Source organism: Clinocottus analis, unplaced genomic scaffold (assembly GCF_023055335.1).
Source record: "Clinocottus analis isolate CAN_PGR_092001 unplaced genomic scaffold, fCliAna1.0.p SCAF_17, whole genome shotgun sequence".
NCBI classification, from domain to species: Eukaryota; Metazoa; Chordata; class Actinopteri; order Perciformes; family Cottidae; genus Clinocottus; species Clinocottus analis.
The window spans coordinates 10,860,941-10,998,440 of NW_027175898.1; the positions used below are offsets into that span (position 1 = coordinate 10,860,941).

The 137,500-nt window shown below is 44.3% G+C and overlaps 2 protein-coding genes across 9 annotated transcripts in view; one reads left to right on the top strand and one right to left on the bottom strand.

Moving 5' to 3' along the window:
* The first annotated feature begins 29,318 nt into the window (after nt 1-29,318).
* On the top strand, nt 29,319-108,514 carry meis2a (Meis homeobox 2a). 8 transcript variants are annotated; one of them, XM_068579752.1, is made up of 13 exons: nt 29,320-30,045; nt 30,529-30,755; nt 32,361-32,502; nt 32,803-32,853; nt 33,267-33,317; nt 33,808-33,957; nt 42,336-42,450; nt 62,822-62,967; nt 83,304-83,380; nt 100,954-101,012; nt 102,745-102,855; nt 103,351-103,449; nt 106,703-106,825. In XM_068579752.1, the coding sequence occupies exons 1-12, from the start codon at nt 30,034-30,036 to the stop codon at nt 103,407-103,409; spliced, it is 1,200 nt and encodes a 399-aa protein (XP_068435853.1). In that variant the 5' UTR covers nt 29,320-30,033; the 3' UTR covers nt 103,410-103,449; nt 106,703-106,825. The 8 variants fall into 8 exon arrangements, with proteins under 8 accessions (XP_068435849.1, XP_068435850.1, XP_068435853.1 ...); XM_068579754.1 differs by having other exon boundaries at nt 29,323-30,045; nt 102,766-102,855; XM_068579753.1 differs by lacking the exon at nt 29,320-30,045 and adding an exon at nt 30,124-30,334.
* A 12,709-nt stretch (nt 108,515-121,223) lies between these two features.
* cdin1 (CDAN1 interacting nuclease 1) overlaps nt 121,224-137,500 on the bottom strand; it is a 54,452-nt gene continuing 38,175 nt past the window's right edge. The window contains exon 11 of the mRNA XM_068581023.1: nt 121,224-122,460. Within this exon, the coding sequence (XP_068437124.1) occupies nt 122,307-122,460 (154 nt within the window). The 3' untranslated portion in view covers nt 121,224-122,306. The remainder of the gene's footprint in view (nt 122,461-137,500) is intronic.

Genomic DNA, 137,500 nt, shown 5'->3' on the forward strand with positions numbered 1-137,500 from the left:
TTACGTTAAAGCTATAGCGGCCAGGCCGACAGGAAGGTGACAGCTCACCTGTCAGGTCAGCCATGGCTGATGGTGAATAAGAGCTGCTGTAATTCTCCCTTAAGTTCAAAGTATCCATTCAGAAAACAGGCTGTAACCATTCCCGTTATGTTCTCTGTTACTTTTCCATGTTATGACGAAAGTCAGACAAGCTGTCGATGATTTTAGATGAAGAGGGATAGATGTATCTGATAACACGTTAAGAGCCAGGTGCAAATTAAGCATTGTTAAGCAGTTTTTCGTACAAATTAAATCAACATGCGATCAAAGAATATATGCGCTGTATTTCAACTTTATTTAAACACTGTATTTAAACAAATAAAACCAAAAATATGATAATCTACAGTTTAATCTTCACATTTAATCTCCTCTTCCCAAAATATCGAGTGTTTTCCATGATAAAGGCAAAAATATCAACATTATTGGCATTAGAAACCCTTCTTCTTGAATTCAGCCATGTTTATGTGGGTTTTTTCATCCTGAGAGAACAGTGTTGGCACCCAGCGGTCCCTCTAGTCCTGTAAAATGTCTTCATATTACAGTTATAGTACCATGCAGAGTGATCACTGGACCTAATGACTGAAAAGTTGTCTGACTGTTATAGTCATACACTTTATCAACACACAGTGGTGGCTGAGCCTAAAGCCATTTGAATTTAGACAAATGTGTGAAAGATGACTTATCATTAAGCCGTTATACTTTTTCCATGGCTCCAGGTCGTTATGTGCCAATGCATGTCAACAATACTGATTAATGACTTCAGATGCAGGTGTTGGTGTAGTTGCATGATGTCTGAGGCTGCTATCCTGCCATTTTGTAAATAAGAGACATGCATCAGTAATGTATGCATAGAGTGTTTTCAGTCATAGACTGTATAGAGAGAGAGAGAGAGAGAGAGAGAGAGAGAGAGAGAGAGAGAGAGAGAGAGAGAGAGAGAGAGAGAGAGAGAGAGAGAGAGAGAGAGAGAGAGAGAGAGAGAGAGAGAGATTCCACTTCTTCTCACTGTACAAAAAGCCAGCCACAATATCAGGGATATAGGAGTTGCCATCTTGAGATTTTGACGTCATTCAAAACTAGAGGATTGAATAGCTGGGGCCGTGGTATCGAAGTCCCGCCCACACACACGGCACAGCCAATCACAAGCTGAGCCCGGCTCCAGCGTGTTAGATTGAGCCACTTATCTGCTTCGTTGGCACCACGGTGGCTGTTTGGCTAGAACGACAAAAACAGCTCACCATAATATCTCTAAAATTACATTTATGATCGAATTGAAGCATGTTCCATAAGACAGCCTTGTGACAGTTATGGAAAGTTAAAGTTACATCTCTTCTCTCGTAATTTCCCGAGCCTTCAGCTTGACTACTTTGCTCGGAGCAGCTGTCAATCACAGCTGTCAATCATGACATAACCCTTTTTTATAGCATCAAATAACTAATTAAATCCAAACTTATCCAACATGTTTTAACATACATCAGCATGACAACAACTACCTCAATGACAGAAACCATGTTTTAGTAAAATGTATGTACTTTTTTTTGGGTGGGGCGATCCCATCCCATCTGCTAACAGTGAAGGGGGGTATGTCGATGAGAGGGTTTGGCTTCACTTTTTGGGAGTTGTCTTGTGGTCCATGCTTCCCGTCTATATGTTGCAAATCAATGATTGTCAGACGTCCGAGCTGACACAATTATAAATGACATTTAACTTGACATTGGCCACCTGTGAAGCTGCTTTTTGTGATTGAGATGGACAGTATTACCTTTTCAAGTTACGGATTGTCCAGCAACAGTTTTTTTTTTAAATATTTAGACGTAAGAATTTGACACTGACATGTTGCTAATATCCTGACAACATTCTGCCTGCATGACAAATCAATGTAGACGTAATGTCTGGAGCCCTTATTTGCTATATGAACCCATCATTTTGTCCACTCGCTCTATTCAGAAGCTCCTGTTGTCGATGTGAAACTGTTCAATAATGATGGATTTCTAAAATATGAAATCCAAACAAAGAGAACCCGAGAATCTGAAACAATAGAAATTCTCTGGGATGTACTGAAGTAGCTTAATATGTACATTGTCTTATTAGCATATGACAACACACCTCATGTTAGCTTTGTATTAGCGCATATGTACATTTGTATGTGCACATGGATGTGTGCGTGTGCATCATTGTCTTAATGTGTCTTGGCTGGGGAAACCGATCTGGTAAATGAAATCAAGGTTTCTATTGTGTCTATTTTCCCCTTATAATATCGTGTGAAATAATTATTCACGTGGAAGAGTAAGCAGAGCTCCCTCGTGGTGCATGTATAAATCTATTGCTCGCAGTTGCACTGTACCGGTCAAACAAATTAAATTACCACACCAGTATGTAAGTAATTTTATGTAAATTATGGTGTTAATGTTCTGCGTCGGGCTGTTGATGATTGGCTGATGTGCTCCTCCTCTGGTGGCTCTCGTCTGCAGGCCCGGCAGTCACCAGCTGGAAATGAACACGTACATTTGCCAAGAACAGTCGACAGTCTGCCCTAATTTTTTTTCTTCTCTCTTCTGTCTGTACATTCAAAAGAATTTAACATATCTTTGTTGGCTTCAGGCTAGAGAAGTAGTGGGACTTTGTAAGACTAGCGGAGAGGGTATTTAAGATGCACAGGCCTAATGCTGTCAGTACAGATATATATCTACATTCAGAGGGGTTTTTTTTTGGCCAGGAGGAACACTTGTGTTGAGGCTTCCAGCATCCATTATATTTTTTATATTATTGGACAATAAATATAACATATGATGCATTATAATGTAAAGCAGTCTCTTATATGTTTCTAAGGCATTTTTTTTAGTACAACTTGATAATCAGAAATGTCGCAATCACAAAAGACGTTCATGGACTTGCAGACTCAGTTACACCTCAGCACATATCAACCTCCACGTCCTTTCTCCCTTTCCAAAAGTCTCCGCTGGCATCCTCCCTCCCTCACGTTTCCTCCACTTGCTGCAACAATTTATAGAGCCACAGAGGAGTGCAGGATTTACGCTGGGATTTTTGTTTCAGCCATCTATGGAATTAAGAATTAAGTCTATCCTTGCATTTCATTAAATCCTGCCTAATGAGATGACTGTCTCTCCCCAAAGAGCAGATGATAAAGTACCCTATGCCACGGTGCATAAATTAGTATAGTGAGGTTAAATGCTGGAACTGACTCATGTTTCACAAGAGGACCCTATCCAGCAGTTAAATCAACTTGCATAAATACTGCCAACTGCAGGCTGAATTCAGCTGTCTACTCAGAGCTTGCATCCAAAGCCAGTGGATCATTTAGATCATAACGAAATCAGAAGGCAAAAGAATGGAGTTAAGTAGGATTTGACAACTTTGCATACTGCACCTGTACACATATTGAGCATCGTTGTTGTGTACTATAGAAATAGTAAACCTCCCTTTGACATTTTAGAATGAGAAAAAAAACAAGTTTCTATATAAATACACAATCATTCTGTTTGAAATGTAGAACAGTATAAGTATTAAGTATAGTTAGTATGTATAGTTAAATGTTCTTTGTTGTTGCTGCTCTTGTTGTTGTTGTTGTTGTTGTTGTTGTTGTGATGCACCTTCCGCCGGGACAAATTCCTCATTCGTACTAACTCACGTGGCAATAAAAGATTCTGATTCTGATTAAAAAAATAAATGAAATTTTTTTTTTTTAAAGTAGCAGTACTAAAGTAAATGTACTGAGTTAATTTCCACCACTGTATTGAGCTTTGTGTGTTACTTGAACTACAGGTTAAACTATTCAGTCAGATCTATTTATTATATTTTTCATTGTTATTCTGCTATGTGTGTGAGAATAAACAATGAGTGGTGATAATCAGTTTGATTTATATTTCAACCAAAACTTTATTACTATAATGATGTGCTCCGCATGGCTCTTGCTCTTTGAAGGAGGCATTTCCGATGTATTAGTATAATTACCAGTGATGAGAAAACGAAACCAAATTTCCTTTCATGAGTTCATCTGAGCTGCGGTTTCAACACACACACACACACACACACACACACACACACACACACACACACACACACACACACACACACACACACACACACACAGTGAAAGACAAAGAAAGAGAAAAAGAAAGAGAGAGAAATTGAGAGAGAGAGACCGAAGCCATCAAGAACTCAAGACTGGGGTTCATGCCTGATTTGATCATCACCTCTAATTGGACGATGATTTTCATAAAGCCTTTCAAATAGCTGACAGCTTCTGTCCTCAATTTCTGTCTACCTCTACAACTCTTTCACCATATATTTATATGTTTGAAAAGATGCCCTCGGCAGATGGGGAGCGATTGGAGGGGATGCTGGGAGTTTGCTGATATTCCAGGTATTTTAAGCTTTTGGGTCCACATGGGTGTAATGGACTTATTCTCAAGCAGTTCTTGTCTCTCTAATTAGTGGTCCCCCCTCGAGCCGTAACAAGGGCACTGACGAGAGAGGCTTTCTCCCAATGATAATGTGAATGGATACCTGCAGGGGGAGATTTCTGCACTGTTCCTCATCCTGTCAGCCACTCTGGGTAACACAGGGGCTTAATGAACCTGAAAACAAGACACTGTGTGTGGTGAGGGGAGTGTGAGTGTGTGAGAGAGAGAGTGTGTGTGTGTGTGTGTGTGTGTGTGTGTGTGTCTGGATATGTGGGCGTGCACGTGCAAATCCAGATGGGAGCTTTACAGTACCTTAGAGCTGGATGTGCTGTACTTGGGGGAAAAAATACAGTGCATATCTGGTGAGAAATAGGCACTCTGTCTTGTGAGAATGAAGTCAATTATTTGTCTTTGTGTTTACGATTTCATGAAGGAGCTGTAAAGGTGAAACTGGCGTTGGCACCGCGCCACATTCAGAGAGACACAGTTTACCTCGTGTGAAAGTGCAAGAATCCGAGTCGAACCACGCGAGGAACACAAGAGCTGCCCAAGATGTAATGTGATATGCATGTCCTGCCTGCCAGACAGTTTGACTGATAAGTCAACACTGTGGAGTTGCATATCTAGGATGCATGCAATGTCACAAATGTCACGTATGATCGATCGCAAGGAGCACTGTCTGAGTGAGAGGTCATTGCTCTCCATATACAGCCAGGGGGTGGGAACGGGACAGAACGCTCGGTCAGCACATGGTCACATTTTCAACGCACTATTTCCCCCCCCCCCTTCCCCTCCCCTCTTGGTCGGTTAATGAGCTGAGTTGTTGTTGGAGGAGCACACGTCACTCCATGTGACATTAGACTCACTCAATGCTGCCAGAGCCTTCCCTGTGCTTTGTCTCGGACACTCGGCCCTTTCAATGAGGGGCTGCAGCTACCTTCTCAAGCTGGCTGACATTGAATGATGTGTTTGTTTATTGTGTCTGATAGGTGTCAAGTCGGACCCGCATTAAGTCAGCCATACAAAGTGAGCCATGCATTTTTTTTTTCTCTACGGTAATAGTGCTGTGGACCAAAGCAGGAAAGCACTTGCTTGAGGACGAAGCGGTGGGGAAAGTCTATGACAGACTAAGCAAAGTGAAAAAGCTGGAGGGAATAAAGTATAGAAACAGAAGAAATATGGATAGGTTGTGTGCGAGGGATGAGGAAAGACAAAGAGGGAAAGACTGAGAGACTGAGATGGAGGAAGGGAGCCACAGATGTGGCGGGGCCTCAGGCGATACAAGTCATTATGGTGTAAACTGCTCCAGTGGTGATGTTGTGGCGAGAGCAGAGAGGTCACCAGCTCAGGGTGTGTCAAGCAATACATGCAGACATACACATAAGTAGAGGCGCGCACACACACGTAGGAAATTGAAAGAACATCTGGATATGTGCCACCTGCCTAGAGGAAGTCATCTAGTTTACACGCAACGCAGTACGGGAGGGGGTTTGTCCCTTCCTGGATGTGCAACCTTCATGCTAGCCTGCACCACTGGGAGAGGATGGAGGACGAAGTGGAGAGTGAAGAGCGTGCAAACCAAATGACACACTTTACAGGGATTAAGTGTTAAAGTAAACACGGATATCGTGAGATGGGACAGGAAACGGGCAGAAATGCACACCGCCGTCTCCTCTGCAGACCCCTATCATGTCGCCACAGTTGCTTCTTTTACTCAGCTGCGAGGCCCTGGTCCGATGTGCCGGATGGATGCTTGCCGTCAAGGGCGTTATCCAATGCAAACCAATTCACATGCATTGGATTGAGGAAATGAAAAGATGTTTGAGTTTATCAGGAAAAATCTAATGTAAACGTTAAAAAAAAAAAACATCTTCCAATTACAATTGGAACATGTTTGTTTCAGGCGCAACTTCTTAATGCCTTTTTGAGCTTTAAAAGCAAAAGAGACTGCAGGAAAAGAAAAAAGACAGGAGACACAAAACTCAGCGCTAAGTATTGACCATCTGGCTCCAGCCCAAGCTAGCGTGCCACAAAACAATTGCATTCATTAGGTTAATTTATCATGGTGGTAAGCTCAATTTACTTTTGCTTGTGCGAGCGTGGCTCATTAAGATTCAGTCTGCCGTTTCCTCAGGCCGTCTTGTGATCATTCACACAGGGTTAACGCATTTTGGACCAGATAGGAAGCACTCAGGGGTTATCTGCCAGACCTAAACTGTTTAAATAAAGGCAGCAAAAGAAGAGGTGGAGAGAGGGATTACGGTGGCAAATGAGAGAATGAGAAAGAGATGGAGGGAGGGAGGGAGAGAGGGGGACGGGGGCAGCGGCAGCAGAGGAGTGATCTGAAGAAGAATGCCGTTGAAGAGAAGTAGGGAGAAAGAAAGGCTCAGCTCTCAGTTGACAGAATGGATGTTGCGCGGCCGTGGTGGAACAGGAATGGAGAACGAGAGAGGGAAGGGAGGCACGTGACTAAATGTATTCTGATAACTGAACAGCAGATGTCTCGCATGGAGCTCCTTTGTTGCCTGAACAGCAGGACCCTGCACTTCAGTGGGCTCACTTCACACCGCATTCATTTGCCTGCCAGCTGCCAATTTAGGGTACGGAGAGTGAAAAAGAAGGAGAAAGAGAGGGAGAGACAGAGAAGGGAGGGAGACTCGCACCGGTCCGTCCCTCCCCTCCCTCGGCATGTCTTACAGAGAGGCTGCCATTCCGTTCCCTCTTTACCCCGGTGGCCTGTACAATTAGTGATCTGCATAACCACCCACACCTCCACGCACTGCTCTCACAGAGCAGAGGGGGAGCTGCCTTTGTCTTTTGGCTGCTGTACAATGAGTCGCTTTAGACTTGGCTGGAAGCCAGGAGCTGTGGCACAAAACTGCATGTTCTTGATGGATGACGAATACTCCCGGAGTCTTGTTTCCTCATGTAGCTGATTTGGCAGGTCAGAGATGAACTGCAGTGGAGGCCGTCAACGGCCCTTTCGTTTAAACGCTCCCTACGCTGTGGAAAGGGAGACGTTTTTGAATTGTGAACTCTTATTATCCTCCCATGTACCTTTTGCTCAATAGAAGCACACTCTCATTAAGCCCACAAAGCCCACAGTTCATTAACGCCTGGGCGAAAAACAAATTCACACCCCTCTGCTAAGTGATGCGGTCCAAGGCGTGATGGCATCGAGGCTGGCTGTGTGAGGCAAAACTCGGGTGTCAAAAACTCCACAGCTCACCTGATGCTTGTGACTTCACTGAGAAACAAATCACATCTCACATCGTGCTACTCGCCCTTCGCCTTAAAAGGGAAGAGAAGAGTATAGAGTTCCTTTTTAGTTCATGTATTTGGTCATGAGCACATCTTCTTACATAATTGTTGAAGTATACGGCTTTATTTTCCTCTAAACTTTCTTATTGTGTTCTCCCTCGTTGCTCTGTTTTACTTAAACCATGTTGTTATCGTAATTGTGAAGGCCAGTCAGTTATGTGGGTGCTGTAGAGGTTTAGAGATTGCAACCTTATTATTAAGGCTTGCGTGGTGAAGCGTATGGGAGATAATGCACACATTGATTGACGACCACCGGCTCATCGAAATTGTGCTCACTTGTTACAGTACAAAAGGCAGCGAGAAAAGATCCCTCTCATCACCCTCCCCAATGTCAGTTCACAGGACGAGCAATGGAACGAGCATTATCCCCACTTCCTGAGGTGGAGAAGGGGGAGATGATAAAAACTTTTTGATTAAGGGAAGGGAATGTTCTATTTCATTCTGATTCGGGAAGCAGGAGAAAGAGCGGAGGATTAATCTTAAGGCCGTCGTTTTACTGCCTATCCCCACTCCTGTCTCAGAGCTGAAGAAGCGCGAGTGAATAATGGGGTGTCCATCAGCCGTGGGCTCAAGCCCAGATTGGGATTTTCTCTGGGGATAATACAAAGCAGGGTGACAATTGATGATTCATAATGTACAGTTTTAGCCTGCCGATAGCGCCAGCTATTGTGGCCGGGTTGGCATTAGTGTTACAGTATCTCCCAATGAGGTGTTCCCGCCTGACAGCAATCTTTCGAAGTGTTCTTTTGCCGAGAATGGGAGAATCGCGGGTTTAAAAATATGGATACAGAACATCATGTATTCTGTAATTCAGAGATGTGACAAATTGCACTTTCAAGTCATCTGTAGGGACATTCTCATTCAGTCATACATGCACAATATGTAAGTATCCTCTGAAAGGAAGGGAGGATCCAGTGAGGAATAATGGCGCCTTGTTGCGTTCACTTACTCGACTCCCTCATTTTGTACATCGCAGCTTTACACTGAACTGAGAACAATCCTGCTAACAAAGTTGTCTGGCTCTCCAGTCATGTGAGCAGCACCTGTCGTGTCAGGGAGTGGAGGAAGAGGCGGCGCTGAGGATCCATGGTGGGGACGCTATCCATCAGTGGTTCCATTTGATATTTAATTTAGACTTTTATGAGCCTTAGAGGATGGGCCATGTCATTTCTCTCTCTCAGGCTCTCTCTCAATAGGGATTGAGGATAAATTCCTTCCATCCGTGCAGCAGCCTAACCAAGGCTGCCTCAGATTTATAACTGTATATGATAGTGGTGATGCTGGACAATGACTGGCCCACATACAGGTCTCTGTCTGGGTCTTTTCTGCTCTTCACTTGCTCGTCACTTGGATAAAAAGTAAAAGACGCGCTGATTCATTAGAGATTTTATTAGTGGCCTTAAAAGGTGACTCTGGGCTTTGTTGCATTGGCATTATATTAGTGAGAAAGAACTGTTATGATGATGTCATATGTGGCAACACATTTAAAAGAAGCAGAACAAAATCAATTAATTGAGCATCAATCAACAGAGTGTGATATTATGCATACATGTTTTTTATTTGCATGAGTTATGGACGGAGTAAAATACGCAATATTCTGAGAGGGTAATTTTAAGGAGCAGCAACGACTTTTATAAACTAATCCTCACCTAATGGTCTGTTTTAACGTAATTTATAGCTTCATTCATTACCCCTTTTGTATCAGTAATTATTTCTAAAATACCAAAGCGCCATCTTTTCTTTCCTGGTTCTTCTCAGGCTCTGATTTATCGCCCCGGCTCTGGCCTGATGCTGTCTTCCCAAGGTGTGACATTTCAAAATATTTATAGCTCTGGCACATTAAAGGCCTTCCTTTGAAGGTGACCGACCGCTCTTCCACACCAGTGTAATTAATGGAATCTCAGCTTGTTCGACTTGTGTTATTTATCCACTGCATTCTGCAGAAAGACTATGGAAAACAGCAAGGTGTTGGCTTAGCTACCGCAGCTCATAAACAGACATTTTATGCCCTCCAGTAACAGGATGCGCTGCACCGGGGGGCAACAGGGAGAGCTTTTCCCGTCAGAGCCCCAAAAGTTTAATATTTTATTGATTAGATCTAAACCTTCTGTCCAAAGTGGCAATTAAAATTCAATTAAACTGACTGAAAGCATCATATTAAACTTCATTTCTTTATGAGCTTCAAGATAATGCTGGAGGACAAGGCTTGAATATAATCACACCCTTTTTAGATTATATTATCCTGTTCATTCACTATAAAACTGACACTTTTAGGTATACTTTCAATATTTCTTATCTACAACATTCTAATGAACACATTTTATAGCCGCTAAATCAACTATTATTGGGCATTGTAATAAAGAGAGATGGTAACTTTTTTTCTCTTCACTCCACATTAAAAAAGAATTAGTTGCACCAAATTTTCTCACACAGGTAAATGAAATGTCAACGACCAGTAAAATATAAACAGATTGATTTAGCATACTTAATAAAACTTCCATAATCTTAACTAACAGTATGCATAACGGTGATCAAATATTCTAGTACCCCAGAGTTGCATAATAAGGCAGCCTCAAACTTTTTGTTTTATTGAAAATGCATACATTATTGTTAAGTACAATGTGCTTTGTCTATTCAACAAGAAACAAGGGTTAGAGTCCCAAACTCTGCTGTAGTTAGACACAGCAAAGCATGCTAACATGTGCCCACAAAGACATGTCTGCATGTTGATGTTTTGCAGGTGTAAGGCTTAGCATGGTCACCATCTTAATTCAGCGTCTTAGCAAGCTTATTTCGCTGGTTATAGTGCACACATATTGCCTGGAGATAATGTTGTGCCAATCTATCAGGTAAATGTTGACTTGTTTCACAGAATAGGTGAATACTTTGTGGTACTTCTCTGCATCATGGATATCCATGACAATCCATGTGTTAGTTGTTGAAATATTTCATTGAAAACCATAAATGTTAACCTTATAGCAGTGTTAAAGTAAAAGGATCACCAAAGTTCGGCGATTTTATCTTCTGAAGAACATATAAGTGTAGACATTTTTATAGCAATCCATTCAATAATTACTGTTATACTTCAGTTTGGACCAAAGTGGTGGACAGACGATGGGGATGGCAAGTGGCCACATGTCTCAATTGTAACAGACATTTACATTTACATTTACTGTATATTCTGTTAACTAATCAAAAATAGTGTCAGGACCTATCATTTTTTTTGCCTTCTGGCTCATCAAAGGTCAAAGGTCAGCGCTTAGCCACAGTAAGGCCATTGATCCCTTAGAAACCAGCGCAGTAAGCAGGCTATTTAGATGTACACGGAGAGCAGTGTGGGAGACTGGGAGAGAGAGGTTGTTATTACTCAGACTCTCTCGGTTTCCCCAAGACTGTTTGCTCTGTGTGATTATTCTCTCTAGCTCCCTGAGCATCCAGGCTCCTGGCTTTGTGATAAAGATATTCATTTACCTGATATGAAAATCTTGTTCATGCTGATCCCAAATGACTCTAAATAGAAGAGGGAGAACGCAGGTAGGTGAGGGAAGCGAAGGAGGATCGAGGAGGTGATAGTATCGAGAGTGGCTGGAAAGAATGACATAAAATATTAATACGATCTGAGCCACTGTGACGCCTTAAGTTTGCATGATAACAAAATATGGTTTTGTATCAAATAGGAGGGAGGAGGGGGGGGGGACAAGACACACAAGTCAGTTGAAGTGGAGAGTATAAACTTCCCATAGGTTCGAATGTGTTTGGCTGATAGTGATTCTGGGAAATGAACAACTGGGTGCGGGCTGTGCAGTGTGTGTGCACAAGATTACATTGTAGATGTGAATGCGTGTATGCTTCTTTGTGCGTATGTCAAGGAGTATTCAACAGTACACATCCTTCTCTTTGCTAATGATGAGAGTCATATAATTTTAACTGCCTCTGAATGAGGAGGCTTTCTTTGCGTGAAATGCTGGCATCCATCCACTAACTCTTCCTCCGAAATGAAGTAGAGAGATGGATATAATGGAAGAGGAGAGAGGGTGGGGGGGCTAAATGTGTCCTCTCAAATGCATCCTCATGGTTAAAAGGATAACATGAGATGCAGGAGTACAATAGTCACTCCCCCTCATCACACAGCCAGCCCATCTTCTCTTCCTTTATTTTGTTTGAGTATATGGCTCACTCATCTCAGGTTTTATTGTCTCTATCTCAGGGAGCGCTGCTTTTCCCTATAACACGGTCACCATGCGCGGCACATCAGGCAAGTTCTTGATTCTGTACTCAGTAATTTAAAGCCTTTATGGAATTGCAATTTCAGGGCTCAGTGCTTGTTTTTCTAAAATGTACTCAAGGAATTAGCTACTCCAGCCACAAATCAGTTGAATTTATGCACAGTTGTAATACACTTTATGGGCTCATGGTACATTGCTTCAAAAACAGCAGATGTGAAATTATGATAAATATAATGAGGGTTTTTTTCCCTCCTCGCTCGCCTCTTTCTGTCCCTCACCCTCCTTCCCTCACTTGACTGTGAGAGAGAAGGATGTGAAGCGTGTTTACTTACCCCATACAATACATTTAATGTCTTAGTAAGGGTCGCCAACAAAACCTGATTAATGTCCTCATCTCTTTTATTAAAGATAAGAGTGGCACTGCAGTCAGGAGATAGAGAGAGTGCCATAAATCTCAGGCAAAATGAGCAGTCAAATAATCACTCATCAGAAATGAAATCTACATACATTAACACTCGCAGACATTCTGCTGTGAATATAAACACAGGGCTATGGGCGATGAAGCCAGCACCATTTATCCACATATTCACTGTTAGGGGGAGGTAAAGGTGTCTGGAGAGGGTAAGCTCTCAGCTGGTGATGATGTTTAAGGGGGTCCTGTCCCGCTAAGCTACAGTCCACCAGACTAACTATGTGTCCAGGGAAGCAGACGCACAATCATTACGGAAATGGATGAGTTGGATGGCGGAGGCAATTAAGCATCACCCTGAATAGGACATAATGTTGATCCATCCCTACGATTAATCAAGGCATGCATTAGACAGTGATGGGCGACCCTGTGCCTTTGTGACAAAATGATTCTTCATCCCGTGTTTGGGGATTGGGCTCCTGAGGTCCCTAATGCGCCTTAGAGGCGCCCCAATGAAACCCTGTAATTTATTCTGTTTCTGTCCCTGACAGCTATCAACCTGTCTTCTGCCAGCCAAGGAACATTATCTGAACTCCCAAGGCGGTTACCGACAGGGACTTATGAGTGGTGGTAGGAGACAGGCAGATATGTAAAGCAAAGATAATGCTACCTTGCTTTTGTACTATCGGGATCAGCAACCCAGGTACATGTACTCAGTTTAAGGTAATGCGGTCGAATACAAGTCCTGTAATATATCCTCCCTTTAGTTTGAGTAGAAACTGTTTCACAGGGGTGTTGAGCCAACCGTGGGGTTATTTTGGAGGATGACGTTTGTGCTGAGGGATGATATTCCATTATGCAGAAAGGTTTTCAGCTATTGTGGTCAAAATGTCTGTCAGTATAACAACATACAATTCATCAGAACCACTATCTGCAGCCTCCAAAGGGACCATAGAGTTGAATCAACACCTCTCTACAACAGTTACTACCAAAACTAAACATTAAAAGCTCCACAAAGGCATTGTTGCATAACTTTTTGTTAAACGTACCTAATAAGGTTATGCGTGCGTATATGTTCATATATGTACCACAGACTCGAACATTCAAGCATCTATGTATATACATGTGCAAGCAGTCATATGCACACATGCATGAAGCATATATAAACATACTATTACGCATACACCACAAATAGAGCCACATGTGCTTTTTTTCATCTCACTCACATCTCAGGCTTCCCTGTGAAAGATGTCATATGTTGTGATTAAAACTTGACTGCTCTTTGTTTTGGTGTCAATCATACCTTGATAATCAAAATTATATATATATTTTTCTTTCGCACATTCGCTGCTGCTGTGGCATCTGGCAGGGACAGGCTGACAAAGTGTCTTTCCAGCGGAAATTACAAGAAATGGATTTCCTATGCTTGATAGGAGTGCCAAATGACTTCATATATAGTTGTGCAAAGTGCTGCAGCTCCACTCAAAATATTGACAGGGATGCGCCGCAGCGTCAGTGGTCTTCTTCTGATAACTGTTACAAGCCAATAATGTGCCTCATAAACGTGATGCTAAAGCACATATGTGGATGTTAGAGGAGCTGTATTCAACATTCTGAACATTTAATATAGCAGAAATCTACAATGTGCTTCGTTAAGATATAGTGGCGTAAAGTCTCCCTCTGTGTGTCTTGTTATCTGAGCTTCTCCTTGCTCGCCGGGCCGACCACGCATGCTTTCAGTACATGAGAGCAGAACCTCGCTGCCCGCTGCTCGGCACTGCTCTCGTATGGCGGTTACAGCTTCAGCGTCCCCCCCTCAGGTAAACACTGTAAACTCTGTCATCATTTTTGACGCACTGTTAGCAAAGTTAGCCACGAGGCTCCGAATTGCTGCCGACATGTTGAGAGCCGTTGAGATACAGTCAAAATGCTCTCGGATCTTGCACCTTTTAATGTTTCGGCATCTTAAATATCCTATCTTTTTTTAACTTTTTTTTATTTAACTCTATAGTTTTCTGTGTATTCACCCTGTGACCTCTTCAAGAAAATAGGTAGAGAATATCCGATACATACAAATCTGTCATCAATTGCTGTAATTTAGGATTATATTGCCCCCATTATGTCTAATCACAACGTCATTTTACACATCATTTAAAAGTAGAGATAGCCAGTTGTTCTGCTCCACAGTGTTCTGCCTATCTGTGTCGTCTCCCTCTGTCCATATGGTTGCCTATTCACCTGTATTGCTGGATCATCTGAATGTCATTACCTCCATCATTGAGCCCTGGCATCGAAGAGCCTGTTAACTTGGAACAGACCTGGCTGTGCAGCCCTGTGCTGATGGTACAATATGCTCCTTGTTATTCTAGGATCATTGACGCTAAAACCCTGGCAATCAAGTCAGTTTTGTTGAAGCTCATTGGCTCAGTGGGGTCTCGTCTCATCTGCAAGCTCGGAATGAGGAAAAGAACGTTCGGGTTAGTTGGGTCGTTAGGTAGAAATTCTTTGATAATGGCGCATGTTACATTAGAGCCTTACAAACCAAGGATAAGGGTTTCAGAGTCCGTATAATGTAATTTACAGAATGGTTATGGTAGATAAGAAATTTTCTTGAGGTGTGAAGTATGGAGATGAATAGTTCCTTATTAACCAAGCCCCATCACATGCTATGCAGACTAGACACACGATACAGCAAGAATAGATTCATACAAATCCAAGCCCCTACTGCAGATGATGTATTGCCAAAGGGGTTTTTCAAAGTGCAGACCAATTGCAGTCAGTAGAGGAGTTTTTGTCCAAACAGCAGCTAATTCCATGTAGCATTAATAAGACACCCTGTAGTTGTGACTAATCTCTCAGCATCAACAGGAGCCCGATGAAATGTACACCCATGATGAAATGGAGACGGCAGAACAGCTGAGGCCGGAGGTGTGAGCCGCAGCCACCAGGCTTCCCTCACATAAAACGATGTGTGGTGGGACAATTTTTCATTGGTCCCCTGTGAGACCAACATCCCACAAGAAACCTTTGCAATGCAGCTCAATTTACAGTCACAGTAAGTTGCTTCGGAAATGCTTCGTTGTGGACTTTGAGGAAAAAACACACCATAGCTGCTCAACCAAAAGTACGTGAGTACCCTGATGTATTTTTATACAGATGAACCAGATATTTTCTAGCAAAACTGCTGTAGAAGTATGCAAACAATCACCTATATTGTCAATGGAAATAATTATTTTTGAAATTAAATGAATTAAATGTTGAATTATTGAACTTTAACAAAATATCTTATTTATTTATTTATTTATATATCTTCTGTTTTCCCATAGTCTACTTAAAACTTTTACGTTGTCTGTAGTTAGGAATACATTTAAATGTTTAGCATAAAATTGCCCAAACTTTATGAACCCTCAACAACCAGGCTGCAGGTACAGCTGCTAACTTTTACACTTTATTGACGCAGTCATATCACAAATTGAATGAACGTAAAATAAGGATAAAATGTTCCCACTCAGGTCCTGTTCAGTGTTGAGTTGTGTTGAAGTCCTCAGCAGCATCTCCACTTTATCCCTGTCCCTGTGGGATGTCAGCCTCCCAGAGGAAGAGGGGGCCATCTTTGAGGAGGTGGCGTCACACAGCTGCCATAGCCCAGCAAAGCTCCTCGAGGAAAGACATGTTGTCAGTGCGCATTAATCATCGCGCCCGCCATCGGAAACAGATTCCCCTCATAAGCAATTTCACTCATTAGAGTTACGGTGCTGATTTGCTGATTGGAGTTACGCTGAGGCTACTACACTGTGAGGGAAGGAGAGGAGAGCAGAAGTGAGAGGAGGGGGGGAGAGAGAGGGTGTGACACATTTGCAGTGATGTGAAAGCTGAGATGTTGATTAATGTGCATTGTTCCTGTCACATAAACTGAATAAATAAATATCAAACAAAAGCAGAGGGAGAAACTCATTTACAAACCAGGAAATGAAAGTTCCATTTAGTTAGGGAGTAAGACGGACCGGGATGACACGTCTGTAGACGTGACTGCAAACAAGAAATCCCCACAGTGTAAGTCAAGGCCGTGTGGCCGAATGTACAAAGAGCATAGTGCGGCTGTTTCAACTGCATTCTTTAAATGGACTCGGTTCAATTCTTGTGGCATAGACAAAACATTAAGAGGAGAGCCCCACTGCCCTGCCAGCTCCTCTGAAGTCCGCCACTGTGATAAGTGGCCTTCCTGGTTAGCATGACATCGTGCAATCAGCAATTTGAAAACCCTCGGGCTGTGATTGGTTTCAAAACAATCTTGCGGCTCACAATTCAAGCCGTGCATAAAATAAACTTTTTTTTTTTTTTTCTTAACAGAATTTAAAAGCCATCTCACATGCTGCAACTTATGCATGGTGATAAACGGAATATTCCACGCCAGCCACATTCTCTTTTAGGTCATATTTAGGATGGGCTGTTTATATTGATTTTCATATCCCATTCACAAACACTCTTGTTTACATAAATAAACAATATTCTGTTTGCTGCCATGGAAACAGAGTTTACACAGGCCGCAAAAATCCCCATTTAATGGAGTAAGATGTTTACATGCCCGTGAATGTTTGCTAATAATGGCATATCTCAGCTGTCACACTCTGGTTTCTCATAACTGGGACGTGTGTTTATTCAGGCTATCGGGAGGGGAAGATGGTGTTTACGAGCTACAACTCTTAAATGTAACACTTGTGAAGTCATGATTTCAGAATATTAATGTGAACGGTGCTCCTGTGATAATCCTCTAGCAGTAATAGATATGGATTTAAAAAAAAAAACAAAGTGGCTAGTCATTATTTCATATTATATTTCCATTTATTTGTACACGTTCTGGCATCTCAGCAGTCGTATGTTCTCGCAGTCGCAGAACTTTCTGAACACACTGAAGCCATTGTGTGACAGTGCCAACTTTGCGGCGTGTTTTGGTTTGATCCTATCCATTACGTCCTCTCAGTCGGGTCCCTGCGTGACCCCCCTACCAGTCATTAGATCATTACTCCGTTTTAGGGAGCAGCAAACATCCGAGGCCGTCTGAACTTTTCCTGTGGAGTGGAGCCAAAAACCGCATGACTTAATAAATGGTGACAAACATAAGCCAGCGCTCACATCAGCAGCATTACATACGAACAGAGACGTGGAGCAAGTTCAACCAAATAAATGGTCACTACGGGGTTTTGTGTGTTTATGTATACATATATGTGTGTGTGTAGACTCTCTGGCTGTCATGCCAGCATCATTTCCGTACTTTGATCATTTTCAAATGATCCCTGGCATGTGATTCTTCACCGGCTTTGTACGGATACACCGCCTGCGCTAATTAGGCAGGGTTTTTTGTCAGGTGAACGATGGCTACCGATACACCCCTCTGTCATTTTCTTCAAGAGAAAATGCACTGGTGCGGGAATTCCTGTCTGCTTCCCTCAGCTCCTTTTTTCTCCCTGCTTTTGCAGATTCCTCCGTCTGCCCGGGCAGCCCGGGAGAAGTCGTTTTACAGTTCAATCAGGATTTCTAATAAACTGACCTGTGCTTTAATGACTAATTCATTGTCTCCTTTACTACCTTCATGGGTATAAAGCGGATTAATGACTTGAGCAAGGTTAAAAACAGTACCACTGTGCTTTTCCTCCATCTATTATCAATCATCCTTTAGATTCTTAAGAGAGCAACGGAAATTGAAGGAAAATTAGTAATCCTTTTGATGGATGATACTAGCATAGGTAGGAGTGTATGTGTAAGCTATAAGTGTGGCTATAGCATTAAATGGAAATTGCCTGATAAGTAGCATGATATGAGGAGCTTGCATTTTTAAGACGTGCCACATATATGGAACAAACTGTAATGCTGTATGACAGGAGAATTATCAATCTGAGACAACAAAGCCACCACCGTTTTAGACAACCCGAGTGAGGAAAAGAAGTCATCTTGTTGATTATCCCCTCAACAGTGGACTCATAAAAACCTGGCCCAGAGACATAATCTCATAATCTCATGTATCGCACCACACAGTTCTTTACAGTGTGTTTAGGCAACAAAAACTCCAAGTAAAATAGCAGTTTAGAGAATGGAAAAATAATTTCTCGATAGTTGTAAAACTTCTTTGGCAGTTTCTTTACTTTTCCTCACACTGTACTTCTTTCTTGTGGTTCAGAAATCCCATGGAAGCAGAGAGGAATAATAAAAATAAAAAAAAAACCCAAAGGGGAAGCAAAGGGAAACAGCGAGGAAGAGGTAAGAGCGGGTATACGGCTCTTTGTTTACCGTTCTATATTCCCAATCATACGTACGTACGCCTCTGCTGCATCTCTGGGCTCTTCCCGTTCTTGGCCCAGTCATTTCTGACAATGTTAATGATTTAGTGGAGAGCCCTCCACAGCGGATGATTTGTGACATGTAGGAAGGCTCGAAACGGGGGAGGACGAGGCAGGTTTCTGTGGGGAGTGTTTGGGATCCAGGGATGCCTTGAAGATAGTGATTCATTATATTTAAGACAAGTGTGACATCCTACTTCAAGGAAGCAGCACACATATGTATGGAGGGGGAGATTTTTCGGGTGGCCAAAGTGGGGAGGGGTAGGTAAGTACAAAGGAATGCTGCAGTGTTTTTTGAGATGACATAGGAATAGGAGGCAGGCATATGGAGACAGCAGACTGGAAAATAATGGGTAATGGAGGAATTTAGCCTCGGGCTATATGCCTGCTTTGCCTACTTCTGTATAACTAGTATATTTATAATTCAAATACATACCTTTAATAATTAACAACCAGTGAATATTAAAGGAGAATGCAGGATATCTCTCCTACAGATGGAGTCAGGTGAAAAATAGTATTACATTAAAAATCTGACAACAACACAGAACAAAGAACCGCAGAGCGAAAACAAAAAGTTGGCTGCCATTTTAGGACGTTTTAAAAAATAATAATAATAATCTTTGGCTGACGCAATAAACAAAAAAAGCGGTTTTGTATGAGTGTGACATTTATTTTGTAACACATAATGGCGACTTTGCGAAAAGGAAGGAAAACAAACTAACTTTAATGTCACTGGATTTGTAAAGCAGGTGAAATATATGTGTACTTACGTTTAAATGAAAAGACATTCAGTAGCTGGCTGCTCTTACAGTAGGCTTACTGTTTGTTGGTTTCCGTTGGTGAATCATTCTCTCACTCAGACGAGAAAAACTCCCCAAAAACTTAAGTGTGCAGTTACACAAGCAAACATCTCACTGATTTTCCTGGAATGTCTCATTCAGTATGCGACTGTTGTCTGGAGTCATAGAGAGCGAGTGTTGACACTCTTTTGTCTGGCCAAATTGTTAAGCTGCGGTGTGACACGCACATGACATGAAGTATGACATTCATGTGACTGAGTGATAATGATCCACACTTATTAAACACACCCCGTTCTACACCGAATTATGTCATTTCAGACACATGTAGGCTGCAGCGATCTGGAAATAAGAACTGTGGAAGCAGACGCGTTGACTTCCAGTGTGTTTCGGCAGAGTGTGCCTTTTAAAATAAAATATCCCGAAGGACAGTGTGTTTTGTAGTCTGTACACAAGTGGCACAGAAAAGCTCTCGTAGACTGTGTCAACCGATGTTATGCAAACACAAGAGTTCAACAAAAACCAACACATTTGCATTTTCTGTAACTGAAATGTGTTCCGCTTTTGTGCAGGCCTCATTTCTATCCCTGCGCTTTGATGTACCTCATACATATTGACGACTCGCCGAAGAAACCCACCATGTTAACTAAAGCATGAGCTCAATTTGTGCATCCCCTTTAAAAAAAAAAAAAAAATGGTGCATTAGTTTGTCCCATTTATATTTCCAGGGTTAATTAGCAAGTGAGAGATTGGACAATTAGTTCATCCATGCTAATTGATTATAATATTACAACTGGGTGATGATAGGATGAACGTAGACTCCTCGTTCCATATTCCTCTAAGGGATTCGGTAATATATACAATGCTTCTGTGTAATGAGGGTTTTAAAAGACCAAATCAGCTGGGGAAATTGTTAATTCAATTCCACTCAGATGATACTGAGTTTTTCAGGGCACAAATGAATTAGATTGAATTGCAGGGATCTGACGGAATGGCAGTGTCCTTTTCCATTTTGACTCATGTCAACACAGATGATGTAGATCACCGGTTGGCTCCTGTCACTGGCACAATAGGATGTGAACCCTCGAAGACCTGATGGTATCTGGGTCATTTTCTCTTCCCGCGTATAATTGAAAAGCCCGTTCCGTTTCATATCTGCGGCGTTCAGAGATGCACGCCGGCCTCGGGAGGAGAGATACGGTGAACACAGGAGGAAATGAACACGTATGTGTTTTCCTCCGAGGCAAACGCGCTGTCTTTTAAACGCGGATCCTCTCCAGCGCAACACTGTCGGCGTCCATATTAAATTACACTTTCTCTCCCAATTGGCTGGACGCCCCCGCCCCTCGTCCCCTCTTATCAAACTTTACAGTCACATGACCACTTCGCCCCTCAGTTGTCAGATGTGTGGAATGTGAAGCTCAGGTATGGACCTCCAACCACCTCTCGCTGGTGGCCCCACTCCAGCTCCATCACACTGTGACAGTCTGTCATGAGGCGCAGCTGCAGGAATGAGCGCTGGTGTGGTTCACCTGGAAAGTTACACAGAAAGTGCTCAAACTCCCACTTAAAGTGTCACGAATCATAGGAAATGTAAAAAAGTTCACCCCTATTTTTGATATAGCAGGGGGGGGAAAAGAATACTTTAAAAAAAGACAAACATATTTATTGCTCTGCTGTGATCTGTTGAACTCACCTCCAGATTTTAATTATGTATACGCTGACTCCTTGCTCATGTTCCATTTGAGAATTATGACTCTTTATCGTATTCATTCTCGAGCCCTTCCTCGTCTTCTCAGCGAGAACCATTTTGTGAAAAATGTCTCAAAACGTTCATCCCGCGGTGCGGCAAATAAAAAATAAGATTCATGTGTTAAATGCCGAAAGTATTACACTTCTTTACTGTGCTTAATAATTAATAGCCCATCCCATCACCCTATGAATATTTACACGCAAAGTGTCCCTGGGAGCCTTCCATATGCCAGAGGGAGGGAAGTCTGTGTGTTTATAGCATTAAACACTCAAACATTGTCACCAACCCTATTTCGCCTCCAACCATGGAAAACAGTCACTAAAGCATTGTGAGCATTTTATTTGTTGTTTCACAATGTAACCTATTCAACTTCCATTTAGACGTGGCAAGTCAAATTACAGGTACTCTCTCTGTGCTCAAGTGAAATCCCAGGACGCCGCTTGTCTAGTTCCAACGTGAAGGGAGCAGCAAGGAGGTTTGGTAGGGGTTGTTTCCAGAGCGATGACATTGCTCATTGAGATCACCTTCCACTTACTGTGTCAACGTGTCAAAGGTCTTGTTGTCAGCCCGGCCCGAATCAAGGCGTCAGCAGGAGAAATTACGTAGTGTATTAGATTAGGTCGCAAGAAAGAGAAAACAGGGAGCATGCTGATCTAAAAAAAACAACAAAAAAAACTTCATTTGAGCCTGTGCAACTTTTAGGAAGAGGAAAATAAAATGCAAACTCGGCAACCGACGCACGATTGCTGCGGTTATCTGGGCTAATTACGCCGAGGACTTTAGACGTTTGCAATGCCAGACATTTAACGTCCTGCTCAATTTTAGTATTTTTTTTTGTTTTGCGACCAGTTTCTCTTTAATCCTCCCTTTTTGTATCGCATCCAAAAATATAGAATGAATGCTGTGACATGAGAAACATTGCATGACCGCTCAGCTTTTGGCACAATCAGACCTCCAACCTCTGACATTAGGAAACAGAGAGGGAGAGAGAGAGACTCATAGGCCCAGAAACACAGCAAACTCCCTCTTGTTAAAGGTGCACCGCGGCCACTGTAACGCATACCGTGAGCTAATAACGACAAGTCGGATATGTAATACAAATAAATCCGCTGTTGCCAGTGATCCTGGGCATGTTTGGCTCTGTTGCTTCCATTGGTGATATTTATCTAGCGAGGGGAGGCTGAGTGTTGTTGTTGCCTCTCTGCAGGTCCCCGAGCTCTCAGATCTCCTCTCTTCCTCCTGTGCGGATAAGTAGTGGCTGCAAAGGCAACGCCGCTCTTTGATATTTCACTCCTCATTTGAATCAGTGGTCGCTTTATTTGACAATGCCATGGTAATTACCTGGGTACCTTGCTTGATCATGTGAACTCCTGCAGAACCAGAGTGGAGGTGGGGCGGGGGGGGGGGGGGGGGGTATATAGGGAGAGCTGGGCTGTGGGTATCGGGAGAGGGGATGGAAATGGGAACACGGAAGGAAGAAAAAAAAAGCAGAGGGACAATAACAAAACAAACACAAACTGACAAACCTTCTGCATTTGTTTACCTGCATTGTTTTCTGCAAGCGGAGTTATGAGTAAGACTGTGTTGTGTTAAGTCTTGTGTGTTTTTAAACGTTCAGCAGGGACCGTCCCACGCTGTGAAGGGAGGTCACACACGGAGGGGTTACTTCATAAATGCATTAAGAAGAGAGGAGAACACCGAGCGCAAGTTTATTATAACTCAAATGAATAGTTTCTGTCTCTTGGGTTCAGTCATTTGATTAGCTTAGTCTTGTGTGCGTGTGTGTGTGTGTGTGTGAGTGTGTGAGAGATGATTCAGTGAAACCTACTCATGAGCTTGTGTGTGTTTCACATCTGCACACATTTTTTAAATAAAGAGAGAGAGAGAAAAATTAGTGGATAAATGTTTTAATGCCATCACGTGAACGTTACAAAATGCACAATATCTTTTCAAAGAACACGTTATAATTTGTGACAACATACATGATACAACTTGTTCAAACAACCAAATAACTGTGATTTTCCTTGGATTTTTTAAATTACAAATTAGAAATTGCTCCTCAATGAGGGTTCTGCTCTGTATTTCAAATGGCTGGATGTGGAACCTTGTCAATGATGTTTATTGAATAGGAGAGCAGTGTTTACTCTGTTGTGTGACTAGAATATCAAAATCCGTCACTCGGTATGAATGCAGCTGCGTTCAGGCTGACTGACTGAGCTCTCCTTGGAGGGAAGCAGGAGACAATTTCGGCTTGGCCCTGAAGTTTAAATGAAACACTGGGGCAGCGTTTCAGAAAGAAAATACTATATATCTCCCCTGGACTCAAATATTTTATTTGAGCATGAAAAGCATTCTCTATAAACCCTTTTTCTTCTCTTTTTTTTATGACAAAATGAAGTTAAGACTAAGCAGCTGTTTTAATGGCCTCCCTATGACAGACATGTAATTCTTTAAGGCTATAAATAAAGGAGAAAGACGGAAGTCACAGAAGACAGGCTAAAAATAACCAACTTTTCACAAAGATGTTTTTCTCACCTTAATAATGAATTATATGAATAACGCAGCGAACCATTTGTGAAGATAGTTTTGACCTGCTGTCTTCGGCGTGAATCCGGGTTAGATATTTAAATCTACTTCCTTTGCAGCCTCGGTGAACGTCCTGACACTGAGAGCGCTGCATGCGTCATTCTGCATCTTCACACGTTTTAACAGTTCGCATTAACAATTGTATTCACCTTCTAATCATATTGGAAGCATGAAAACAGCCCCCCCCCCCCCCCCACACCACCCTCCACAACGCTCCCACACCGGACAACCAACACAAGAGTGGAGTTTCTATTCATTTCAAAGTGGAGAGGGGGAATTAAGACAATTTAAAAACGGCTTAAACCGCTGGGTTGTCTCTGCAGCGCCTAAAGCCATATTTCCTCTGATCAGCGGAGGAGGGCGACTTTATTGGACATGTTTCTATTTCCAAATCCGCATAACAGGCAACGATGCATGCATTCCCTATAATGTAGATAAGGGAGAGAGGGTTTGATATGTAATAAAAGGTGGGTCTGTGCTGCCTGTTTAAGCCCCTTAAGCCTGATAAATGATGAGCGACAGAGGCACAGCAAGAGGGTCACCGCTATTAACTCCTCGGTTTCCCGGCCTCCACTTAAACTTCTCTCAATTACATCTGGTAATGTGGCTGGATACGGGCCTTATAGGCTTCGACCTGTTCCATCAAACTGAAATAAAAAAGGAAAAGAAATCATACGCAAATCTCTCCACCAGCGCCTTTGTGGATGTAGGTATAGGGCTGTCCTGAAAGCCACGTGTTAAGGGGGGAAACACACGGATTATCGTCTGTGGCGTAACTAACATGCACACCAGGTATTCCAGGACAAACACCCAACGCAAGCTCATTAAAGCAGCATTTGGTGTATCCGCACAGGCGTTAACGACGGGCTCTAATCTCGGCGGTGACCCGCTCAAACTGTGTCACAGCCGAGCGGGCGGAGGCTGTGCAGACGAGTCTGACGACACACGTTTCATTTCATGTTTAGGAAAAAGCACTCTGCCTCGAATTTCGTAATGGCGATTTAAAAAAAAAAAATAGATCGCGAAATAGTGTAAGATATAGATATATATTTTTATATAAAGAATAATTTCAAGGACATTATTGATCCGCATTAATGTGTTTTTATTGTAATGTTTATTATGGCTGATTGAGATGGCTGTTTTTCAAAATCATAATATTATTTTTTTCAGGCTTTGCTCGAGTGGTTGTTCAACTTTTCTTCTCTATTTTAACATGCAATAAAACGTGAAGAAGCAGTTAATACATATCGAGATTATATCAATATTAAAATGATAATATAGCCAAAAAACATCAGTGTTTTTTTTGTGGCTTAGACATAATCTATCTTCTTATTAATCCTATATCTAACTGATTTGCATGTATATGAATAAATAAATAGTTGCATTCGGAATTATTTTGAAAATCTCATTTATTCAAAAGTTTAAAAAAATAAATATTTCACACGTAATAAAAGATAAACTACGACGTTAAAGGCCGCATTTTCTACTTTGTCTGACAGTCACTGAAGGGTGTAAACAGTTAAACCGAATATATATTCAATGAATTGGCAGCAAGCAAATTAATAATTAGGCTGAAAGGTAATAAATGCACAGAACGCTCGATTTGAACACTAAAACTAAAAATGTATTTTAATATATTTATATTTTAGATGAACGTGTCTATGTTGTTAAAACTATTATTTTGTTTGCAATCCCTTTCATCCACATTTTAAACACCATTCTGTTCATTTTTTCGAAGATTTCCTTTAGTTAATATTTTTTATTTGCTTTATTTTGTGGGCCTTCACACATTTGTTGCAATGCTTTCGGGAGCTCGGCCTCCGCTGCGGCCGCCAGGTGTCGCTAGAGGGCCGCATAACGTCTCTCCAGTCTGAGGGGAAAGCCACAGTTACATTTGGTGTTGGCCTGCTCTCTCTCTCTCTCTCTCTCTCTCTCTCTCTCTCTCTCTCTCTCTCTCTCTCTCTCTCTCTCTCTCTCTCTCTCTCTCTCTCTCTCCCCCCCCCCTCCCTTTACTAACCCTTTGACACCAGACTCTGAGAATCGGTGGAGGGGAAAATGAGGCTTTGGAGCTGAAGAATTTACAGTTAGTCGCGAAACTTTTACAAGTATTTGAGTTGCTCACTCTACTTTCTGAAACCCTATAGTCACATTTCACTCCGGGGGTCAAAAAGAGTTCATAGTCAGAAGACTGAGGTAACTCTTTCTGCGGGAGGAAAACACAGAGGAGCGAAGTAATTATAAACAAATCCTAGATAAATTTAAAAAAAAAATCATCTCAAAACATGTCCACAAAAGAGGACAATCAAATGCAGCGTGAGAGATGATTAAAACGTTGCCTTCGTTAGAGTTGGAACAACGCAAATCTGCACTACTTTTATTTCGTGCAGAAAGTGATTATTTAAATTATTTACGCATCAGCAGCTGCATTTCTTCTCATCTTCCAACTTGTGCAAGAAGAAGAAACAGACGAGCTGCGAGGCTCTTTGCTGCCCGAGCCTCTCCAGTAGTCTATGATCCAGTCTTATCTCAGCGCCTCTATACGTTAGCTCTGCTCATTTACATAATCTCAAATACTGAAGAGGGCCAAAGAAGAACAAAGTTACAAACAAGATTAGGGCGATTTTATTTGTTCCTTCGGTGGAGCGCCAATTGTTTCTCCAGGAGTGTTTAAGGTCACTAAGAGGATTGGAGGCTCGTTTCATATCAGTGATCTTTTTGAGGGAATTAAATCAACAATGCTTTTTCTCTCCATATTTAGCAACAGGCTTGTGTGTGTGTGTGTGTGTGTGTGTGTGTGTGTGTGTGTGTGTGTGTGTGTGTGTGTGTGTGTGTGTGAACAACGAGCCCTGCAGGGCAGCAGAGGGGGGAGAGAGGGATTGTAAATCCTGCAAAGAGTAAACAGAGGAGTGGAAGTTCAGTGCCGATGCTCGGTCGCATGCAGGCGGACCTGGAGCACCTTCAGGATGTGACATGCAGTGGATCTTTAGCCTGGTGATTGTCCCAGTAGTGTTTTCCTTGAAATGGATCCTCTCCCCCCCTAATGAATCCAAACGCAGCTGGCCATGTCCCACACGGACACCGAGAGCTTTAACCCTAAACTGACCTCAATTTGACACCACCAGATGAAATTTTACCGCCTGTTAATGCCATCCACAGATTTGTATTTTTTTTTTATTTATTTTTTTACATGTACGTGTAAGAGTCGTGCGTGCACCTGAGAAACGATCACAACACGAAAGCCACTTGTAAGAAATGTAAAACTCCTTTAAAAGGTGTAATTATCTGTGGTGTCCTCCTGGAATAATCTGGATTGTAAACGCGGTCAGGTTATAAACCGGGGAGTTTAAATTGGCACAGGTCTTGTTTATGGGGAAAATTAATTTTAATTACCTATTGAGTGAATGATGATTAAAATAAAATTAGAAAATTAAACACCGACTTGTGTAATGTCGCATCAAAAGCTGTTATTAAGCGAAATGAACCCATTTCGCCACCTAAATGTTGTTAATGATGATGTCGTGTGTTTATGGCTTCCATTAATTACTCAAATAAATAGTTCACAAAAGAAGGAGTTCGGAATTTCCACGTCGTTAGGACTCGTTGCTGGAAGTTTTATAGGGAAGGACGTGTTTCTGTGGAGCCGTACATTGGACACGCATAATTAGCTTCTGCTATTTTCACACGCTCTTCGGGTGTTTACATCACTCTCCTCGGGGGCAAATCACATATTTCCACAATAAATGCGGCAAAGAGCCGAAAGTATGTAAAAATCGCTACAGCGTTCTGCAATTTCAGGATACTCTATCGTTCGCGTGAACGGCATATTTATCATACATGTGAGAATATATTAAACCTTTTTTTTTTTTTTTTTTTTTTTTTTTACAGTCCAACCTCAAAACTTTCCCCTCACCGCGCCGTGAAAGGACGCGCGTTCCCAAACAAAGCGGTAGATACAGTAGAAGGTTTGTGCTACTTACCACGGTTGTCCAAAGAAGGAAGTTGCAAAAAAAAAAAAAAAAAAAAAAACCTCAAGCGTTACTGCACAAATCAATGTGAACGATAGTATTTAGCTCATGAAAATATCAGTCTTCAATAGCAAGAGTCTGCCGGGCTGCTTGTGTTTACAGAGTGTGAGAGAGACTTGGAGACGGTGGATGCCTTGGCTCTCTGCGCACCGCTCTGCAGCTCCTTCCCGGGGTATTGCACGTTGAAATGTCCACACAGCCGTTTGTCAAACCCTGCAGTCCTACACTTCCCACCCCCCCTTTATGCCAACAAACATAACTGTTGTCACGATTTCATTTATTGAATCGTTTTCCTTGTTTAAAAAAAACAAAACAAAAAAAAAAACACGCTATTTCTGCAATCGACCTGAAGCAAGTCTGTTTGGTATTTAGTTTGTTGGGAGAGTTTATTGACCCTCCAACGGTAGCCACAGCCCATCTCCCTGAGCGTGTGTCTACCTTAATCCTAACCTGTGAATAATTAATTTCCACCATCAAAAATGTCACGGAGCCATAATGGAGCCTTTATGTGAGAACCTATCAATACAGCCATGATGCCATATTAGCATTGATGGAGATAAATATTAAAGGGGATAGATGGCCTGCTTCTGTTTTGTGCGTAAAAGTGCTCAGGCTCCAAAAAAAAAAAGGGCTTCACTGCTATCGATGTCCGGAGCGTTGCTCCTCCTCTAAACTTCAATCTCCTCACATGATTGATGATCTCGGGGAGCTTTGATAATTGACTACTCTGAGGTAAGGCACAGATTTCTATTAAGAGAGGGGATTGGACGAAAGAAACATACAAAATTACTTTCTCCACAAAGCTTTTTTTTTTCCCCCTTTTGGAAAAGTTCATTCTGGGCTTAGAGGGGTGCTATGTGTCGTTTAATTTGCTAAAACAAAAGAGCAAGGCAATAATTAGCCTTAAGATTAGGAGGTATTACGGAGATATTATGCACACAACCCTATAATCACAAACAGATACAAAGTAAGCGTCATGTCCATATGTTAATCTCAGCATTCATAAGGTGTCCTGAAGATGCTTCATAATATCCACTTTAAGTTATATCACTAAGGATGCATGGAGGAAAGTTCAAAGGTTTACCTTTGGTTCATGTTACATTTTATCGTGCGTAAAAGTTCGCATGCATTGTGCGTAAATCTGCTTAAACCCAACTTATTTCACTCCAAATCATGATTCATGTGGTTACATTCAGTCAGGCTTGTGTTTGATGTAACTCAAGAGTATCCGCAGCCCAAACGTCCGCGCTGCTAAACCTTCCTCATTCAGTCTTCTCTGCTTTTTTTCCTTTAGGATTCTTCACGGCGAAAAGGAATTGGGTGGGAGTTGGAGCTGTGTTGGTTTGGCTTCTACCCCTAGTGTGGAGTTGAAGCCGTCCCTGTGCCTCGCATATACTCTGCATATCACAAGATTTGGTCTCTCCTCTCTCTTTTCTGGAGCTGCTGTAGGACTGGCTATGGCCACCGCTACTTCCGGGATCCGTCATTTCATTCGCCCACCGCTCAGCGCTGCGAACTGACTCTGTTTCTATAAGCAAGCTAGCAGCCAACCTGCCAACACTCGCTGACACTCACTCATCTCAGTCTCGCCAGATAGACGAAATACCTACGGGGGGAAAGAAAGGAGAGATCTGAATCGCAATCTCTTAATTTCGACTGCTTTTTTCTTCTTTTTTACAGTGATAATAAAACAAGATAGCGATCTGGAGGCATTAAAGGAGACGCGGACTTGCGGGATGAAAACGGACTAAAAAGATTCGTCCTTCTCTTGAACATCATCACCAACCGTCATTCATTCATTACCTTGACAACCTCTGGCTTTGATTGACAGCTGGAGTGGCAAAAAGCCATGAGACACGACAGTTTAGTTACATGCAGGTTGTTGATGGGCCGATTGTAACCTTCACTTTGGCGCATTTTTCCTTTTTTTTCCCGAGGAAAGAGGGAAAACAAGAAAAATTGCAAAACTCCCTGATGCTACGATTTCAACTGAACCACACTGGCGAATAGGAGAAGTCGCAAAGTTGGTTGAAAAAGGAATCTCGCCTCTAAATCACTTTCTAAACGGGACTGGGATATTAAATATACGACAGATTCAGGAGTTTATTGGAGCGCAGCCTGATGGCGCAAAGGGTAGGTTTTAAATCTCCTACACTTACCTGTTCAAATCCACTGTAGGGAGGCACTCGTATCGATAACCTCTCGTCGGGTGGTGGCAAACTCACAAAGTATTCATATCAAAGCTGCTATATTTGACATTTCTTGCAGCGCCCCTGCTCTTCAAGCAAAGTGACAGCCTCTGCCTTTACCGACAAGCCTCCGCGACAGTCGTGGATCAGTTTCACAGGAGACTCCAAACTAATTCGCTCTTTTCTCCCACCGAGCTCTCTTTCGGGGAGCACCACCGGTTCTAATGTTTTTGGTAACGACAAACCGTTTATCAGCTATAATATGTGGCACTTTTCCTGCGCTGGCCGCGGCGCATTTTGAACGCTTATTAGAGCTCCTTTTGCGTGTATTCCACACTGAGAACGGCATGCTTTTTGTACTTTTCGCATTTGTTTTCAAAAGTAACCGGGGCAGCCCGCTGACTTTTTGCTCTGATTGTGTTCCCAGTACGATGAGCTGGCCCACTACGGTGGGATGGACGGAGTGTCGGCGTCCATGTACGGGGACCCGCATGCTCCCCGGCCGCTTCCCCAGGTCCACCACCTGAACCACGGACCGCCGCTGCACGCCAGCCAGCACTACGGAGCCCATGCTCCTCATCCCAACGTTATGCCCGCCAGCATGGGCTCTGCTGTCAACGACGTTTTAAAGAGGGATAAAGATCAAATTTATGGGTAAGGTTTGCATGAACCAAACATGCGTGCAATATTTTTTTTTTTCTCTCTCTCTCTCTCTCTCCTAAGTTTTCAGCTTTTCTATTCGTGGCTTTTGTTTGGAGTTTCTCTCCCACCACTAAATTCAGAAAAGTGTGTCGTGCGGGATCGACCGCAATTTTGGAGCTCCATTGTTGGTCAGAGGACTTTTGTCGAGGTGTAATTTTATACGCATTGTAGAAGGCATCATGACGCCTGCAGTAAGTAAGAGTAAGCCTCGAGCTTGCGACACAAGCTATACAATAATATGGAAGCTCTCGGTGTTCAGTCGAAGCTCTGAACTCAAGACTACATGGAAATATAATTTAAAAAAAACTATTTTTAACCACCACAATAGTTGTTCCACGTGATAAAGTTTGCTTTAATATTACTACCCACTATTATTTGTGGATCCTCAAAATAGCCTCGACTCTTTTTAAACGTTGCCATTGCTGCCTGCAGAAAACTTCTCAAATGTTTTCAGACATCGTAACACACACACACACACACACACACACACACACACACACACACATACACACACGCAGCGCGTTGTGTCTTTATAATTATACTTTCATCACATTATTCTCAAATAATGAAAGAAAACGTAATTAGACGTTGTTACTAATGAATGCAAAACTTCTCCAAAAAAAAAAAAAAATGTTTCCAGACGTTGCTCACTAAACACACCTACTCAGAAAGTGCTATAATCCACAGTGTATCATTATAATCTGGGGTGTAGTGCAGAGTAAATCCTCTTCATCTCTTTTACTCACGGAATAGTTCACCTTCATGTTTTTATACACTGACACGAAATTAAATCACATAAATGAAGACACCGAGGGCAGTTTAATGAAGCTAACCGTTTGCTCTAGAAATAGCATTTTATTCTGAAATTATATTTTAGCGTTTAAAATGTATTTTGCTGACTGTTTGCCTCACGATGTTTATGGAATAGTGGTGACTTGTTTTTGTCCACCTCTGCGTCACTTTTAAAGCCATAGTTGTGACCGTAAAGCCCTCGGTGCTTCAGTGCGTCTCCAGTGGAACTCTGCAAAAATATTATTTCATTTCAAGTTGTCGTGCACACTATATAATTTCTCCAAACTCCTACTTACTGCTATAGAGTGTGTGGCTTTTGTTTTTTTGCCCAGTTTTGTGGACTTCTCAGCCGTTTTCTGCTTTGCACTGCAAAAAATGTCAATCTCAACATGTCGATTAATAACACATTGAGTCTAAAATCCTCAAATGTCCCAAAACGAGAAGTAAAATATCCCAGATGCGTGTTTACCCACGCTCCAAGTCAAAACAGCCTCTAAAGAGGACATGGCAACCAGGTTTTATTGTTTGAGTTGTTGACAGTCCTCCTTTAAAACGCGGTCACTTGTTTTGAGAGAAGTGTGTAAACCCCTTACAGCGGGATAAAAGCAAAAGGATCTCATCCATGTGTTCTGTTTATGAATATTATAGAGGCGCTTGAGACCCAGGCAGCCGACAGATACGCAGGTTGATTGGGGGCATTTCTTGCAGTGGGCATTGTGGAGCCGGTGTGCTGCTTGTTCTCAGGCTGTGTTTCCCCTCTTGCAGTCACCCTTTATTCCCACTGCTCGCACTGGTTTTTGAGAAGTGCGAGTTGGCGACGTGTACTCCGAGGGAGCCCGGCGTCGCAGGCGGCGATGTCTGCTCCTCAGACTCCTTCAATGAGGACATTGCAGTCTTTGCCAAACAGGTCAATTTCGAAATATTAAAAACTAAATATTTTTTTTGGGGGGGGGGGATGTTGTGGCTGCGTCATGGCGCATAGTCTTCTTCCTGCCTTCTTATTTTTTTTCTTCCTTATTATTATTAGTATTTTTCCCTTGATAATATGAGCCCAATGCATAGTGTGTGTTCGCTGCAGAATTTCCACTTAACACAAACTCATTAATGATAATTGTTGTATTATCAGGTTACATTTTATGATGGAAATAGACGCGCATTCCGCACGTTTCATGCCAAACTAACTTTGACATTTGGTGTATTATTTTAGGTCCGAGCAGAAAAACCTTTATTTTCATCAAATCCAGAGTTGGACAATTTGGTAAGCGCACACTATGACCTCTCTTGTCTCTCGGTAATTGCCGCTTCGATGCGGTGATACTGTGCCTTCCCTCTCCTGATGCTCTGGGGTGTCCGCAGCAGCACACAGTGAACATATGATTTAAACTTCCGCACAGATGTCAGATCAGTTTGGAAGTAAAGCTGTGTGACCACATTTGCCGCTGTCAGTGCTCAGTTCTGCCCATCTAAGTGACCCAGCTGACCAGTGTGATGACCAGAAATACAGCCTCTTGTAGAGTTAAAACAATATTTAGCTTGTGCTGTCTGTATGCATCCCATAGTGTTATGACGGGCAGATTATCATACTGTACAAGTGTGTGTAAAAAAAAAAAAAAAACATGAATCCTGAATATTATGTTATATGAACTGTGTTTATGTTGCCCCTTTTTCCAGATGATACAAGCCATACAAGTATTACGATTTCACCTCTTGGAATTAGAAAAGGTAAATATGATATTATTTTATAATTCAGACTTCTCTGATCTCTGCACAAACAGCCTGTAAAAATGCAACTCATATTATTCAAAGTGCTTCAAAATAAAGCGCACGTGTATATTAGCAGATCTAAACCTAAATAAACCGGCATGTGTTTGGGATAAAGTTTCAGCTTTTTTAATTTTCATAAAATATGCTATTTTAATTACCAACTGTTGTGTGACCATTGATAAACTATGAGTGTCTTTGGTCACGTTGCACATTGCTATCGATCTGCAGATTTAGTTTCAACTGCTCATTATCCCAGCAGCTTACAGCAGCCTGTTTATTTCTTGCCGTTCAACTTGTTGCTCGAGTCTCAGGAGAATAATAAGCACGGCAACAATTTCACTATTGCTTCCTCGACGCCGATAATGCCCCTTAATTGGAGTTATTCTTGGACTGGCTGAAGCATTTCCCCATCCTGAAAAATAAATATAGCTTTCTTCCCTTTTTATAGGTGCACGAGCTCTGCGACAATTTTTGCCACCGGTACATCAGTTGTTTGAAAGGAAAAATGCCAATAGACCTAGTTATTGACGAACGGGATGGCAGCTCAAAATCAGATCACGAAGAGCTCTCGGGATCGTCGACTAACCTCGCAGATCACGTAAGTAACAGGCACACATTCATACTATGTGCTGTTTTTCTCCGCGTCTGCACGCGTCTCCGCTGCTGATAGAAAAAAAAAAAAAAAAAAAACCACAAACCGAGCGTGTATCATTTTTGTAAGACAATGCTTGTGTATAATCGTGTGTTTTTGAAACAATGTGATGTGTTTGATGTGTCTCATAATGCCATCTCTGGGGCTGCTTAGCCTGCGCTCAGTGTGTGACCCTGCTGTGCCATCAGTAAATAGAGCAGCTCTGTTCTGCAAGGGAAATGTGCCGATCGATGTTCTAAGGTCAAAAGCTAGATGTGATACAATAGACTGAGTTATTGTTTTAGTCTTTTGATTAGGGGCAGTCATGTGTGCATAATGCGTCCGCGTGCTCGTGTGCTCGAGGATTGTGTGCGTGTGTGTGTGCGTGTGTGTGTGTGTGTGTGTGTGTGTGTGTGTGTGTGTGTGTGGTGCGTGTGCGCGCGTGTAAATCGCTGCCGTGCATTATAGAGAGTTGGAGTGGGAAAAAAAAAACACACACACACAAAAAAAAAAACGTGAAGCAATTATCTGTTACGCAGGTTTAATGTTAAAGCAGGGTATCAGCGGTAAGCTGTAGCTTTAGGCCAATATTTAAAAAGAAAAGGGCTTTATATTTGGGGCTGTGGGAGCTGGATATGGCCTGTGCGTAAAGCTGTGGATTTTTGCTGCAGAGGTGGAGAAAGTGGTAGCCTATTGAAATAGATCTCAGAGCTAAAGGCTTACCATCAATGTCAAGTTCACAAGGCATCTGATGGTTCGTCTGGAGGCCTTCCATTGCTGTTGATGTTAATGTGTTTAATTGTTTCGTATTGATTGCCGTGCGGTTCGCTCTGCAGTGGCTTTCTCCTCGTCTCCCCCTTTTATGGCTGGAGGCTCCATAATGCTGAATTCAATTATATGCACCTGAAGTACAGTAGCTTTAAATTCGAGCATCGATTCCCTGGTTTAAATCGTGCATTTTCGGTGTAATAATCACGGCCCCTCCTCCGCAGTATGGATTGAGTTGACGGTGCGTTATTGAGTTAATATTTGTGAATGACTGCGTCTTGCGTGGCTGTGATGCAGCTCATATTTTGGTGTCAAAAAAAAAAAAAAGAAAAGAAAAAAAAAGAGCGGGCTGTGGCAAATAAGTGACTAGTTAATATCTGAGCAGCACAAGGCCAAGCCTATTAGGAATTAAAGCAGATTTAAGTGTTATGCAAAGTCACCGCGCTGCATCTGTTGGCTCTGGCTGCAGGCCTAATAGCGCTGGATTCCCTCTGAAAGCCCGTCGCGTGGACGCTGCCACGCAGCGCAGCGCATCCCGCACAAGCCGAATTAAAACGTGATTAGACCGAAGATGCCGATGTTGGTTTGAGAAACGGTCAACACGGCAATATTGTGGTCCTCCAACACGAGTGTAGAAATGAGGCATGCTGTTGTTTATATTGTAGAGATTAGATAAACTAGCCTGTTTAGTTTCATGGCAGATGGTTGATACTCAAGCCAATTTCCAATGGTGCCTCCAGTGCTCAGACACCAGCTTTGTCATCAGTCCACTTGTGAGAAATATTTTGATAATTAGAAAATTACATATGCCAATAAAGCAAATCAGGAACAGCAATAAACAAAGAAGGTTGCACGACAAGCCATTTATCTTGGAGCCATTTGGACTGACCACCTCATTAGGTATTTAAGTTTTGAGGGATTTATTTAACTTCTGTGGGACCATGAACTTTTTATTATACTGCTGGGCTGAAGTTGACAAAAGCAGGCACGTTTTTTTGTTTGCTTTTAGAGCTTTGTCTGAGCTTAGAGTGAGCGCATGTTATGGAAACATATACACTCTCCAGCTAATAGTTATTTTTTTCATGAATATGAATGCAGTGCATTATTTTTTACACTGTGTGAGAGCATGCATGCAGTCAGGAGCCGATATAGTGGAACTATTTGCAAGAAGTGCACGTGCAGTCAAGATCCCAAAATGTCTTAGTAAATAGTTAACTTCCTCAGCAGTAATGTCCATACCCAATTGAAAGGGGGCTAGCTTTATAATGCCTAAAATATGTTTTGAATAGCAAACAATGCACAAAAAATGCATTTGGCTGCAAAACTGGCCCGCTAGATGGAAAGCAACGTCTTATCTTTATTTATTTTATTTATTCATTTGTATTTGGCTCTATTTTATTCTACATTTTTGTCCTTGCTTCTCTTCGAGGAGAAAACGGCGGTTTGATAGTTAGATATGCTAATTTATTTAGTGAGACTTCTCTCACGTCCATTTTCTTTGCTTTGATATGCATTTTTAATATATAGCCCTGGGCTACATCTCATTTGGTGAAAGTTGGTTTTTCTGGAGATGATGAGGCTCTTCACTGTGAAGGAGGCTGCACGTTGGGCTTGTTTGTTCGCGTGTGATTGGAGGTGTGTGTGTGTTTACTTCCTTATTTTTAAAAAAAAAAAAATGTTATTTTTTTTCTTCCTGCCGTCCCCCCCCTCTCCTCTTCATACCTGACAGCAGAGCATAATAAGCTCAGATTTATTCACACTTGAATGCAGCATTGTCTTAGAGATGATTGGATTATGGTACAGTGAGAGCGGGATGAGGCCTTGCTGACACTGTTGATTTCCCTTCTTCGCTTGCGGTGACTATCTCAACCATGTAGCCCACCCAAGGCTTCCCAAACTCATCGCCCCTCCTCAGATCAACCCATCCCAATTAAAAGAAAGGAAAAAAAAAAGATATTGTATTACACATGAAGGGTGATGGGGATGAAGAAAAAAAAGCACAGAGCAGTGGAGATTTGTAAACGGTTGATACAGTGTGTGTGCGCTTGTCAATGGTTCGCTCTCTTGTCTTTTAATTAATGAATAACATTTCTGTCTCTTCTGTGCTACATCCAATTAGGGAGGCAAATAGAATTAACAGTGTCTGAATATTATCTGTTCTAATGAATTAGCCTTTGTGTCTTCTCATGCTATTGTGCCCCTGCTCAAGTAAAGCTTACATTTTAGCAGAAGGCTTTTCATTTCCTCCATGCATATGCATTACGCTTTTCAAACTGTCTTTGATTTTCTGCAGAGTTTCAGATTTGTTATAGAGGAACTGTGTAGGATTTGCAGGTCCGCGCGCTTTGTTTTGGAGCGCTTTTCCTCGGGGATTGATCGTAGTTCCCATAGAGGTTATGGTGAAGCTTATCTTCACCCTGCATGGCTGGAAAGGAGGGGAAAAAAAAAGAGAAGCTTTCTCTGTTTACATTTGATTTTCTGGTAGAGACTCTGAGCGCTGTACACCATTGGTCAGACATGGTGATGTCACGAGTTTAGTCAAGTAATAACAATAGTTCATCTTGTGCCCATGCAGTGATTTACTGTGTGTATCAGCGGAGATGGGTGCTCAGTAATGTCCTGTTCCTGTATGTCACTATGCATGCTGCGGCGCATACACAGCCTCTCCTTTGCCTGTGGACAGAGAGCCCTCGGGCCGAGCCGACCTGCTGAACCGTGGAATTTCTCAGTTTTGGAGGTGTTCTAATTCAACTAGCTTTGTTCTCCTCGGGGACCGACGGCGTTCGGAGCTCTCCCCTCCCCTTCTCGTGAAAACAGTGCAGCGTTGACTTGGACCGCTCTGTCTGTTCCACACAATTGTTTTGTGATGGTGGGATGTCTGGCCTTACATTTCCTATTTGATTAGTGTTCAGAGGCAGGGCCCCGTTGGCAGGCATATCTAATCATCGCTACCGCGGCTGGAGAGAGACGCTCGGCTCACTTGTTGAATCTCCCACACTCCCCTTGCTCTAACTGCACGCATGCTGTAAATGACTGCAATAAAAAAAAATGATGCTGCGCAGTCATTTTAGGATACAGATGTGTTCTTGTGTTGAATTACAACATACAGTTTAGTGCACACAATAGTTCTGCCATATATTCTGCATTTAAAAGGTAATAATTAACAAAGATAATAACATTCAGGTCAACAAAACAAATGATTGGCACCATAATGTCAGATGTTATTGCACAACAGTTGTATTAGCTTGCATTAGATTCTACAGGTTGTTCAGATTAAAGTGGCTACTGAGTGCATTTTTACATGCTCATATTTTAAGGTTATTTGTTACAAGGATTATCTGAAAGTAGAACTCTCCACAATGAGTTGTGTGTTTTATATGCATGCCATTTCACAGTCTTGACATGTCATTTTAACGTCTGTTCATGTGCCGTTCATGACGGTTGTTGTTGCGTCAGAGAAAGTTTTGAAGCATAAATACAATCACTTAATCCCAGGTGTCTGTTAAAACACGTTCCGGTGAATTATTAGCTGCTAAATGAAGGACTCTTTATATTCCGGATAATTAAGGGTGTTGTAAATACTCAGTGTTTCAATAAAGGTGCACCTACACTTTTCCAAAGAGGCTGTGTATAATTACGGGCTCAGAAATGTGTGCTTTTCTGTGTTTATGCTGTGTAGCAAGATGTGTCTTGAAATGTCAGCTGGCTTTGTGATTTACGGGCCCTGTAGGTTTTCTGGTGTGTCAGCGATTCTGTACATATTCAGCACAGGATTCCTGGAGCTGCCCTTTGCAAGTGGCATTGCAACACGCACACAGACACACACTAGGCGAGGCGTTCCTCAGCTCAGCTCGCTGCTATACCAACAGATTTCTTCCCCTTTCCTGCGGGTTCCTGGGGAATTTGAGGGAAATTCAATGATTCCGCTAAATCAATTTTATTTGAAATTCCTAGGGATGTAGGCAGAGTGCGGGGAGGGAAGTGAGATTGCACCAGGCAGGTGTTTGTAAATGAGAAACTGGGGACGGCAGCAGAGGAGATGGCAGCATTCTCTTGCTCTCCTGTGGCCGGGCTCCACTACAAGCCTTCCTCCCCATATTGTCTCCTGCTTTTATATTAATTACAACTTGTATTATCAGCTGCCAGTTGCTAACCCCGGCAAATAGAAAAGGCTGTCCCTGGAGACCACGCTTCTTTTGTATCTTATTCTCTATCTAGTCTTATTGTGTGTGTGTGTGTGTGTGCGTGTGTGTGTGTGTGTGTGTTCCCGCCTGCACATGTATGTGCGTTTGCTTGCTGGCGTCCTCCTCCTGGTAACACTGCTCTTTAACACAATTAGTGGAGAGCATGGAGTGAACCATGTTTGACTCCTAATTATGCCCAGCTTCAGGGAATAGTCACATGGGCTCCAGGCCTTCTTTCCTTTTTTGCTTCATCCTCTATTATTTATTTTTTTTCAGAGGACTTCTTGTTTAGGTTGAAGGAGACTGTTTGGGTGACATTATTATTTTCTCTCTACTTGTTTGAACTTTATCAGACCCACGAGGGTTGTGACAAAATGGTTGTGTGTGTGTGTTTGTGTTGCACGGTGCGGTGTCTGTTGATGCACCCTCCTTAGCTCACAGAGGCCCACTAAATTATTCATGGGGAGGAAAGGCTGTTGCTTTTGTCGCCGTGTTGAGCGTGGAAAGTTAACGCTTTTGTTGTGATATTTGTTGTCTTGCTTTGCAGAAAGGGTTATAGATGAGAGGTGACTTCCAGGTATTAAAAGAGGAGCGTGTGCTTCATTAAAGATATCTACTGCATGTGCACTCGGCGTAGTATCCACTGTATTATTATTAGGTCATACAAAGTGCTGAGGTCTGCTTTTTGCCCAATAAGAAAGAAACTAACAAAGCATTATCTCCATCCCTGAATACAGGCCCATTAAACCCACAGAGTAGCAAATCACAGCAAAATATCATTCCCTTTTACACCATTAGCTGAGGTGTCTTTGAATTTAATTTAGTGCTAGCACCATTAAAAATGACATATTACTCTGCAATGATAGCTAAATTAAGTCCTATCGATTCAGCTGTTGCATTAAAACCATGCTGTGGCCATAGCTGGCAAGTGTTTGAGAGAGAGAGAGAGAGAGAGAGAGAGAGAGAGAGAGAGAGAGAGAGAGAGAGAGAGAGAGAGAGAGAGAGAGAGAGAGAGAGAGAGAGAACAAGGGAGCGAGAGTGTCTGAGAGCAGCGAGCATAGTTTTTCCAGGTCTGTCTCGTATCTCGCTGGCAGTGTCTCACGATGAGGAAGTAGAACCCAGTCATTTTCTTCTCTTGAAACAACAGCAGCCCGTTTGCAGAGCACGGAGCCCGGCTCTACCTAAATACATTACACACTCTGGGAGTCTGGGACTTTTACCTCCTTCCTAAATTAGACAGAAGGTTGATGGGCTTTTCCCACATTAGTGATTTTACTCGGCATATGCTGTGTTGAGACTACCAGACAACGGCCCTCGTTCCCGTGAAGTATACCATGTGTTGATCAGTGGCCCGGAGAGTGAACACATGACAATCATCCATCCCCCTCAGAGCAGGGACACTTTTTCTTCGCTCACTCAGGAGGTCTAAAACAAACGCAGGGGCTATTGTTCACCCTTTCTTCGTACCCCTCTTCTGAGCAATTCTCCAAGCTCTTTATCTGATTGCCATCCGGTGAACAGCTGACGCTGAGAGCGCCTTGAGTGGGGCGGAGGGTCTGAAGGGCCTTGTGTGTTTCTGTCTGCTGTTTTCAGCTCCGAGCTGTTTGAGAAAACAGCCCTCCTTCCCCAAAAAACTTAGCAGATAAAAGGGCCTTGCTCACAGGCGCAGCAGAAGCCTTGCCTCCGCAGCAGAACAAGCAGCAGCACATCAGGACTGCACACACCCAAGGGAGCTCGGCAGCCGCTTGTCTTGTATCCTCCGTTTTCCCTGCAAACCTCCACTAGTCTCCAGGCACTATTCTGTCTGTCCTCACCCAGTACAGCTCACTCTGACTGGGGCACCAAAGCAGGCGGGCAGTCTCCTCTCTCTGGCGGGAGCGGAGGGAAAAGAAGTTCATCAGGAACTGAAGTTAGACAAAATGGTAAAAAAAAAAGAGGGTCTCTTTCTTGGAATATTCTGTGGTGTGTACATTTTCCCTCTGCTTTTGTATGTATGTATATGTGTTGATGCGTGTTTGAGAGAGGAAAAGGAAGAAAAACTGAAAAAAACAAACAAAAAAAACAGCGGGAACTGAGAAGTGGGTTGAGGTTTGTGGCAAGCCTTGGTGCAGGCCTGTGTTTGTTTGCCTTGGGCTCTGCTCAAGGGGCGCTTCTCTCGGGGCCCCAGACAACGTCGGGCTTACGTTCGCCAACATTTTGTCATCATGCTCAGGTGACAGATTAAATTGGGAAAGACGAGCGCAGGTTGTGTTAGCTGCATCGGCTCTGTATGAGAAACTGTATTTGACTGAGCCTGTGTGCTCCAGTGTAGTAAATGACGTGATCCGTCTGTCCCTCTATTGCCCGAATGGTAGAGGAAATTCCACCTCCAGCCTGCTTTCATGTGGCACTGATAAAGCCTTTCCTGTACAGTAGAAAATCCTGTTTCCCTGTGTGCAGCAACAGGGCAGTGGGAATGACCAGGAAAGAGAGGAGGAGAAGTAGAGAAAATGAGCTGTGGATAGAGGGAAGGAGAAAAGAAAGACACCTTAAAAGCTATGAATTTGTTTATGGACATTTCTTTGAAGTTAGCCAGCAGAGATTTAACACTTTTTTTTTTTTGCATGTGTTTGTATATATAAAAGTGAGTGTGTGTGCATGTGTGTTTATACTTCTTGCTCTATTATGTCATTAGCATGTGTTCATAAGTGTATTTCTGCGAGCCTCTGTGGGCGTGCGTGTATCTCGGTGTGGGCGTGTGCACATTTTTGGCAGATTAGCAAGAGAATCACTGTCATATCTTATTTTCATTTCTGACAGTGGTAATGATTAATGGCGGCTGTGGTGTGTTTGGACTTTTTACCTCCTATATTTCTCACTTGACACGGAAGTCTCAATTGGTTATGGTATAAACGAACTCCACTGGGCTCTGCCATATGTGTTTGGACAATTACTCACAAGTGCTCCACTTGCAACGTTCAAAATCAAACGCCACGTTAACAGGGCTCCGTTTTGCTCTCATGCATTAATGAAACACTTTGATTACGGTGTTTTGACTTATTGCCAGCTGCTTTAGTGCATTCTTTTCTTTCTATTCATCTATGATTTTAGTGGCATCGTTGATTGTCTGCTAGCAGGGATATAGCCAATGGGGCTCTTTGCCTTGCCAGGAGAATGTAAGCAGGCCGAGGACCTTCACAGTGCCTGTAGACTCTTACAGATGTCACTCACTTTTCCAGCATACTCATATGATCTCTCTCTCTCTCTTTCTGCGTCTCTCCCTCCTCCTCCTCCTCTCTCCCCCCTTCTTCTTGCTCTCTCTGCTCCTGGTTTGCGGTTTGGACCGGGAATGTGGATGGATGCACGGATGGATGGATGGATCCCACGCTCCCTTTCTCTCTTTTCAAACCTCAGAACCCAGCTTCCTGGAGAGACCATGATGACGCCACCTCCACACACTCAGCCGGCACACCGGGGCCCTCCAGCGGGGGACACGCTTCACAGAGCGGTGACAACAGCAGCGAACAAGGTGAGCCAGCACAGAAATGGACATGCACACTCACACATTCACACACACACACACACACACACACACACACACACACACACACACACACACACACACACGCACACGATTTACATGCATGAACTTGTGCACTCAAGCACTAACACATAAACATGCATAAATACGTGCACAGGTCCATGCAGTTCATATTAATCATCATGCAGGGGTTGCCAACACTTCACTTTAACCCTGTCTAGTGTGAGATCTATAGTGAATAGATGGCACATTTCTCTGTACACACATGTCCCAGTCCCTCCTTTTGCACATTGGATTATCCTGCTTTTTGACTGGCGTCCATGTAAACACATAGTCACACCTAAAAATGAACACGCTTATCCAGTGTTACACTCACGCGCAAGTGCAAGCAACAGCCACTGTAATACACCAACCTAGTAAAGAGCTTTCCAAAATGTTGCTATTTAGAGAGATGAACAAAAGCGGGTGATTAATACTATATTTCTGCCAGTTCTTGCTTGCATTTAAATCATATTAACTTTGCTCACACAACAGCCCCTAATTATGCCTCAGTGAGCCTTCTGTTATCTAGTACACGACCTGCCAAACAGTAATAATGCATTTCAAAACAAATGTATTTGAAATCATTACAGATAGCTTGTGCAAGTCACAGCTATCTGCCTTGTATTTCCGTCACGGTTTATATCAAATTTGACATGTAAATTATCAAAAGCACATGCTGTTAGTTGAATTTAGAGGTGAGGACGAGCATCAATACATTTTTAGGTTAAAATTGTTTATAAAATGCAACTGCTGCCTGAACTAAGAGAACAGATGATGAGCTCTTGGCCCTTCTTTTTTTTTGTGCCTTCTCCCTGTTTTGAATGCACCAAGCTCTCTTTTCACTGGCGGCAGAGTGTGTGTGCGTGCGTGTGTGTGTGTATTTATGTATGTTATTGTGGGTCTCTTTCTTTATCCGTGTGTGCCCTCTGGCAGTGTCCACGGTTTTGCATGAAATTTCATCACACCCTCTACACACACAAACATGCTCAAACACTCCGACGCACACTTCCAGCAGCTCGCTCAGACGGCGAAGCTGCTTGTCGTGTCCCGTTCAAGGCTATCGTTTTGTCGATTAACGATCAAATGTATCGATGATGATTTGTGTCTGTGGTGGGGCCGTTTAAATCATTTTCTCCTCTTCAGACAGAAGGAGCAGTTGGCCCATTACTGACCACAGACAGGGCTGCAGCAGACCTCTGTGGTCGGCCATGTCAGGACTAGTCGGATCACAGGCTAGTTGATGATAGCGAGGCCTTGGCTAAGCAACAGGATATGCCTGTTTGACAGTATAACCATAAAGAAAAAAGAATACAATAATATGACACTTAATTAATCCTAATACTGCTCATGCTGATTTTGCTTACTACTCCACGGTGAGCAGAGCAACAGTTACAGAAAGAAAGAGAGAAATTGCAGCAAATTAGGTGTTGGATTTTCTGATATGGACGTAATGGTATTACCTAAAAACACCATATGATTGCAAGTCAGAGGACAGAGCACAAGTGGAGTTTTTGCACTCATCTTTGCAATTGCAAGTAGCATGGGAAATGAAGACAGCAGGAACAACAGAGAGTGGAGGGGGTGGAGTGGGGTGGAGGGGGGGTGTGAGAGAGAGAAAGAAATGCACTGCCTATTGATTATCTTACACACATAAGTACAAGTGACCTGTAATCCACAGAGCACTTATCGACTCCTCTCCCCACCGTATCCAGTAACAGCAGATCAATACGGGCCAAAGACAGTTACGGTACAGCACCGCGCGCAGGGCCAAACAGACCTGGACTAGATCAGAGCTACCGCCTGACCTACACGGAAGAGTGCTAAATGCGAGGTCTTTCGTAATAAAAACAAAGTAATCAGTGTAGAATAGATGCAGAGATAAAAAAAAAAAAGGAAAAGAAAAGCGAAGCTCGAGATGTTAAAGTTAAGATTTGAAAGAGTAGAGAAGGTGAAAAAGTATGCAGAGCGAGGAAAAAGGAGAAAGAGACAAAAAAGTACGAGAGAGAGAGAGGGAGGGCAGCTGATTTAATGGTCTAATGAGGCCGTCCTCCAGCCAGTTGTTTTGTGTGAGGCATGCTCTGACCTTTCGCTCCGCTCGGGAGCCCCGCCGCCTCATTTTTCACATTCTTGCAATTACGTTAACGCTTGAAGCGCTCGCTGACTCCCGACTCTGGCCCTTCCATTCTGACACAGCCTTCCCTACACAACCTCGCCACCTTTTCCCCTCCTCTCCTCCACGCCACTCCACTCCAAGCATGAACTTGCCTCCTATCTCAATACATTTCCACATAAAATTTGTAGTCCACACTCTCATGCCCAAAGAGAAAATGTGAAATGCGCGCTTCACTTCAGTAATGGGGTCTTTAACAGCTTGGCCCCTGTTAAAAGGGGTGAAGATGTGGATCAGTTGAGGAAGACAGAATAAGATGGGAGCCAGTGAGATAGAGAAGGAGGGAGGGAAAGAGTGCGTGAGACCCACAGTGCTTTTTTGTTTCAGCTGCCAAAAAAAACCCCAACAACTTTCTTCCACCATCTTCCATCTTGAAAGGTGTGTTTTCCTATGGCGTGGAAAAATGTAAGCATCCCTGTGTCGAATATGTGACTTGAAATGGTGAGGCGTGTCTCCCAGTGACAAAGTCCAAGTGTTTTGAAAGTTTAGAAGAGCACAAGGTCTTCTTTCGTCTTTTCCTTTGGGTGATGTTCGTGGATGTACAGAAAATATAAAGATCAGCGCCACGCGCGTAACTTTTTTTTAGTGCAGTATCTTCTGTGCACACAGGATGGTTGCTGTAAACAGAGTTAACTTCCACAAATCTCCGGCTTGTATCTCAGCGTTGAGCATTGCTCTGAACCTGAGCCAAAAAACTATTTAACAAGTGCGCAAATATGTATCGCCTCGCTTGTGGAATAATTTATTGTCAAGCCGTAAACCGAGGTGAAGCAAACTCATAGATGTGAGTAAAGATTGCCAGTTAAGGTTCTGACACGTGAAAAAAGGCTTCAGTACAATACTCAGATGTAACCTCTCTCCACCCCTTGCTCTTACAGCCTTTACTCCCCCTTTTTTCTCAGAATTTCCCTCCAAAAAAGAAAATATGAATGATCACCCTCAGGGCAAATTCTGCACTCTCACTTACTCACTCTTAGAGAGTGACTCCCTATGTTCTAGCTAGATAAACAAATATCCGCGCTATTGGAGACGGTTTGGAAGGTAACACACAGTAACTTCATTGGCTCTGCTTGCACATCATTTTGATTAACAGCCCTTTGGAACTCCTCCAAGCTTATCTAGAAACATCAGAGACATCAGTTTCAGGGAGTTAAACTTGATAAATGTACATGCCTTAATATAGCATCAGTTTCCAAGCAGGTGTCCGTAACATGTTGAAACACCCAAAGTGTGATGGAGCAGCTGAGGAAATACTGTGCATGTTTGCCCACACCAAACACAGTAGAGTCAAATGCACTAAGTCATGAACTTTATATCCCCAACACTGATTCAGTACGGTAGGTAATGTTTTTCCCTCTTGCTTTATGTGTATATCCGTGTGTCTGAGTGTGTGCGTGCATGCCTCAGCTCCCGTCCACACTTGCAATTATTAGCTATGCATGAAGACTAAAATCCACGGTGACATCTTGAGTGGTGAGCAAAGGGGCTTTCTGTACAATTCTACTGTAGATGGAAAAGGCTCAACAGAAGAGAGGAGAAAGCATTTTGTACATTTTCTCAGCAATTTAACAATCCCCACGCTCTGTGGATAGACAGACTCCCCAGAGAGATGGAGAGAGGCAGAGATGGAGAGAAAGGGAGGAAGAGAGGGAGAGCTTGAGTGTTCGGCTCCAAGGGAGCATGCTGCGCTTGATGGTATTGTGGTACATTTGTGTGTGTGTGTGCGGGTGTGTACACGTGGGGAGTGTGGTGAGCTCCCTTGGCCCTGGCCAGGGGCCCCACTCAGCAAGGTCTTTGTGGTTGAGCTCACCAGAGGGGGGTCATTCCTGGTGGGGACACGACTCCTCGTGTCTGCCCAGAGAGTCCCAGCATGAAGAAGGCCTGTTGAATCTGGCATTTTCCAGACCTCTGGCGTTCTTCTTTTTTTTTTCTTCTTCTTTCCTTTTTTACTTCAGCTCAAGAAGACCCAAGCATGGTGGACGAGAAGAAAAAAAAACCCTCTTTTTTTTCACTACAACCGAAAGATCAGCAGAGTCTGCAATAAACGCGAGATGGAGGCCTTGCTGTATTTTAGTAGCGTATACTGATCAGCGAGGTGTATCGAAAATATGTATAGTTTGTGTGTGTGCATGTGCGTGTGTTAGCTGGTTCCCTCTAAGTGCCTGTTAGAGTTTAATTTAGTGTAGTAATTAAAGCTGAACACTGGCCCATAAACAACAGATAAACAATAAAGCAGACCCAAGCCCTGCTGTTTCATGGCTCTCACTCCCAGCTGTTGGAGCACTGATAATTTTTACACACTGCCCCCACCTCACCACAACACAATGCTGAAGCAACAAGGGAGTGTATGTGCTGTAAATGTGTGCTTGGGTATATTTTAAGTGTGTGATTGCAGAGGCTGAACGAAAAAGGAAAAAAAAACAAAAAAACTAAGGCCAAAGAAACACATAAACACACAGGATATGTCCACTTCCCCTCCCGGCTGAAAACACACAGAACCACAGTGAAGCAGAAAGTGTCGGCCTCGGCAGCCACTTAAACATCCAGCTCAGTGGCAACGGCGATCACATAAACATTACACCAAGTGCAGCCATTCAGCCTGTAAGTCGCCGCGTCTCACCATTAGCGGCAGCAAGTAGACTCCAGTTAAACAGAAAAACAATCTGAAAGATATACCTGCTTAATGAGGGTAACGATGCCACGGTGTTTCTCAACACGCGACCGTGTGCAACACTAGCCTTGTCACTACATGTCAGCCCCATGTTAGTCAGGTGTCTGTTGTGAAAACAGTGCAGTGTGTCTGTCTGACGGTTTGTTGGGAAGGGGCAGGGCTATTGTTGAAAGCCGAGAAGAGTTGCTGTGGAGGGGGAGAAAACACGGTACGGAGGGGATACTTTCATGATCCCATTAGCATAAGAGAGGCTAAATTATTCATGTGGAGTGCTTAATCTATGGGGAAAAGTATAGTTAATGCACATAGTTTTAAAATGGATCTCTCCCTGCCTCTGCCCTAACACCAGATTCTTGCTGGATTCAGCATTCAGAGGCATTTACGGGAACGGCTGTCACTTTCCCGTGCGTACGCACACATAGACATAGTATGTGTGGGCATATGTGCACTCTTGCTTAAGCGCCGCTGCACTTCAAGCTGTTTCAAGGGGTTCTGCTCTCAGACTCATCCCCTCTCTCCCTCTCTCCATAAGTCCCTTTCTCATCCTCTCCCTCCCTCTTTCCATTTATTCCTCCATCTCTTTCTACCTTTCTCCCCCCCCCGCCCCCCTTCCCCTCCCTCTTTTGCCGTTTCCCCTCACACTCTTCTCCTCTCCCATCCCTCTCTGTCTCGCTCTCAGTACCGCAGACTACCTGGCCCTCATCCAAAATGTGATTAAAGAGAATGATCAGCTCCCTCAGCTCCCTCCTTCCTTCCTCCTTTCCGCTCTCTCCTATTCCTTTTTTGTATGTCTCTCCGTGTTTCTCCTGACCCCGTGTTGCATTCTTCAAGTCTATAGATCATGAGAAGAAAAAAAAAAAAACACACGAAAAGTGCAAAAGCGAAGGAACTGTTAAAGGATGCGGGCTGCCACTAGAGTCAGCTCCACTTCCAGTAACATAGTCTTCAACCCACAACATCACCACCACTCCATCCTCACTGTAGCTCAAGCTTTCGCCTCTTATCTTCCCCTTCCTTCCACTCCTCTCTTTCCCGCTCTCTCCTCTCCCCGAGCACTGGTTCGAGCCTGGTCCCCCTGGTCCATAATCATAAACAGGCCCCCGGCATGACCCGGCCCAACCCAACTTGGCCTAGCTTGGCCAGGAACTGGGTCCTACACAGCAGGAAAGGCACATTAACTGGGTCAGCCTAATGTGCAAACTAATGTTTGGAGAACATAGGGAAAAAATTACCCAGATTATTCTGACAGCAGCTGAAGAGAATGTCTGTCTGTTTTGCACCATTAAGGGGAAGCTTGGGGGAGACGTTTTTTTTTCCTCTCTCTTTCTTTCTTTTCTTCTCTTTCTCAGAGAAGTAGACGTAGACCAGCTTATCTGAGATTGAGTTGAGCATAATTAAAAAGCAGAAAGAGAAATGTGTTGCAGGGGAAGTAATCATGATTGAATGAACTACAGTAAAAGGAGGGGAGTCACTCTCCCTCTCTTTTATCCAAAGGTTGGGGCATAAAACAAAGATCGACTGCCGTGCTGTTGTATCAGTTCATTATACAGTGGGTTTACACACCCATGTTCCTTTGCTGATCACTCCAGTGCACGTGGTCATGATGAGGTGTGCACAGGGGTCTGATGTAATATGGCTAAAAGGGATTTGAGCGCATGCCCCAAAGGGCATTTCCATGTCCATTAATGCTGCCGCCACTGCATTTTCACAAGGATGAAGGTGCTTCAGTTCTTTAAAGGGAGAGTGTTTTCCCAGGAAATGTTCTGTCTTGTTTCAGCAGGCTAGCCTGAAGGGGGTCAGCCAAGAAGTCACCCTTAAGAGGTGATAATCCAATTGCTCTAGTCCTCACCAGATTTGTTTTCCCCTTGTCTGGCAGTGTTTGTGTGTGTGTGTTTACAGAGAGTGTAAGCATGCGTGTGTGAATGTATTAGACATAGAAGAGGAGGCAGAGGCAGTTAGATGCCACCGGTTTCTTCTGTGTCCAACCCCGGGCCCCATTCTAGATCAGAGAGAGGTTACGGAGGCCAAGTCTGTCAAAGGCACACCTGCAGGGAAAGTCCAAAAACCCTGACTGCCAGCTTACACAGGCCGTTTAAGGTGTGCTTATTTGGAGTTTAACCCTGACTTCAAATGTCCTTTCCCTCTCTCCCCCTTTGTGTTTGACCAATGGGGCTTGCACTCTTTTACTTTCTTGCCTTTCTTCTGCTTCCCTTGGCTCTTTAATCTCCTCCACCACCCCCACCCTCCCAATTCTCCTCCCCCTAATATCCAAACCCCACATCACAGCAAAGGTCCCTCCCAAAAGACAGCAAGCGGTTGAGTCGAGTGGCTTAGCGAGGCCAGCTATAGCTTGTTCACTAGCTGTGTGGTTTTCTCTTGTGTAAACCAGGGTTTACACACTGAAGCATATTTGGAACTGAGCAGAGCAGTAATACCCTACAGGTAGTGCTTTAACCATGCTGCCATCGTCCAAGAGAGTGGGAGGATGATAAAGGAAGTGTGTTACAATCCGAGTTCTTCCTCTCTGCTGCTGATTTACACGCGCACATCTTTCACGTTTATGCAAAGCTTTTGAGGGCATTATGCAAGATAAGCTCATTTTCTAGTCTGATTCCCGCTCTAGTACATGCTTTAATGACTCTTAAAGCCAAGGGCTGCTTTTTTAGGCATAATGGAAGTCCCGCGGTCTCTAGTTTTCCACGTAGCCAGAGTGCTTTTTCCACACCTGATCACTTTTGTTCACCCATTTTATGGCTATTGGGGAGCAGGCGGAGGTGAGCGATTTGACAGTAGTTAGTGCCATAAGCCTTAATGTTTATTGGAAGCGAGCATCTAATAATTTTTGATTACCCCAGAGGAGGTATTAGCCATGTTAGTCAGCAAGGATAATTTCTTATTTACATGCCCCAAGCAGTGAACACTCTGAAGGAACACTGGGGCTAAATGCGCAACAAAACGAATCAAACATGCCAAACGAGATGCTCCATCTTGGCTGGCTGCAGGGCTGAAGCTGAGAAAACCTTCATTATGCATTTACCATAATTCATTTAGAGGGTTATCAATTTGCAGAATACAGAGAAGATGTTTGGAGGGGGAAGCAAGCAAACATCATATCAAACGAAGGAAGAGAAAAAGGAACAAGGGAAAGCAAGATGAAAAGGAGTAAGATATTCAGGGATAGCTCGGTGCCTGGATTTTTTAAAAAAATGTTGTTCCAATTACACACTTTTCCATGTTCTGAGGCAGAACTTGCATGTTAAATGCTGCAATCTCCTCTCTTTCACCAGTGGCACGCTCCGCCCCCTAAAAAAGCAGAAGCTGATTTCTTTTTAATGAAAGCCATTTGGCACAGGAATTCTCTTCTATACAATTTTTGTTGAGATTGAGGCTACGCAGAGATGTTCTAGTTCAAATATTGTCTTTCTGTTCATTTAGGGTCGCTCTTTGTTTGGCCTCTGCCCTGCTTACTCAAGGGCTTCTTGTATCTGTCTCTCAGTGTGGATTTCAGGACAGTTACTACATGTTTTCATTTTTTTTTCTCCTGGCAACACACACTGAAAGAAGAAAAAGACCTTTTAAAGCATCTTTCCCTTCACCATCAGGCAAGGATGACTAAGGCCCCATTAGAACAATTGCAGGAAACTTAGGGAGACGGGGAGTGTTTAAAAGAATGAAAGCAATCACAAAACACCACTATCTTGTGATAACCAGTGCTTGCTTTCATTATCTAAACACAAAAAAAACTCCACCTTGGAAAAATTGCACTCATTCCATAGCTTCATTCAATTCAATAAAACAATGAAACAGAGAGGTTGGAAAAAAAAGCAAGACAAAAGAAAAAAACATTTAACATTTTCCAAAGTGAGGGGGGAAAGCTGCATTGTTTTGTACGAATGCTTACTCCCAGGGATGCAGTCCTTAGACAACTGAGTGTCTGCAGGAGACATCTGTGAAGCCTGACCTTGTGACCCCGGAAAGAATGCTCTTAAGGTGGGGGTAAAACTGCCTTTACCATTGCATCATGGCCTACAGGACAGCCCAGCAGCAGCACAACAAACACAATCACTCCAGAAAATAACAACACAACCGACCAACAGTCGATGGGAAAAATAAATAAATAAATGAGGCGGAGAAGAAGAAAAAAAGAGAGCGAGACGAGCAAAAGAGAGAGAAAGAGATCCTGTAAATATAAAGAGTGAGAAAGAAAAGAAGAAAAAAAGCAATACAGACAAAAAAGGATGGACAGAAAGGCTGATAACATGCACAGAAAACACAGACAGACTTGATAGGAACTGTGCCTCACAGGCCTGGCTGTCTCTACCTCCTTTAGCCCCCCCTCCCTCCCTCCCCCGCCCCAACCCGCCCGCCCCAGACCCCCCACCCCATGAGATCATTTTCATCCTTTATGAGTCAAAAGGAAGCCTGGTTGAAAATGAAAGGTTACACAAGCCAGAGCCCAAGCCCTCGGAGTGAGAGAGGAGAAGAACCCTGCTGCAAGGGTCCTGCTGTTATTCAAAGCACCTGCCATTGTGTGGGCGCCCATCCAGGGCTATTGTTGTGCAGAAATTAGTCGTGCTCCCTTTGGCTCCCTTCGGCTCCAGAGGCATGCGGCAGACCCCCTTGTTGTTTCGGGTTCAGATACGTGGTCGGATAGATGCGTGGCCCTGGCTACCATCACCACTGGCTGTGGCCCTTTGCCCTTTCTCCCAAAACACAGTATCATTCTGGCTTTTTTTTTACTCATCCACCCTCTGCACTTCTCCAGAACACTTTCAGGCCAACATTCCTATAGTTTTCTTCCTCTTTCTTTTGTACTCCTACTCTCTTTTCTCCTTTGGTGTATATGCTTATTGTTCTTTGGAGCACCCTCATTATACCCATGGTTATATTTTAAGGGCCTCTCTCTTTGATTTTGGTCTCATGGGGAGTGAGTGGTGGGCTGGTGGGAGCTGTAGGGCTGGCCCAGCTCTCCGGGCTCCCCAGCCAGCGTCTCGGAGAGTGGGCTTGGGGGTATTGTTGGGCTGGGTACCGCTGCAGAAGCGCTGGTGCTAAAGCTGGTGCAAGGGGGTGGATGTGAGGGGAAAATTGAAAAGTCAATAACGAAGGCCGCACAAAAAAAGAGAAAAGAGGGTGAAACAAAAGGAGATGGAGAGCTTCAAAAAGCTGAGAGCTATAGCGCACTGCTAATTAATAGCATCAGAGGAACAGCTTTTTTCCTTTCCTTCTGGAACTTGAATGCTGCATATCAACTTGCGAGGCGAGGCGATTAGAAGATCGCATTGTGAGTCAGGTCCATCTCACTTCCAGACCAGCCAGTGACCATGTTATATGAGGGAGGATTGGTAATGTCTCAAGACAAAAAAATGCATTGAGGAGCCGGGAAAGCCAAAAACACTATTTTGTAATGCAACGATAACTTTATGGAAGTATTGAACCATTATTCATTGTGTTACAGAGGCATTGAATCAAGTCTGTGGTCATTTTTGAGCCGTTTCTTGTGTTTTTTCTCTTCTATGTGAATGAGATAGACTATTAAAAACACCTCTGAATATGAAGTTCAATACACCAGCACAAAGTATAGCTTCAGTTCACCATGGAACTGATCAAATAAGTAACACAGTATTTATTGTATTACATTACAGAGGACTTCCGAATATTTTGTTCACTCAGAATTACTGTGCAATATTCTCAGTAAGCATGTGTATTTTTGTTAAATTGCGTCCTTTTTTCAAAATGCATTGACGTGTATTCCTACTCCCCGTTGTCACGTAGCTAATCAAAAGATGAGGTCCAAGAAAGTGACAAAATACACATTTTGGATGGTTAGTGTGGCAGTAATTAGAACCAAGGCTCTGCAATGTGTTTTTTTTTTTTCGCAGCAGTAATAGGCCCCTCTCTCACTTTTCCTGCCATAGCAATTTTCACTGCCAACAGCTGTCAAGCCCCTAAAATCAAAATTAGTGCGATGGAATTGGGCCTTAATGAAATGACCTGCTGGATGTACCTTCAGGAGCAAGGCAGACAGTCAATACTAGCCTCGTCAAAACCCTCTCTCTGCATGCTGCGGCCCCATTAACCAAAGGAAATAGTCTCAAGTAAGTGTATTAAGCACTACTTCAACCTTCTAATTATATGTTTCCCTTCCCTCTTCATAATTCATTCACGCTTTCATTTGTTCTTAATATTGAAAAAGGCTTTTAACTGGCTTTTCTGTCCTCATGGGGTCACCAATTATATGTCACAATGTATCAGAGGAATGTCAAATGAGTCCATGTTGAATATTGGGGATAAATGTACTATCCCAGCCCACTACGATGTGCAAACATATTTACTTATGTTCCTAGTAGAAATACAACATTTCTTTACAGAATAATGTGGCATGAAGGGTAACGCCATGGAAGCCGTTGCTGTGGGCTCGTCCCACCTCTGTTTCCTTTAGAAAGACGTGAATGTGTGCCAAGGCCCAGTGGAGGACACCGGGCCCTGGTTATTGACTTGTAAAAGAGCCGGTAGGTGAGGGGTCTTGACAAGACATGAGCGTCTGACTCTCTTGTAAAGCTGTATCTGATTTCTCTGCTAGTTGGCTCCCCGGAGAGACCCGCTCTACCCTCTGTTGATCAGTCTCTCAGTCATAGCTGTATGGAAAAACGCAGCAATAAAAAGAATGAAAGAGTAGTTTTGTGATAGGAGACGCTCTTGTTGTGTATGCCATGATTCCCTGTTAGGGTGAAAATGAGAGCGAGGGGGGGAGGGAGAAGAAAGCGAAAGAATTGGCTGCTAGGTAAAAGAGTACCCAAGAGTACCTGTGTATCTCAGAAGCTATGTCCGAAGAAAAAAAAAACTCTTCAGATTAATGTTTTGGTGAGTGGGGTTGGATAGACTTATCAATAATGGCATCTGTATTTGTGTATTGTATGAAAGAAACAGAATTGCATCAGCAAGAGGGCAGACAAAGCAAGCGTTTGCTCAGCCAGATCCTCACTCCTCATAGATCTGACTAATTTATGAGGGTAAACTGCGCTGACGGACAGAGAGAGAGATGCAGGTGGAGGGAGGAAGTTTTCATTGACTCTCCAGAGTAGGCCGAGCCAAAGCCCTGGAGAGATCTCTCTCAGTTTGAACTTTATCAGGGGCTACGCTTAATCAATACACTATCGGAAAAAGAATTAATTACTAAAGCAGAATAAAACAGCCGCATTTTAAACCAAGGATTCATCAATTCTGTAATCTCTTGGTTACAGCTCAGGTGTCAGGAGGATCATTTTAGCTCCATGTAATGAGGAACTGTGGGAGTTTACCCGAACCCTCTGCCTTCCTCCTCCTCAACCTCTCCTTCCAACCAACACCCAGTTTTTATCTTCTACCTCATCAACATTTTCTTCCTTTTTTCTTTTCCATTCCATTTCCTACCTTCTCAGCTGTTTGTCATCTACCTTCAATATTCTTCTTTTTTTTTTTTAACACGTTCCCTCTTCCCTTTCCCCATCCTTAATAGACTAACTGTGTTCTTCTCTCTCATCCACCCCCACCCACCCACCCACCCCCCATCCTGCTACATTCCCTTCCCACCAAATTCCTGTCTTTGCGGGGATGGGACGAAGGGGTATTAAACTTGAAATCTCTGGTGCGAATGCTGACTGGAACGGGACATTCCCGCTGCTGCAGCCGTCAAGCCGGACATTCCTTTACTCAGGCTGGGACACCGCTGGTGTTACGCAAAGAGGGGGCATTAGGGACGGGGGAGGCTGGTGAAGTGTGTAGAAAAACAACACACAATGCTCAAATAGTAAAAATGTGTATATATATATATATATATATATATATATATATATATATATATATATATATATATATATATATATTGTCGGATGGAAATGAATGGCGCATAGGGAACACATTTAGATATTGGGGGACAGACAAGCCACATGGAGAATATCCCTTGTGTCATAATAACCTTGGCCACGCTGTTGCCACGAACAGTGCCATCCACCCCTCACAGCTCTTGACCCCAGCCCAAAGCCTGTCAACGGACTGTCCTTGACTCCCTCATAATGGGGGATTTCAAGGCAGGTTGAGAAGGGGTTATGGGTGATGAATTGGGTTTTTAGTGAGCTCATTAGGAAGCCAAACAGAGTTTAGACTGGTGGAGCGGGGCAGCAGCACAGTAATCAGTTCTGCTCGCTTTGTTCCCTGCCTCCAGGACATTTGTGTGGAAAGAAAAAGAGAGGGAGGAGAAAAAAAAAAAACTTCATGGCATTCGGCTGATGAGAGGACTGCTGAGCAGAGGCTACAATCTGATGGTTCACTTGTTGATTTATAAACCTTTTAATCCATTTACTCTACCAACCCCCCAGCTCTGTGTAGAAACCCCCATTTCTCCTGAATTCTACACTGATGCCACTGTCCATCAGGTGTGGCAAAGATGTCTGCTGTAAATCGAAGTCGTCCTCCTCTCTCAGTGTAACAACGGGGAGTTTGTTTGTTTGGTTTTGGATTCTAATTGAGGGTAGAGAATTACTGCTGATGCTGTTGTCATACTTTGCCTCAAACAGTGTAAGCTGTTCTGAATCACAAAACCACACTCTGTTTAAACTGGCAACCAGCACACAGCTGCTCTTTCTGGTGGTTTAGGTAGGAGACTTTGATATGCAATAGTTCCTAGCGGGGATTGCAAAGCTATTTCTTCACTAGCAGATGGATCCATATGATGCGTTTGCGTGCTCTCTGGCTCTTTGTTGTCTTTTGCGCTGTCTTGTCTCTTTATTCCCTCCTTACACTACTACATTATCATTCCAAAGTCGAGCAACTTAGTTGTTTTTACAAAGCAAAAAGTGTGGAAGCGGTTTGTTTTACTAATGATGCTTGTTTCAATTCAAAATAGCCCTGCTTGCTTTTGGGAAATACCTATTCTTTAATATTTGATGCATCAAATCTGAGGATTAAAGTCTGTTTCTCTGTGGGCACCTAGACCTGTTTTTCTATTGTAACAATCGTAAATTATAGAGAGAGGAGCTTCAATGTGTTCAGTTTTAACCATTAACATCGAAAATAGCTCCTCTGTACCATTTTAAGTTGGGGATAAAATAAGCACAACGTTTGTGTAGATGAAGAAGTAGACGTTTGGACATTGGCAGCCTTGTACATTTGTTTGTTAAGAAACAAGGGGTGAACCGCGATTACCTGTGAGACCAATTAGCCCCATTCAATTTGGAATTTAAGGGAAGAGCAGCGTGAGTGTTGGAGTGCAGGGCGAAGCGGGGTGGAGTTGTCAGGGAGGCAGAGTGTGAAATGTCTGGTGGAGACCCAAAGCCCTTCATTAGCCACTGATCCCTGTCTGCTGAGTGAGGAGCAGTCATGGGCATCACAGCTCCCTTTTAGTTCCCCCAAAAAAGAGTGGGATGCGGGGGTGGAGGGTAGCTACCCCATCCCCTGCAATTTAGCCCTTTGCCATTCATGCAAATTGGGTCCTGACATCTGCAACAGCCTGCCTCCTTTCTTTTATACATCTTTATTCCATCTCTTTTCTTTGGCTCTTTTTTTCCTCTTCAAATAAAGACCCCTTCAGATGGCAGCCCCTCATCTTAACTGACATACAACCTCTGCGTCTGTGTAAAAGTAGCATTTAGCTGTGTTTTCACATACACATTTAAATATGTACGGGGAAAACCGTTCAAGATCCCAGAAGGCATAAGCAGTCATTGTGCAACCCTAAAAGTACCAATTTCTGATATATTAAGACCATTTTTGTTCTAGGTAGAAGGGTAATCACACCAATAATTGGTTCAGTATAGAGCCTTGAAAAATGTGCATACTTTTAAAATCCCAAATACATTTTTTAAGGGTTTGGCAGATGATAGTCTAATGAAAAGATCAAGTGAGTTTTCGGCAGTGACTGTGGAGAAAAGGCAGTAACCCAGCAGCCTGCCCCCTTTATCCCTCTCCCTTCTGGATGAACCACTCTTCTTTGACTCCAGGGGAGAAGCTGAAAGGCGAGGGTGGCTTTGCTCCAGCCCTTATTTTGGATTAAAAGGTAAAATAGCCTCACTGGCTGTTAAAACACAGTTTTACCTCCAACCCTCCACCCCTCCCCTCTCTTTCTTTCTGGTCTGTCCACTTCAACCTGCCCTCTGTGGTAGGGATGTGCACAGTGGGGTCAACACTGCGCCTATGAGTGGAGAGAGGCCTCGTATCGGTGGAGAGGTGATAGTTATCTCCAGCATTCCGGGGATGACAGAGAGATATCTGCATGATGGCAGGGTTAGGGGGCTTAGAGAAGGGGCGGAGAAGGGAGGTACAGGAGTTGTTGAGAAACTACCCCCCACCACCTCCCTCCTTCCTTCCCTCGCTGCCTTTCTTACTGCCTGACTGCCTCGCTTCCCCACACATAGAAAAAAAACATCTAATTAGAAGCTCTTATTCCACTTCATTTAAGGGAACACTTAATGATGTGTTTTTGGGTAGAGACAACTACGCATTACTTCTCATGCAAAAGGAACCACTCAGTCGTTGCACTCAGGATGCAGATACAGCTGTGTTTGAGAAGGAGGTTTGTCCTCATTTCTGCTGGGTGTTACGGCTATTGAAGGACAGAGGGAAATGTGGTAGTCCACTCTCCTTCACCTTCAGCCGGTGTCCTGGTGGTAAGAGGGGGCAGTAAAGCGGAGGCGGGTAGTGACATCTGAGTTTGGCAGGGAGACTCGCTGAAGGAGAGAGTTTGTTGTAATTGCTCTGACAGGTTTTAGGGCTGTTAATGACTCCGGCCTGAGCGCTACCAATTTGTCAGCATGCTTGCTGTTTACTAAGCTGTTGTTTTATGGTCCAGTGCAAGGGGCTGCTGCTTGTTTAAGCACAGATCAGGAAATAATCAGCGTAAAACACTGGCTGCAGTGGTGCAGCCGCACTAAAACAGTTCCGTCTCGAGCCCTCATCTACTGTATGGATCTGAATGAGCGCACTAAACCATATGGCCTGTGGTCACACAAGGACATACGAACACACATGATGGGTGACTTGCTGTTGGAAATTGGACGCTCAAGTGTGTGTTTTATCATTAAAGGGATTACGTTCTACTCGTTAGCACTTGTCTGAGTTGTATGTTAAGGAGTGCGAAGCATATTGCTTAGCATGCAGTTATAGCCTGAAGACCTGTAATCCCCAGTCGGCACGGAGCAAAAGAGGGCCGGCCATTCCACTAGTGTGAATAGAGCCTCTACGTGTTTGTGTATGTGTGTATGTGAGAGAGGTTGTGTGTGCGTCAAGAGCATGTGGTCTCAGAGCCGGCAAAGACCCCTTCGTAAATCCATAGTAAATAAAAGGGGTAACCAGACGGACAAAAGAGGAGCCCCCACTGCTACTCTCATTCGCTGCCATTTGGGGGACTGAATGTGCTAAACGCCGCTTATGTTGGCAGAAAAGTTGTGGAGAAAAAGAGGGGAAAGGGAGGCTCTAAATCCCCCTCTTCTTTTCTCTTCATTCTCTGTGTCCAAGCCTGCAGGGCTGGAGGTGGTTTAATAGAAGGGTGTTGGAGGGAGGTTTGGAGGGTCACTATGGTGTGCTAAGGTAGGCCAAAGGAGATCCTGCGACAGCGAACCTCTTAGCTTCTGTTCTCTGTCAACTTCTCTTTCCTTCTGACTCGCCTCATGAGTTCCTCTCTTCTCCTCATTTGGTTGAGCTCGGGTCAACATGCCTGACTAGTTTGGGCTGACAGGGGTTGTGGGGGGTCTGTTGTAATTAGTCACTTTAACCACAGCTTCCATAAGCCGCTGCCTCTACACTCTTTGCTTCATTACCCTGAAACAAATGCCGGGGCCTCCCAGTGCAAAATCACTGCCTTTAGAATAATTCACACAACATCTACTGCTTGTCTGGAGGCTTTTCAGTAGGTGTATTAATAGTACGCAGGACCAATAAGTCTGAAGTGTTATTTGATAACTAACCATGACTAGTGGGTTTGAATGTTTTCCAACTATTGACAAGTCATTATTCATTCATGCATGGGTATATCGGAATGGTGGAGCAGCAAAGGGAGGGCGTACTGATAGTGCTACAATATGTGTTACTTGCGGCTATTTCCATAATGCTTCCAGGGCTGACTGGACCCCAGTGGCTCCCTTAGGGGCAGGGTGCCTTCCAGACATGAAGCACGATCTCTAGAGTCATTAGGACTCCTCTGAGTCCTCCTTACTCTCCGGACACACTGTAGGACACTTTGTGCTAAACCAGTTCTTTGTGCAGGAAATCCTGAAGCGACCCTGAATGTGCCAACATTAGATAAGCAGAGTTTCAGTGTGTTTACAGTCCTTTCCCAACCCCTTAATGAGCTCAGCCCTGAGACCAATTTACTCTCAGGGAGATATATCTGAATGCATTTTTAATAACCACCCACTGGTGAATAGAGAGGGAATGTATGTAAGCGAAATGTGCTCTTGGACTTCTGCTTGTTTGTTTGTCAGTGTTTTCCTTCACTCCCTCGTCCTCATTGCGTCTGGTCATTGTCTTCCATCGCGCCTGATTACACCTTCTTGGTTTCTGTGCGTATGAAAATAGGCACAAACTTTCATTGCAAGCACTTTAGCTCAAGATATTGATATAGTGGGTGAGGGAGAAGGCGAGAGGAGGAAAGAGCGAGGGAAGACAGACAGAGACCGGGGAGAGAGTGGGGAGAGACGGAGGGTGTGGGGGGCTGTCTTTTTTTTTCCGTCTCCAAGGGCGCTGCTTTTCCAAAAGTGCCTGGGGCTACACTCCAGCACCTCGGCTCCCCTAGGCCTTTCGGCTGCCTCCTAATAGCCAACCCCCATCTGTGTCACATGGCCAGATGATGGGACGCTTCCCCCTGCTCTGCACTTTTTTTTTTCTTCTTGCTTTCCCTATTTTTTTTTCAGAGTGCACATCCACACAGGTTAGAATGGCAGAGTTGCCAGGGAACAGTCAGAAGCCATTAGCGTTTGGGACAATTTGCCCTGCAGCGTTCCTTCTCTTGCTCATAAGAAAAGAGTGGGGGTGGATGCAAAGCACCAGCTCGCCTTTAGATGTAATGAGGTTGTGCAAGTTGGGTCTTCTTTATTCTTTTTCTACTCCTTCTTTTCTTTCCCCTGCTCCTTCTTGTTCCTCGTCTTTCTTTCTTTGTTTCTATCTTCACGCCCTTTGTCCACACTTGATTTTCCGATATAGTCTATTTAGAAATCACATGTTTCTGCACATACATGTATATATAACTTCGAAACAACTATAAATACTGAACACAACATGTGTGCTTAAATGCCACACGTCTGGTCTGTGCACTCATGACAGTAGCCATGTGCATGTGAGAGAAAGACAGAGGGAGAGAGGAGCTGAAACCTTGGAGTCTGGTTTCACCCTTGCGGGCTAGGGGCAGGAGGCAGCGAGCATGCTGGGTAATGAAGTGACAGGTCAGTCTGTAAATACGCACGGGTCGCTCTGGCCCTGGCCAGGGGGGAGGCTATCGCATTGCAGTGAAAATGGAAACGTCAATAAAATTAATCTGCCAGCCTTTTGGCCACTGTGTGGTTCCATTGGCTGAGCCTGACTGCTCACAGCAGGAGAGGGATTTGGAGACTAGCTCGAAAATCAACACACAACCTAGCGGCACACAAACAAACAACTAAACTGTGTATCAACATTATTCAGTGAAGCTCAAAAGCACAGAAACAAGGGGAGGGTGGTTAAAATTCACAGCTCACTACTTGTTGTTATTGAAGTTTGGAAGCAAACTGGGGGAGTTCGACTTGACTTCCGTCTGGGTCGCATTTCTCAGGAAGCCCCTCACAGCCAGGGTACGGCTATGGCCAGACCAAAGTTTATTGTTTTAGGCTTTCCTGAACAAGGATTCGTACTTAGCCTGGGATTTACGGCATTTGCCACTAATGAATGCCCATTCTACAATTACAACACCCCTCGTCTGTGTCCCCATTCCCATATGTCCTTCAGAGGGGCCGTTGCTTCTTTAACTTCACACAGGGAGCGCAAAGTCGGCACTTCTCTGTTTTCCTCTTTCGTGTAGCTCTGCGCTAATGATGTGGAAGGAAAACACTGTGCACAGAAAGAAAAGAAAGACAGAGAGAGAAGAAAAAAGAAAGGGAAAAACGAGGGGGAGGAAAGGGAAAGTAGGGAAAGTAGTTAGAAGCGAGGGCCCCTGCTGTCCTTGTAGTCTTCATTTATTTTGCATTTGATTACACTGTCGGATCCTTTTTCTTTCCCCCTTTTTAATGTTATTAGTTCAAATATTTATGCGAGATTAAGGCCTGTATAGGTGCTTGTGATTGATGCCTCCCCAAAAACAGGAGGACATGCGAGTCTGAATTTTGAGAATGTCAGGGTCCTTCTCTGCCTTAGTGGAGGAGTTTTTCAGATACATAATTTAGATGCCCTCAAGGAAGGCTTTCAAGGCATTTGTGCCCGGGGGCAAGAAAAAATAACTATGACTGTTAAAAGTAAATCACTTTTGCTAATGCACAATTAATGCCGGGGAAGAGGAACAAGAAAAAGGCAAGGGACAAAGATGGAAACTTCGATTTAAAGGAGAAATCGTGCCTGGGTTATGTGCATGTTTTCCTTCTCGAAATCAAACGCTGACGGACATTAATGCAGGCGAAGCCGCCGCTGGCCTGTCATGCTAATCTTCTGGCGGAATGGGGAGGGGTTGCTGCAAGGGAAGGGAGTGGGAGAGGAGGACTAAAGGAGCCGGGCTCGGGGTGGGGTGGGGTGGGGGAGGCCGGCGAGTCCATTATGTGCATCGAAGTGCAACAATGAACCACCCCAAATCACATCCCTATTTTAATACTCATGTGTCTCAACTGGATGCCGTGATTTATCAACTCCTTTGAGTTTTGTTTGTATGGGAGTGTGTGTCTGTGCACGCAACATGATTTACGAATGTACTGTATGTCCCTAGCATAGCTCCTTCCTGTCCCCTTTGGCTCTCTTCAAAAGATGAAAAAGAAAATGCTCTACATTATGTCAAGCATGCAAATTTAATTGAATTAATGACATGAGTCCGAGCCTCCACTGTACTTGAAGGCTCCTCGTCCTTTTTTTTGTCATCTCGCTTTTTTTCTTTCCTCTTCCTTCTACTGTAGAACTGGAATGAGGAATCTAGTGTTCCATCATCCAACCATAATATTACAGTCATTAACCCCTATTCCCCTCTCCCGGGCTCTGGGGTATAGAACAATTCTGCTAGGCCTCTGCGTAAACCCCTCACTCGCTGTACAGGCCTTCCTCTAAGGCCATTTAAATCCCCCTACCTCCATATCTTCACTCCATAACTCTTTGCTGCGGCGATTCTCTAGGCCTCAGTGTAGTCCATTTATCCATTTTTCACAAGCCTTAAACTCAAGCTTTGGCTGCTTGTACTTCTGTTTCAGCTCGGAGAATTTTTAGATCATATTGTATTGTTTTCTGAGTCACGTATGGGATGTCCGGGATGTTATTTAACCCAGGGTTTTGTTTCCGTCCAGGAGATGGCTTAGACAACAGCGTTGCATCGCCTGGCACAGGGGACGACGATGATCCGGACAAGGATAAGAAGAGGCAGAAAAAGCGTGGCATTTTCCCCAAGGTGGCCACTAACATCATGAGGGCGTGGCTGTTCCAGCATCTCACGGTAAGAGCAGCCATTACTTTTGGAGATAAACTAGTAGGAAAACAACCCAGATTGAAACACACACACACACACACACACACATTGAAACACACACACACACACCTGCCACATAGTCGTTACTGAGGAAGCATGGGTGAGTGACGGCTGTACCGTGATGCTCACCTGTCAGCCACCTGTCAGATGGACACAGTGACCAGGTCAATCTAATCAGTTTGGACTGTTTGCTCTGCTCAGCACACTCTGAGAGGGAGACGGCCCAACAATCCATGACATTTACTCCAATATAAGATGTGCTGTTTGTTTGGCCAGAAGAAGAAGTTTTTTTCTTTTTTCTGGGGCAGATTAAGAGAAGGAATGGTTGTTAGTTGCGAATGATTGTAAGTGAAAAGGTGTCTAAAAGATTTAGGTCGAGTACACATTATCTTGTTATCCTTAACAGTAACTCCTGGTGTAAAGATAGTTCTGGGTTCAAATCTCTAGACCGACAGCTCTATTATGTCTTTAAAAAGGCATCTTTTGTACTGTAGTGAAGACTTAATCTCTTAAATAATCCGGTTGACTTGGTTTATGTTTGAGGTTGAGATGGCACATGCTAAAATATTTATATTCCAGAGCTGAGAGGAAATTGTTTGTTTGCCAAACAGTTCAGACAGACAGCTCTGACACTGGCTCATTCACTTCACTCAACACAGTGATGCCACATGGATTAAATATTCAAATGCAACAGTAATTCAAACCTGGGTGGTAAAACCAACACTCTTTGCTTAGCTGTTTTCTGTATGCGTCAGTTCACTTTTGTGTCTGTCTATTGGTGTGTATCATGTATAAGGGGACGGACCACATGTCCCCCTCACCCTCGCTAATGTCAGGACATTATCAGAACATCAGGCTGTATTGATTTTGCAACACAGGTCAGATTTCAGGAGGAGGTGGCCACGCCACGCCACATAAGCTGCTCTCTGACCACGGAGCTCCTTGTCCCATAGATGGAGGGGAAGGGAGGAGTAAAAGAAGAGAGAGAGAGAGAACGTAGAGAAGACTTAGTTTAGAGCTTCAGCCATATTTAAGCAGGTCAGGTGGCCCCTTTAACCCCCCCCCCTCCCTCCTTACCAGTGCCCACCCCCCTGCCCAAAGCCCCTGTACCCTGATTACCTAACCAAAAGCCCAAGTAATGTGTGGCCAGCAAATACGGCCTAATTGAAAGGGCTGTAAATCCATTACATATTGGTCAGGGATAATCAGGAGTGCTTTAATCACTTTTATCTATTCAGGAGCAGTGAAGCTGCAACAGCAAAGCCCTGAGCCTCGCAGGCCTTAGCGGCTCCACCACGCCAGTCTGCATGCTTATTATTCTCATCATTATCAAAATGACTTCACAGCTGTTCACAGCTCCATCGCTCCCTGACTGGAGACCTCTCACCAAATCGCGCAGATCAGGCTTCATTCAGAGGCAGAGGGCGGGAGGGAGGATCAACTTTTTTTTTTTTGCTTTGTGTCCTTTCACTCCAGTGAGCTTGGAGTAGAATGTCTTGTTTGTGTATGATGGGGTCAAACAACAGAGGCAAAAGGTTTTTATTGAAGTGGAATTTATTGTATTTAGGTTTGTACTGTATGCATGCGTTCATATTGCCATGCACAAATTGCAAGAAAACACGTAATGTAAGTTAAGTTCTTAATGAAAGCTTCACACAGCTTCAGCACTTGCTTCTGCAAAAAAAGAAAGACAGAATGACACATACAGAGCTTTTAGAAGAGCCAACAATTTTCTTTAGAATTGTTTTAAAATTGAATTGAAAGAGTGGAAAGGAAAGGGGGGGGGTCATTTTTCAAAGAGCTGGTTAATTCAGGCAGAGCTTTCAGGGCCCTCTTTTTCTCTGTCCTGCTCTCCTTTATCACATCCCCTGCTTGTAGATGTTCTCTCCAATCTTTATTTGTTTCTTTTGTGTAAAGCCCTGGCCAGACTTGTACAAATAATAATCCCTCCCTTTTAACCTGCCTCCATTTCTCTACTGAGGAGGAGGACTAATTGAATTATCCCCCTTCTCACCATCCAATTCTCCCACCCATAAACTCTCTCTCTCTCTCTCTCTCTCTCTCTCTCTCTCTCTCTCTCTCTCTCTCTCTCTCTCTCTCTCTCTCTCTCTCTCACACACACACATTAGCCATTCTCCTTTCTTTTAATTTGTTAAGCAAATGTATTTGCCATTGCTGGATGCGTTTGTGCAAGGGTGAATTCTTGGGGACTTTGGCCCCTGAATGGCCTATAGCGGCATTCTGCTATTCATGCATTCATTAACTGAGGGGTGAGGAGTGAAAGGAGCGGCCTTGTATTTTCCTCAAACTGCGGGGCCAGCATGGAGCTCCTCTTCTATGAGCCACAGGGGTCTCTCTACATATGTTCTCAACATCCAGCTATTGTCACATCTTCTGAAAAGCTCAAAAGGACAGGACCCCCCCTTCACACACAGAAAAACAACACAGGCCAATAGTAACAACTGTTGGCTTTTGGATTCAGTATAACAAAATTGCCCTCTCTCCTCCCACCCTCCCTTGCTTCACGCTGACCTCACACTCTCTTGGGAGAAATCACAAGATGGTCTTCTTCATGACAGTCACTTATAGAAAGTAACCATCAACCATACCATGCCAACATTCCCGCTGAGGGGAAAATACAGATTTTGGCTTCATCGAGACCTTACAAAATATGCAAAGATTCCACAATTACTCTGTGGAGAATGTTGATCCCATATGCACATGCACTAGAGAGCACGTGAGCTGGCAACCTTAAATGCCCCATCTGTAATTGGCAAATGGCAGGACAGATCAGCTGGTGTTAGCTGGCAGAAGGGTCAGACTGTCTCTCCAGTCCCTCCTTCTGTCCTCACTCTCTTTCTCTCTCTAATACCCCCTCCCTCCCCAGGAGGTTCTGGATGTCTTCCAGCCACATTAGTGAAGGTAAATCCCAGACTGTTGGTGTAAGCTTTTCAATACTACGGGGAGATTATGTTATCAGAAAGGTAAACTTCACTGTGAGGGGTACAATTTCTACTGCACTTTAAAAGCATGGACCACAAAATGCAGAAGAGGAAGAGAATAGGTAGATAGAGGGAGTGTAAGATAGAATAAGAGAAGGGAAAATACTGTGTGACAGGCCAAGGAATAAAAAGGAAGGGATGTTTTTCTTATTCTTACACAAGGTGATGGCCTTTTTTGGGGGGCAAAGCAAACTCTGAAACCGACAATTAGCTCCTTTGCGCCCCTGGCCTTCCTTCCCTCTCACCCCCTGCTAGCCCCCTGCTAGCCCTGGATCACCCCTGTAAAGACAAGGGTCGGCCACGCAATGAAAACAGGAAGCACTCCGATACAAAGATACCACTCTGGGCTCTGGCCTTGTCTTTTGACTAGTGTAAACCCTTAAACACCTATGAAAATAAATAGGGGACCTGAGGAGCAAACCAGGCCAGTTTAGGGCTGGCACACGTGTGTGTGTCTTAGCTAGAAAAGAGGGAGGGAGAGGGGGTGAGTGGTCAGTCAGATGAGTAAGAAGGTAGCCCTCTCAAGCATCAAGCGTCTCAGGTTTTGTGCCGGGCCACCCTTTGGCCCGGGTGTTTGGGGGAAATTCTGTTAAGCTGCTAAGCCAGGTGTATTGGTCCCCTGGGTTCCTTGAAAGGAAGTGATATATCCCTTGGTCATTTGGAGAGTCCTTGGACTGTGAGCAGTAGAGCTATATTCAGATGAGAAGTGTTTTATGATTACATGGCATTTAGAAATAGTTATACGCACAATCCATCATTGTCTTTTATCCTTGGCAGTGCGTCAATAAGTATCGACTCACACACAAATATATTATTACATCTATCATAAGGGAATGTATATATATATATATATATATATATATATATATATATATATATATATATATATATATATATAGATATAGATATATACCTGGAAGAACACTCACAGCAGCTCAGAAGACGCCACGTTAATACAGGCGTTAACCAGAGAGAGAGGACACATCACACTTTGTGAGGAGATGAGTGCGTTGTGCCGCAAACATCATTAGACACTAGTGACAGTGGTCCCCCACACCCACACCCCAGCCCAACATAGCATTAGTCTCCATGACGACAGGGTGTCATCGTCAGGTCGAGCCCTCCTAGCCGCTCTCTCGACCGCTCTTTATAGATGCACATAAAAGAGCCAGCTCGGGTCATTCACAAGACATGAGCGCAGGCAAGGCCAAACCCTGGCAACGGATGTTTGTCCCACGCGATAAACAAGTGTACAAGTCCATCCCTCCAAAAGAGAGGGCATGTTGTTGGAGTAGACTAAACAGTCAGCTCTGTCGGATCCCCGGTTTTGTTGAAGCTCCTCTAGTCCTTCTAATCCTGGTGTGTTGTTCCAGCGCGAGTAGCATTTAACTGGTGAAGACACACATCTGCAAACAGTTTGGTATACCCAAGCCCTTTCTCCTTTTACACTGAACTGCTGAAAGCTGTTTCTGCCGTAGTTGCTAGTGCGGTCTTTTCAGTATACATGGCCAAATAATTGGCCATACATTTTTTAAAAAGTATAGTTTGTTAGTGCACTTCCATCAGTTTGAAAAGTCAGACATATTATAAAGAGACAACTGTGTGTCAGTGGTTTACACTGTTTGCTTTTCACCTTCTTAGCTTGTTGTGAGTTTGATGAAGAGAGGGTGGAGACAAAGCCGAAGAAGGGAGGGGGGTAAGAGCAAGGGTGAGGAGGGAGTAAAGAGGGGGCTCCTAAGGGTCACAGAGGTGGGAGCCTGGAGGAGGCCCACACACTAATCTGTCATGTGCTCGTTTGCCTCGAAGCCCAAAAGTCAGCTCTCCAGTCACCCGTAGCAACCCAGGCGACGGTTTGGTTCACTGCCGCTGCCCAAAAGTGTGATTATCAGTGGGAGACGCAGGAAAAAGAGTCATCACATTACTTTTGTGACAACACCGATTGCTTTGTGCGCGTGTTTACAAAACAGGCGTTAGTGACAATATGACAGGGTAGTTTGGGGATGTTTAGCTCGGGACACATTGAAAGTCATTGATAATGACTCTGAAGGAGATCTTTGGGGGTTGTGGGGGGGGGGGGGGGTTGGGCTAGCTATTGTCTAGTCACTGTGTTCTAATGTTGCTGCTCAGCGACCCTGGAAAACAGAGACACAAGCCACCTCAGCCTGCCATCTGTTCGTCCCCAGCCGGGCCATCACAGAAGGGCTCCAACAGCATGGAGACCTCACATGGAAAGACGCTCAGACCCAGACACCCCCGACACGACAGTGAGAAGATGCTCATGAAATTCTTTATTTTAATCAAGAATCTCTGTTTCTTTGTCAGGACGCATGAACAAATTACCCGCACCCCTTCTTTTTTTTTTTTTTATAGAGTGAGAGAGTGCAAAAACACAAGGAAAGCTTAGAAGGGGGATACAGTGACTGCCAATTTTCACAGGCTGTATAATTATATGACGGGCCGCATCGACTTTGCCATCGTGCGGTAATTTCCCAGTGTTAGTGTGTCACAGCTCTGTGGCTGACTAAAGCCTTGTTTACAGTGTGCTTTGGCATCGTAGGTAGCCGTTCCAGATGTTTAGTGTTATTCGTAGCCCTAATTCGTTTCATGCTCCGACATCAGACCTTTACACTTTGCCCCCTAATCCAGATCTGTCATAGTTCCACTTCAAAGCCAACTAACCCCACGTGGAATCCACTGACATATAAAGCATGGCACATTAACCTTGCATACTATACAGTCTGTGTGTGCTTGTGAAAAAAGTAGACACGTTTGCTGTTTCATTCCCAAAGGCTTGTTTATACGATTAGCATCGTGCTATTGTGCTCGTGGAAATGCAGCGATACCTGCACAACCCCAACATTTCTCCTCCCACTATCTCACTTTTCATGGCTCTTTTCCTCTCTCCCCGTTAATTTGCGTTCCTGGTGTTTGCATCTTAATGCAGGTTGTTTAATGAAGGAGCAGAAATGAGTGCTTTCGCTAAGGGACTGTTTACGTCACATTCCCGCTGCATGGCGGTGATTAAGCGATGTGCATCTCCACAGTGTTTGCCAAAGAAAAAAAGAGTAACCTGCAACATATCCTCCAGTAAAACAGCAGCAAGGGAAAACAAAGTAGGAGAGTGTATGTGCATTTAAAAAAAAAAGACGTGCACAAGGAGAGACCCGCCCCCCTCCCTCAAAAAAACATGCACCAAGCTGAGGAGACCCCTTTAAGGGCCTATGCTCCGCTTCGAATAAGCCCAAACTCGGCACCGTTTGCCTGCCTTCAGCACAGCAGCGCAATCCACTGCAGCTGTAGTCATAACACTGATTCGTCGGCGAGGACCCGGCTGAGCTCACTCTATGGGAAGTAAGGCTGAATGATGTCATGTGTAATAAGAGACCCCCGCAAGGTAGTCTGCGATAGTGTATGCGCACCCGGTGGAAAACCAAGGTTATTAAGATGGTGGTAGCTGATTCTCTGCCGTTTTCCCTTTTCTACACTTTTGGGGTTATCTTACTCATAACAAAATGTATAAGAGGATTTTGGTTTCACATCTTACAGCTAGTTTCCTTAAATTACCCCTTAGCCTTCCAGGGGTACCGCCCTGCAGGCGAGCCTCATCCCCCCACGGTTGATTGCGGGGTTGTGGCAAGCGCTGCTAGAACGGTGGCTGCTGCATGCTGGGGACCATTGAGGCCAATGAGATTCTGCTGCAGGCCTCCAAGCTGCCCCAGCGTTGCTTTGATATTCATCTCACACCAAGAGAAGAATAATGCAAAAGGGAAAAGGAGCAGCACGTGTGGAAACGGCAAACCAGGCTGAAGAAGGGAGGGAGGCTCAGAAACAGAAAAGGAATGGGGATGGAGGCATTGAATAGAAATCAAAAACAGACCATGTGTTTCTCTGTTTGGTTTGTCATGGGACCCTGGTTGCACCAATTCCCACTCCTGCCATTTTGTGTGATTTTTCTCCCCTTCTATCCTACCCCTCTCGAATGCATGCTTTTGTTTTGCCCAGCCCAGTCCAGGGGCAGTAGCGGGATTCCTGCACAGTGGGGTCCTTATAACTGGGAGCCATGTCTCTTGTTCTCACCTCTTCCCCCTACTTCCTCACCTTTTCATTTTCCTCCCCATTGATATCCTCTCTCTTTCCCTCTCTGAACATATGGACTGGTTTTTAAGAGGAGAGCCCAGTCCACATCAAAGACTGAGGCTGAGCGGGTCAATTTGTTGCTCCTTTCCCCGACTCTTCCCCCTCCACTAGCCTCAGTGGACCCTCCTTGCACCGCAGCAATTTACCCAGAATGCTCCATTGCTCAAGCAGTTCTGCCTCGCATATATTGAGCCGTTAGTGTCTGTTCTCCACGTAGAGCCGACCTCATTCACTTGAAACCTCTGAATTTCTCTGTAGCCACAACCCCAAGATCATGTAAGGCTATACACACGAGCATGTGTGATAGATAGCAACCCTTGTATCAAAAAATAGCTGCACCACATGCTGATAAGAAAAAGCAGATGGGTAGAGGAAGAAGAGAAGCAAAGAAAGAAAATCAAATAAAAAGAAAAAAAATAAATATATATGAATCCAAATCTGAGCAGAGCAGGCCTTGGCTCCAGATGTGAATCTCTCTGAATATTGATCATGAGCAAAGCTAGTCCCCTATATCCCTAGGCCTGACACACAAAGCACCTCTCTAAAGCCCATAAACCAGCTTGTACAATTATTTAGATATAGAGGGCGACAACAGCAGTGTATGCCTCCCAAGCCGAACCTCCTCCTTGGCTCTCATCCTCCTACTACTGCTCCTGCTCCTCCTTTCGCTCTTTCTCATCCAGCATGAAGATGATAAAATGTAAAAGGGGGGCAAATGTGTAATTAGCCGCACATTTGTGAATCCTCCTTAATGTTCATTACTGAAACCAGGGGCAATTACAAGTTCAAAGGGGTTTAGGGCACCAGCAGCCCGCATAATCAGTCGCATATTAAGCACAGCTCATTTGTCACAGCACGCACATTTGTATGTGCACACAGAAACACACATGCATACTGTCAGAGTTGAGTCATAGACCGGCTGACAGGCATCAATTTCTTTGCAGGCACAAATCTCAGCCTGCCCAAGGCACAGAGTTAGGTCGCCCAATCCTCTTACGCTCTGATTCTTTGTTTTCACTAGACAACAGCAAACACCCGCCGACACCTTCACCTTAACTCGCTCGACACACTGTATCCTACTTGCATTCATCCTCTTATAGGTGTCCTGCTTGCTCTTACAATCCCTGCCACCACCTATCCTGCCAGGTCTCCATTTTACAGCTTATTTTCTGTGTCTTGCTCCTCCCACCCGGTCGTGTCCCTGCAACACGTGACAGTGTGTGTTTCATGTCTGTCCCCGGAGGTGTATCTCGGTTACCTTTGGGGCCGGGTCACAATGGCTAATCCTGTCTTCAGGTGGCTCTTTAGCACACTGAGAGGAGAGCTCGCAGAACCGGAGGTGAGCTCCTGTTACAGGACTCCCTGACCAGGGGTCACCTCCGACACTGTCAGAATACACATACATAACACGCACACATGTCCTGACAAATAGGCAAGAATGCGTGTACACTCATTCACACGCACACACACATGCACATGCATACAATCTGGTACACACGGCAAGGTTTTCACACAAAAAACTGCGTCACTCAAACACATTGAGCCTGCTTATCTATCCCAGGTGGCTCAGCCTTCATCTCTACGCTCCCTTGTTCTTTATCTTCCTACTGTACTACTACCCTCCTAGTCTTTCTCTGTCTTCTCTCATTCCCAGATCAGTCAGCCTCTTGTTCACATTAGGATTCCCTGATATGATCTCCATGAAGACTTGCTCTAGTGGCCATGCGTTGCCTGTCCTGCCCGGCACCCTCATTGTTTAAGCTGCTCTCACAGGGGGACACAGTCAGGTCTCCAGTGAATTGAATGGGGCCCTATCATGTGTGGCTCAGCGTAGTGGGAGAGTGAACTCATTTTTCACTGGGGGAAACGACATCCATCCCAGCAGCCAAACGCTGGCTGTTTCATTAAGTAGCCCATCCAGGCAGACAGATGTGTTCACCACACAGCCATGTTTGTCTATGCAAGAGCGTGTATTAACCCACAATCCTTTGGGGGAGATTAATAGGCTACTAGCCCCTTTCCATTGATTATCTCTATGCTATTTTCCCCTCCATTCCTTAGCTAGATATTAAAAACTAATGAAGCCTATTGAAAACGAGAACCGCGAGGCTCTTCACGGATCATTTTAGGTTATTTGGATTCAAACAGAGAGGGATCTCTTTAAGGCACAGTTTGAGTCGAATTAAGAAAATAAATGTGGAGAGCAGTGTGGAAGAAATGGGAGGAAAAAAGAGGAGAGAGAGTGTGACTGTAAAAAGATGTGTGTTTAAGAAAAGACAACTCTGCTCTGACACATTGAGCGGAGACACGGCAGATGTTAGCAATTCCAGAGCATAGCAAAGCATTCCTAGTGTTGGAACCACGACCTAATTGCCATAATGGAGGTGGTAAGCGCTGACAGTAATAGAGTCGTGGGGATCCATCCCCAGCAACCTGAATTAGGGGCCACTGGGCAGATCCACTTCAAGATGGCCTGTGTTTTTTTGCCAACATAGCCTTGTTTTTACTGCTCTGCAAACTTTAAGATGCGCCACCAACTATTTCATCCTCGCCGTGGTGTCAGAAGTAAGGGACTCAGGGATTGTTTGTTATAGAGGGCAGCGTGGAGGGAGAAAGGTGGTGTGGGTAAGGAGTTGTGTGAGATAGATGGATCAGAGAGGCCAGGGCGGCGAGTGAGCAAAGAGTTAAAAGCGTCCATGTGATGGGCTCACCTCTGCACCAGGCCTGGTGAAAGGCGGTGGGGTGCTGTCGGGGAAAATGACTTCCTGAGACATTACCATCAATCACCAGACAGGTCAGGCCCCCCAATCCTGCCATCAGGATGAAGGAGAGGCGAGGGGGGATGGGGATGGAGGATTAGACTAGAGGGGACGAAAACAGAAAGAAAGACTGGGTTAAGGCTTGTTGGGGAACAGTCTATTACAATTTCTCTTTCGCACTGTCTAACTGTTTTATGACTTTCCCTTCCTCTGCCTATTTATCTCGCCGTGTCTTTCTCTCTTTCTATTTTCTGGTCTTCCATAAAACGGCTATCCAGGCATTCAGGAACGGCCCCTGCTGGTCAGAGTCCTCTTCTCGACTCAATTGCATCATTAATTATTCCACAGGCAGTTGGCTTGAAGCAAATCTAAAGAGAGGAAGAGAAATAGAGAGGGAGCAAGAGTTAGATGGGGAGATGGAGGACAGCTGTCTCGCACCCACAGTCGGTCTTGCTTTCACTCTCTTTCTCTCTCTCTGTCTCTTTTCCTTTCTGTAAATGAAGGATGGGAGAGGGGAGGGGCTTGGGTTACCTCAGTGAGCGGTTGTGTTACATTCCTGAGAAGGGACAGGGTAGGGGGGGGTGGTTCAACGAGTTGCTGAAAAGAACACAGACGCTTGTCAACAGCCTCCGAGCTGGGGAGCCATCATGCCTTGCTCTAGGCCCGGAGGTCAATGACCTTGTGTTGCACCCAGATAGAGACCCAGGTAGAGAGAGAGAAAGAGAACTCCCCATACGGTACGTGTCACTGCTTGTCTGTGGCAGAGGTCAGTCAAAAGCCTAAAAAATCTCTAAATCCTCCTCTTTCTTTCTTCATCCATAAAACACTGTACGTGAGCAGTGGCTTAGTGACTGTGGAGTGGCTTTCTCCCGGAGAGTAGAAAGAAGGAGATGCAGAAAGAGAGAGAAAGAGAGAAAACGGCAAGCGCCTGGCAGTCACGGCAAAATGGCCCATTAGATTTAAAGAGTAAAAGTTCATCAGCTTTATTAATGGGAAGGTATATAAATGAAGTATGAATTACCTGACTTTTATGGAGTGGCGAGAGTGAAACTGGAGTGTCTTATGATATAATGTTTTAGTGAGCTGTTCTGAGCGCTCTGATGAACAGGCTGCAGAGAGGAGGAGGAGGAGGAGAGAGAGAGAGCGGGGAGAGAGAGAGACTGAAGTGTGCTGGGGTCCCCTGAGTCCAGCGGCTGGAAGGTTGCCTGATTGTTGCTAACATGCGTAGCTGATCGGGTTAGCTTGGAGACGGGGACGTCCGTAGCTTCCAGGCTTAGTCTTTGCGTGTCATTAGCTAGCATCGTAGAAATTGCTGGCACGAAAATAAAAAAGGTCAGCCACATCTCTGATTTTGTCTTTCTGCTCCACGTGCATGCAAAAGACAAGCGTGCAGCTACAGTCGAACATGCATGCAGTTGCAACTATGTTTGCGAACAAGCATGCATGCAGGAATACAATGAATTCAAATACACATGCAAGCACAAGGGCACACACGCCAGTGCACACACAGACAAACACACATGCGCCCCACCATCCTGTAATAAGCGGTAAGCTGAGCTAGCTGATGGTCATCCTCCCATGGGGCTGCTGGGTGGCTGCCAACTTCCTGCCTGCTTTGTCAGTGGATAAAGCCCCTAACAAACGAGAGGGCTGTAGCTAGGCAGGCCAGCCAGGTCAAAGGTCACCTCAGCCCCCGGCCAGGATTGAGCCTAAGAGCACTACAAGGAGAGCGAGGGAGAGGATGGAAGAATGCACTTAAAGATCGGCTGCTATTAACCAAGCCTAAAAGCTATAACCCTGCCTTACCACTCGTTCTCTTCTTTTCTCTTCCCTTCTCTTCTCTTTTCTTGTCTTTCTTTTTTTTTTTCGCGGCACTTCACAAAGGCATTTTAACTCCACATCACATGTCGACTCTGCTTTGAGGAACATTAAGAAAGTGAAAGATCCTGAGGGCATTTGTCAGTCCACACAGCACAGTGCAGCCAGCCGCCCCTGGGTGTTGAGCAATGACAGGAGATATCTCCTTGACTCATGCACCCGAGATGAAAGGAGAGCTCAGAAGACGAGCACATCTGAACAGCAAAAACGGCATTCAGTAAAAGAGAACAGACACAACAGGTAGGGACGGGGCGGTGACTGATCAGGGCTTGGCTGGCTTTGTTCCATGGAAGTACTTGTGATCTCAGATGAATGCACCTATGGTTACCATCAGCTATGCCCCTCCGTCTCACTGACATGGACATGATCTGAGGTGTCTGTCTGTCACAGGCCTAAGAGCTTCTCTCACTCGCACAGGATAGAGGAAAAGGGAGACGGTGGACAAGAGAAGAAGATAGCTTTCCAACCCCAGCTGTCCATTCAGAGGGAGAGAAAATTTGACATGGTTGACTTGAGCACATTTTGCACCATTAGCAAACAGGAAGTGTCCCCTGCAGCTGTTTTTGGCCGGGGAGGGGGTGTTCCTGCCTGCACTGTAATGGACAAATGTTACCCACCATGTTTGCCTTTGATTTTTGACCTGAAAACAAAAATTGACATTACAAATGTCCTATGATATCTTCCAAATTGGCCTGACATTCCATAGCTGGCCCAGGGGGGTTCTTGTTTTTCCTCTGTAAGTGGTTGTGCTCTTGTTGCTGTGTCCTAAGGCTCGCCATTAGAATGTACTGGCCTTTCTCTCGAGAATGTAGAGTCTTAAAGAGACGGCGGGGGAGACTAAAAAGAGAGAGGGGGAGATCTAAAAGAGGTCCTGGTTGTGTATTTGAATACTTATGCTCATTAAGTTAATGCACAATGAAAGGGAGAACCGTCAAGTGGAAACTCTCAGAAGCTTCTATTTGAAGAGCGAAAACACCCCCTGTTCTCTTGCTCAGTCTGTCCATCTCTCCACAAATTACTCTGTTTCTATTTCAATTGAAGATCAGCGACACTTTACTTTGACTTAAGAAGTTAAACAAAGTCTACAGAACACAATAGGGAAAGAGGATAAACTTAAAGAGACCCTGTATGTTAATATTAAGCCCTTTTCCCAACAGACTTCATCAACAGGATCTAGGTTGTAAGTGCTTTACTGTCTTGCAGTGGCTTGTAAGCTTCCGTATGGCTGAATAGTGTCTATTAATCCAGACCAATTTGATGCAGAACATTCATGTTCATAAGGAAAAATAACGCCACATTTGTCATCAGGTAGTTATGGTTATTTTGGAGTATCAGAAACAGAAATATTTTTTCATCCCCTTGCGAAATGATTACGAACATTTATTTGTTTGTTAAAAATCATTTGTTGCCGTCCTTTGATATTACTTAATGCCTAAGGTTTTCTCAGGTCAACTGTCGGTATAGAAAATAATTTATTTTTTACAATGTGTACATATGTCATTAAACCAGTGCCGGTGTTTATTCAGTGGCTTAGTTCGTTCACTACACTTTAACCATAGCATGCGCTCCCAGTGACTTTATGACTGGCAACAGTGACAAGTGGTGTGGATATGAGGTGGTCCAATTCAGGCAAAGTGGGTGGGTCTTCTGCTTTGACAGGCCCAACAGGCCTCTATTGATTGGCTTATCGGCCCTCAAAGTTCCACAAAAAGGCAAGAGAACAGCTCAAGCTCCTAACAATCAACATCACATCCTAACATCATAAAGGAAAAAAAGAATGGGAGGTTCACTTTTCGAGAATTATGGAAAAATAACCTCCCAAAATGTTATGTTCTAGAAATGCACTGGTAACAAACCCCTTTGTAGGAGGATGATCCTGTGGCTCAGCTGTAGTCATTACAACAAGATGTTTTAAAGATTTCTCGAGAGCAAGTAGTGAGCTTGGCTGTGTGTTGACATCAGGCGAGCTGGAGAGCAGAGCAGAACAGAGCTGGGTGCCCCTGAGCAGGCAGTTACCACAACAAAGCCAACAGACTGGTCTGAAAAACCAGGCCAAATTCCTGCCCTCTAGGACCTGGCTTAAAGCTTGAGCGGAAACTTTGAAAGAGGGGGACGAGTCGAGAGGAGAGGAGAAGAGAAAGAGGTGGAGTGAGGAGGATGCGAGACGAGGCCAGACGGGTTAGCGCGCAGCGAGAAAGGGATAGCTGCTGGGGCCTATGGAGTACGGCAGGAGAAGGAGAGATCCGCGGAAATGAGAGAAAGGGAGAGACTGTGAGGAGACCAGGCCCCCGCTGTAAGTATGGAGGGATCGTATTCCTCCTCTTGAAAGCGGAGGGGCAGCCGTGTGGTGGAAAAAGAAGCCATGAACTTGATCTGACGATTAAATAGGCGCATCTCTAAGGCTGCAGGCCACGAATGAGACGAGGACCACAACGGAGCGCACACACAGTTTGTGTATATAACTGTTGGCAAACTCCGATAGATCTATGGGTTGAGTTCAGTTGATCCTGGTTTGGGAGTCTTGGCAGATTTCTGCATAGATAACGAAAGCAGTTTTATTTTCTTTATTGGATAAAAGTAATACCTTATTATCATTTTCCATGATAGCATTTGTAAACATTCCCCTTCAAACATCTCTCTGTTGCTCGGTCGATCCACTAAGTCTGGAGGTGCATTGGGATTGTGTGGGAGTGATTGCTATTTAGCCTCATGGAGCTTGGTACAATCAGATGCCTATATCTCGCATGTCCTCCAGGGCTCCTTTCTCACCCACATCGCTCCATTCATTCCTCGCTCCTTCTGACTCCCCTCACTCACTTCACCGTTACTGTAGCTTGGCAGGCGAGCAGGGCAGTTATGCTGTAGAGCTTCTCTACAACCTTGCACCATCTCCAGTGAACATAAATTAATGGTGTAGAGCAAATAGACGGCTGGCTTGGGTCCAGAAGCTGGCTTCAGGAGCCCAGCCAGCGATTGTTGTGGCGGGCCATGGCAGCAGCAGCGGTAGTAGTACTGATGCCTTGCCAACCAACCATCCAGCCAGTCAGCGAGGCAGACAGACAGACTGGGGGCCCTTTTGCTCTATAATAGATGCCGCGGGCCACGCCAGTCCGCCTTGTATTTGCAAACATCACTGTTTTACTGTTAGAGGGCAGTCCGCTGAGAGCCCTTACACTCATTGTGGAAGCGCAGGAGTCTGGAGTGAGAGAGACATTAGTGTAGTGGTATGTTCTGAATGCAGATGGTGTGAGATGTAGATATGGAGGTATTTTCATTTGCTGTTATCAGAGGTTGGCATGCAGTGTGTGCAGTTTTGCAGGTTGGCATCATGTGAGTTCTGTTTATAAGTTGGCGGTGTCTGCGAGTGTGTGCAATCAAGAGAGGGAGAGAGAGAAAGGGAGAGCAGCAGGGTTGAGTCATTGAGTCATGTGGCATTCTTGCCTGTTTTCAGACTGTTGTCAGGAAGCAGTGTAGTTCCCAGTAAAATAAAACAAACACCCAAAAAAAACTTTACGCCCTCCAACCTCCACCCGCCTAAAAAACAAAGAGAGGGATTGAGAGAAAGAGAGAGCATAGTTGAGCATGGAGATGGATGTGAAGATGGTGGTGGAAAGAGAACTACTTTTTTATGTAACTAGTTTACACACATCCTTAGTTTGGGCTCAGCTGGTATGAGACTAAACCAGACGTTATTAATTCATTGATTAAATAAATCAAATTGATCTTTGCAAGTACAAATAATTATTTGCAGTTCATACTAATACATTTGAAATATCATTGTCAAAGAAATAGGAAGCTCTTCTTTTTTTAATTGTCACTTGTCAATCTATTCAACATTTACAGACAGAAGTAATTAACTGTACTCTTCAATTTAAACCACAAATCTGTCAGAAAACTGCGGCTAAAATGCCAGATATTGCTCTGTGCATATAAACACGCTTGATGGATTCAAAAATTCCAACTGGATTTATTTGTCATATCTGTTTGATCTCCCGGTAATGCCGATATGCATTCAATCTCATTGTCATTTGTCAAAGAAGACAATTGTAGCATTATTAACAACGGCAACTTGATATTTAAAATGTGCCAATCTTACCCCAGCTCAATGCAGAATCCATATTAAAATGTCATTCCTTTATTTGATTGCGTTTATTTCTGACAGTGAATATTATTATCATCCACCAGTCGCTTTGATTAAAAACAAATAAGATTCCAATCAATGTGAGGAAGGCATATATGAAAGGAAGTACGGGGATACAATATTGCTGTAAAACTAGACACAAACTCACAATGAAGCTCAACAAATACTTCCAAACACATAAAAGCATTATTATGCAACATTCAGTCATTTAATATTATATAAACGTATATCTGTATATAATTTGAAGCATATTATTAAATCTAATACTTTAAAATGAATAAACACTGACTGTTGAAAAACATACACGCAGATGATCTAATAACCCAATGCCATTGACAAAGTAGCAGCGGCCAAATCATCAGCGAAGCTGCCACGTAGCCACGGCAACATGGTAAACAGCCAGTGGCCCGTGATTTCCTGGGAGTCATTAGCGTGGAATAGGTTTGCAAACCGATGCGACCTCGTGACCCGGCCCTATAAATCATGTCACGCGCTGATGATGTCGTTCATCAATAGGGTCCACCAGCGGCTCGGGCAACGGGCTGCAGGTACAGAGAGCGGAGGAGAAGGGGCACAGTGGGGAAAGCGGTCGGGATAATGATCGGGCTGCGGGGTTTGACGACGGCAGAAAATAGGTGTCAGGAGAGCATCAATCTGATATATAGCGAGCCGGACGCTGAGTGAGTTGCGTCAGTGTCGGCAAAAGGTGGGGTGGGAAGTCGGAGTGATCCGGCATCAGATGTGGTTGTTGTATATGGTGACATGCCAAGCTGGGACTCAGAGGGGGTGTAAGTACCGTACACAGCAGATGATGGAGCCACCTCAGCTTGTAATGTTTAGCAACCACAGGGGCCATTACATCCAGCACTATCAGAGAGCAGAGAACACAGCACACCCTGTAATTTAGCCATCTCGCACACACACACACACACACACACACACACACACACACACGCACACAAAAAGCTTGATTCTCAATGACAGGCAGAATGTGATCCACCTGCATATGCGCCTGTGTTTATGTGTTTGTGTGTTTGTTGATGTTTGGCTTTTTCAGGTCAGATTGTAGGTGTTGAACAACACGTGTGCATCAGGATAGTGCACGCTTGTGTCATTAACAGGCTTAAGTGTAATTAACAGAGTTTTTTTTTCTTCTTCTTCTTCTTCTGGCGCTGCCCGGGCAACAAATTGAAGCTGCTCATTTCTGGCTCTAATTATTTATAGAGCAACTGTTTTACGTTTTGCGGTCAATCCTCTTTTAAGGATATTGGTGTTTGTAACTGAACATATTGAGCGGATCCAAAGCTAGTGGGGGAGATTATCAATACCATCTTTGATCTTGCTCCATGTTTGTGTTTCATCCATTAAATAACCATGTCATACTGTCTCCTGAGGGTAGGGAAGGACATCTCAAGGAAGAAACACTTTAAACAGATTTAGTACTCTGACTCTATTTAATATTTATTCACCAATTCATCTCACGTTTACTCTTTTCAGATAGGATTTTTTTTGCACTCATTGGGTGATTTACTAACATATATTTTTTTTTTACTGGGGCAATTAACATTAAGAGGTTACTCCGAGGTCTAAATAGCCGTTCTCCAATTTCACGGCTGCTGCAGCTCTGTAACCACTGGACCCACCATGTCGGCTTATTTCTCACGTCCGTGTGTGTGTGTGTGTGTGTGTGTCGCCATTGCGGCCACATCATTTTCTGTTTCTGATATTTCATGCTTTAAGGAAAGCTGCTTCAAGTGTGGGTGGCCTGCAGTCACAGCCATAAAAAGTATTTGTCTGTGTCAAGGAGGGGGGTTGTCAGCAAGAAAGGCGAAAGAGAGAGAGAGAGAGTGAGTTGAGGGAAGGTTGCGTACAGACATGTTGTGTGTGTGTGTGTGTGTGTTTGCTTCTCTATGTCCTTGTGCAAGTCTTGGTCTTGCAGAGGAGCGATCTTGTCTGACACAGTGAGTGAAGGAGAGGGTTATGAGCGAGGGTTGAGTGAGGTATGAGATGAACAAAATAGGATTTATTTTTTTGTCTTGTGTCTATGTGGTCGGAGTAAATCTCCTTACTCAGGGGTTTTGTGTGCGAGGGGAGGGGGGGGGGGGGGCTTTAACGTCCCCACTCTCCTTGATGAGACATCTTTCTTGTTTGTTCAAACCATTCATTACGTGGTGCATGCTGGACGAGCTATGCCGCTGGCCGGCGTATTTATCACCGAGCTAAAGCGCGCTCTGGCTGACAGTCGGCGATTGATGACCAAGCCTGGGCTGTAGAGGCTGAGGAAGCCTTAATACAATGTAAATGACCCACTCCCATTTCCAATCTAGGCTGCTCCTCTCCCCACACCTCGGTACCATATCATCTTTAGCTATGTCTCAATTTGTGTATATGTTTGTGTAGTGTGTGTGTACATAAAAAAAGAGTGGGAGGCAGTGTGTGTCCTGTTATATTTGCGAGCGTGTTTTGATCGTGACCGGGGTCATAGCTAATGTGAAAACGCCTAGGAAGCCCAGGAGTGTAAGGGGGAGAGAAAGAGAGGCTGTGCTCTTATTTCATGTTGTTGTCCAGAGCGGACACACACAAATACACACACACACACACACACACACGGATGTAGATATGTATATATCTGTTGCATTCTACTGAGCTCGTTTATACACACACACACACACACACATACGCACACGCACACGCACACACACGCACACAGTTACCAAAACAGACATTGCTCTGTCTTCCCTCGCCAAGGATATGTCAGCACCTGGCAATCAAAAAATGTATTCCTATGCAAGCATTATCATCTCTCCTTTGTTAATAATTTTAGCATATTAAAAGGGACTACGTACACAAGTACAAATCAGAGTAATCCCTCTATGCAGCCGGGACTCATTATTTGACCAATCTCAGCCTTGTTTGTTATTAATTGAGCACATTCCTCAAACCATTTTTTTCATCTCTCCTTTAATTAAAACAGACTACGTTTCGACAGGCAGTACTGCCTGGAAGGAGAAATCGTCCTCTCTGCTGATATGGAACCTCACTTACATCAATTATTTTTGCAATAAATGAGAAAATTGTTCTTGAGCAACTGTTATCGTTTCAAGTTAAAATTGAATTCAATTAACATGAACCAGGCACACATTGCTAGCTTCATGAAATGCGCTTTCTCAGTGAGTGTGGAGCTGAAGATAAAAAGAGTATATGTCGTGGGGCCAAAGGTATTTTTCTTGCAGGGGATGAATACGTGTTAATGGAGCTTAAAACCAAACAAAAATAGAAGAGGAGTTAAGTGTCACCTTTTTAAAAGGAGTTTTTGTGTGTTGTGATATGCAGGTGTCATGTCTATGGATATTTGTTTGTGTGCATTTCTGTTTACAGAAATGTGCGCTTGTGATCGTGTAACTCTCTATGCATGCGTGTTCCCAGTCTACGGTGGCTGAATGAAACACATAGTGTCTCATTTGTTTCGTTTGCGTGCGCCGCGACTCCTAATCTGGCCCTTAAAGACATCTGTCACCAGCGATCACTGTTGTTTTGTCATGCTTCATAGCAAGCCCAGGGGGAGCAAGGCAGCCGAAGGTCTGCCATTTATATCAGCCCATGTTCTCTAGATTGGACCTGACACAAATAGTATCTTTGCAGCCCTGGTCCCAGAATTACATTTTCAGGTAAAAAATCTTGGCGAGGCTTCGGAGGAGATTTCACAGCATTCTGTTCTTTTAGCATTAGTCTGTATTCTGCTGCTCTCTATGAAAGAGCCACCACCAGGATACACGTCAGACATTCAAGGAGGGATGAATGTATTCACTGCAAATCTGCACCCACTCATTCTGTTGCTTGCTATTATGGAAGGATTCTCAGACGCCACAGTATCTGCGTTAGGCCGGCTTGAAAGTCTTGTTTGTCAGCGTGTGCCTGTAAGTGTGTTTGTTTTGTACTCTGCGTGCAAGACATAGGTTCAGTGTGTGTACATTATATGTTGCTTCTGTGTGGGCGGGGTGGGGATAGCATAGGGGGTTATCACAGTTGACAGTTTTGACAAACTTGTTGGGCCAGCTCTGACAGGTTTAACTCTGTCTCTGCTTCCGTATGTTGACGTGTGGGTGGACACGTGTGAGCTGTGAATGCCTATACAGTGCGAGGGAGGGGCAGGGTTGGGTAGAGGTCATGAGAAGGTGCGGTCTTGTGTTGCACAATACAACAAACACAGGAACATATTGAATATATACACTAATATGCAGTAGTCAGGAACTCGACTCCTAGCATGTGTGTGTTCCCTTCCAGCGCTTCTCTTTATGAGTGCTTGCATAAGTGAATATTTATGTAAATCTGTATGTCAAAGAGGCTCATTTGTGTGTTTTTTTTTCTCTCTGTTTGCTCCTGCAGCACCCATACCCGTCTGAAGAGCAGAAGAAGCAGCTAGCCCAAGACACAGGCCTCACCATCTTACAAGTAAACAACTGGTGAGTCAAGATTTTCGCTCGCTCTATCTCCACCACCAGCATCGCTCTGCCTTTAATTTTCAAAAGCCTTTCGCCTCCCTCTCCCTGCCAAGTGTGAAAACCGTTTATGTACAGCCCTCCCCATCTCACATAGACACACATGGTGGTGCACACGCTGATATACACACAGACAACCTTTGTAACATTATTACATGTAAGCTACCAGGATGTTCCGGTGTTATCGCCGAAGTGTTCTGCGGCTAAGTCAGTGGTCTTTGTGGTTTGATGCACATGTATTCAGTGGGATGTATTTAAGGAGAAAGGCAGAGATCATAAGCTACCCCTACAGCCCCCACACCCACCCCACCCTTCATCCAAAAACCATACCTACAACTGCCACTGGTGCCCCCACAAAAAGGCAAAACTGCCTTCCACCCCCTCCCTATTTTACACAAGCTATATGGTGGATTAAGGTTTTGGTGGCCTGGCCAGCAGGGCCTTTGTAGATGGCTTAGCACATAACTGGGGGTGGTGGATTAAATAAAATGATCACAGAAGCAAAGAAATGATACAGGAATTACTTATCAAAATACTAGCCCAGGTTTTATCTGCAGCTTAATTTTGTTCAGTACATTCTCAGGGTGATGTTCAGATTAATTGAACTGACAGCTTCCTTTCAAATTTCCGGGAAGGTATTTGCACGGATTTCAGGTCTTACACAAACTTAATTATATGGAACCCCATTTTATCATTCTAATTCCATGTAGCGGGGGTTCTATTTACAAATGACAAGTCTGTGCCTTTTATTCACAGCTTTCCTTAATATATTTATCAAAGCGGGTTCATTTACAAAGTGCTCTATCTGTTGGGTACAGGCAGGCCGACATTAACGAAGCTTTTAGGTTTATCAGACTCGCAGCCTGACAAGCCACCCGAGGGTCAATTGATTTTTTGGTTCCGTGATACATTTTTTTCTCATTTTTCCTGAATCACAATGAGAAACATGCCTAGAGAATTAGCCTGGTTTGTCGGCCTTATCTATCAGCCCCCTCCCTCGTCCTCCCCCCTCCATCCTGACATACTCTCTCTCTCTCTCTCTCTCTCTCTCTCTCTCTCTCTCTCTCTCTCTCTCTCTCTCTGTCTCTCTCTCTCTCACCCATTTCTTTATTCCCTTCTAGCCGAGGGAAGTCAAGCTACTTAAATTGGCCACAGGAACCGCTGTTATCAGACTTTAATGCACCCTACAGTGTGGATAGCATTTCAATTACACCAGTAACCAAAGATTAGCCCCCGCTTGCCTGTTTCATGCCTCGTGCCACCGTTTCGGGACGCCACGCACCTTACCTACAGGAGCAGAAAATTGAGTTGCCTTGCCTGTGTCATGGTGATTAATGCAGAAATAGTCTGAGAGAGAGAGAGAGAGAGAGAGAGAGAGAGAGAGAGAGAGGGAGAGAGAGAGAGAGGGAGAGAGAGAGAGAGAGAGAGAGAGAGAGAGAGAGAGAGAGAGAAAGAAATAGACAGAGACATCGACAGAGATAGATATAGGAAGAGTCCCTGCCTTCTCAGAGGCCATGAAATCCAAGCCTGGCACTGAAATGCCTCAGATCCATTTATAAAGAGGTCTGAAAGAATCTCGTGCTGGGAAACATCCTCATGAACCCTGTTTCCATACGCACATACACATAGGTGGTCATGGAGCTGGGTATTAATGTCACACCAGCCGTGTTAACAAAAACACACCAGGAATCAATTTTCACAAATAAAGTCATTAGAGAGGCTTAGAGTCTGCTGGTCTATCTCTGGTTGTTGTCAACTGGCCCGGCGAATGCTGCCATATTAATGTCTGTTTCATGGTGAGGAAGAGACCATGCTGAAGATTTCTTTCTGCTCGAAGCACTGAACCAGGCAGGACAGTGAGTTACAGTTAAATAACGCTTTGTTCGGCTTGTCCCCTGTTTTTTTCCTCTTTGGTTGGCTGCTGAGATGGTCCACCCAGGATATGACAGACCTCTGCCATATGAAATTCCTTTTTCTTTTTTTTTAAAAGCTCCTCAAATTCCTGGCTGGCCCATTGCATTGTTCTTTAGTTCCCTTTGATGCATGGCTGCTGCCACGTTACTGACCAAAGAGAGAGAGAGGGAGATAGGGAGAGGGAGACAGAGGGAGAGGGAGACAGAAGCAGAGGATGAGTGGGGGGAAAGGGAGGGGATGGCCTCCGTCTTCGGTTTCCAGAGCTCTCCCCCGGGGAAAGGATGTGCTGAATCAGGGCTTTGTCCGCAGGCACAATCGTAGCCCAGCGAGGGCACAAGGGTGCTCTGTGTGATAGTCAATAGAGAGTGCATCTCGCGCTCTCCCCACTTGCCCCATCAAATCTCCCCAAACCGTACCCTCCAACGGGCACCTTCATATATGTTTACCTGCAGCTCACCTGTACACACAGAAAACAAAAGCCATAGTAAACCACTTCCAGCGTCCAGTCCATATCATTAGTTTGCAGCCTCACCTGTTTGCCTGATGTTAATAAGGAACAAAGGAAAAGGTGAAAGTCCAAGATCGCACTGCCGTGGTGTTGGTGAGAAGAAGGACTTCAATTATCCAGTTAAAAGTATAGTCTCTGTGTGTGTGAGTGTGTGTGCACATTGTTACTAATGGGACACCATGCTCTCTCAGTATGCTCAGAGATGTTTATGTGTGTACAGTGTGGCAGGACACCATTAGTTGACCATTAGGTAGTGTGTTTGCTCTGGCCACGTTTGAGACAACTGGCGTCATGCTAACAGAACCGGGGAGTGGTCTGATATGTAATTGCATTTGTTTAAGATTGCGGGAAAAGGTGAGGGACGTGTCACACATGGCATTCTGGGATAGCGAAGTAGGTGAAACGGCAGAATTGGGTGTCAAACCGCTGGAGAAGCGTTCAGAGTTTACAGTATCTAGCGGTATATTTGCCTGCCTCAGCAGCTCCTGGTGTCCTGCTATCAGTCTGGGCTAAATGGGGCCTGACCGAATCCTTTCATGTCTCAGCGTCAGGCCCAGCATGATGTGCCCTCACTCACTGCCATAAACGCACACACCAACAATGCTGCCGTTATTTACCACTGCACCAATGCACACACACACACACACACACACACAAGCATACAGTACATGCACGCAGGGTTATTACATTGGCCTGAGAGATGATGCCGATGACAGATGACTGGGAGAAACAGCATCTAAAAAAAGGAAGGAAATCGTCCCCTCATTATTCCCTCATCTCACAGGCAGCCAGTTGGTCATTTCCACGGCAGAGAGAGAAAGAGAGAGCGAGAGAGAGAGAGAGAGAGAGAGAGAGTGCGAATATGTCAGTTCTTGGCATCTATGATGACTGACTGCTGTGCCACTGGAGCACTAATAACAATAAAGAGGGCACTAAGCCACACTCTATTTTTACTTCTCTACCTTCTCTCTACAGCCCAGGAGGGAATACATGTATAGACACAGACACACACACACACACACACACACACACACACACACACACACACACACACAGGGGAGAGGCTCTAATTAGCGGCAGAAAGGAATACAATGAGTGAGTTATTAAGACACAGGGGCGGATCGCAGCCAACCTTTGCCCCCTGTCGGAGCACAGGTCACATGATAAGGGAAGGATATCCGCCAGACGACGGCGCCAAGCAGCCTGTGCCCACTGAGGAGATGAAATAGGCTCAATCTCTCCAGTCACTCAGGGCAGGGCATGGTGCACTGATTGTTTTGTTGTTGTTGTTTCTTGAGAATCTAGCCTAACCAGAAAGATACAGTCCCATTTAGTGACAGTCATCATATTACTCACTCTACACTAGCTGTATGTTTACATGAATATTTAGATGTTTAATTCCATTGTATGGAACAACTGTAAAATATGTTCATGAGACTAGACTACCAAAGGTGCATACATGTCTGTGAGCAGTACATGGCAGAATGAGACAGATGTTCAGGTGGAATAAATATAATGAAAGCTTAGCAGAGGTCTGAAGTATAATACAAATACAAAATGTCAACACAGTCATATGCCGTAACAAGAATTTTCTTTATCAACATAGAGTCCTGATTTTCTTTCAAGATTTCAATCCGCCGTACGTTGCACAGCATGCAGATAAACTGAGTTTAGCTGGCACTCGTCTAAACTCCCTGCCTGAAAGCTCCCTTCACAGCATGCTCCCCATTCCCATTCAGATCCTTATTTTCCCACTTTCTCTCCAAACTTTTCAAAGTTTAACTCGCCCAATGGAGATACAAAGAAGCTGTACTGCAGGTTCACATGCAAACTGTCTTCAGCACATTTGTTGTAGAATCAGAGAACAAGAAAGAAAAAAAACTAAAGCCAAACTTGTTCCTCCACTTAGCTTAGCATTTTCCGTCTCCTATTGGCCGGTCCAATGAGAAACTTAAAAACACTGGCTTTTATGATTTTTTATGATCCGCTGGTTTGGCGGGCAAGTCCGTAATGAAATGCAAAATAATAACTAATATTTTCCAAGCTATGAAACTGTAAGATCAAGCTATGAAACTGCTCCAGCCGCCTCTTTTTTCCCCACATTCTTTATAAGTATTTAAATTGTATGAATCTCACACGTATGCTTTTGAGGTCCCTTTTCCCTCTCCTTCCTCTTCTCTATATCACTGCCTCTTCCTCACTCTGTCTCTTCGTCTCTGCCACACTGGTGGGCCAGTTGACTGAAGTTGCTGGTTATCCGTCTAACTTTGACCCAGATGGAAATGTCAGGCCTTTTTTTGGCTGCAACCAGGGACTCCCGGCAGTGGCCATCTTATGCCCCTGGCCTTCTAAATATACAGCTGGAGTGTGGAGAGGTTGCGGCTGTGTGTGTGTGTGTGTGTGTGTGTGTGTGTGTGTGTGTGTGTTTGTGTGTGTATATCACTCTGGTGTGTCTTTGTGCGCCAGCTTGAGTGTATATGTGAGTCTGAGAGAGAGAGACTATCGGGGCGCTGCCAACACAGGCATCATGATCCCTCTCATTTAGGGACCGCTAATTGGCAGTTAATTAGCAGAATTGACTCTGTTGTCAGATCCCAAGTGCCAGCCCCCCTACCAACACCCTCTACTCGCTAAGTTCATTTGATCTGGCTGCTTTCTTGATGCTGTAATAATAATCCCATTTTATCTGTTTTGGAAGGAGAAACACATTTGGAAAACCATATTTTCATTATTGGCAGAGTAAAACGGCTCCCTGTTGGAATAGGTTTCATTTTGTTTTTCATTTTGTTCCGCAGTTGTTGCAGTTCCAAATATCTGTTCGCCGTGCAATCTCGACACATGCCGTACTTACAGGATAAGCCACGGCAGGCTTGAACAGCTGATGCTAATGTCCGCCACTGTATTTATGTGAGCAGTGCACTCGCACTATATGTGCCGTGTGTGAATACATGAGCACATGCCACTGTTGAAACCCTGGGTGTGATTAACAGGCCCCACTTCCACTTTATCAGGCACTGGGGGCACATTAGGTCATAGCATGGCATGGACACCCACCGTGACCATGGAGCAGGCCTGTGCCCACCTCGCTTTGAGTCTAGAGTTATGTAAAACAGGTGGTGCTTTTAAAATAAATTGGCACTGTTTGGCAATCATGCACAAAAGGGAACGCTTTTTTTTTTTAAAACTTGTTTTCCCATTTCATGCTCAAGACTCTCCAAGGCTGTGGAATTCTCCCAGCAAAGACGGCATGCGAGGAGAACGAAGCCAGACGAGGCAAGATAGAGAGGCGAAGAGCTGAAAGAGGCATTACAGAGAAAGCATTAGCGAGAGAGATGGGAGGAGGGAGGTCTTTGTACTTCTCTGCTCCTTTTGGCTCTTTTATTCCTCAACGGCTTGGTTTTATTGGTGGGTCGTTTAATAACAAGGGCTCTGCGTTGGAAATAAAGTAGAGCTGCGTTTGCGTGGGCGAGCCTTCTTTTTTTTATTTTTAAGATGGTAATTTCTGTACGAGGGGTGAGAACTGGAGAGAGATTGAGAGAGAGAGAAGGATAATACACTAGAAAGAGAAGACGGGAGGGAGGTGAGAGAGGAACTCAGAAGGAGAGCAAGAAGGGTGAGAGTGTGGGATAGAGAAAATTCAAGGGGAATACAAGGGAGGAAAGTAGGTTAATTTATTTCATTTGCAGGAAGAGAAAGAACTTAAAAAGAAAAAAAGGTTGGTGATACTGAGAAAGAAAGTGTAGGATGCTGTTTTCATGAACAAGCAGCTTAATGCACACGGGCAGCCACAGTAAGCCTGCCAGAATCTCCCTGTGCCTGAGGCCATCTGTGAGCAGAATAGCAATTTTATTACTTTGTCATTAAACCAATTTCACAGCAGTATTGTTTGTTAATGAGCAGCCGCAAACGAGCGAAGATGTCACGTACTAGAATAGCAGCAAGATTTGTGACCCCAGTTCTCCTCTGTTTCATTCTGCCAACCTGTACCTCATTCTTATTCTTCTGCTCTTTCCGCCATCGTCTTCTTTCTTAACATCCTTACTGTCATCCGTCCTCTCTGCCTGCCGTCCTCCCATCTTGCTCATCCCTCCCTTCCTCCCCCAGTTATAGGGGTCCTTGGCCCATAAAAGGGGAAACTGCTGCAAGATAAAATGCAAAGTCTATACAGTCAAGTCTCTGTTTATGAGCTTCCATTTGCCTTAAGAGCTCATTGGGACGAAGGGTTTCTCCATGGGCTTTCAGCGTGCAGCTGGAAACCCTGGGATATTGGCCTGTTATTTAGCTCTAAAGCCTGACATTGGTGCCAACGGCAAGTGCCAACAGAGGGACTAGCCGTCTGAATAGGTGTATAAGTCCTTTGGGTTGTATGCTCGATGATGTCATGCATTTATTCTGATCTTTCATAGTTGTTAATAGTCGGAGGCTTGATCACTGTTTTTTTTTTTTACGAACTTGAGTCGTGTTAGAGCGGTGATTTTAAAGTAAAAAGTCTGTTTGGAATGTTTTCAGGAAGAAAGCCATGCGCTTCAGCTGCTATGTTGCTATATGTGTCTTTATGGCTAGTCACTGTGTTTATGCTTTTACTCGGGAGGTCATTTGGCACACATTTGGGGTATTTTTGTGGCTTATGACTGAGAGAGAGAGAGAGAGAGAGAGAGAGAGAGAGAGAGAGAGAGAGAGAGAGAGAGAGAGAGAGAGAGAGAGAGTGATTTAAACTGAGGCCCCAGAGGATCAGACAACCTGACAGAGTAGATTTGGAATAATTAGTTTTATCTGCTGAGGGAGATAGCCAGAGGAGCTGTGTGTTAGCCAAACGGTGCTGCTATGTATTTCTATGTGACGATGTGTTCCTGGTTGCTGAATGTTGTGTATGCGTTTGTGTGGATGGTGTATGTGTTTGGAGGGAGGGGTGGTGGTGTGGTGGACTAAAAAGGATAAAGGTGACCAGGTGTAACAGAATGGCCTTGAGGGAGGGTGGGTAGCGGTGTGTGTGTGTGTGTGTGTGTGTGTGTGTGTGTGTGTGTGTGTGTGTGTGTGTGTGTGTGTGTGTGTGTGTGTGTGTGTGTGTATGTGTGTTGGAGCCAGAGAGGACAGGATCTCCTTCTTTGGCTGAGCTCTTTAAACTCTGTGAACCTTTACAAGGTATTTTCTCTCTGTCCAGGCATGCTCGTTCCGTCACTCTTTCTCTTTCTCTCTGTTTCTCTTTACCTCCCTCTTTCACACTTTGCATTCCCTCCATCCTTGCATTTGGATATACAGTAACGGCATGTAAATGAGCATCTGTCTTGGCTCTGTTTGCGTGGTGTCACATTAAAAAATAACCCCCACTGACCTCCCTCCCCCTCTTTTAAGACACAATGAGAGTGAGTGTTTTTGAGTATGAAAGGGAGATAGAGTTGTAATGACATCCTTAACAATGGCCCAATGTGTTATTCTTACCTGTTGTGTGTTTTCTGAAGCTGTGATTCATGGCCTGGTGCCCGCGTGGCTTTGAGGTGCAGGCCAATAAGCCCATCATGGAAGACCCTATAAATCAATATAGCCCTTTGTTTGTTTAAGCCATGCTCTACCCCAGTTCAGGCCTGTTATGGATGAGATATCAGTGGAGTCAGTGCCAAGCAGAAAAGGGGAGGGGAAGGAGAAGAGAACGAGGGAGGGAGTCACAGGGCCTCTCCACAAAAACAATCCAATCTTAATTGGCCCGTGGCCCAAAATCTTGGCGATATCTAACCCGGTAATTAGCAATTTGGGAGAGGTGAGGAATAAGCAGCGCATCTTGCAGCCACATTCTCTCCATGCACGCACAAACAGACGTGCTTTGACGAAGTTATCAGAGGGAGCTGGAGGAATTAGCCACTATTATCCAACAGTATTACATGCATAACAAGATGCAGAGATACAGAGCTGGATAAAGGAAGGGGGGAGAACAATGAAGACTACATTACCCTAATCTAGGGTTTTTCTCCTCCCAGCCTTATGAATATTTATTCCTCCCATTATCGACAATGATGTTTCAATCGGGAGAGTCTGTGAGCATGTGCGGCGAGGAGGGAGGGCGGCGGAAATATCTTTTCCCTTGTGGGGGTTGACGGAGTCTGCCTGTAACCCGCCTCCCCCCAGACATATCAGCTCTATCATCTTCTTGTTATACTGAGACTTTCTGTCGCTTTCTCACCGGTATGAGGCAAAGAAATAGCAAGTCTCCAAAATTATCTATCTGCCCTTTGTTCGAAAGTTCCCCCTTTTCTGACATAATAGACCAATCTTGATCAAACTGAGCCCTCCGATATGATATTATTAACCTACAAGAGCATTTTTGAGAATGGCATTGCTTTTATTTGGAAGATTCGCTCATGTTTGTTTCACCGGCATGCATTCAAGACCCATATTCTGCAGTGTCGGCTGAATTGAAGAGATTGTTGTATTTGTTTCAGGCTGTCACATATGAAGGAGGCCAGTCAAAGCTGTACACAGTCAGTGGTAGAGCTGATCTGAGAGGCCGAGGGCTCGCTTCAGGCCACCAGGCACATCAGAGTCCCTGTGGTCCACTCCACAGTGTCAGTGCTGCTTCTGCCAGCAGTCCTCTCCACAAACAACAGCTATTTATATCACTTGCCTGCTGCTGGACTTTTTAGCCCTAAACTCTGCTTCTGACCGTGCCTGCACATGTGTGTGTGTGTTTGTGTGCCCGTGTTGATGCTTAAGTGTGTCAAAGCGATTAAGTGCAATTGAAACTGAATCAATTATTCAGTAGGAAGTCAGAGGCAAGAGTCTCGTCACTAATATGTACAAACGCACTTACTCAGACACTTGGAAACGCGCTTGGTCAAAACAGTCACTCACACGCCACAGACACAATGGTGAGAAGATGATGACTTCCCAATGAGAAGGAGAATCCTTCTCCAAACACACACACACACACACACACACACACACACACACACACACACACACACACACACACACACACACATACAGACACATACACTCTGGATCCTTTACTCCCCACCAGTCTGGCTCTTAAAGATTCCAAGTGCACCGGCACCTAAACCCAGGCATTAGAGAATCCCGACAGTCTAGGTTTAGGTGTCGCTTTTTAATTGCTCAAACTGCTGTTCATTTCCACTGCCCTAAATTCATGGTTGATAGTACAGCAGTGTGAGAAGGAAAAAAAAGTGAAAGGCAAGCGGAGAGAGAGAGAGAGCCTGTGCTTGCGTATATAAGTTTGGAGTGGGGTGGTAAAATGGGGGCACCCAGCGTGTGCAACCTCCCATTGGCTCTGCTTTCTGACTTCTGCTAATGCATTTGAGATTCAGGAGCGCAAGTGTGTGTGTGTATGTGTGTGTGTACATGCTTGCTCACAAGTGTACGCAGGCATGTATGTGTGTTGCGTAAGGACGTAACTGCTGAAGCCCCTCTTGGCAGGCCCCCTCTTCTTCTCTTTGAGCTGAACCCATTATAGTCTTATAAAGGAGGGAGAAGTAGAGACGTTTGATATGAAGCAAAGGAAATAGATTGGCCTTATTTCCTGCCTGGCTGCTGCGGCACAGACACTTGTGTTGCCTAGACGATGCAGGCAATTGACACTCAATTTTGTTTGAAATATCACGCCTCTATCGCGCCATTATCAGCTTCCCCTGGTAATCCACAAAGCCGCCCTGTTTGATATCTGACAATAAGGGGGAGTCACAGAGTCGCAGAAACCCTCACTCGATTACCAGGCGGAGAGGGGAAAAAAGGGTTGAGAATGAAAGGGAGCAGAAGACGATGGAGCAAAAGACAAGGCAGTGCAAGAGAGAGTGAAAGAAATAGAGATTGAAAGATAGTGCGGGAGGGAGTCAGGGACGTGGAAAAAGTCACACGTTTGTATGATAGCGGTGAGAAGTGGCTGGTAGCGGGGATTATACCTGCCGCCCCACAGAGACATACAAAGGAGCCCAGCAGGGCTGGCATTGTGGGAAGACGATAAATCTGGGCAAAAGGGGTGGCACTCTTCACAACTGAGAAAATGGGGCGATCTTGTAAGCACACCCGCTCATCTCAGGAGGGCTGATGGGTAGGCCGGGGTAATCATAGTGATGGATTCATTCTTTCTTTCCCCCCGATCTCCTCTGTGTGTGTGTCTGAGCATCATCTGTGTGTGTGTGTGTGTGTGTGTGTGTCTGAGCGTCTTTGTGTGTGTGCCAGCACATCTATGTTCTATTTCCCGCTGGCACTTCATAAAAGCAGGAAGCCCTCACCCACCCAAAAGGTGAGAAACTGGCTTATGAAGTGTGAGTGTTACCTTCCAGTGCTGACGACCTCTGTCACGCGCTATGTGCTGGAACCTTTGACGGGGGCTAATATTGACACATGCTGAAGGTTTTCAGATGCTCTTCAAACGACGCAAAACACAGCTGTTAGTCCCTCAGCTCCTGGGCAGGCAGAGAATACAATACCTTTTGTGCACCTATGCACGTTAATAAGGTGTTGTCATAAGGGAGGGAGCTTAAAAGTATGAGAAGGGAAAGGCCTCACTAACAAGGGAGATGTGGATCAACTCCTTCTTTAATCCCGCTGTCTGGTGGTGATATTCAAAAATAACAGCGTTTGTAAAAACATTCCAGGGCAGAGGTGCCAGCCTCGAAGGAAAAGGAGGTTAATGACGGGAAATATTAGGCGATCGTCTGGGAGAGAGAGGAAGAAAGAGAAAGACTAGATGATTCCACCCTTCCTCCTGAAAACTGTTGGAGCTATGGCAGGTTAGCCATGCTGGGTTACTACAATAAGGTCTCTTTCATACAGGTGTGTTGACGCCCGAGGCAGGCTTGGCCTCGGTCCATTCCATTCACCCAGGCTGATTTGAACAATAACTATCATATCTCTTAAAAGAGAAGGGAGGGTGAAGCGTCAAGAAGGAGATGCCTGAGAGCTGTGTCGGGGCCAAGAAAAACCCCCGCTGCCGTTGTCAGAGCTTGTTGATGTTGTCGGGAGGAAAAAACGGGCTAGTTTTTTTTTAAACCCGCCCCCCCTCCTTCCATAACCCCCACATTTTTTTTTTCCTCCTCTCTCTTCTCTCCCTCCACTTCTGCATTGGATCCTGGGTTTTTGTGCCGTAGGACAGAGTGTGGTGAAGAGACAGAGGAACAAAGTGCTGCTGTGTGGAGCAGCAGCTGCTGCTTTCCGGATCAAAGGGGCAACAAGCGTGGTCTTCCTGGCCCAACGCTGCTCTGGAGGTGTTTGACGGACAGTCAGCAGCTGGGGCCGCACAGCCCGCCATGCAGGGGTCAGGCTGCTGGACTGCTAGGCCCAGGGGTGACATGCCCTCACTGGACAGGGGGAAGAGGGGAGAAGGTGTTAGATGGGAGGGTAAATAGAGGGAGAGATGTCTATGTTTGTTTCCTTTGTTGTTTGTCTTGCTGTTGTAGTTTACAGCATTACCTCTGGGACTATTACTGTATATTTCTAGTCTTCAAATTGCGTCGGACCGTAAGATATTTCTGTCGTAATAAAAGTTCCCACTTATTCATCGTAATGCATAGGTGGGAGTTTGAGCCTAATTTTAAGGGCAAAAAGCATCACTAGAATAGCATTGCACGCCACACTGCAGTATTCCACCTCTCTGGTGCTGACAGAAAATCAGAGCGAGAAAAGAGAGACAGACAGGGAGCGAGCATGCCGCAGTGCTATTGATTTATTTTAATTAGCTGCTCGTTAAATCGTGTCAGTTTGCAACACAAATATATAATTCTTTGTCTGATTTTCCACTCGAGGCTTAATGACTTGAACTCCCCGGGTTTCAGGGAGCAATGGCTGCTGCAGCTAGACTGACGGAGCAATGCAAATGTTACTCATATTGGACTGAGGAGGGGGAGGGGGTGCCACAAAAGGGCAATGAGTGGAGTAATAAAAAGGGAAAGAAAAACAGGTCAGTGAAAGTCCATGGAATAGAGGTGAAACAGTCCCCCTTTGAGAGGCCGACAAAAGAGTGTGGAGGGGGGGGGGGGGTATGGAGGCACAGTGGATGAGAGAAAGAGGGAGAGAGACAGAGGTAAAACTATGTAAACACAGTGGCTGCCCTAAACGTGGGCCCTCTCTGACGTTCCTAAAAAACGATCCTGCCTCGCTCCGCTTCACATCTGCACTAAATCAAACACACGGGTGAGGTAATGTTCACCCGGCTCATGTCTCTTGACTCCTGTTTTAACTTAAAGAAGGGAAGAAGGGATAGAAAAAGGGCAAACTCTCTGTGATAGGATGAGCTCGAGGAAGCTTCTCTTTGTCCATAATCTCCATCGTGGGGGAGTAAAGCCTTTGAAACGCTCCTTTGTGATAGTTTATGATAAATCCATAGATACTGTAGGTTCAGTCTGGTGGCAAGATGTGAGCTGATTCAATCAGGGTTGTTGACACCACAGTAGATCAGTGTTGGAGGTTCAGTAGTCCCAGACTGCCCCACTGTCTGACTGGACCATAATTAGTGTTTGCTTATACTAAACACATCCTCCTCATGGGGTTAATTTGCATGCACTTCCTGGTAAAAAGACACTGGCTGTTTTTTTCTTAAATTTGAGGGAGGGCTCAAACTAAAGCCTTCCTCCTTCGAATCCAGTGAATTGTGACTCAATCGCTGGCGGTTTGGAATCTTTATTTCTGTCTGAAGCAGAAGTATGGAAGCAATGAGCTCTAATAGGAACCAGAGGATAGTCATGTTTGCAAGCCGTGATCAAGCATCGAGTTCAGCACGTTCTTGTTCAGATTGTGTTGCATCTAATTCCCCTGCAAAGACAGACAGAGGCCCAGGAATTTGACTGACAAACGGAAACTTGCCCCCATGTCCCTGGCATAGGAACGCTCCAAATGGGCATTTGCCAGTCAGCCGTGAAGTCAAGAAACTGTCAACGGTTTCTGCGCCACAATTTCAAAGCGGCCTCCCCCGTTCACACGCCGGCCTCCGTTTGGAGCAGTCCGGCGGCCTTTTCTTAGGAGAATACATGTTCAGTATTTCTCTGTTTCTCTCTGCTGTTTCACTCTGGCTGTGGCTCGGTTTCTTTCTTTCATCACAAACTTGTCAAACGAGTGACCCTACTCCTGATTGGCTGGGTTCCCTGCGATCTTCACAGCAATTGGCCAGCCAAGCAGCAAGGCTCTCTCCCTCTCGCTCTCTTGGCTGTGCTCCAGGCAAGGGTGGTTTGGCATGACGATTTCTCAGGGAAGGAATGCTGACAACAGGAGCGAGTTACCAGGTGTGGCTGCAAGTCAGTTAACCAGAAACAAGGCCTTTCTGACGGATCGAGATGAGGAAGCAAGAAAAAGAAGAAAAAATAGTAAACACAAACATTGAGTCTTGACAGACTGGTTTCATCTTCAAACTACCAGCACTTTAACTAGTATTTGTCAACTTTATTTTATGATGGTGATGATGATGATGATGATGATGCATCGAAGGGTCAGAAAGTTACTTTATTTAATAGCACATGGTATGTTTTAGTATGAAGTAACTTCCTTATTCGGTCTCTTTTCCTGTGTCCTACCAGCCCTTACCTTGACTAACGCACACACACACACACACACACACACACACACACACACACACACACACACACACACACACACTCTGCCTATTAATTCCTCTGCACAGCCCCACAACACTCGGGGCGCTAGTAAACTTAACACTATATATATATATGTGTGTGTGTGTGTGTGTGTGTGTGTGTGTATATGTATTGTCATGGAGCAAGGTTCTATTGTATCTATGTGTGTTTGTACACACATGTCACTCGCCGCTTTTCAGGTTATGTCAGCGTGAAGTGCTACTGTAGGTCAATTGGCAGTAGCGTGTGAGGAATGCACCTACGTGCGCATAGACACACATATTGACTGACGTGCATACATAATTCACATGCACGCTCCAACGCATTCTTAGCACTGCGAGAGGAGTTTTTGATATGCGACTTGAAAATGTGTTACAGCCTTGTTGGCTTGAAGGGACCGGTTGCCCATGTTAAACAGCAGTGGGCCGCTGCCCCCACCAGCCCACTTTCTCCCGGGGTAATGTACACATTCTGAGCTGTATCCAGAGGAATGACCTCTACACGACCCCCTAACCTTGCCTTTAATTATTTGTTTGAAGACAGCATGGAGTTCCCATGCTGAGAGGCTGTGTGTGTGTGTGTGTGTGTGTGTGTGTGTGTGTGTGTGTGCGTGTGTGTTGGTGTTTCTGTGCTCTAACATTGAGCAGAGGCAGGCCATAATAAGGTAGACCACCAGATGTAGATAATAAAACATGGGCTTTGGGTTGGAGGCTTTTTTAGCTAGTGTCCCCTGTGAGCCTCCTGTGTTCTGGTTAGTCTAGAGACACACTGGCGGTGGTTGTGGTCATGTCCATGGTGTCGATGTGTAGATTTACAGCGCGCACACGTATGTTTTAGCGAGTGGTTGGGAATTCAAAGTCCCTGTGGTCAACCTCTGTGTGTCTCTCTCAGGGCCTCAGTTGCTCAGATCCGTCCATCTGTCTGTCCATCCCAGTTTGACTGGCCTTCATCTCTGGAGGATTCCTGGTTGTGTTGTTCTAAGCACACACCATTAGCAGCTCACGGGTTGAGGGAAAACAGTGTTATCAGGCCTGGCTCTGATAATCTCAATTGGCTTTACTCAGACTGATAAAAGGTGCTCTAAGGCCACGAGAGGGGCCCTTGGTCACCCCCCGCTCCCTCCAGTGCATCGCATCGCCTCTTGCTTTACTATGGCAACTTGTTTAGCGTACAAAACAGAGCCCTTGTGTGTGTGTGTGTGTGTGTGTGTGTGTGTGTGTGTGTGTGTGTGTGTGTGTGTGTGTGTGTGTGTGTGTGCTTGAATGTGTGAAAGATATGGTGGTGGTTGGCCAACAGGGAATGTTGACAAGAAGCAGGTCCATCTCTGAAACAGCTTGGAGGGAACATATTTGAATAATCCATATGTTTGTGTTCACAGCAATGAGCTGTTTCGATAATTAAATAGTTCTATTTCAATGATGGCGAAACCTATTCCTGTGTACTTTATGTCATACCATTTTCTAGACAAACACAAGAGGAAGAACACTGCTTTTAAAGAAACCTCGAGAATTAAAGCATACTCTCCGGTGCATGGAGCGTTTTATCTGCACTCACTGGAAACCATATGAGCAGATTTAACACCTGGGAAGAACAGTCTTGATATTATGTGTTAATGGTTATGTCCCAGAATAGGAAATGCACATGGTTGTGATTTTGAGCCCCACGGTGCGTCTAGGAAGGCAAGGCAAGGTTTTATTTGCATAGCACATTTCAACAACAAGGCGATTCAAATCTGTGTGAAGGGAGAAAGCAGGACATACATTTTGGCACTCTGAGCTTAAAGAAGGGAGTGTGATACCAGGAATGTTGTGCTGTTTACTTGCTGAGCTGGTTTTGATGCTGAAAGTGTCTTTCTTTCTTAAGCACTGCAGGTGTTTCTGAAAGCATAGTTACCTAATAATGCTTTGTCGTCTTTTTTTGCACGGAAAAATACTTTCACACCTAATTAACCGTAATCCTCATTCCTCCCCTAAATCGCAAGTCATGCAGTACAATCATATAATTTCCAATCCAGCGTTCATTGGCGCGCCCGACCTCCCCTCATCCACTTTCGATCCTTCTCGTTCTCGTATAGATGCGTTTCATCTTTTTCTCCCAGCGGCTCGCGGCACCCCCGCATACCTGCACTCTGGATGCCCCCTGGCAAATGAGCACCGCGTCTCTCTTCTCCCAACCGTGCATTTCATACGTTTAACCATGTCACTTTGAGCCGGGCAGATTACAGGCGTTTAAGTTCATTGGAGAAAGTAAGGGCAGGTATCAGGGCTTCATGGGGGATTAGGAGCCCAAATTGGTTCCAGCTCTCCCTTCCTTCTAATGACCAGTTCTTTACCGTACTGATGTTGCCGTGGCCAGTACGTTAGTGGAGGGCGGTGGCCTGTGGGGCCTTTTTTTTTTTTTTTTCCTTCCTCCTGTGCTTTTTTGGAACCGGCAAAGGACTTTATGCTGGACAGCTCCAATGTGATTTGAAACCCCTCTTTAATATCAACCACATGGTGGTACCTGTAGTGCTAAGTCCACGCTGCGTTTTTTATTATGTGAAAGTAAATGAGACAAAGAGAGAGAGGGAGAGAGAGAGAGAGAGAGAGAGAAGGGGGTAAAAGAGGAAGAAAGATAGAAAGTTGAAGAACTTGCTTGGCCCGAGTGGCCAGCTTGTGTTTGACACAGCCAAAGGCATCTCCATTCCAAGTCAAAAAGGTTGCCCCTGGCTGGCATTCACCTCCAGATGACCTCCGGCTCTACACTGGAAAAGCCACAGGAGCAAGGCCGGCTGGGGAGGCTTTGTGGAGCTGCACTTATTCGCTGCTGTGGTGGTGATAAAACTTCAGACAGCCTAATTGATGGGCTCGCTGACATAACAATACCTTGTGAAAGCACGGAGTGGCCCATGCCTGGTCCTCATTTCTCGACAGCTGGAAGGGGAGCAGAACCCCCTACAATGAAGCCAGAGTGGGGGTCCCACAGAGGGAAAGGGTGGAGGTGGGGGTGGAATAGTGGGGAGTAATGAAAGGAACCATTTGTATCCTGCACTTTGCTAACTTGGAGCTTACTTTGAAATTCCAAAGGGTGATAACACTCCAGAAACAACGTTGTTCTGGAACCGGAGACAAGATACTGTATGTGTGAGGTTGCAGTGTGCAAGTGGCTGCAGGAAAGAAAGGGATGTGCCACGGGGAGAGTTGCTCTGTGCCCAGGCTGCACTTAATACTTGAGGAATGTCTCCCTGGTGCCCATAGCAACCAAACGTAATCAAAAGCTTTATTAAAAGAAGGGGGAATAGATCATAAGGAACATTAAAGGTATCCCTCGCTGGGTTCCCAAGTCTGCACACAATTGCCCTTTTGTTTGTTGCAGTTTTGTTGTGAGCGGCTCTCTCAAGGACTCGGTGGCTAATGTTGCCATTAAGTCATGCAAAACTGTTTTGTCTTTGTGGAGGCTTGTGATGAATCTCTCTGTGTGTGAATGCCGGGTGATTTAACGTTTGTTTTTCTCTTCTGCTTTTTTTCTTCTTCTTCTTCTTCTTCCCCTCTTCTCTCTGCCAGGTTCATTAACGCCAGGAGAAGAATAGTACAGCCCATGATTGACCAGTCAAATCGAGCAGGTAAAAAAACAACCCGGTCGACGTACAGCAGCTGAGTGCTGCTTCTCTCTTTCTCTCCCCAGCATGTAGACACCCTTTCCAAATCCTTTGCTGGCATGCACATTATGCCTGGAGCCCAGATTTTTTAACGGGGCTCCCTACATCTCATTCTCAACCCCCCCCCCGCTCCCGCACCCCCGCCCTCCTCTCAACCCAAAAAAAGAAATCCGTTCTCCTACTCCCTCATCTTTTTGTATGAAATGGGTTCAGCAGTGGGTGCGGGCCGTTTGCTGATTGACTCTAATTGGAGATTTCCCAGTCTAAGTGAAGAGAGAGGTATATTAGCACCCTCTCTGTGAATTACTAATTGGACACAAGAGCAGTGCCAGAAATGCTAGCAGCCATTTATGAGCTATCTCCTCGTTTTTTTTTTTTTTGGTTGTTTTTTTTGGAGGGTTAGGGGGATTCCCCTCTTTTTCTGCTGCGTTTCTATTTTATTCCCTCAAGAATTTATGATATTAAGTAGGCATTCAGCACATTTCAAATATAAACACTGCTACATGGCTACTTAGATATATTTTTAGTTTAACAGTATCAGTTCATGTATTTTGAGTCATGAAAAACAGCCCGTAGGAGGAAGAATGATTTAAATACTATGCCTTGATTAAATCAGATCTGATGTTTTGATTTAACGCAGGGAGAGATTTTCATATTTTAAAACAGATTATGGAAAGCTTCGTATTGTTAATTGATTACACATTTATTTCCCATATCTTTTGTGGTCAGATTACAAAAAGCACCAACTGAGTAGCAAACACGGCACTCTGTGATCCCAGGGAATGATTCAGTCACCCTAAGCTTCATTGACTTTGGCATTACCAAAAAGAAGCCAAGTAATTTGTCTCAGGGAGGGAAAAGCTGTTATTGTTGATTAGCAAACTCCCCATCTTAAAAAGGTCCCCACACACCGGGGTGGAGATTGTTCAAAACGAACACGAGCCGTGATTAAAATGAGACACACTTAAAAATGTGGGTGACTCTTTCTACAATTATAGCACTCTTGTGTGGAATATCTGTTTGTGTGCGAACCCATGTGTGCCAATCAACAGTCTCTACAAAAACAGCGTGACTAACAGCTCCCCCTAATCTTTACAAATTACAGATTATCTAAGATTATGCTATAGTCCTAGAATACACTGTTTCCTACAGTCTCCAAATAGCGTCACTTCATTAGGGCTAATAGTAGGCAAAACAAGATACGACTGGGAAAATTGATTGCTACTGATTCTTCTGTCTCATAACAGATAATCAGGTAAATCATTCAGAAGATTCAATAATGTTCAATTAGAGTTATGTTATGTCGCAGAGTAGATGACTATTGACTTGAGTGCAGACTGGGTGATCTGCCCCATGGCAGACATTCTTCTCATCCTGTCAAACTGCATGCTTTCTTCTTAGAGAACAATGTGAGTGTGGTTTTGAATGACACTGGTGTGTGTGCACGCCTGTGTGTGTGTGTGTGTGTGTGTGTGTGAGTCTGTGTGTGTGTGTATGTGAGTGCTTGCATGCATTGGGACCTACTGTATGCGTGTTTGCATGCCACGTGTCAGTCAATGCGGTCCACAAACATGAGCACAATGTCTTTCAGTATGTTTGGGCTGGAGCTAGGACAATTGCTGATTGTCTGGTGTGTTTTCTCTTCTTCTTCCCCCCTCCCCTCCCTTTTTCATGTCCACGTTTTGACTACAATCAGGTTTTCTTCTTGATCCTTCAGTGAGCCAAGGAGCAGCATACAGTCCAGAGGGCCAGCCAATGGGCAGCTTCGTGCTGGATGGTCAGCAACACATGGGGATCCGACCAGCCGGTAAGTCCGACCGCCTCTCTTCCTGCGTCCATGTTCCCTCCTGCCTCCTTCACCAGTCACCAGTTTCAACCCCAGTTATCGCACAGCTGATCAACACTGATCCTCTTGTCTGCAGCATGAGATTAAGTCACCTCAGCACGGAGTACGTTCGGAGTCAGCCGCGTAAACCTAATACTAACAACTGCTACACAACCACAATAACACTTCTCTTTAAAAGCCTCCTCACCGTTCCCCGGACTGTCTGCTGCCTGTCTTGCGTGTTGCTTTTTCTCCATTCAAACACATCTGGGAAACCCCCTCGTAAATTATCATAACAAAAGGGATTTGTGGGATGCCATGCAAAAACCCTTATCTCTCCTTTACATCTTTCACCTCCCTAATAATTTCCTATCTAATGCTAACCTCATCCTCTCTATCAGTGGTTCTCCTCTGACCTCTCTGTGATTCAAACTCCTTCTGACCCTTTTTTTTCCGGCGTGTATCTTTTCTTTCTAGGGCCTATGAGTGGAATGGGGATGAATATGGGCATGGATGGGCAATGGCACTACATGTAACCTCCATCTTGTAAAGCAAAACGCAAAGAAAAAGGGGGAAGTAAGTACTGGGCTCTTTTCCTTGTTTGTTTTTTCTGGTTTTGTTTTACACTTTTGGGATGTGGGTTTTATTTTATTTTTTTCACCCTCAATCACCTTTCATCTCAGCCTTCTCACACCGGCCATAATCGTGCAGAAAGCTCCGACCCCCGACTCCCTAGCATCAACAACTGTGCACCAGAATGCACGTTGCTGTTTTAGCACGATGCGTTTAGGGGTGAAAGGGGGGAGGGGTGGCGTCAGTAGCCAAGGATGAATTTAAGACTTGGGAAAAAGGGGGGAAACCGTCCTGGGACAGAGAGGACCCGTCAACTTGTGGCGCCAGACAACAGGAACAACAACAAGAAGAAGGAGGGGAAGAAGCAACCTGGCATGCCATGCGCAAATTTATTTATCACAACAGCACCATCGCTCTCCCCATCCCGGACAGCCAATGCAAATGTTGGACATTTAGGGAAAAAATAACATCTCCTGGGGAAGGGGCTGACGGGGAGAAATTAAGCAGGCTCCAGTGAAGCGATAAAGAAGGAGAAGTGAAACTGTCCTCAGAGTGACATAAATCTGTCTGGGGAAGGATTGATGCCCAAATTATCTTATATGCAAAGACGGGAACACCGCAGTACATTACGGTCCCTGAGCGAGATATACGGGCCGTGGGTGACATGGCCGATCCTTCACAGGGGGTTTGGTTTGAGCTGTGTAAAGGGAGGAATGAGTCTGTGTGTTTTGATTATTTTTTACTGGAGGGAGACGATTTAAGGGGGGGCGGGGGCCAGTGACTAGCCTGACCTGAGACTCACAGACAAGAGCAGGGAGACATTGAGATAAATTTATAAGGTTGTAGACACAAGCATGACTGCATCTAAAAAGGAGGGGATCTCTTTCACACATACATATACAGCCTCTCCGTGTCGGGGTAATTCTGACCATCTCTCTTTCTCTCGCTCTCTCTCACACACACACACACACACACACACAATTCCTATTCAGCTAAATGGCGGCAGTCTGATTAAGCTGGCCATTCCACCTCCCGCTTGTGCCACAGTGCTGACATTTGAAAAATCAAGACGTATCACATCCCAGAGGCGGCAGGGCAGAAGAGATTTTATTTTAACACCTAAACTCCCTTGCCCAATGAGGCACAATATAATAACACTTACCTTGATTAAAAGAACCCTTTATATGTAAATGGAGACTGAATTTTCCGAAGGGTCACAGCAGCAATTCTGCCGACAGAGATCATTTCACCCCTCTAGTCCTTGCTTCATCTCTCTCTCTCTCTCTCCCTCTCCCCCTCTGTTTCTCTCAGTCTCTCGCTCGTTTTCTCTCATCCCTTCCTGTCTTTGCTAATGGCAGCAGGGAGGAAAAAAAAATCAGGAAGCAATGTTCCCTAAAACAGCCACACAGAGACAACATTTGCTCAGGTTGGCTAATTCTTAATATACGGCTATATAATTCTGAGACTATTTAATTACGTAACATACTTTATGCTTCATGACCAATTACATTAATAGCGTAATACAGAGGAATATTATCCTCTCTTGATTTGATTACACAGCCACACAATATGGTATATTTGGTACTTAATTATGGCCAGCCATTGAGCAGGACCGCTGTGGCATAACAGAAGTGCACAGCCAGTAAGGGAGGCAGGCATGCAGAGATGGAGAGAGAGAGGGAGAGAGAGAGGCCCAGTCTGTCCTCAGTTATTGTCTTCAGATGGTTTTACCACTCTTGTTAATAAAGGAGGGGGTCTCAGATCTACTTAACAGAATGACTGCAGCTTACAAGACTGGAGATTACCAGCTTACAGTGTCAAAAACATCTGCTGGGCCTTTTAACAGGAGCTGCTCTAGGTTATATGGAGGTGAGGGCACCCATCATACCCCAACACCCTGAATGATTTATTTATTTTATGACCCCGGTAGTGAGGTTTTAAGAGACCTGCTCTGACAAACATGTGCATTTCAAATGAACTGACATGGAAAGGGAGTATTAGAAAATAGCACAGCTTTTAACCAATGAGACTGGTCATTAATCTTGGCTTTTGCTGTCCTTTTTTTTTCCCCTCTCTCTTTTCTGTCCTCCTCCTCTTCTTCCCCTCACCGGGGCCCTCCAGTGTAATTTCTTAATTGCAGTGTACTAAGGTGGAGGAATGCAGAGAGTGAGCATGCCTAGTGACCTTGCAGCGACCTCTCCCCTCCTATTACAGCTTCTAATCCCCCAGGGGTTCACATTACAAAGCAGGTCGGCCCAGACCCAATCCCAGACCCAGGCCCCCTGGCTCCAGCGGGACCCCCTGCTCTCACTTGCCTCTCCCCAAGGTCCAGGCCTTTAGACCAGCCATGTTCCCATACTACAGTCCCAGGCTCCAGGAGCAACCCCCCACATCTGACTTTTTTTCTTTCTGATTTCAACAAACAGCCGTGTGAAAAGCCAAACAGTGGCACTGCTGAGCCAGCTCTGTGTCCTGGGTCCTGTCACAGTGTGAGAGATGCCAGCATGCTGAGGTCTCCACACACAGGGAGTGAAGTACATCTTAGGGGACATCAGTATACCACCCCTGCATTTCCTTTCTTTTCTCTTTCAACTTCCTTCCTTTTATCTTTGCTGCTCTTTTTCTACTTGCAAAAAAACCCCACACTCCACGCATTTAAGAGCAGAACTTAGTTTTTGCTTCAAATGCTTTCGTTCAGTGGAACTGAGCTTTTTCTGCGCTCCGTCTTGTTGATACAGCTAACTGAGTCCTAAATTATTTAATGACTTTTTTTTAAGGCATCCTAAATCAAATATGTTCACAGAGGCTGGTCCCCATGAGACAATGCCTGTTCGGTTTGTCACTTAAGTCAGCTGGGGAATTGACAGTTCCACTTGTAAAGGTAGTAGCGCTTCTCCGCATCAATACGGCTGCTTGCTTTTGCTCACATCCTCCAGGACTGCAGTGTCTGAGGATGACTGAGGATCACTTTCCAACCTGAGGCCTGACCACAACACTGTTGGGCATTGTAAACCACTCACCATAGCCCAAAATAGCCCAGTGCAATAATGTCTGTCTTTACTTGTCGAATCTAAACACTCTGCAGTCACAGGCGCGGCGCCATAAAATGTGTTTGTTGTTGCAGTTGTGTTTTAAATTGAGTTAAACCCCGTTAACAGAGACGGAATATGTCAAAGCAAAAAAGTGTTATTGAGTGTGTGAATTAATGTCGCTCTTTCTGTCTCTCTCTCTCTCTCTCTCTCTCTCTCTCTCTCAGGTCTGCCAGGCATGCCAGGGGAGTACGTACCTCAGAGCGGTCCAATGGGCATGAGCATGGCCCCACCAACTTTCACCAACCCTCATCAGATGACCTCTCACCCTTCCCAGCTCCGACACGGACCACCTCTCCACGCGTACCTGCCCGACCACCCCCACGCCCACCACCACCACCCTCATCACCATCCCCACCACGCCATGCTGATGCATGGAGGACCCTCATCGCACCCAGGAATGACCATGTCTGCACAGAGACCCCCTTTGCTCACTCCCATTGACCCCAGTACTGGAGGACAAGGCCTGGACATCCATGCCCAATAGTATAAAGGAACTTTGCTACCACGACCGCAGCAGCTACTACGAGAAAAGAGTTTTAAAAAAAAAGAAAGCATCAGCCCACAATAAATCCTATTTGGAGACTATTTTTAAGAATAAAAAGCGAACCCTTTTGACCAGAATTTGACACTAAAGAAACAGAATTCCAGATGAGCTGTGATAATACTTTTTTTTTTTTTTTTTTTTTAAGACTTGTCAATTTTGTTACTTTCATCCAAACGGAGGACCAAGCTGACAAGAACACTTTGTAAAGTCTTGGGCTTTTGGTAAAGATCAACAGAGGATGTTTTGACGTACACGTGTGCAGAGAACGGACAGACGCGCACACACTCAAAAACACACTTTTCGCACACTCACCCACACAACCATCATAAACATGTTCAGTACACTTTCATGTGACGCGCTCAAACGCTTCGAAAATAAAATCACTCTGGAAGATTTAAAAAAGAAACAACAGAAGGACTCCAAGAGTTATAACTACTGTAGTATAAAAAGTATAGATAAATAAGTTAAAACTTGTGCATTTTTCGTTGATCACATGGTTTATGTTTCCTGAGCTAGTTTTAGAATTAAAGGTTAACCTTTTCTCTCTCACACTGTGTGTGCTCCTTCCTGGAGGAGAAACTGTCTCGCAGCACAGCACTATAAAAGAAAAAAACAACAAGAAGATGGAACATCTCAAACCATAGAGGGCACTCAGGTCCTGTCCCCCGTAAGAACAGGGCACGATCGGAGAAGGCTGCTCAATGACACCGGATCTCTCCAGAAGATTCAGTTTGAACATTTGTCATGCCCCTCTTTTTTTGGTTCATGAATGAATGTTGCCCTGTAGGTTTTAAAGGAAAAAAAGTTCTTTGTTTGAATTGCCCAAGCACTGGATTGTGTTGGTTTTATACATTTTTATTTTAATATTATTTTATTTTTTTGTACCCTGGACTCTCATTGGTAAGAGCCTCTTGAAGGAAGCTTAATAGTGGAAAAGCAACATCCTACGGCGCTTCTTCATCTGCGGATCAACCTTCTTGCCATAAGGACAATACTGACACAAACGTTGATTCTGTGGCACTGGAGAAGCATTTGACGGTTGATGCACCAAAAAACCTAAAATGAAAAAAAAAAAACGAAAAAAAAAAACTTAAATTATGAACTCAATGCTTTTTTGGGCGGAGGGGGGAAGCTGAGAGAATATTGTAACAAACTTCGTACAGAGTTCAGTCTATTAATTGTTTCATGTTAGATATTCTATGTGTTTACCTCAATTGAAAAAGAATGTTTTTGCTAGTTTCAGATCTGCTGTGGCATTGATATTGTATGTCCATGAATTCCTTCCTTTTTCAGCACGTGTTCCTCACTAGATGATAAGATGCCGTCTCCCTTAAGCTTTGTCAAAAATACATTAAATACTTGTATGAGGACTGTGACGTAATGTTTAAAAGGTGTTCAGTCACAAATGCTGTAATAAATATTTCATTTTTGATTTTTGTTAGATTTTTGTGTGATTAACTGTTACAAACAGAGTTGTTATCCACATACTAGTAATAATACTGATTGGTTTATTATTACTAATATTATTATTTGTATTGTTAATATTCAGATAACGTGTTATGGACGTGTTGCTTGTCAACAAGGCCTCAAGTTTTAGTTTTTTTCAAACAATCAAGCTCCCACCTTTTCCTGCAAACTATTTGCAGCTTGTTTTAACCAGACTGCTCATTTAGTTATTTAATGCTCTCTCATAATGACAATAACAAATTACTGTTAAAATATATATTGCCATGGCAATTTATTTAGGCACACAAATATGTCCTCTAAATGATAAATTACTGTAAAATGCAAATGAAGGGTGTAAATTAAAGAGCAAATTCACCAGCAACACATCTAAGTTTTAGACCAGAAGATAAACTGTCCGTGATGTGGCGGTAAATAAAAAAGCTCGATGTGGCCTCCAGCCCCTGAATACATAGAGACAACACTGGCGCGAGAAATGTAATTACATTTTCCAAAAAGAAAATATATACTTCTTAATTTTCTTGAAAAAAAAAATCCCAATTAATTGCAATTTAATAAAAACGTATTTGAGATTTTAAAAAACCAACAACAATAGATATTATTGCTTGTGTAAAAAGGTTGGGTTAACGCTCATTTAGAATTGAAAAAGAAGTTCTTTTAGTTTCGGTGGATTCCCAGCTCACTCTTTCCACACAATAGCGCGAGGACTTCGTCCCCAGTGGATCTGCTCCGGGAGGGAGAGCCGGCTGGCCGCCTCTCCGAGAGCTCGGCTCCTTTCTGCCGCTGTGCAGCGCCGCCTGTCGGCCGAATGCGGCGCTGCAGCCGAGGAGCACACAGATGGGCTTTGATGGGCTATCTCTTCTCCTCTCTCTTCTCCTCTCTCTTCTCTTCTCTTCTCTCTCTCTCTCCGCCTGTGTTAGCCCGCGGCCATCCAAGTCGTAGCCTAAAACCAGAAATGACAACATCACTTCGGCTGAAATATGTTCTGCCCTTCACATAAAAGTCTCCGCTGCGTCGGAATCAAGGCCTCAAATATATTTCTCTGAGTTTTCTTTTCTTTACTTTTTTTAAAAAACACTTCTTATCTGCTGGCTTTGTCGTGTGTGTATCAACAAATATAATACATGGCAAAAACTATAATAATAATGATAATAATAATGATGATGATAATAATAATAATACAATTAATATAATGTTTGCATTTTTTTTAAAGTATTTATTTAATATACAGACACTTTTCGTTTCTACATTCAGGTGTTTATTCCTGTTATTTTCATGTGGCCTTCTACAAGTTTTTTTTACAACAGCAATTTGTTTCAAAAACAACAACCTTAATCTTTTATTTAGCTCCTTTTTTAAAATAAATTAGCAAATAATCTAAACCACCATAAATAACTATTAATATATTTACCCAGAAGATAGGCCCATTTGAGTATTTTTAAGTGTTGGATTTTATACGTTCCTGTTAAAAAAGAAATTGATGAAATTCACAATGACTTCACTTTTTGATTTAAATCTCTTTCATACACTACATATTTTCATAACCATCTCCCGCATGGAAAGGCATTTTAAAATCGTAAAACCAATATCAGTATATTTTATGTTTATTTAGAATTCTCTGTTTAGCCAGTCAGCCCACAGCATTATTTCCTTTAACTTATATTTAACATTTGGTTTGAATGTTACTGGCGAGTTGTTTGTATTAAAATCCCGGATATAATACCGACACAGTTTATGTTTGGTAAACAATTTTTCTGCACACATGGATACACGCGGAGGGATGTTAAGGCCTCAACTAGATTTGGGAGGGGGAAAAAAAACAAATATTTGTTTTAACACCAGAGTCTAGTAAACGATGCATCTTCTTCCCTCAACCACACACAACATAAAAGTCATTGTTTTGTTTTTCTGGCGCTCTTTTATTCTTTGGATAAAACGGAAGGAAGAAGCCCTCCGTTTTGTGCGGAGATTATCAGATGAAAAAGAGAGAAAACGTGAGGATTACTGTGGATGGAGAGGATTTTAATATTAATAGTTTTTTTCTTTCTTTTCTTTTCTCCCTCCCCTCCTCCACTCCTCCTCCCTCCCTCCCTCCCCCCACCCCGATGAGACAGAAGGTAGATTGCCTCTGCTGCTTTCCTTTTGCCGATTCGGTGTGACAGGGATGATGGATGATCCAGCCGAGCTAAACAACTCCTCCCCTTCATCTCCTCCCTGTCAAAGCCAGTCCGGGCTGCTGCTGCAGGAATAAAATAAGGAATATATTCCCTCTGCACTGCTGCACAATGCAGCCTGGTCCTCAGGAAGACGCCCGTGCAACAATATTAAAAGTCCACGCGCAGTTTACTCGCTACAAACACTGTGTGTGTGTGTGTGTGTGTGTGTGTGTGTGTGTGTGTGTGTGTGTGTGTGTGTGTGTGTGTGTTCCAGACGCAACATGTTAATAATGCTTATGTTATTGGCTCTGTGTTTCTCTCTGCAGGGTGTAACGTGTCTGATCTGGGAGACACGACCGAGATTGTGTATTTTTAGATACACAAGTGAATCTGCTGGCTTTTTTTTTTTTTTTTTTTTAAAAGAAGAAAAAAAAGTTTTGTTTCTGCTTTGTTTTCCTTTCAAATTGCTGAATTGGATAGTGGTCATAGAAATGGACGTGCAGGAGGGGCTGAGTGTCCTTCGCTTTGCAGCTGGCTCTTCCCGAAATGACTTGCTCAGGGGGACAGTTTTTAGTTTGTGTGTATGTAGGCCTGTCTGTCTCTGTGTGTGTGTGTGTGTGTGTGTGTGTGTGTGTGTGTGTGTGTGTCTGCGCGCGCGCGCTGCCCTCCTTTTTAAAAAAACATTTCAGCAGTTTTCTCTCCTCTCGCCATAAGGTGTTTCTATGACTACGTTATGTAGGCCTGTGAGCGGGTCAGAGGGGGAGGGCCCTGGGAGAAAGGCCGCGTTTGGCTGATCATTTATCAATGTCAACCGCATAATGATTCTCCCTGCAGTCCCCCTATTGATGAGGATAATTACATTAGCTCAGAGTGACTGATCAATAAAGCCCAGGGAAAATGGTTTATTATAGCACCACCGAAAGGGCTTTCTTTAAAAGGGGACTGGCTGCTTTTTGCTGCTTTTTTTTCTTCTCCTTTTCTTTGTTTAAAAAAAAAAAAAAAAAAAAGGCAGGGCTAATCTGTGCAATCTAAACTCCGGAAAGATAATCGAGTTCGAGGCTAAACTTCGTCTGCAGATTTCATGACTGAATGTGTTGTTTCTTTCTCAGTATTGTGTGATGTGTTTCCTTATTTTTCCTTTTATTTGTCGTGTGATTTTTTCTTCTTCTTCTTCTTCAACAAATCATAGAGTATTTTTTCTTTATGGGACTGACTCCAAAAACACACTATTAACTTCCGTCTTTATCACAGAGAGATAAAGAGATGCAGCTTTGCATCCAGCTGCTAAAGTCAATTACACTGAAGGCACACGAAGCCACATCCATTCACGTCCAGAGAGATTTTTTTTAGGATGAATCAAAAGCCAAACTGGAAGTCACAGAGACATTGAGGGCTTCATCAACCACGTGAGTCCTCTCAGGCGTGATTTAAGATACACAATAGTGTTTCATTTTGAGAGCACAAAAGTCGTGCAAATGGCAGCAGCACCTGATGCAGACGCCATGAAGACAGCTTGGAGAGAAAACGTGAAATTCAGAGGAAACTAAAGTAGTCTTGTTTTGTTGGTCAAAAGCAGAAAAAGCCTTTACACAGGAATAAACAAAATAGTCCCAAAATACAGCCAGTAAAAGCATGTTTGACCTCTCTCTCTCTCTCTCTCTCTCTCTCTCTCTCTCTCTCTCTCTCTCTCTCTCTCTCTCTCTCTCTCTCTCTCTCTCTCTCTCTCTCTCTCTCTCTCTCTCTCTCTCTCTCTCTTCGTGTGTGTGTGTGTGTGTTCTTTAATTGTCAACAACTTATCCCCCGCAGGAATGTTGCAAACTCTTTCGCCTTAATTCTCCGCGGTGCTCCGCGCGCCAGCTCCCATTTACCGCTGATGAACGTGTCTGCAGGAGACAGCTCCATTATCTATTTATCATTTATGAAAGTATTTCCTCAGACAATGGAGGGAGAAACGCGCCTACAGACAGACCCACTGATGGCTCTCCACTGCCCTTTCACTACCGCGCACGTCCTCATTTATTTGATGGCCTTTTGATAAATATAACATTAGGATGGTATCTTTAAACTAAAGCTATGACGTATTGGACTATTATATAATTACGCGGGACAAGGATTCAAATTAAACCTATTTTATTTGTTGTGTTTAAAAAATAAACAGCGGTATACAACAACAAAAAAAACAAATTCTGCAGGAAACCGATCAAATAGAGAAAACGAGCATAAATAATCCGCATGTCAGACTGAATGGCTCAGATTACAGTGTAGTTTTCAAGGATGAGTCTCTCACATGTGATATCAGGACTTCTTGCGCATGGCCGCGACTCCTTGAATTAGGGGCGATTTTGTTCACACATCAGCGGTGCTTGTCTTCTTAAAAATGAGTGACAATAACCCTAACACCCCCCCCCCCCCCCCCCTGCCCAACACACACTCACCGCACGAGAATAAATCTTAATGATGGGGGGAATTATAATTAGTCAAATAATGTAGCTATAGGGGTTTGGACATTGCAGTCGGCCTGTTGCGAAGACGCGTAGAAGGAGGGCATGTGAGTGCAGAATAAATAAAGCGCAATAAAAAAGGGAAATAGTCAGAGTTTAGTCAAGCCTTGAGGTACTCAAACCTTTATTTCAATCAGTTAAGATTTAATTAGGCAAGCCTCGGGCCCGACCGTCTCCTTTTCTTCCTCATTATGTTGCCTTCTCCAGCGTTGTGTTACAATGCCCCGAAGGTTGTCAACATTTGACCGTTTTTCCCCCCAGTGAAATAATCACGCTTTATGGCTCGAGTAGCCATAAGATTGCCAAATAAATCTGGCATTGTTCCATTAGAAAGGAAGTCCGAACAGTGAAACGGCGAAAGGAATCGACTCCTTTAATTCATGGCTTGTTGTCTTACGTTTTGATTCTTAATTGCGTCGGTTGTTTTAAGAGCTTTAAAAACAGGTTCGAAATATCTCGTGGGTGTAGCCGAGGGCAGCAAAGTGAGACATTTCACAAGAACTGTAAATAACACGAGAGAGAGAGAGAGAGAGAGAGAGAGAGAGAGAGAGAGAGAGAGAGAGAGAGAGAGAGAGAGAGAGAGAGTTCATTTTTAAAATATGAGATTCCTCCGGGCTATTGGTCAACGTGCGCAGTTCTACAGGCACAGTGCGCGTCCCAAATAATTAAAAACTCCCAATATAATAGATGCTCGTTGGTTTTTGAGGAGACAGAGCTCGAGACCCCCTCCCCACCACACCCCAGGGCGCACTGTTATTACATGATGGCGACCCCTTCTGGAGGCCAAAGTAAATGTGTTGAGAAGAAGAAGAGGCGGCCTGTTGTGACACCAGCTCCTAAAACCCGCTTCCATCCACGCGTCTGCTTTGAATATCGAGAAGAGCGATCATCCTGCACTCCAACAATCACGCGGAGCGGCTTCCCGCCAATTGGATCCCATTGCATCCTCTGAGATGATCAGCCCCTGAACAGGCTGCAGGAAGTGTGACCTCCAAAGACTCTCATCTCACATTTACTCACAGGTACAACGCTCCTTATGCATGTATCAGGCGGCCACGTTGATGGTGAAATCAATGAAGATGGATTGCGGGGTCAATATTTTGCCTCGCACCTGGGGGACTTGTTGCCCAGAGAGAGAGAGAGAGCGAGAGAGAGAGAGAGAGAGAGAGAGAGAGAGAGAGAGAGAGAGAGAGAGAGAGAGAGAGAGAGAGAGAGAGAGAGAGATGCAATTCATAGCATGCGACTGCATCATCTACATGCACGTTAGAGACTATCTGTGTGTTTAAAGGAAGAGAGAGAGAGAGAGAGAGAGAGAGAGAGAGAGAGAGAGAGAGAGAGAGAGAGAGAGAGAGAGAGAGAGAGAGCTGGAGTCATCCAGCCAGGGGCCAGGAGGACCCGGCTAACGCTGACATCATTAATCACGGTCCACTTGAAGATTATGACTGAAAGTATAGAATCGGTAACCATTATCGTCTCGGATGGCAGTTAAAACCTCTTCTTATTTTTCAAAACAATGAAATGGCACAGAAGTCTATACGGAGAAAAACGGCCAGAGAAGAGGGAGGGAGGGAGGGAGGACGGGGAGAGGGAGACTGGGAGGCTGGTGGCTCTGGGATGGAGTTACAGACGAGCGTTTCCTCTGGAGGAAATATGAAGGAGACACAGAGGTGGTCCTCTCCATTGAGAGGCCGAGCTGCTGCCATGCTGATTAGATCACAACCAACCATCGAATACACGCTCTAATAATCATCTTAAAAATGTATTATTAATAATAATAATAAGAATAGTAATAATAATAAGAATATTAATAGTAATAATATGTGGGCTATTATTATGTATTATTGTATTGCTGTTACCAATGATTTATCATCTATATTTTTTATAATATTATTAAATAAAATATATAAACGAATTACAATGATTTCGTAAGAAAACTAAACAGAACGCGTTTTTATTGTCATCAAAGTATAAAGTTAAAAAAAACTGTCGACATCTTGAAATCGATTTTTCAACAATGCAAGGACATTTTTGGTTTTATTGTTTATTTATGCATTTGTCTAAAAGTGGAAACGGCTTTGTCAACATTTTGACAACTTTTTTGTCGGATGACAAGTTGTGAACACGTGCACTTCTGATCACCACTTTAACCTGATTGATCCTGAAGCGAAACGGAGACGTCTCAAAATGATTAAACAAATACAAGCGATTTGATTTCTTCACGCATTCATTCTGGAGATTGATATCGTGACATATTACAACTTCTATCAAAAGGGAAAAACAATCAATTCATGAACCGTTAAAGATGTGCAACTACTGGTAGCGACTTCCAAAACAAATTGTGTCAAAGACAGTAAACGCATCACGTCGCAGTTTAAAAAAAATAAAATCAGCGTGATGCAGCATCTTTTTTTTTTTGTTCAGTCTTTCCGTTTTACGTTGCAGGTCCTTCAGGTGTTTTATGCATAGAACATAAACGACTGATGCTGTGAGGATCTTTAAGACATATATTTTATATATCTTACAATTTCTCTGTGATGTATTTGATGTGTGTGTGTGTGTGTGTGTGTGTGTGTGTGTGTGTGTGTGTGTGTGTGTGTGTGTGTGTGTGTGTCTACTTTGTGTTTCCTCCAGTAGAGAGAGGCAGGAAAAGCCACCATGCTCCCTGTTAGCAGTCGGAAGCTGCAGTGATGAAAAGCAATAGCCTGGTGTCAAGAACTTTTTTAGCACATCACAGCTGGTGAGAATAAATAGTAGCCAACTGAAGAGGAGCAGGAGGAGGAGGAGGAGGAGGAGGAGGAGGGGTGCAGGCTGTGACATAAGGCTATTTGGGTGTGTGACCACAGGGAACCTGGGCTTTCATATCTCCTACACAATAAAAGCCCTGTGTGTCACTGTCTCACAAGTCCAACTTTGTTTCTCAACAAGGAGTGTAAACTGTTGTCAATATTCCGATAGCCTTCATCTGCCAATAATGACAGGCAGCCGGCTCCCTATCTTATCTGCGGGCTAGGTAGCGCCGCACCTGGGGGGAATAACTGCTGCGATAAAGAGCGTCTGGGCCAATAGAAAGGCTCTTGTCTGTCTGTGAGGAGTTAATGGAGAACGCCACTGGAGACAGGAAGTCCTCAGAAAGTGAAAAGCACTTTATTGCGCACCTGAATGGCCGGGCATAGGGTTTCTCTCAAACCCAATGGGAAAACCACATTACAGGTCCTTACACAGGGTCATTACAACAGGGCAATGGAGTTCAAGTGATCCATTGCATTTGAATGACAACATCACATCGCTCCATTCATTCTTCCCTCTTGTGTGACCCGACGATGAGCCCTGTGGGACTGGAGAAGTTGTCAGTGGAGTGATGTGCTGAAGTTACAGTCGAGAGTGTGCAAGATACGGTTCATTCGAGTTTTTCTTCAAAGTGTTTCTTGAGAAATTGCCTCATGCGTGCGCTCCTCGCTGCCTGGGAGTCAAGGCGGTTGTGGGGACGGTTTCTTTCCTGCAGCAACAGGTTCACGGACCCATAACCCACAGCACACCGCAGCATGACATCATCAAGCCTCTAAAAATGAACTGCAACATCGATCCCTCGCAGGCTGACCTCCCGTAAGTCAAATATAGACGATGTGGGACATGTGTTTGGATGGAAGTGTATATTTACCTGTCACCAGGAACTCAAGGACATGGCAGCAGCGAGGTTGTATCCAGCCCAAGAGGGGAGTGGTTTGGGGGGTGAAAATGAGTTGTAAAAGTGATAAATGGCCCACAATTCTTGAGCTGAGAACCACCGGAGCTGGCACTGTACTTTCAGCAGAACAGTTAATTGCTCAGCACAGTGAAGGCCCAACAAAATACTCATAAAGCATCACACACACACACAAAAAAAAGGAAAAACCTTTAGTTCAGGCTTCCTCTCTTCTCCCTTTTCTCGACTCTTTCGGATAAACGTCTGCTGCCCTTCACAAATCCCCCGCAGCAAAATATTGTGTTGCCAGTGGCAACAATTGAATGAATTCACCAAGTCACATCTGCTCTTTCAGATATTTCCAAAATTAAGCCGAGTCTGTACATAACGGACGAGTCGTCTCATCTGTGCGTCGGGACTTTTAAGCCAGGATTTATTGTGTGAGGCCTGTTTTGACGAACGCCGTGGTGCATCTGAAGGAGAGCGGGGCCGTCCCGGTGCGCGGCGCCAGATCAACTGGATTAGAGGCTCTGATTGTGCTCTGGATCGGAGCCTCGCTCTCAGCACCGATCAAAACCTGCGGTCGATGCGTCCCGTAATAGCTACGCTTGTCTCCATCGTCACCGCCGCCTGTGTACAGTAGGCCAACCTCCTCCTAGCTGCGCTTATTTCATAATAACAAGCTTGCAGCAGCTCTCATCAGGCAGTCGCGCTCACACATAAAGGACAAGGCAAAGGGTGGGCCAGGGTTTGTTTTGACTCGATCACATTTAGTCTCCAGCCTCTTGCAGCTAACCTTTTTCCCCCCCTTCGACTACCTCCAAAGTCATATTTTCCGACCACACGGCTCTAATGTTTTAGAATGTCACAGGTCCTTGTAGGTCTGCTGCCTCTTCCTCCTCTTCCTCCCCTCCACCCTGCTGCGCTGCTCGCCCCCCCCGCCTGTTACCACGCTGGCCTGTACCTGTACCTGTGGATGTTACCAGGCCTCTTCTGGACCCCTTGCTGAGAACAGGAGATGACACAGTTTCTGGGTCACTTCTGTCACGGTCCAAATGCCACTCGGGGGAGGCTGACCTTTCCGGTAGCCGATGCTGGAGCGGGCAGGCTGTCACCCCTGTGGTTCCAACCCCAAAACGCTTCCTCCATTTCACTGACAGACCTTTTTTTTTTCTTTCTTCTAAACTCCCCAAGCTCCTCTGAGGTATTCCCCTCCATCTTTTTTTTTTTTTTTTTTTAATCCGTGACAATACATGTTAAAACAATGGGTACAAATAAAAGCTGACAAGCAAAAATAGACGCTGTAAACTGTGGCTGATGTATGACATGTTGGCTAAACTCAGGACAGTAACAGGCCTCAGCAATGGCCGCAGACTCATGGTGTATCGGGTCTCACTGGAAGGAACTCTAAATATGCTTCCTGGATTTATTTGAAGGCGTGGGTTACACGACGAGCGCCACTGTTTTTACAAATGGGAGCTTGGCTCTAAATGGAATACCTCAATTAGCAAGATGGCCAGTCAACACCTCCCTGTTTAACACAGTATACCATCAAAGATATCTAGGTTTCAACTGCCAAGCTGTTCCTTGCTCACAGGAAGTGACTTGAGTTGCTCTTTTTTGGCTGTCAGAAATGGACGATTCCAGCGGGCAGGCCCTGGGTGCATATGATCCCATGTCACATCAGTGTCAGGAGTGCTTTTTGCAGGGTGTTCAGTGCTCTGGATTTTGTTTTTTCTTTCTTGAAGCTCTCGGCCGTGTCTCTGCTTGTCCTGCACCACCAGTGACTCATACTGAACAACCCCCCCCCCCCATCCCTCCACCACCACACCCCCACCCCTCTGAGTGGATTAATGTGTCATAGTTGTTCAGTTTCCCTCAAACATACCATCTGCCCTCCGTCCTGTCAATCAAACATCCACCGCTTTGCCATTTAAAATCCCACAGAACATTTTTCTCATGATCCATTGTTGTTTTTAAATAACAGCCTCTGATTAGCAGGCAGAGCTTCCTAAAAATAAATATGAAATCTTTTCGTATCCGCTTCAGCTCAGGGCAAACTGCCCCCCCCCCCCCCCCCACCAGTGCTGTTATTCAAGCCCTTTTTTAATCTCAAACTGGCTGCTCTGACTCTTCTAGGAGAACTTTTATTTCTTTCCACCCTGTGATGTCTTGCTGGCGGAGGGAGGCTGAGAGGATCTCCTACTAAAAGCACCATACTGCCTGGGGCAGAAACAGGCCAGAGCGCTCTCCACATAAATAACACAGGAGCGTGGAGGAAGTCCGTTTGGTGGTCTGCTGGAGGGATGGAACCCACCCTTCAGCCTGCCTCTGGTTCTGTACTTCTTTCTCATTCCCTGTCTCAGTGGTCTTTCGAGCAGCTTGGCTGAAGAGGCATAAAACAGCAGGATCGGGAAGAGATTGGGCCAAGACGTACATCTGAGTGGATAGTGGACTTCCAATAGCCTGCAGGCCCAGACAGAGTAGAGGCTGCGAACTGCATCAAACTAATCTGACACATGGGAGTCACAGATTTAAGTATCGCAACCAATAGTACAAAACTGAATAAAATGTGTAACTAAATAGTTCTGCATGTAGTTTCTTGGCCCTATTGTAACATGAATCACATTATTTATAGTATGTATTAAATCTTTTCTCCTTCACACAAAATGTATTATCATAATACTCATATTTTGCTGAACACGGTTTTTTTTTCTACAATGAGAAAATACTGTACATTGAGTCTTGTTGTTACTGGATGCCTCTTGAGGATCAAATTTCTCCACAACACTAGTGTTCCTGTCCTCAGGAAACGACCTCTCCAAACTTGCCTTATTTGGAGAGCACTCGAGTGCCCCATTGTTGTGACAAGAACAATGAATCTAAAAAGAGGTGGGAGACGAGGGCAAGGAAAACACAAAATAAAGATGTCTGGCTCTTAAAAAAAGCATCAGATGGAAGTTTTTTTTCTATATTTACACACACAGCGTGAAAATACTGTCAGCTGACGCCAATGTCGGCCCTCGCCTTTGAAGTAGATTAAAAAAAGAGAGAGAGAAAAAAATCTGTATTTAGTGCGCATTGTGTGCAGAACCTAATTTATTGGAGTTGACCCTGGCTCCTCTTTTGTGCGACAGCCATCTTGGAAAACAATGGCAGGAAGGCTTGAAACTTGAGAGGAACTGAATCTGCTGTTTTCCATTTTTTTTCTCTTCTGTTCCTACTCAATAGAGAATTTTCCCTCCCTAAGTAAAATAGCCCTGTTTTTGTGTCCAACAGGAGCCATAAACTGATGTCTAAGCATTCCATGGCCAGGCAATAGGCCCAAGTTTAACTGGACACATGGGGACAGTTGTTTTGTACCACATGGACCAGGGGGGGCCTGACAGAGGAAGCCATGGCCGCCTGGCGACCCCACGCTGACCCACTGGCCTCCTCGTGGAGGGATCAAGGCCTAGATGGGAGCCAGCTGAGGGTTAGAGGTTTAAGGGTAACAAATCAAGCAACACTTTAGTGGTATTTAACCCCCACATATCTCTCCAACTGCGTGAGTGGTGCATGACTGTGCAGAACAAACATAGAAGTGCTTATTTTTATTCTTTATGGGTGAGTTTTCCTCATTAACAGAAAGGCGTGGGTCAGGATTGGGACAGATTACACTATGGGAAGAAAAGAAAAACAACATTTGGTTCATTTGTCACTATACCATTCACCTGAGGTCTGCTTTGAGTCATCTCTCTGCAAGTGAGTGGTGATGGAAAGTTCCAAAGTCTCTGTACTGAAAGAGCTGTGTGTTAGGAAACAAATGATCTTCTTTACTCAATACGGCAACAGTTCCCTGCCTCATATTATAAGATGCATTCTCTGAGATGGAGGTGGGTTCGTCACCCTTTCACTTTCTTTCCTCTTATCGTTGTGTTGCCATAAGGAGGAGGACAGGACAGGGACCCCCTATAGGCAGTGCATATCTGCCTCTAAAAGCATCACTCAATTTTATGTTCACTTCTGGTTCTCCTAACCTGGCTGTGTTCCTTCCATCGGTATCTGCTCATAAAAGGTACTGAGGTTGTAAAGAAGTGCAACACCCAACTGCTGGATAGTCACACACCTTTACACAAAAATCAGGTGTTTCTACTCTCGCATCTGTAGGCACGTAACTTAAGTTAATGTGTATATAATGAACATATAAAGTTTATGCTTTTCAATATTTTACAAGCAAGAGCAAATACAAAATAGACATTTTCTTAAAATGATCACAGTGTGAAATGTGGGATGAACACATAGACCTAATTACTTTGCATTTTGTTAAATTATTCAAACCAATAATATTCAAGGAGCACAAATCTATGAGCGTCAATAGAAACACAGACAATTTATAGACAAAAATGAGTCACCACCAACTTTTATGATCAATGAGTCATTTGTATTTGTGAAGCAGAAAATGCCAAACAAGCTTCCTATATGCTTTTTATTTTCTGTTTTATATCGTTGTAAATTGAGTACCAGGTGGAGTTAGAACATATTCAACACATGAATTGTTAGAACAAATATAAACAACAAACTGATTTAAAAATATGAATATTATTTAACTTTCTGTATCCAACACCAAACAAACCAACTGAAGAGAAAAACAGAAACACCTGTTGTGTAACGCCATTGTTGTCACTTCAGGTCGGTCGCAGCTGTGTGAACATTTGTAACCCAAAAGTAACCAAATACAGTTATTGAAGTAAGATAATTCACTCGGAAGAAGCAGATACAACATGTTGACAATATTTGTGCGATGACGATTAGTTGCGACGTAAACCCATCCTCAATAGATTATATAAAGTGAAAAAGGTCGCACGGAGGCCATCTTTATTCCGAAATGATCCTGTTTACCTCCCGGAGAGTGACTGAGAGGGCACCGAGTGACGCAGGTGAGAGACGGGCTTCCACCCAGCCCCCGGACTGCCCTTCTCTTATCTGCTTATGGAGTGGAGGAGGAAGGAGTGACAAAGGCCAGGGCTTTGGGTGTGATAAGGAAGGGCCTAATGTCCTGCTTCGGTCCTGGCTCTCACCCTGGCTGTCCGTTTGCGAGAGGCCATCCAGGGGCCAGGAGCTGACCGCGACCAGGAAAGACTCCAAGACAGTGTTTTCGCACACAGGTATGAATCTGACCCCGTTGCTGTCAGATATACAGAAAGGTGGTGTGTGTTTACATGTGGTGGCTTTGGGGCAGTGAAAGAGAGGAAGGGAGACACAGACAGCGGGTCAGGTGGAGTTCAGGGCAGAGTCGTCTCACTCCGCAGGAAAGCCAAATTGCTTCCGGATCTCGGTATACACCCCTGTTCCTACCCTTCCCGCCTCCTTGTTTTCCTCTCTCTTTCCTTCCATCTCAAGTTTTTTTTGTGTTTTTTTTTTTCTTCTCCCTCTTTGTCTTCATTCTGGCTCGTGTGGCGGTCCGTCCTGCTGAGCGGCGTGGCACAGGACAATGTCTGTCGGGAAGCAGTCTTTGAGCAGAATACCTCTGTCTCTTTGGCAGTCCAGCTCCTCTATGAAACCGTACCAGTAGATCACAAGGCCCGGACCGAACCTGCAGCGCAAAACAAAAGCACATTTTTTTCTTCGTACATCACAGCTGTCACGTCTGAGAGCTAGGAATGAGTTACAGTTTCTTTCAAATTCATATCTGCAAAATGCTTAAGGCGGTTGATGTTGTATTTGTAAGCCAAAACAAAAAAGCATGAATAAGTAAGTGAAGCGATAGAAAGATGGGACACAAGCAAGATTGATCTATGAGAGATAAGGTCACTTAGGTTTTTTTTCCTTTGATCACCATGCAGGAAACTTGTGTTGAATCAAATGAAAAAGCTGCCAGGAAGATTACCATCTTTCTGACAAGGTGATACACACTTGATCACATTACAATGGCAGTGAAATAACAATAATCTAAGAAATAATAAAGCTCTACGCCAAGGCCTCCGGATCCTGTCGTAGGAAGCTTTTGGGACATAGCAGAGCACACAGAGTTCAACACAGAGTCTGAGACTTAAACAATCTGCATCTGGCGGCTGAAGTTAGCCAATCCAACAGCGTCCAGCTGTTTCATTCACACTCACTTTGAAAGCCAAAGCAACTTTGCCTCAGTTGGCAAGTACTGCACTTCCTACAAGCTATAAATAATGACTTGCCAAGCAACGCAGGAGTCAAGTTCAGACTATTTAAATACAAGATGTTTTACTTTTCTTTGTCCTATCCTTTGTTCTCTCCCTCTGATCAGTTTGTTGCTATTGTCTCTTATACATTAGACACAGTAGCTACTGTACACCTGAAGGTCTGCTGGAAGGTGTAGAAACAATTAAAATGAAGGAGTTCTTCACCGGGAATGTGCAACATTATTTCACTACTTCTCCCGCTCACAAAGTCAATGAATCATCTTTCAAGCTATTTATTATGCCCCAAAGAGCCACCGGTGGCCCCTCTCTGCCTCATATAGATCATACATATTCTTTGAACATTAGCTGCCATGCATAAAGACATGTCACAGTTGAACTCTGAACGGAGAGCACCTCAGCTTCCAGAATCAAGGCGGCTGACAGTGCTCCGGTCCCAGACACTCTATCCTCAGACAGTTAACAATGTTGTGGGGCCTCGGGAGACCTAGACAGGAAGCTAGCCAAAGGGCCGCGGAGAGCAACAGGAGTTCAGCTCCAAGGTAAAGTGCATAAAACCTTGAACCTGTGATCAATCATTTTGTATTAAAATACGGGCTTAAACACCCTCTGGTGTTATTTTAATAATAATTAAGTGAAGATTTCATCTCTCATATGGTTTCAATTTATGAGCTTATAATAAATACCTTGATGTTTGACCCTGACAACTTTAACAAGATATTCTAACCACATACATTTTAAACGCGAGTGCAAGAATCAGTCGTCGTGACATTGCCAGCTATGCATGTGTGCTGTTGACCGTGCCTTCAGGCAATGCATGTTCTACATACAGCACTTGCATGGAGGCCGACACATGCACAACAAAAAGTATGTGACTTTACACGCACACACCCTCCTTCAAAGAGGCCCTTGCAGCAGTACATGCTTCTGCACCCCGTCCCCGGATTCTACATTTTACAGCGTGTGATTTACGGTGCTGTATCTATGAGCGAACAGGCCAAAGCTAACAGCCCTGGAGAAAGCCCACAGATGCACACTGAAAGTTCACCACAATGTCACACACATAGCTCAGCCTCTCAGCACCGCACAAAGGCTCGAGCTCCCAAACTCTCATCGTTTCCACGGCCCGCCGCCGCACATGGTCGCCAACTCTTAATATGGAAATGTTATGGAAACAAAACCTAAACATTTACATTAGTTGACTTTGGAAAAGGGGTTATGCTCTTCTTTTCATTCAGCCGCCGTGCTGGATGCATTTCCTGTGCTCTGGATGGGGAGGTGCGGCTGAAAAGGGGAGAGAAGGGAGACCGGGCGGCAGAGAGTAAAGAGAAGCAACCTTCTGGAAAGGTTAAAACTGTACATCAACAGATAAGGCAGCGGTGTACGATACATCATGTCTGAGGTCTGTCAGGGGAGGCAGAGCGCAAATTGAAACAAGCAAAATTATAAACACAGAGGAGCCATGTCACCGAGGCCTCTCCATGCCGTAAAGAAAATAAATGGACTTTGAATCCTGCTCAGAATTAATACAAGTCGATACCACAGGGAGCTGGAGGAAAAAAATCTGAGACTGGGAATACAAACAATAACACGGAGGGGGAAGGGAAAGGTCAGAGGGTAATATGGGCCGTACGGCCACAGTATGAGAAGAAGAAGTTCCAAGCACTATCCAGACACCCAATAGAGCAATAATAAATATACAGTACATGCTGCCCTATGTACTCCTTTACAATCCCTTTGTGTGTAATAACGCCGGAGGAAGTGACTGGAAGATCAGTTTGGTTTGGAGGCAAATTATGGTTTATTATGTGGGTTGGCTCATCTTAACCTGGTGGGTGCCGATTACACACACGCACCACCTCGACGTCAGAGTCAACCATCTTCCAATAAACACCTAACTATGTAACGAGTTGGTGAAATTGTTTGTGAAACGGAGCTAATTTCAGCAAGGGGGACACTTGACGAGCCTGGGCGTGGATTGCGGCTGCCAGCCACGCTTTCGTTAGTGTTAATGAGCGGGTGGTGGTCGCATTTAAAGCAGGTGCCAAGCAGCTTACTTCGGCAGCTTAATGAGAGCAAGGCACTTAGGAACAGAAACGCTGGAATGGAGGAAAGGGAGTGTTATTAGTGTCTGCCTGCGCGCACACACACACACACACACACACACACACACACACACACACACACACACACACACACACACACACAGCAAGTCATGCAGCCAAAGCCTCACACAGAGCTGGAATTAAAGCTCTGCTTCTTAAATGCACCACCCGTATGTACACAGAGCAGCAGAAGAAAAAAAGAAAACTATGAACTGCGATCTAGTGAAAAATGCAGTAAAATACAAACTGTACCTTTCAAATAACGTGCAAACTGGCTGTCTTGATTTTATTTATGCCCGTCTCACTGAGAAGTCTGAGGTTGATGGAGGTCAAACAGCCCCCCCCCCCCCCCCTTCAAAAAAACTTGCTGTTTAACATTTCTACCGAACAAACAGATCAAGGCTAATTTGATCTGCCACATTTGGTGAGAAAAAGCTTTACTAAAACAGGGGGTTGAGCACTTCTGCCAAAACACATTACGCGACATGACTAATTATCAATAAAATCACGGTGAATTTACGCTCGACTTTAAAACACGTCATTTCATTTTACATACCGCGCAGACCCATTTTAAACAAACGCCCCGGTGATGATTTAGACAGCATAAGCCTCTACCTGAGCATGAACTCTATGTCTCTGAGGTTTCCCCACAAAGACCTCTTTGTTTTCAGCATCCATACATCAGGTCAGAAGGTAGACGCGCTAAAGCGCTGCCAAACATAAGCTTCAGTCAGTCTTTGCTCTGCTCCCTGAAATGCAGGTATGAAACCTGCTCAACTCCTTTAGAAGCAGAACGCATTGAGAGTAATTGGGTTGAGAGGTACAGTGGAATAAAAGTCCCTGTGTTAGAGACAGAAGGACTACGCGCACACACATAGCAAAAGACAAAACTGGGTGTATTCGTGACAAATCACCTTTCATGGGCATTCCATGCTATAGGCAGCTCCCTATTTGAGTTTATTTACAGGGTCAGATAATGACTGCGTGATGTGTTTTAAAGTGTGGAGTTTTAGGGGGAGGGGGGCGGGGCAGTGACCCAGGGCCTGCGTGCCATGTGATATGGCCCGCAGCTGATCGCGGTACGTCCAGCGCGTGTACTTCAATGGCCTCTTAGTGGCTGTTTGTAGCAAGTCAGCCAGCCCTGCGATGAAGACGCCCTGATAACGCGAGCTTCCGTGCACACAAATAGGATATTTAAAAAAGGCTGGCTCTGCCTGGAGGGGCGTCCACGAGCGGAGAGGTAAATAACCCCCGTGCTACAAACTATACATCCTCCTGTCCATAAATAACAGGAGTTGAATGGAAGAGTAAACCTCCCACAGACAAGTTATTAACATGACCGGAGCTCAGAAAAGAACACCTTCTTTTCTCTCGCCACCGCCATCTTTATTGTTGCGGGCGAGGAAAAGTTCAAGTCTGCTCAGCTATGTACAACACAAATACAAGGCAGCCGCAGCAAACAATCCTATGTTAAATGAGTCAGCCAAGCAGCGTAATTAAGGTGGGATAGAGGGCAATGAAAAATAAAACATCTTCCGCCAGGTGTAATTCTCCCCGACATTTTTATGTTTTCTGTCGATGGGGTATGGAAAGGGAACGCGGCGCCGTGGCGGTCTTTATCACTGTTGGAGGTAGAGGGAGGGCTTTTTTTTTTTTTTTACGTGTATGTATGTGTAGTGTTGGGCTTTAACATAGATGTGTGGAGGTGCAATGTGTGCGTGTGACGGGTGTGGGAGGTCAGGTCAGCGTGAGTCCACTGCTTTATCAAGTAACCATAGAAACTACATCTGCACATATTTTTTTGTTGTTGCGTTAGCTGCCTGTCGAATAACAATATGCTGCGATGTTGTCCAAATCAAATCTAATGTGTTCCTCTGTATAACTTTGTTTTGAGAAGATATTTAAACAGAAATAATATAACAATGGATTTGATGACACTATTTGATAGCAATTTCAGTTACTAATATAATACTAATTATGAAGAAATAATACACTTATATCATGTTACTGTAATATAACAATTTAAATCTTATACCTATCTTAAAATCATGGTATATTACAGTGTTTTCACAATATATTGCCCTACTTTAGAGAAATATTATCATTACAGTGTTTTGTCAGATGTATTAATGTAATGCATTAGGGCAGTAGTTTTTGAATGTTGTGGTGTGCTCTGAAGAATACACATAATCTAGTTAACACACACACACACACACACACACACACACACACACACACACACACACACACACACACACACACACACACACACACACACACAAGTAGGATGCAGGTTTGTGGTACTCACAGCAAAATCCACACAATTTGTGGGTAAAAGAAACTATATTAAAAAAAAATGAATCTAAGCCTTGCACTGAAAGTAACAAACTTTTTTTCTGAATGATGATTTGTACAAACAGGTTTTTCTCATCATTGTATGAATCACCTTTAACTCCCAACACGTCACTCTATTGTGGGACTTTTCTCCCACCAACGAATTATCACTTTCTCTGACCTCAGTTTCCCTCACGTCCTCCTATCACCTTAGTCACCTTCTCACATTAACTCACACCTTATCTTCACTCACACACACGCACTCTATATCAATCAGCTGATTGATAACATGCCTAACACGTGATTATTTTAAGGAGCACATGACCTAATAAGCAACCTTCTTACACCATTTGGTCCTGGTTAGGAGCCATTTGTGCAATATTATGCTTCCCGAACAGCCAGTGGGAGGGAGCTTAATCAACGTTTGGAACTCGTTAGGTCCCTTAACTGAGCATGTCGCCGACCGCATTAGCAACACATATTTGAGGGACAAGTGTGCGTTGTGTGTGTGTAATTTGTGCTGGTCCCCTGTAAGATCTACGCTGTCACGGTCCAACGTGCTTTGACACACTCTGGTCTGCTTTGGATGTGGAGCGAAACCAAACAAGGTGTGGTCTGGCTGTGGATGCGTCTGTTTAGTGTTCAGAAGTTGATCCAAACAGCGTGGAGGACCCTGCATGCGACAAAACAAAACTTACCGACGACAGCTCTCTGATGAGACCATAGCGATCAGTATTAAAGTTGGGTTGGAGTTATGGAACAACTTATAGATTTATATACTAAACAAATCCTTGTCTCTTTTCCACGTTTAAATTCAGCCTTTGTGATATGAATGCAGTAATAAGAATTCTCTGTGTGCGTGTTATTCCCGGGCTAAGGGTTCAGTCGGTCAGCGTTCACCTGATCTTTACTCAGATATCGACTCCTCATCCTTTATAATTATGTAGATCATAAGAACGGCTTGATCTCATCAATTATAACACACTAGTTGGGTGTTCATTAACACCTGATATTATTAAATCATATTATGCCAATGTCTGCAGAGGGTGTTTTCCTATGCAAGCGCTGTGCTGAAATCACGAGTAGGCAATAATCTGTGAGTGGACGTGTGTACGTTTGAAATGTGTGCGAGACACAAGATTAAGATTACCGTCATTGCATCTGATACTAGGAGTAAAAAAAACAGCAGAACAAATGTCTCCGGGGCTTTCACTGTTTTCAGATGAGGCTTATTAGTCTCCAAAGCCAAACACTGGCCGCAGCGCTAATTTGGAGATCTGTCCAGAGAGTCCCTCTGGCCTTTGATGAGTAACCATGTCTGTAGGTTCTGCTTGGAGACAGGAAGCCACCCCGCGGTGGCGGGCGAGCAGGCTGGGGGCTGGGCGCCTGTGCAGACGCCGAGGACTACGGCGTCAAGGGGATACATGCTCCTTTAACCTGTTATTGTGAACTCCCAGCAGCCCTGGCCGATAATTGCCACCTGTCTCTGGGGAAACACAGTCGCAAGCAAGCAGAGGGACGGCCATTTTGTGTCTGCCGCTGCTCCCCGCCCCACGCAGCCCTGGTCCTAATCCTGCCCTTAACCCTGGCGGCTGATGTGTTTTCAATTTAAGATGATCCCCCGCTACAGGCACGGCCCTAATCAACAACAGTTTGTACTGTAACCCTATCTGCCCTCGCGAGGGCAGCGTCAGCCTGACCGGGCGCCTGCAAACCTGGTGTGTCCAGCAGAGGAACAGTGTTGTGTGTTTATATGTATGGATGATATCATGTTTATATGTGAGGTCATAGCATGTGTGTGTCTGAGACTCGACTGTTTGGTTCCCACATTTTGTTCTGCTTTTGAAACAAACATATAAACATCCAAATTCACGTTCACTTCTAACTCGTGGGGATCGGATCACAGGTCTGGTCAGCACAACAGAAAATAAAGGGAGCACCGATATTAATTGGATTTTAATGGATCATTGATAATCCATATTGTTGTTTAATAGCAGATGGTCTACAAGGCTCCAGTCAATTTATTTGCCACCGCCCTAAACAAATATTTGAACCACTCTTTAGTCTGTAAATCATTTTTCCCCTTAAAAACACACAAATATATATATATATATATATCAATTAAAAGAAATCTTGTTATGAGTAGTTTTAATGATGTATTGTAATCTGCTAGTAGTGTCAACAGGTCAGAATTCATAAACAAATCTATTCATGTGTATGTGACAACATCTCTTCAAACAACTGGATTTATTCAAGTTTCTCACCAACACAAATCTTTCGAGATTACATGTGAACACTTTATGATTACGTTGGAATTTACCTTTGCCCAAAACTCATTTTCACCCAACAGAGCCTGAACGCATCTTAAAGTAAACGTTCTCCTCGTGTCAATTTAAACACTGATTGGTTGTTTACAGTGTAACATTATCAGAGATCAGCGACCAGCAAAGCATCCGCGGTTCACATGCTCTGGAAAAGCCACAATATCCGCTGGCTCACTCTTATATCTTCAATTCTGCTGCCACTCCCGTGAGGGTGGAACCAAAAGTTCGGCATGGAAAGGCAGGTGTGAATGTTTGTTGTGCAGAGCCTCGAGTAGAACCCTGCCCCGAGTTAGAGTGAGGCCTCTAATGTCTCCCTGGGAGAAAAAGAGGCCTGGCTTTCGTCCAAGTCAGCACCTTTGGAAGTGCAGTCGTGTTACCACCACTAAATCAACATGTCAGCGCCCGGCCCAGTGAACTTCTTCACCCAGACTCCACCGCTTACAGCTACCCCACACACCTAATGAATTGGTGTGAATGCCCATCTGTCTGGTACAATGAAAAGGGGAAAGGACATCTGAGGAGAAATAGTACAAACAATCACATAAAATGTGTTCTTTTCGGCTTTTTCAGCGAATATTTGCTACATACGACAGGTAACGGGATTCCCCGCCATCAAACTTGGCCTTGGAGTCCAAAATGTAACTGTCCAAGTTTGGGGGGCCAGTTTGGAGACGGACTCGGGCGAAGGGCCACAGAAAGCTGTGTGCTTACTCTGCAGTCTGTTTACATTCCAGAGGGTAATTTTAGCCCCTGGGGGGGGGGGGGGGGGAGCAGAGCAGGGGGGGCCGACATGTCGTTGGGGCTTGTCAGTGGTCGACGAGGCCAGCCGGCGCAGTGGCGGCACCTGGACATGTGGGTGGTACATAAAAACACACGCAGACCTACAGCGGACAAATCACTGAAAACGTTTTTCTGGGTTCGTGCTAATCAATTATTTACGAGGTTTAGTGAGAGGAAATTTAAAAAAAAAAAAGGAGCCAAGTAGCATCTTCTGTGAATAGTAGAAAATGGTCATGGCTATTTTGTCTGCAACTCAACAGAGACGCACTCTCACGGGGAGGCCGAGTGGAAAACCACACACGTGGGGGGTGTAGTCTTGCTAACAGGCCCACCACAAAGCAGCATTAGCCTTTGGACAACACAGGATATCCCCTGTGTTTTCACTGATGATCTGGGGTGCAAATCTAATTTCATTGTAGTTTTTAAGAATTTGCTATCCAAACAAAAGAAATAATCCTAGTTCAAGAATCGCTGGGGGCTTCTGTGCGCGTGTTGGGATTTGTCTTTTTATTACTCCCAGCCCAGAGTGTCCTTTCAAAGGGCAAGAAAGCAAAATGTCCATGTGTGTGCTTGTGTGCTGGTGCACGTGTAAGAGAGAGGGGGGAGGAGTGGGGGAGAAAGAGACAGAGAGAGAGAAAGAGACAGAGAGAGAGAGGGAGAGAGAGAGAGAGAGAGAGAGAGAGAGAGAGAGAGAGAGAGAGAGAGACTTAGGGCTTATCGAAACTAATTAGGCGAGGGATGAGGATGGAAGTTAAATACTGGGCTACATGTAATGAAAGAAGCAGAGTGGGGGACATCTAGGGGTCAGGCCCACACCAAACAGTGGTCCTCAGGCAATCTGGTATTGATTTTCACTCGTTTGGGGATGAAGGTGGACAGGGGGGAGGGAGCCATGGAGGGAGAGAAGAGAGACGGGGAGAGGCGGTAGTGCAAGAGTCTAAAGGTCTTGTGAGTTGTCAACTTGACAGTTTAACCCCTTTTGGAGAACAAACAAACAGAGGGATCTCCTGGGCGGACAGCGTTGATCTGTCATAGCGACGATGCCGCAAAGCTCCACACAATGTCCACACGGGAGAGGCGAGAGGGGAGGGTCTGGAGGTAGGGTGGGCCGATACAAATATGCACAGGCACATTCCTTAAGCCTTACAAGATAGCACTGTGCTCCGCTTATGATCTGGCAACCCTGATCCATGAATATCTGGCCCTCAGATCAGAGGAGGATAAACTATAATGACAAAACTATATTTCCAATGAAAGGATTTAAGAACTCAGGTAGACAAAATATATGGTTTTTGCATGATATTATTTCTCAGTGGTGTTCTGTCACTGTGAATGACAACACACACGTATGCCAAAGTCAAAGTGGGCCCTTCAGTTACATTTTGGTCTTTCCCCAAGTCGAAAAGTTAGGGTCCGTCTGACATCGGAGCGCACACAGATGTCAGCGCTCCTCCCTTGTCATTCAATCGGTGAAGGCCGTCACCCGGAGCACCTTCCCTCTCATGTCCTTAAACACTTGAAGACCCCTTTCACTTTTCCCCTCAGACCGCCTCATCGCTTTGTCACATAGCCAAGGGGGACTCCATTAGCCACAGAGCCCCCAACTCTCACTTATATTTAACACACACACGCACACACACACACACACACACACACACACACACACACACACACACACACACACACAGAGAGAGAGCGACTGATCCGTGCAGCCAAGGCTGTCCACATCAAATTAGAGTGGCCCCTATTGTCCCTATTACGGCCTGCGAATGCTCCATCATGACGGATGCTACGGGGTCCCTCACTTGTCAGGAGTTGTCAGACAGATAGGGAGTCTGGATACACAGAGCTGACAGGTAATCTTAATGTCTTCAATTAGCCCAATTAGGCCTGTCATAAACAATTCGATAAGTGCTCGACCAACACAAACAGATAGACGCACGCACAAGTGCACACGGACGGACACACTCACACGGCGAGGTCTGTAGGGTATTAATGAGAAGGGTAATGGGTATATCAGCGGACGGTTGACTTGTCTTTTGTTTCAAAGCGGGGTGCGTCCTCATCCCTTGCTCTCAGCTGGGCACTGCCGGCTGCTACCTGGTCAGTTCAAATTGTACTATCTCCTTTCATTAGCGCATCGCTGGCTGAGAATCTGAGAGGCCGTGACAAAATTCATTTGAGACGAGTGGGAGCAGATTGCCTGGAGCAGGTGCTATAAGGGAGATAAAACAAAAGCAGCACCTTTTGAGAAGCTCTGTGTGTGCATGCATGCGTGCGTTTTATCTGTGTGTGTGTGTGTGTGTGTGTGTGTGTGAGTGAGAGGGAGGCTTTTCCCTGGTCTTCACATTCTTTTCTTTTCCTTGCTATGGTAAATGGGTAATGACACAAGAGTGCTTTTGAAAAGAACAGGGACCATAGAAGAATCAGCCCGGCGCACACTTGGAGTGTTTACAAAGCTGTGAAATCTAAATATTGTTTCTAGCGTGACTAAATAGGCCAACACCTTTCTGTCGAGAGGATGTGTGATAGCTAACATTGTTTGATTTGGTCCCTCCTTTATGATATCTTATCGCAGAACAACAGCGACACCCACACTACATCTGCTCTTTTTGTCCTCTAACCATTTCTTGAAATTCATTTATTTGCATTGACTATTAATTCATTTTTCTGCGGCTGCGCAGGACACGTTTCAGGAACCGTGAAGCACAAGCTAATGTTTGAAACAGAGATTCCCCAGACTGCAAACGCAAGACCTGAGCAAAGTTAGCATCAATATTTGAACAAGAACTTCACATCAACACTGCCTTGATCCTATGTACAGAGGCCCTGAAATGCCTCACATTAAGCAACAATGCTGACACTTGCAATGCTAGTCTCGGGACATTCAGGGCAGTGTTGTACAAAGGCAAGAACAAAAAAATACAATCAACATTTAAGATTTCAATTGAAACCAAGGCAAACTGCTGAATGGTGAAATCCCAAGGCTAGGGATGCCCCCGAACGGGAACCGATTAAACAGTCGTAAAAGCCTGAAGTATCGATAAGGTCCGTAATTAAGGGTTGTGCTGGCATTACTTTAGAAGTTACAGAGTGAGATCTCAAGGCAAAACCTCCTCTCCTTGTCTCTGTGCCAGTCTTTGCAGCGTGAAACACCCATCATGACAGAGAGAACAAATAGTATGGCTACATTTGACTGGAGTAGAGAATTTGTTGTCACAAATGCAACAAAACCCTGACAAGTAAGTCTGGTAAAACCAGCAATTTATTAAAACATTTGGCGAAGACATGCAGAGTTTCCTACTGTGTGTCGAGCAGCCGTTCATCCTCGTCCACTGCCGGCGACGTTAGCGATGCCGTACAGAGTTTAATCATAAGAACAGGCTGAAAAATGAAAGCTAATCGCTCAGCTAATTGTTCAGCTGCGCCTCTATTTTAAGGATTTTGGAACCTTTCGTAGATTGTTGAGCTGAGGCTACGGCCAACTTCATGTAGCCCTTTGCTGCTAACAAGAGTGTATATTTAAAAAATGTATTGATTTATTTATGTCTTGTCGGCAATGAAATACACACAATAGTGAGTTATTTAGACATTGCTGTTCATGAAACACTTTTTGTTTACATAAGAATAATAAAGCAATGTTGCTTCGTCTTTAATTGTCTTTTTTCCCCTCACAAAATAGAAAAAAAAAAAACGATAAGAGTATTGATAAGGAACCAAACCAATAAGCATTAACCATGAAAGTTCTAGCATCGATTACAAGCCTCAGGATACCAGCCCAACCTCTGGTACGAGGAGTCAAACCAACTGCTATCAGCAAGATCTGTGATGGACATCCAGCTGTACTTCTGTTCTTCAACTCGAGTGACGGCAGGAATGCCAAAGAAAGAAAAAGTGAGGCACAGAAAAGCCGTTACCGGGAAGTTGTAATAGGAAATTGCTCTTGGCAACTATTTGTTCAAGCACCAGATTTTTTTTCATCTTTATGCCAACCCAGCGAGCCCCCATTGGAAAACAGGGCAGGTCCCCCTAATGAGTAATCTATTTCAAAGCAGTCGTGTCTGGGCATGACAGTTTACTGAGAGGCTTGAAGAACTGGTAATTACCAGTGTTACGGGGCAATTAATGCATATTACACTGCGGCACTCATGGCGGTGACTGTCAGCTCCCCAATAAAAATGAGCACTCTTCAGCTAAAGGGTGACATTAATTGGGCCCTTAATGACTATGCAGAGGAACCAAGCCAAATAGGAACAAAACAGGGGACTTGCTCTGACTCCAGCAGAGGGCTGGAAATTGGACTAAAAATGAGATTAATTGCTGTTTAGAAAAAAAAGAAGGGAAAAATGTGGTGAGGGGAAGGGGGAGAAAGAGGTTGGAATTATAGGGTGCAGAGAGCAAGCGCTGCTCATACAAATGACAATTCAATTAATTATTTCATACTGTATTTTCTATACCTTTAGGATTGCAGACCAGCCATAGGCCCATTTCCAGGGCTTTGTCTTGTTATGTTGCTCGTTGGAAAAACACATACGTTTCCCAAATCGCCCACGCATGGTGTCTTGGTGCATATGTTCATTATAATGACTACGTCTACAATCTTCATTCAAGTGAAAAGAGGCTTTCCTACATAACATGAAGAAGGCATATATTGTATATGTAGCTGTGATTAATGTAAATACGATGGGGTAGTTAGGTCTTCCATAATGTGCAATATAGAGAAAAATCATATTAAGAAGGAAGTATTCAGAGTTTCTGGGTTACACACTTTCCTATGAAGCCTAAGGCCTTAAATATGTCTTTCTACTAAAAACGGTCCATAAAAACATTAAGCAGAGGTTTCATTAAAAGTAAATCTACAAAATTGCAGGCCTTCCACCCCCAGGAATGTTTGTTTAGAGGGAGATCAAGGATGTGGTAAAGACATGAAGTACCGTAATTCTGATTAATGTTGCTAAAGCTAAGCACGTACTGAACACCACCTGAATATGCAAGCTCCAAATCATAAAAATATCAGCATGCAAAACATGCCGTCATTTGCATACATTTTTGATTTTTGATTTCCTTGCTATTTAAATATGCAGTTAGAAATAGTCCAGCACTGCCTCTTGCGCTGTCACGCTGCAAGCTCACACTGTCATTGGTCCTGATAGAACTCTTCCGCTTCAAAGGGAGCTTTGCAATGGAGAAGAGAAAGAGCAAATATTTGAATTGCAAAAACACATCATCTTGCAAGGGGAGAAAATTCAAGACAACTTTTAGGAGTTAAAGACACCCCCAACCCCCAGCGAGCGAACCCCCTGCACACAGCACAAAAAAAAGTCAACATATTCAAGGCGTAAGCACTCTGCTCGCTAATTTACCATATCCAAATTTGCGTAATGGGATATGACACATTTTAGAGGGGATTGCAGAAATAAACTTTAATTTGAGGAGAGAACCATAAAATGTATAAGCTGCCCCAGTATTTAACTGAAATCCACAACAAATCCGGGTTCTCAGACAACCTGACACGGAATTGATTACAGACTGAAGTGTAATTAGCTACTTAAGTTATCCTCCGGTAGGTTAGAGTAAGCAGCACCACCACCATTGCTACTTCAGCATAACGAAAGAAGCTTCAGATTCTACGGGATACCTTTCCCCTCAGGAGTCAGCTGACAGTTTACAGCCATTTACATGCGATCGCTCCCGGAGAATTACTGGCAGCTTCCAGCTCTTGCACAAGTTGGTGAAAAAAGTCCAATAAATTATCTTCATGACAAATCAATAATATGAGTGATAGCACATTTGAAAGTACAAGCCACCAATTTGAAGCCAGGATGAAAAGAACATTGAAGCCTAAAATGTACGAGTCTGGCCACCAAGGCCACGGACAACATTAACAGCAATAAATACTCAAAATACGCTCCAGACATCTGAAAAAAGTACCCCTACAAAAGAGACAAACCTGCGTTTATGATTGTAAATTAATTTACCAGACTGAGAACTACCTTGAATTTTAAATCTGGGGAAATGTGTCTCAGTTTCTCGGACACGTGTAGAATTACTGCGAGTGGCCCAATAAACAGTTGGAAGATGGTCATCAGCTGCCGGTGGAGCAAAAATTCAAGGCTGCATAATATTCTTAAGTATCCAAAGCTTTAAATGCAAGACAAATCATTTGTGGATTCCACACCATCATTAGAAGATCAAATTGAGTTAACACAGTTTCCTTACTTCGTAAATATGAATCAACCTGAAAATAACAGTCTTAAAATGATGAATTCTTGTCATCTCTTAAGTTAACAAACCGTGAGCATTACCCAGAGCTCGTCAATGCACCGTCACACATCACACCTCCCAGTCCAACCCTCCCGTGGCCTCTCCTCCCTGTGACTCGCCTACGTGCAGACAACCTGGAGACAGGTCGGAGCAGAAATCAAACCCGAATGATGGATAGCTTTACTGCACAATGACCTCTGTCACTGGGTTTTGCCCTAAATCAATACTGGCGATAAGGGCCCTGCGCCAGCGCTCACCTTGGTATGTTCACCAGCAGACCTTATCTTTGGCAGGAGGAAGTATGAGTAATAACTAAAGACAAGCCACGACAAAACCACTAACCCCACCTTGTCAAACATAATTTATAATGTATATCCCTCTGCCTTCCCCCTCTGCTTTAGATAATACAGTAATTATATATATGAGAACCAGAGAGATTTGGGCCTGTGTGTTTGGAGGATTGTTTTGCTGTAGGACGGTGGGAGAGCTTTGCACGTACCACTGCGCCAACAGCAGGCCTGTCAAAACGATACCTACATCGATTCATCGTACAGTGCCTGCACGTGGCCTCATGCAATTGTAACAGTGTGAGATTTTCACGGTGCAATAGGCATCTCAGAAAATATCACAGTTTCACGCTATCACGGTATACG

Bases quoted from the DNA above. Each gene is read 5' to 3' on its own strand.
- meis2a (XM_068579748.1), top strand. The intron at 83,381-100,953 runs GTGAGTCAAGAT...TCTCTCTGCCAG, and splicing joins ATCTTACAAGTAAACAACTG to GTTCATTAACGCCAGGAGAA. The intron at 101,013-102,744 runs GTAAAAAAACAA...GACTACAATCAG, and splicing joins TGACCAGTCAAATCGAGCAG to GTTTTCTTCTTGATCCTTCA.